General features: G+C 40.6%; 2 protein-coding genes and 1 long non-coding RNA gene across 10 annotated transcripts; 2 read left to right on the top strand and 1 right to left on the bottom strand.

The window, feature by feature from the left end:
* The first annotated feature begins 1,572 nt into the window (after positions 1-1,572).
* Positions 1,573-7,623, top strand: LOC117055008. The gene is made up of 2 exons (XR_004427562.1): positions 1,573-1,858; positions 7,472-7,623. It is a non-coding gene; the product is annotated as an uncharacterized LOC117055008 (long non-coding RNA).
* On the bottom strand, positions 6,739-39,169 carry DHFR (dihydrofolate reductase). 6 transcript variants are annotated; one of them, XM_033164308.1, is made up of 6 exons: positions 38,987-39,169; positions 38,086-38,135; positions 36,799-36,904; positions 35,552-35,678; positions 24,087-24,202; positions 7,498-9,185 (listed from the first exon to the last, which is right to left on the bottom strand). In XM_033164308.1, exons 1-6 carry the CDS (start codon positions 39,070-39,072, stop codon positions 7,604-7,606), a joined length of 2,067 nt encoding a protein of 688 aa, XP_033020199.1. In that variant the 5' UTR covers positions 39,073-39,169; the 3' UTR covers positions 7,498-7,603. The 6 variants fall into 6 exon arrangements, with proteins under 6 accessions (XP_033020201.1, XP_033020200.1, XP_033020202.1 ...); XM_033164314.1 differs by lacking the exon at positions 7,498-9,185 and adding an exon at positions 22,968-23,663 and having other exon boundaries at positions 38,987-39,163; XM_033164312.1 differs by lacking the exon at positions 7,498-9,185 and adding an exon at positions 23,673-23,859 and having other exon boundaries at positions 38,987-39,162.
* A 239-nt stretch (positions 39,170-39,408) lies between these two features.
* On the top strand, positions 39,409-91,966 carry MSH3 (mutS homolog 3). Of its 3 annotated transcripts, XM_033164305.1 has the most exons (24): positions 39,409-39,606; positions 42,999-43,122; positions 44,651-44,859; positions 46,424-46,636; positions 47,261-47,377; positions 48,454-48,571; positions 49,059-49,204; positions 49,333-49,499; positions 60,227-60,339; positions 61,984-62,098; positions 63,282-63,366; positions 65,201-65,310; positions 70,757-70,889; positions 71,299-71,486; positions 71,767-71,935; positions 73,695-73,759; positions 81,294-81,410; positions 83,897-84,004; positions 84,241-84,355; positions 85,372-85,529; positions 87,992-88,178; positions 88,687-88,816; positions 89,129-89,303; positions 90,748-91,966. In XM_033164305.1, exons 1-24 carry the CDS (start codon positions 39,430-39,432, stop codon positions 90,851-90,853), a joined length of 3,345 nt encoding a protein of 1,114 aa, XP_033020196.1. In that variant the 5' UTR covers positions 39,409-39,429; the 3' UTR covers positions 90,854-91,966. The 3 variants fall into 3 exon arrangements, with proteins under 3 accessions (XP_033020196.1, XP_033020197.1, XP_033020198.1); XM_033164306.1 differs by lacking the exons at positions 89,129-89,303; positions 90,748-91,966 and having other exon boundaries at positions 88,727-88,816; XM_033164307.1 differs by lacking the exons at positions 39,409-39,606; positions 44,651-44,859 and having other exon boundaries at positions 43,101-43,122.
* Positions 91,967-105,882: the final 13,916 nt, after the last annotated feature.

Below are 105,882 nucleotides of genomic sequence, written 5' to 3' on the forward strand. Positions count from 1 at the left end.
CCACTCAACACCTGCAACAGTGGTCAGCAGCCTAGTTCCTGACTGGCCCTTCTAATTCCCACCCCAGAAAGCTCTCCACCTCCTTTCCTGGAGCATGGCAGGGAGGGTGCAGGTGCACAAAAAGAAAGAAATGAGCCAGTGAGGAGAGAAAGGGGAGAAGCTGTCACCAATAAAGCAGCAGCTTGATGGGGAAAAGCCAGGGTGGTGGTGGTAGGAGGAGGAGGGCCACCATGTCTATTGTCACATAGAGAAAGTGGGCGGAGACAGTGGGGAGATGAAGGCAATGGGATGGGACACACACTGATTTGGCCCAGGTCCCATTGGACAGCCATGGTGGTCGGAGGAGGTAGCAGATATTATGATAATGCTCTGCTAGATGCAATGCAGGTTTTAGGTTGGCCCAAAGGCATCTGGGAAGAATGAACATACAATGGTCCCACCAAACTTGGGAAGAGTTTTTTTAAAATATCAAGTAGGCAAAGCACACCAGCTCTTTGGTAGGTGGAAAACAGGAATTTGTTTTTGTCACAGTCCGCTGTAAATAGAAAGCTAAAATGTATCTAATGTCTGTAGAATATATCATCTCATAAAAAATTACAAGTTACAACCTAGTGCATAGAGGAAGAGTGTAACAAAGCTTAGAGAAATTGCCAGACTGCACAAAGAAATGGTTGTACAGTGGTACCTTGGTTTATGAACTTAATCCATTTCGGAAGTCAGTTCTTAAACCGAAACTGTTCTTAAATTGAGGCGCGCTTTCCCTAATGAGGCCTCCTGCCGCCAGTGCCCTTCCACCGTTTGGCTTCCATTCGTAAACTGAGGTAAAGTTTGCAAACCGGGACACTAGTTCCAGTTTTGCGGAGTTCGTAAACTGAAAAGTTCGTAAACAGGGCTGTTCTTAAACTGAGATATCATTGTAGTGGGAAATAGCTTTGCAGTGGAAGCAACACCACTGTTGCTTTGTTTTCAACCTATCAATTAACTCAGTGCATTTTGGATTCCATATTGGCAGAATTGCCAATACATCAACTTCTGTGAGAAGTCATTACAGTGGTACCTCGGGTTACAGATGCTTCAGGTTACAGTAGCTTCAGGTTACAGACTCCGCTAACCCAGAAATAGTACCTCGAGTTAAGAACTTTGCTTCAGGATGAGAACAAAAATTGTGCAGCAGCGGCGTGACGGTTAAGAACAGTTTCAGGTTAAGAACAGACCTCCAGAACGAATTAAGTTCTTAACCCGAGGTACCACTGTACATTTTGTTTAAACTGGTATGATGTCAACTCTATGATTCTATGAGGATAAAATCAGATAGATCGATAGATCATGCTAGCTGTAACATGTATAGAACTAAATATTGCCAGATTAGCATCATGCTCAGGTCATCAAGGAAAACCATTCCAAAAGATCTAGTTCTGAATCTTTGTATGTCTCAATAGTCGCATTGTTTCCATATATTGCTCAGCTTGCCTTCATACAATGTAAGGAAATCCACAGTGTGAGCATTAAGGAATATGCTAACCTAATTCCCCTTTACATCTAAAATTCTGGATGGGTTTTTAAGCCTAGAATCACAACTGAAAAAGGAACTCATACTGTTTCATTTTGAAATGCATTAGATAAATTCTGTGGCAATTTCCAACCTACATTTGCTTCGCTGCAAGGTGAATTTCTCTTTGTTTCAAAGAGAACAATTCTCCCATCTCTTTTTATGACAGTGGTTTTGATATTGGAAAACTCATTATTCCCTTAATCCTTTTTCTTATAACCTGAAATGTCAAACCCTTGGATGACATTGAACTGCCCACATTTGCATCTGTTTACACAGTGTTCAGGGAGCAGATTGGAATGAGTCAAGGTAAGCTCTTTTCTCTTAAATATATGCCTATCCATTTGAAAATGTACATACTTCTACATAAATGTTGGGAGGGGGCGGTTAGGCAGTAGAGAACCCATGTATGAATTCATACCAGATACATGATTTACATGTGGAATTACAGGTTTATCCCAAAACATCAATTTATAAAAATAAATTACATACTCATAAATAAAAGCATGAGAAAGTTTCCTGAAGGCTACTGGTACTACATTTCAGTCTTTGTAAGGAAGTTATTTTACAAAATTTATCATATACAGGTATATAAATATTGTACAATATGGGGGCGGGATCAAATAGATGTTTACTTCAAGCACTTTATGATATGTGCATGAAGGGGAACGGTAAAGTTGCCCCCTGTTTTCCACACACTCAGCAGACCATTTTAAAAGGAGCCCATGTGCTACAGTTGTACACGTCAGGTCCTTGCTCTATCTAATAAGACCCTAATCAGGTAGTCTCCTTTGCAATGATCCACTCAACATGTGGACGCCAGGGGTAAGATTGACATATCTACACATACTGTGCATCTGGAGAACTTGCAGGTTAACAGCCCTCAAATGAGGCAACTAGTATGACTAGTACTTATCATAATTACCGGTAGATAAACATGATCTATTCTATTAGAGAAAAAAACACAAACTACAAATGGAGTGATTATTTAAGACTGCTTCAGATATAAAATAACTTCCCAAACAAAAATAAATTTCTGTGCATATGTTCCTACCTTGATTATGAAAAATAAAGATTATAACAAAGATTTTCATTTCGAGGAGGATACTGTTTTGTGTGTTTGCAATGCAACTTAGGGGGCCTGGTCAATATTTTCTCAAAATCCTTTTTCTTTGAAAGCTTGGGCTGCATATTCCAAAACCAAGTAGGTGCAACATCTTTCTGAGATGTAATATAGAACTTACCAGGTGAATGTAAAAAATATTTAAGTTGCTAATTTTAAAGAGGGGGTTATGAGGCACTACTGAGTTTTCCTCCCAGACCAAATGCTTTTATTTGGGTTGGGCACTGGGTTTGGTGGTACACCCCCTAGGGAAAATTCTTGCTCAATGTAAGAAGTTTCACTAGCTTCCTGGTACCATTCTTATTCTATCTGCTCATTGTAACTACCACTTTTATCTATTACTTACTGATTTTCAACTGTGGGTGTTTTTATAAATGTTGATGGCAAATGCAGGTATCTATGAGGTCTGGCATTATTTGTATGTTTTTGTACTGTGAGTAACTTCTCAAGCCTAGCATGCAAACAGCTATACAAGCGTGTCATCAGCAGTCATAGGACTGCCTCAGCCCATGACACCCACAGCTGGAAGTCAAGACGGATTGAATCACATCTGTGGCTGCATAATGGGACATACGTCAGTGAACAAATATGAACACACCATGGAAGAACAGTCAGCCTAACTGAAATTAATGGCTGTGGGTGTCATTTTCCAATATCAGTAGTTTCCAAAAAATACCTGTTGAAGCTTATGATTTGCCTTTGTCGTTTCATAATACGTCAGGAGTCAACAATTATTTTAATATACCCGATTCATCTTTTAAAGGGGGGGGGGCATTCTTGAGCCGTGATATCTGTTATAGCCTTGTTTTCAAAGTAGGAACACATAATGCAGTGTTTCAAAAAGTGCACGAAGTAACTAGACATATTAGCTACACTCAAGTCTTGCTATGTTTTGGGTTATATGGATGCAGTGGAAGGGTAGTCAGAGGCAATCCAGTGCTTCCACCGTTACACTCACATCATCCCAGCTCAGCCCTAGTCCCATTTAGCAGCACTAATGATGGTGTCAGGAGGACAGCTCCCCCCCCCCCCAAATTACACACGCTACTATGGCTTTTATCTAGGTTGATCCCATATTGTTTAATTGGTTGTTATTATTTAATTTAAATTTCTGATACACCCTTCCTTCCAAACAAACCCAGGGCAGCAAAGTAGCAAAGCAATACATTTACAAATAATAAAAAAATTGTAAAACAATTAAAACTATCTTAATTAGTGCAATAAACGCTCAAATTAGAATTTGCAGTCCTATCTTTGACAGCTGCTTTGCTTTAAAAATTGACTCAAATACTTAAGAGGTTAATACAATTTTTACCATCTCCTATTTGGGTGGTACCAGTTGATATTTGACGGTTCAACTCCCATTTATTGTTTAGCCAAAGGCAATTGCCAATCATTCAGGAGTATAATGGGGGGTGGGGGACAGAACCCTGCTCAAAATATTACAAACATCACAATGCATTGCAATATCAGATCTTTTCCAATAATAAAAAACTATCAAACTCATTAGCGAAATGAGTCATAATTATAAATGCTCATTTATAATTCATTCAGCACTACTATCTGGAATGTTTTACTCTACTGTACTTTATTAGGAAGGAAAGGAAGCAGATTTGCCTGGGATAAGAAGCCCCACTAACCTTACAACCTCCCCCATTTTGTTCAATAGTGCTGTTGTTTTCTGCTATAGGTTCTATGGAGACCAGGGGTGGCGGTTCATTCATGGCTTCCCTCCTCAGATCACCCTGTTCTTTTTGAAATGGCAGACATGGGGGGGGGATATATTCCCATTCTCACTTAGCCTCTTCACCTGTTATTTCCACCAACTCCAAGGCTGTCTCCAAAACAGTGCTTTACCCAGCATCCCATGCTGTCTCATGTTCTTGTCTCAAGAAGACAAGAATATGAGACAAGAACATGAGACAGCATGGGATGCTGGTTAAAGCACTGTTTTGGAGACAGCCTTGGAGTTGGTGGAAATAACAGGTGAAGAGGCTAAGTGAGAACCTGGATACTGATGAGAATCTGTTTGTAACAGAAACATTGTATAGCTGCATATTAGTATAGAATACTGTAGCTGTCTTCTTTACTATGGATCTACTGTCTTTGTATAAGCAAGTAAGCCAAAGCACTACTAGCCTCCCTGAACAGAATATTGTTAATTATTCAGGGCCTTCAGTCAGTAACATTTGCTTTCTGATTAGATCAGAAATTAATGAAAGATTAAAGCCACAAAACATTTTAAGTAACAACATAGTGCCAGTTATCAGCGAACACAGAAATCTGATAAATGTTTCACAGGAACTGTTCCAGTACAAAACGCTAATGCTGACATTTACAATATCAGCACTCTTTTCCACTCCAATAAAACACAAGTAAACAACAGAGCTGCTTTTCATAGCAAATGTCTGTAGGATGCGAAAGATGTGCAGCAAAGATATAAAAAAAAACACCTGCCCCAATTTAGCAAGGTCTATGCTGCATGAATATTAATATTAATATTAATACTTTATTACTTATACCCCACCCTTCTGGCTGGGCAGCTCCCAACATAACGTAAAAAACACAGTGAGACATCAAACATTAAAAACTTCCCAATACAGGGCTGTCTTCAGAAAGCCATGTAATTATTTGACATCTGATGGGAGGGTGTTCACAGGGCAGGTGCCACTACCGAGAAGACCCTCTGTCTGGTTGTCTGGTTCCCTGTAACTTTACTGCAGTGAGGGAACAAGCAGAAGGCCCTCAGAACTGGACCTCAGTGTCCAGGCTGAATGATGGGGGTGCAGACACTCTTTCAGGTATGTTGAATTGAATTTGTGTTTTAATGCGCATCCCCATTTAGTGGCACCAGAAGCTACATAAACCAGAACTGGGGGCAGACGGGCTGTGTAACTGCTTTCAAAGGGGAAAGAAGTGAGATCATTATGCCTTTATCACACTTGAATTGTAACAATAACTACTGGAGGTCTATAGCCAGTGTTTTGGCTAGTTTTTTCTAACACACTCCCATTCCCAAAGCCAGTCCACCCATGAGGCAAGGTGAGGCAACCAACTCAGATGGTAGGATCCAGAAGTGATGTTGATCTTTATTCCCCATTTGTTCCTGATGTTGATCTTCACTTCCCTCTTCTTCCCTGGCAGGGAGGGGAAGTGCCATTTTACGGTTTGCCTCAGGTGCCAAAATGTCTTGGACCAGCCCTCCCTGCCCCACAATGGATCATCTCTCCCACAGCCTCAAACAAATACTGTCTCTCTCACCATTTTTTCCATTACCTTCTGATTCGTCTCCACCCTAGCTGACATTTTGGTGGCAGCTTCTTTTTCATAATCCCAGAGTACATAGTTCCTGCCAAAGTGCACATCAAAGAAACTTGTCTGCCAAGCACTCCATGATAATGCCCAATTTTGCCAAGATCCTGTTTTAATGATCCATGCATGCTCACACAAATACACACAATTGGAGAGAAGTCACATGAGAATTGATTGCATACAATCAGTTGTCATTGCAAAGAGCAGCTTGCTAATTCGGAGGAGGTAGATGACAGCAGCAAAAGTAATGGGGAGGGGACTCACCTTCCCTTCTTTGTCTCATGCCGTTGCTGCTTCTCTCTGTCTTCCCCAGTTCCTTTGAGACTTTAAGGGAGAAAAGAAAGGAAGGAACAAATGCAAGACCTGGTGAAGGAGATACCTCTAAGTGCACAAAACATTTAACAGGCTCAATATGTTTTGATTAAAATGTGTGTCAGGGATACAGTAAAACAATAATGCTTTATGTTCTCAAAGAACACTTTGAGAACACTTTCTGATTACAACACCCTGAAAAAGATTGTAATTGAAACATATTAAGTATAATAAATTACTGTTTGGTGCACATAGAGCTCCCTTTCTTCCCACTTTTCTCCTCATAGTGAATCCTCACCCTAACGACTATATTATTTAAGCATCTATCACAAAAGATTCCCACAATCCATCGAATCCTATAAATTCAAGAATGTGGCCAGAGGTAAAGAAAGTGTTTGGGGATTAAAAAACCAAAAAAAAGCAGGATAAGCTAGAGTTTAATGCAGTAAAATGACACCAATATATCTTCATTACTTCCGTGGTTGCTCCTCTGCCCAAAATGTATTAAATAAATACTCAAGATGGACAAACAACAAAAGCTTCCAAAATTTAAACAGAAAAACATTCACTCTGCAAAACTGGAGACGTTTGTTGGATTTTACGGCAGCTCTTCCATCTGTTATAAATTGGATGCAATACTTTTGTAAAATGTTGTGTTTTCTATTGTTCGTACGTGTCCTGGCTCCCCACCCCCTAGTTGTTGCTAAAGCTTTATAGTTTTCCTTCATTCAATTCATTCACTTCTCTTTAGATGTTTTCAACCTTTCAAGAGAGGATACATTAATGTAAGAATAATAGACACTAGACATAATCCAGCACAGAATTAGGCATGACTAAACCTATTGAAATCAATGGGCTTGAACACATTCTCACTATGTATTGGGTTGTTCCCATTGTATAGCTGAACTGTCTGTTGCACAATATATGATTTAGTTCTGTAACAGCTGTTTAAAAACAGTCACATACTGTAGATAAGGCATTAGTAAACTTGCTGTAAGAGACTGGGCCTAGTATTTGCAAACCCTAGAATGCCTCATCAGAAAATTCTGGTTTGTATTATCTATGCAGACAACGTAGAACCATATTCATTGTTTTCTCCTTTTATTATGGAGTTACAATGAAGGTAGCAATATTTTGCAATTATTCCTCTGCAACTAACCAGAACATTTTTGCAGCTCAACCTCAAGGCTGATGTTCAATGAAGAGTTGGGGGTGGTGTTGCTACAGTCCAGTCCAGCCACTTTCACATTCCAAAATAATACTTGTTAGTGTGTACAAGTTGTATGCCACTGTTGCCCAGTAATCAACTAAAAATTTACCAGCTGTTTGATCTGTTCAGTTTGTAATGATTGCCTCCTTGTCAAGAGTGTTTTACTTTTGAAGTCTTTGGGGTAAATGGGTGCTGTTGGAATTAGGGGTTTTTGTCCACAAGAAACCACTGTATTAATCTTACAGATATCAGGGATTGGGGGATGAGGGTTCACATTTAAAGGGGGAAGAAAACAAGGTCTGGTCAGGGCAGTGTGATCTGAACCCCGCCTCTCTAAAATGGCATGATTTCTCCTGCTCAAGAAACTGGGAGGCATGTTTTCTATCAGTTCTCTGGAACTCAATGACAACGATGGAGACGGGGAGAGAAGCTTTTTCTTCCCTAGAAGCGATTTGCTGTCTTCAGTAAGAGGGCTTAAGCTGGTTGTTAGCTGTGAATCGGAACTGTAGTGATTTGCCCCCAGATTTCTTCTTTGAACAATGTTTTTCAAAGTGGAAACAAAGGTCATTTGGGCGGAATCTGGATTCTGGTCTACAGGAGCTTCGCTCTGATCTGCTGCAGCTTCGCTCCTATTGTGGTAAGTCTCACCAAAGAGTGCCTCTGAATTTATCTCATCATACGACATTTTTCTTGAGGCAGTTTGCTCAAAGTTTTTCAAGAAATTAAGAGTATCCTTTATATCAATGCTGTGGTGTCTGGTGATAAATCTCTTGGACAGAGCCAGGCTGTTGATTTTAAAACACAATTCTTCCTCTGGAGTTATGTCCTGAAGCTCTTCTTGTAAAGGGGATATTTGATTCTGATCGAAAAGTGAGGAGGAAGGCTTCATCCAAGGTTCAGAATATACGTGCTGCATCTGAGGCCCTGTGTGTGCCAAGTTGGGTTTTCTTGAAGGAGAATGTGGTTCAGGGGCATCTTCCTTTCTTCCGGAATGATCAGGTTCTTTAAAGTTAAAGAGACCCTTTTCTGTCTCCTTTGAGTTTGACTGTGGTGAGGGAGATGTTTTGATTTCTACATCTGATGGGGAAGTGCAAGAACTTGAAGAATGAGCTTCATCTGTGTCAGGAGGAGGAACATTTAAGTACTGCTTAATTCTCTGCCTCCCAGATGGAGACCTGTCTTTCGTAATGATTATGACTTCTTTCCCCCTTGCTTTGCAAGCATCTAGGAGAACTTTGAGGGTTTCCTTGTCCTCTGAATTCACTGAGTAAACAAGAACTGAATTGCCAGAATGGTCTTGCAGACTTATGTCTGCTCCACTTTTAAGCAGTAGAGAAACCACTTCAGGGCCAGCCTTCTGCAAGCAAGCATGCATTAAGGCTGTCTTCCCAGTTTTGTCCTGTATGTTTGGATCTGCCTTATTCTCCAGGAGGTACTTCACCATTTTGACTTTGCTAACACTCTGATGGTCCACATGCTTTGTCTTACAAGCAATCATCAAAGGGGTTTCACCACGGTCATTACTTTCGTTAATGTAGGCCCCACCTTCTAGCAACAGCCTTGTGAGACGAAGTCTGCTTTGATAGACCGCTTTTATCAGAGAGTTTCCATCAGGTGAAAGCTCTATGACTTCTTCCATCTTCTCTGTTTTTGAAGACTGCAGCTGTTGGAAATGTTGCCTAATGTGGAGACAAACAGGAAAGATAATTAAGAATCTAATATATATTTTCATTTAGTAACAGGAAGATGAAAAAATGGGAGCCTCCATTAAACAGAACATTCTAATTTTGCAACACACACACACACACCTCTGTCTGCATGCAGCAGTGCATTTACCTTGTATTCCTCAAGTTGACCTGGCACTAAAGGCTGAAATAATGCATTATATGTACTTAACAGAACTCTGACAGGAAAAGCAGCTTTGAAATATAGTTATTTAGATTGGAGAAGTATCAGGAAGGAGGTTGCTTAAATCTTTCTCTACCTGATACTTTCCCATTGCAACTCCAGCTCTCACACTAAAAAAAAAAGAATATATAAATTAGTACTCCACTTTGGCCTGAGTCATACCCAGAGTTTGCTTTCTTATCCAATAATTGTTTCCATAAGTCTCGTGAATTATGTTAAAATTTACAGTTAGGAAGGCATGGAAGAATAAGGAAAATCAGAGAGGATGTATTGAGTGTTTCTAGTATGCTTATGGTCAGCAAGTTGCTTACTAGAGGACCACTTAAGTAGGGAGTGGGGGTACAAGAGAATAATACAATACAAACAGAAAAACAAATGTAATAGCTGACAACACAACAAGAAATAACAGTATGAAGAGAAGATCGCACATGGGTGAAGGGAAGTAATGGGTAAAGGGGGAAGGAGGTATAAGGCAGCAATTGGAAAATTGTAGAGGACAAATATGCAATTTAGGAGGTTAAAAACAAGAAGTAAAAGAAGAAGATTTAAGTTAAAGAATAGTAAAATAAGGAAATCTGAGAAGAATTTAGTACAAATGAAAACATGAGGGTCATGTTATTGCTTCTATCTTGGTTTATTTTGGTTGTAAAATCTTCTGTTGTAAAAGTTTATTTTGGTTGTAAAGTCCTCTGTTGTTAAGATTATACATAAAATGTTATATAAAAAATTAAGTAGGGAGTGGGGGGTGATGGGCCATGCTATCACAACCCAAAGGTGCTTGAACAACAGGTTCTCATTGTAATTACCACCACATACCTCTTGGTTGGCAACTAGAAACCAGCTTAGGATGCATCCTTACTCTTTTGTGAGGCTTCAGTCCTAAGAGTAAGCCCAACTGAAACCAGAAGAATATACTTCTGTAAAGCATAGGTTGAGAGAAGCTGAGTAGTGGTTAGTGTTGGACTAGGACTCAGGAGACTACTCAGCCATGGGTGTTTATAGGAATATAAGAAACCACCTTATACCAAGTCAGTTCATTGGTCTATTGAGCTTGGCATCATACATTTCCAACCCTTCCTGGAGATTGGACCTGGGACCTTTGTTATGCAAAGCAGGTGCTCTGCCACTGAACTACAGCCCTTCCTAAGCTCATTGGGTTACCTTGGGTCAGTCATTGCCTCTCTGCTTGGCCTATGCCACATGCGGGATTGTTATGAGGATAAAGGTGGGACAGAAATGTAATAAATATATATATATACCCAGTATGCTCTAAGGCATACATACCAGGGAGTAAAGTAAAGGTAAAGGGACCCCGACCGCTAGGTCTAGTCGTGGATGACTCTGGGGTTGCGGTGCTCATCTCGCTTTATTGGCCAAGGGAGCTGGCGTACAGCTTCCGGGTCATGTGGCCAGCATGACTAAGCCGCTTCTGGTGAACCAGAGCAGCGCATGGAAATGCCATTTGCCTTCCTGCCAGAGCGGTACCTATTTATCTACTTGCAATTTGTGCTTTTGAACTGCTAGGTTGGCAGGAGCAGCAGGGACGAGCAAGGGGAGCTCACCCCGTTGCGGGGATTCAAACCGCCGACCTTCTGATCGGTAAGCCCTAGGTTCTGTTGTTTAACCCACAGCGCCACCCGCGTCCCATACCAGGGAGTAAGTCCCATAAAATATGCAGCCCAAATCTATGCATACTTACTGACAGTGGGGCCAACATGAATAAAATATTGAGGCGAGGGGAGGGGGCAGGTAAGCCCTGTCCTGCATAATCAACACAGTGCATGGTGAGTGACCCCCTCTTTTATTGGGCTGCTGAACGGACTTGCTATCTAAGTGGGGCTTACTCGCAGGTGAGTGTGCATAATATTGCAGCCTTCCTGGAGCTTCCTTATCAATAAATACATATCACTACTATGCTGTGTGCACCATACAAGGTTAGTTGTTTTTATAAAAATAAATAAATAAATAGCACTGATCTTTCTATTTTCTTAGGAAATAAAAATTCAGAGGCACTCTTTTACAGAAAATTAATTCTCCACTCCACCCAATTTGTAACCTGGCAAAAGTCAGCCTTGCTCAGTACCACACAACAGTCTGCTCCATTTCACCACGGCATCCCATAAACAATAAAAAGTAATTTCGTTTTATTTAAATGTAACTGCTAATTGGAACACTGCAATTTGTATGCTTTTCTCCGTGTCAGCGTGACCGCAGTCGTGCGGTACAAAAAAACAACAACCCAGCAACACTGAAGTAACTCCATTCATTTTAGTCCAGAGTATTTGAGATTTTTAAAATATTTCGGAAGTGTGTGGTTGCAAAAACGGAACTGGGAATCCGAACACTGCTAGTAAAGAAACGGTGTCGGACTGCACACTTTTGCAAGCCAGCAGCGAGCCTATTCCAGACTATATGCCTATTTAGGAGCCAGCGCTACTGAAGTCAATGGGTCGTGCTTCCAAATAAGTTCGCCTAGGTGAACAGCCCGCAGGCAATATATGACACGGATTGCACCCCCTACTCCCTGTTGCCTGCCCCCTTTGCACGCCCTCGGGAGACCCCTCACACTCGCGCACAGCCGTCCCGACGCTCGAAGGGCGCGTCGCTGGCGGGAAAAAATCGCCCAGGGCGGCATAGCTGTGCAGAGTCGCCAGGCGCGCTCGCCAAAATGCAGCAGCGGCGCCACCACGTCAAGGCACCGCTGGGTGAGGCAAGTTGTTCTGCCTTCAGGTAGGAAGGCAAGAGGCCCGGGGTCCACCCACCAATCTCCAAGTCTTCCCTCCGCCCGCTTTACCTGCTTGAGGAGCCGGCAGCTGAGGTACGCCGAGCGGGAGAGCTGACTTCTGTAGCACGGGGCTCTTCTCTGCGCAGGAATTCGGTCTTCTTAGTTCTCCAGTAGCGGCAGCTCTTTGAGGCAACAGCGGGGAGTGAGGGGGAAGAAACGCCTCCGCTCGGCTGGAAGGCAGGCAGCGCCCCTGCTCTGGAGAAGCGGCTGTCAGCAGCGCTGGGGCGGCTTCACCCACCTCTTGGGCGCGCCACCCACGCGCTGCTGAGCTCGGGCTCTAAGGACCCGCTGCCTCGACGCTAGTCCCCCCCCCCCCCCGGTTGTCCAAGGGCGTCTGTTGCCTGCTTGCTTGCCTGCTCGCCCGCGCGGAACTAGCCAACTGCCGGCAAGGTGGGCTTGCTCTTGCAGAAGGTGGGAATCCAGCGGAGGCGGCGGTAGCGCGCGCGCGCTCTGTCCCTCCTCAGGGAAGCTCGCGAGGCAGAGTCTACTCCATGCATCTAGTCGGATTTGCGGCGTGCAGCCAACGCCTACGTTAGCTGGAAAGCAGGTCTTCCTGGAGTCAGTGGAGAGCGCATTCCCGAGGAAACATGTATACAGTAATAAGACTGCGGCCTCTTAGGTTTGACATCTCCCCTCCCCACCCCAGAGGTCCTTTAAGAGCTGCGCGCCAGGCAGAAGTTCAACAGGTGCAGACTTTCCCTCCTACGCAGTTGGCGAGAAGATAGTTGCATCTGTTGAGTTGCTGCCGGGCAGAAAACTGTCAAAGGCAGCTTCTCCCACTTTGGGTGTCTTTGCCTTTTTAGTTTGTAAGGTTGGTGGCAGGTCCTGTCTCCTTCCTTTTCCCCATTGTTGTGAGACAGTTTGAGAGACAACATTTGTTTGGAAAGCGGGATAAAACACATAGATAATAAAGTACTGCTAATAAAGCTTTTGTCAAGAAAAAGCCGGCCATTGTGCTCTGCTTTGGACCACTTGCCCAAACATTAAAATTCATGGGTTAGATCAGAACATGGAGACAGACCTCTGCTGAAATCATCACTTTACCAACACACACACGCACACACCAACCAGGAGCCCTGCATTTGTAAATGGATGTGGTTGTGTGTATGAGACAGGGGGTGGGTGGGTGGGTACTTCTCTTACCATTTGTATGCTGCAGCCAACACTTTACCCCAGAGAATAAGGTTTTCATCCCATGCTAGAAGGTGCAGCTGCCTAGTGATATTTTGTCCAGTCTTCCATTAAGTTGTCTGTTTCTTTTTCAGTGGTTGTAAGATTGACAGGTGCATAATGCAGTCCTCTCATAGGAGGGATAACTACTTTGGAATGCATGGTTGGGTGGAAAAGCTTATTGGAATTGTCCTCATGGCAAAATCCCTGTGTATGTAAATGTAAAGCTATCATATTTGGTAAAGGTGACACATCTTGCCAGTATGTGATATCCCTGCATTGCTCGTTACAGTTTAATCTTCTCCTTTCCTTGCTTATTGAAATGTCTGAATCAATCTTGAAATATACACGAGAGATGAAAGGTTACTGCAGCAGATGCTCACAAGCTGCCTGGTGTGCATGTTAAACTGCAGGCAATAGGATAGTTACAGATATCTCTGTCTGTACAAAAAAGGGTTCCGACCTGACGTGAAAACCACCTTTTTAACTGAAGGATCATTAATGTGGTTGCCTGTCTCCCCTGTCCTGTCTATGGTGTTTGTGGAGATGATCTAATCTTTTCAGCATCCAGCTGGAGACTCTTTGTTTAGTAGTTTCTGCTTTTACTGCTGGGGACAGACTATCACCAGCATATAACTCCCATGCTTAAAAGCCTGCACTCACTGTCCACACACGACTGGTCTAGGTTCAAGTTTATTGTATTAATTTACAAGGCTCTTAAAAACTTGGGGTCCAGGATAGTTTAGCGACTGCCTGATGCCTTATATCTCTACCCAATCACTGAGGTCTTTGGGGAAGTTTCTGTAGTGCCTCTCATGGCTTGGATGCATGATTTGCATCCACCAAGGGCTGTGTGTTCAGTATTGTGGGCCCAATTTCATGGAACTCCCATCCAGCTAAGATCAGACCCCACTCTGTTGGATGCCTGGTGCCTATTGAAGACTGTTTTATTGCAGCAGAATTTTAAAGTAATTTCTGATTGCATAGTTAAGTTTTTAACTGATTTTATCTATATTGTATTTGCTGAGCTATCACTTAAGAGACAGTTTAAATTAAGTGGCATATAAATTGTCTAAATATGCCCTCTTGTCTCCTATTCTGTTCTCCGACCTGCAGAATAAGGTGGCCGGATTTGCAAAACCATTTCTTGTGTATAAAGAAGCACAAAGTACTCATGTTGAATTGCCAACCCAAGCTCTTCCTAAAGCCCAGTGTCAGATAGGCATACCATTTCAGTAGGCTTATTTATTAGTAATCACCTGAGCAAACAAGAGTGGTGCCTGCAATCTCCAGGAAAACTGAATCAGGGAAACATCAGGCATGACTCAAGGAGGCCTAGAGATAATAGAGATTCGCCAATTACAGCAGAGCTTAATATTCCAAGTCACTATGTACAAGAGGAAGTTATCCCAGCTGCTGGATGAAGCAGGCAATTTTCTCAACTGTTCAGAGTAATCCCCGATGTTCTGTGTGCTTTGCCTGGGTCTTTAGAATCTCTACAACTAACAGTATTACCGGTATCTGATTTACTATTCTTGCACTGTGGTGATTGATTCCAAGAAAATCTGTTGGAGAGTGTGGCAATCTGAGGTGCTACTGTGTTGGACTAACAGTGGGTGAGTGCCACTGAAATAAAATACAACTCCCCTTTGCCCACACTGCAGAGCACCATGCATGCAAAAGAGAGCTTGCCCTCTAATAAACATCTCTTGTTATTTCCACCTATCTTCTGCAATTCCTCAGTATTCTTTTTTCCTCTAGTGCTGCCACTGGGCCTTGATACAGAAGCTGATTATTTCTGTTTGGAATGGTGTGTCATTATTAGTCATCTGTTTCCTGCAATGAAAGAAGTTAGCATGCCCCTCAGCATGATGTTGCATGATCAATGTAACAAAATAAGTATTCACTTCCAACTTGCCAATCTACCCAGGGAATCCTTAACCCTATCCAACTATAGTTTCTTTCACCTACCAATGACAATTCACCATTTACTATGGTCTGTGCAACCACATTTCTCTTGCAACATACTGAACTACTGTGGAACAATGATATGCACCAGTACATGCTCTTTTTATGGCTCACTAGGTTACTCTGTGTGTGGCTCTCACTGGCTGTCAGGGACTGGACAGAGGAGGAGTGGAGACCGCCTCCCCAGCCTGAACCTTCCAGAAAAGAGGAAGACAGTATAGATTTACAACAGTGGTTTGCAGGAGGTTGTAGCTCAGAGGCAGATGAAGAACAAAGCTGGGAAATAATGGGAGAGGAAGAGGCAGAAGAGTTGGGAGAATGGGAGAGCCAGAGCAGCTGGCTGACATGTTATCACTAGAAAGCATTCCAGACCCCCCCTTCTCCCAGAACCTGACGGCCATTGAAAGTAGGAGAGCAAAGGGCTCAGAGACAAATGACCCTAAGCGGCCACCGTACAGTGAGTGGTGCTGTTGATGATTGAGGAAGTGGAGAGAAGTGGGGGGGGGGGTGGAGATTTACTTGGAGCAACACCATTACTCCAAGAGGCTGCATTTCTAAGCCTCTCTCTGTGAATATTGAATAAAATACATTGGTAAGAACTTTCCTTGTCTTATCTCTTCCTGGCGCCTACCATGGGGGGGGGGGTTGGATTCCCTGATGCCTGACAGTGGCCATAGGAACGGTGGAATCTCCTTTCTTGTAACTTTAAGACATTGGTTAGTGCCCTACCCTCCAGAGCAGGAGAAAACAAGCTTTCTCCATCTTGCATGTGACAACCCTTAAGATATTTGAAGATGGCTATCATATCTCCTCTATCTCCTCTTTACCAGGCTAAATATACACAGCTCCTTCACTCATTCCTCATAAGGCTTGGCTTCCAGACTCGTGACCATATTGGTTGCCCTCCTCTGCACACATCCCAGCTTGTCAATACCCTTCTTAAATTGTGGGCTTCCCACAGGCATCTGGTCAGCCACTGTGAGAACAGGATGCTGGATTAGTTGGGCCACTGGCCTGATCCAGGAGGGCTTTTCCTATCTTATCAGTCATTTTAAAAGTGTCTGACATTTCCTGCATACTTTTATCCCAAAACCCAGTTTCTCAGGACCCTTATTCTGTAGCTTGTGAATATAATACTTAACTCAGCCCTAACAGTTGAATAATTGTTACAAACAAAAATAGTTTGAAGGCAAATCATACCATGTTACCATGACTCTGAGCTCTCTACCTGAATAAGGCACAGATATAAACAAAGATAACAAAGAAGTCCACAGTATGAAAACATCCAAGGACACTTATGCCATCTCATCCTCTGTCTCGCTTCCTCCTTTCTTCACATACCACCCACATTACTAATACTGTTTCTTTATTGAACAGCCTGGGAAATGAATACGCAACACACCCACTCTTTTGGAAAGGTTACCACTCTTCTTTGGCCTGTTGTTGCTGGGATTATGTAAGGCAAGTAGGTGGCATATACACTTCTGGATATTTTATCAAGGTTGCTGGTGGGGACAGCATTGCTACCATGGAATAAAGTAGCTCTCCTACACATTTGCTTAATCTGCCTGCCACATTTATGCCACGCTAATTAAATAATGGGAGAAGCTTCAGAGAAGCTGACATGAAGGCTTTTGTATGATGGAGACAATCTGTGAAGCAATGCGTTAATATGCTGCAGATTCCCAATTTTAAAAGTGATGGGAACAACTGATTGCTCAGATTGAAAATGCCAGTCATTCATTCTCTTTGACCATTTTGGCAGTACCAGTACTGTAGTTCTGCATTGCTTAGTTCTTGGTAGAGTTGTCCTTAAAAACCAGAAAGTGTTCAACATGACAGAACAGCTAGGACATCATGCTACACAAACAGTTGCCCATGTTGCCATCACATATTTGTGTGCTTACATGGAACAGGACTATAGTGACATTGGTCCTTTAGTGATACCCATTTAGAAAATATACTGTACATGCACAGAATAAGTTATAAAGCTTCTTTTTAATTGCAGAAGTGAATGTGATGCCAACATTAAGATGTTTTAACTGCCTATAGTAAACCCTTCCTATAGGCAGAAATAATATTCTATCGATTCAGATTCCCTACCTTCAACAATGGGTTCAAATCATGGCTGACAAATAGTGTGCATAGTTAATGTAACGAAAAAGTTAAGAAGTTGGAAGGCGTTTTCATTATCATTTCATCTTGGATGGACAGACATTTTAAGTGTTTTATTTATGATATTAGCCTCATTTTATCCTTTTGGACTGTGTGCACTGTAGTACATTGTAGTGTACTACTACTGAATAATGTTGAAGAATAAAATATTACTGTAGATACCACAGCACTGGGTAGCTCATTTTAATCAATGATAGGAGAAAATGCTGCGCCACGTTACAAAACACCCCACTCTGTGTGATTGCTTGTCCTTTTAGTTTTTTAAGTTAAAGATAAAACTACACGTGTCAATACTTTTAAGATTACCATCTGTTTTGAAAGGCTTGTATTTTAAACCCACCTAAGAGCATGTGCTCAAGTTTTAATGCCAAAAATGTTTTTACAGCAGTATTCAATCAGAGAAGCCATGCTCTGGAACAGTAAACATGGAACAATTATTTCTTTTATCTGCAGGAATATGAAATACTGAATTTAGGAACGAGATAGCAAATGCGTTGTTGTCTCTACTTATGGTATGTAGCCAGAGAGTTTAAAGGAAATTTGATCTACAATACTGCTTTATGTTCTCAGTTATTCAAGCAGTGAGAAGTTCAGAGAAACTTTTTATACCACAATTTTTAACTCACATTATGCTTGGACCAAAGACATTTCCACCACTACAGTGCATACTCAGTCAAGGAGAGGAGAGGAGAGGAGAGGAGAGGAGAGGAGCAAAGCAAAGCAAAGCAAAGCAAAGCAAAGCAAAGCAAAGCAAAGCAAAGCAAAGCAAAGCAAAGCAAAGCAAAGCAAAGCAAAGCAAAGCAAAGCAAAGCACAGCAAAGCACAGCACAGCACAACACAGCATAGCACAGCACAGCACAGCAAAGCACAGAGCCAGAATCTACCGTGTAAAACAGTGTACAAATGCACACGAAAGCTCATACCAGGAACAAACTCAGTTGGTCTCTAAGGTGCTACTAGAAAGAATTTTCGATTTTGTTTTGACTATGGCAGACCAACACGGCTACCCACCTGTAAGTGTACAAATGGTAGACATGCCCCCAGTGCACACCAGTCACAAGACTGCTGGACCACAGATAGGTTGTTCATACATGTATGTGGTCAAACGAACTTGTAGCAATGGAGACATCCCCTAGCACCTACCGGTACCCCTGCATCACCATGGACACAACATGCAAGGCAATGCCACAGAACCCCATTCCATCCCAGCCAGCCAGGCAGCTAGCCAGCATAACCCAATTATGTTAAGTCCCCAAATGCACTAACAGGCAGGAGTTCAAATTCCCTTCTGTTCCTTGCAGCCCGTTTTGGAGCACAGCACACAAAGGGGAGGAATGAGAGCCTACACCACACAGCAAAGTTTGAAAAGGAAAGACATACATGCAGGGGCTGCCAGCTCACTGGGGCTCCTATGCCTTGGACTTTGTAAATAGCAGGGTAGCATGTGTAGTGAACATTGTGGCACCAAATCCATGTTAGGAACACCTTTACCTGCTACATAGCTGTCTCTCTCTTGGAGCTTGCTAAGGTACAGGGAACTGCTTGGAAAAAGAAGGTTAACAACTCCACAGGGGGGAAACCAAGAGCATGGACTAGGATGAGTGATGAATCCTGTATTTGTGGGAGAGCAGCTTGAGGAAAGCGAGGGGACACATCCAGCAAGAATAAATAGTTAGCTAGAGCACATAGTTGTTACCATGTGTTATCATCTACACATATATAATAGAGGTGCACCCAAATGACTCATTTGGATATTTAACCAAGGGTCAGTGGCATGGCAAATGTAAGGTTTTCCAACAGAAGGAATTGGGAACAAGATAAACTTTAGAGGGTTCAAATATGTGTTGCATTACACAAATAGGTTGATTAACTACAGAGGGAACGTTCAGTTTGAACCACCAATAATAAAGCCAAATAATAAAGACTCAATACCTGGGCTGAAGAAATGCTACAAATGGCTTTCTACAGGAAGGAATTGTGCCCTCCTTAGGTATGCTTTTCTGATTTTGATATGCCTATAAATCACCAGTGGCAACCAGCTTAGAGTGAATAACATCCCATGTGATTACACCCCCCCTAAATTTTCACTATATATGCACTTACTGGTAGCTGCTTAGTGACCTCTTCCTAGATCTGAGATGGGATCTATCTCTCAAAAGCGCTTGCCACAAATATTTTGTCTGTTTACAATGTTATAAAAAGTTTTCTCAAACCATAAATCTATCACTCCTTCATCTAAGCTACCCTTATCCATTATGTGGGGTCGGTATGTCATGCTACTTAGTGGTAGTGGTGCAATGTGTGATTAATATAATATAATAATTTATTATTTATACCCCACCCATCTGGCTGGGTTTCCCCAGCCACTCTGGGCGGCTTCCAGCAAAATATTAAAATACAATGAATTTCTTGCATGTTGTTTTCAGAAGCTGTAGGATTTCAGATAAATATACATTTATTCTTGATGTCTTGCACTTGTGGCCTGGAAGTCCCCCCTCCCCAATGGAGCTGTAGCCATTCTTGTCGGATGTGGATGTAGCAGTTTTAACTATACCAGCAAACTCTTGTTTTGTGTTTTGCTGATTATGTTGGGAAATTATTCATCTCCAGAATGTTGCCCTTTCTTTTCTCACAAGTAGCCCCACTGGCATCAGTTAGATACTTTAAAAGTAGCTTTGAGTCAGCTTCTTGTTGTAGAACAGGAAAAATAAAACCATTTTCCCCAGTTCTCTGTGCAGCTAAGTGCAGTGAATAGCATGGCACAATGAGTGACAATATAATTACCAGTCACTAAGAAAAGTATAATACAGATATAATTTAATCCCCCTCATTCATGCTTCCCTGGGAACAAAGTGTTCTAAACAGCTTAAAAATTAAATATTGTTTAATAGTAGAACTAGCAAGAAAGCTGAAACCAGCTGGTCTGCGTTACAGTTCCAAAAGTAGACTGGTGATTCAATTGAAATATGCCAGTCTTCAGCAAAATTTTGGAGAGTCTGATTAGCACACTGCTTTTCCCTATGTACAGTGGTGGCCATTTAATGGGTAACTGTAGCCCCCTTTTTTCCAGATGTTGCCATTGTCATACCTCCATGCACACATATAACAGGCTCTCTCTTTTATCCACCTTCGCTTGTGTCTATATACTGGTATAAAATCAAATAACTGATCACCCCTACCTCGAATAACCCTAACAAGAATAAAAGTTAAATGGCTGGGAAAAGCTGGAACAGCAGCAGTAGTGAGTGTAGTAAAGAGCTAATTTAGGTCCCTATAAAATATATTCCTGTTTCTAAATCAGCCCACCTAAAGTGCATTGCATTCTTGAACAATGTACAGGAGCTGAAACAATTCATTGTGCCTTAACGCCAACTAGTGTGAAATTGGCCAGTTCATTCTTTTTTATGTCATGTACTTGGAGCCTTAGCGGAAATGGTAATAGGGATTGTGCATACATTCCTTACATTGCTATGGCATGTACTTTAGAAAGCTACTAGTTTTGAAAGAGCTTCAGGCCTATGGGCATTATTATTCAATGTGATGTATACAGAACAATGAGAGGCCAGACTCATCCATGAGATGATCAAACCTGCTGTCCAGTGAAAACCCAGAGGGCGGAGTCAACTGTGTATGAGATTGAAGCACAGGGGTTTTTAGAGTCAGTCCAGTCTGTGAGTTCAGTAAAGTAAAGTGAGTCAGTTGTTTGAGAGAGTGTTTCAGTTGAGAGGTGGTTGGTTCGATTGGGATCCTGTGTGGGTGGAAGGTATAGGCCAGTATAGGAGCTAGCAAAGAGATATTGACAGGATATTCTGAGCAGTGGCGTTGCTAGCCTCTGCGCTGCTGGGGGCGGCGGCAGCGCAGAGGAACCCCCCTGGGGGAGGGGCACGACGCGTGCGTCGTGACGTCATCATGACGTCACGACACACGTGGGTGCAGAAAGGGGGAATTTCCCCCTTTCCGAGGCTTTTTTTTCGGCGGTGGGTGGTATCCAGCGAGGAGGGGGTGACAAGCGTGACACCCTCCCTCGCTAGTCGACCCCCCCCGCCGAAAAAAAGTGGTGGAAAGGGGAAAAAAGAAGCAGAGCCGGCGCTTGAATGCGCCGGCTCTGCTTCCTTTCCCCGCCCCCCCCGCGGTTTTTTTTCGGCAGGGGGGGTGGCCAGCGAGGAGGGGGTGACAAGTTTGACGCCCCCCCCGCCGAAAAAAGCAGCGGAAAGCACCCCTTCCATGTGCTGCTGGGTGACGGAGGGAGCGGCGGCACGTGGGAGTGGTGGGAGGGGCCGCCGCTTGTCACCCCCACCCGCTGCTTGTCACCCTGATACTGGGGGCGTACCGCCCCTCCCCAGCGACGCCCCTGATTCTGAGAACTTAAGCGAAGTACTGTATTTGAAACCATAAGCTTGTAACTGTGTAAGAAATAAACGTTCTTTTTGGTTCAATTTCAAAAACCTGACTGGACTCAGTGATTTACCAGGGAGGACCTGGTTGGTGTCAGCGGTACTGTGGTGGCACAGGGACCAATAGTCCGTTAAACGACCGGGGACCCCGTGTGAACGCCACAAATTTACTTTATTTATTCAATGCATTTCTATATCACCCTTTGTCACAAATAATCTCAATGCAGTTACACATCTGACATTCTTACTACTACACAGTGACATATTAATATCAGTACTGAAATCCAATTTAGGCATTTATCCCCCAGGACTTAAATTACATTGATGAACATCAGTTCATAAGTCATTTTTGAACTCCAGAAAAATAAAAAGGGTTGAACTCTATTTAGTATAATAATTTATTTTTAAAGCCATAGATGATTTTTTATTTTAAAATATCAGGTGCATCTGTGACAGGTGGCCCAGGTAAATCAGAGTTTGATGGAACAATACAGGCAAAATTCTCAGTATGCTAAGCAAGAGCTTCACCTTGATTGGCTGTGGGTACAGCTAGCCAGAAGTGGGTGGAGACAGCACTTTGAAAGGAAAAAGGAAAAGAGGGAGTTTTTTTGGGGGGGGGGGGAGTGGTTCCTGGCATTTGGGAGATCATCCAAGCCACCATTGCTTCAGGTTTTTTGGATCCCCGGTATTAGCAGTAAAATCTGCCTCAATTAGGGTGGAAAGGTGTAGGGTCTGCCTCACCACCTTTGGACTCTTAAGTAAACTGGGATGTTATGGTTGAGTGTAACAAAACACATTTTGTACAACTTGGGATTTTGTATATATACTTTTACGTGTTGATATAAGTTCAGCACCAAACTGAACAAAGGCTTGCTCTAAAATTACAAAAAGAGCACTAAATGGAAGATGGTACCAGGGTGGTGGAGTAAAAACGTGTTATGGAAAATAATTTGACAACAGTGTTCTGTTAGAGCAGCTGAGGGGGGGGGGGGAGAGACTATGTATCAGATAGAGAATCCAGAGAATGTTTAAGACAATTTCACTAATTGTCATTTCCCCCCCCCTATTCTGTAGGATTCTGTGGAAAGATTGACCAACACAAGTTGATGGTAAATTACTCACTTTTAAAATTTCTTAATGGAGATTATAGTAACTTCTTAGCACTGGTAATTACTCCAGGCAGTGATTCATAAGCAAAGTGACTGCTGCCTAGCAACTTACTTTTTTCTTGGTTTTCATAAAAAAAACTATCAACAGCAGAAAAAAACTCCACTTCAATTTTAAGCATGAAATTGATGAGACCTAAGGTTTGAGCCATTGCCAGAAAATTGAAATTTAATGTGAGTTAATGGCTGGAAACTAAAACTTATGCATTGACCAGTGGCTGGTTGGAGCTGAAGGGAGTTGTAGTCCAAGAGAGTATTCATACAAGAAGATGAAATTCAAAACACAACAAAAACAAACCCATGATTTATTCTGTCAGCCATAAACATGGAATGCATTTTTTGGTGGACTTATGGAAGTCTCACATACATTAGGAGACAACTTTTTCATTGTAGTTTCTACACTGTATTGTGCTTGTCGTGAGGAAGCCTTTCCACCAACAGAACTTGCATTAGCCTGAAGAGTGAGCCAGAGATGAATACTACATGAAAGAGACTTGGTTCATTTATTTCAGTGGAGCTTACTCCCATGTAATTTTGATCACTGGGAGGGCAAATGAGAGCCTGGTGCTCCCTCTGTCTGATTCTCAGCATCTGCAGTTGTCGGGGAGAAGCAACGTGGAAAGCACATGAGGGAGTGGAGCGTTTATTCTGCAAAATGGATTAAATTAAGAAGCTTGTTTTGAGCAGAGTTGTCACATCAGGTGAAGTTTAGATGCTCTTTTCATACACTTCAAATTTGTACTGAATTCCATTCTCTTCTTGAATATCAGCAGGGACACCTGGGAAACTATGTAGAGAGAAAGCATTGCTTGTAGTTTGATAAAAATAATAATTACATATTTGACTAAGCTGAAAGGAACGTGAAGAGATTATTTTGTCCTTCACATATTGTTGGTTCTAATATTTCTTTTCAGGTTTTACATCAGCATAAATTAACTTGGGAAGTATTTTGTTATGCCACTAATAGTAAAGCTTCAGATGAATAAGAGAGATTACTGTTCACAGAATACTTACCTAGGTAGAAGCCTGTATTTTTCTAAATCAATTTCTGGAAAAAAGGTATCACTTTCAAAGTAATGCAGGATTCTTGTCACAAACAATCGTTGATGAACTGGCTTGTCCATTGCTGCCTTAAAAAGCCAGATAAAATGAATGAATATGTATTTTCTTAATTAGCCAGTACTGGGCAGGAACATAAATTTTTACAGGCAATTTTAATAATATAACTTCAATCAATTTACAGACAGTAATAGGGCTGCCACATTCTGAAGAGCAAAATCCTGGACCCCCCCCCCCCCACACCCTGCATCTCCGTGCAAGGCCTGCTGGGAGCGATTCAGGGCCTAGTGTGGCCCTGGGAAGGCCGTGGAAGGCCACATGATGGAGTGCTTCCTGTTCCAGGGCACAGAGCCTTCTGAGTATGCATGTGCCCAATAAAAAATAAAATAAATTTTAAACCCCCAAACCCAGACAATCCATGAAAAATGCAAAAATCTGCCCGGATGGGTGCACTGGCCCCCCGCAAAAGGACATGTCCGGGAAATCCCAGACATATGGCAACCCTAGACAGTAAGACATTTACTAAAAACTGTAAACATCTTTAGAAATACTGGAGTTTTGGGAAACCAAAAGGAGCAGGCAGATTCTCAAAGGACACCACATGATCACAACAAGTTACTACTGTTTAATTTGTATCCCAATTCTCCACAAAAAACTGCACCCAGAGTGGTTTGCAGCACAGCAAAACAGAAACTACAAAAATAATAAACGGCGCCACACAGCAGTGACACTGACATATTAAACAATTTCAACAAATATTTCAAGAATATTTCATTTCAATAGTGTGTCAAAGAATAAACAATAAAGCCAAAAGCTAAAAACAGTTGCAGAGTGCAAAGACGTAAATAGTAAATTACATTAGCAACATCCTAAAAATGGCAGCATTATTATATAGTACATAAACATCAAAGTGTAGCTATACAAAAATTCAATTCTGTTAAACATGGGAGCAGCAGAATATTTCCTCAGATCCTCTTCCCTTTTTTTTCAATGGTCTCCTCCTCACATTGATGACTGTGGTAATTATGGTCGTGTTTCTGTGTCCTCTTCTGGATTTATTTATTTTTTAAAAGAACTGAAGCAACTTGCGGTTTTCCTTTACATCAGGTTAACATAGGAATTAGGTCTGAAAACAAAACTCGGGGCATTACCCACTTGAAAGGACACTACAAGAATCCCTGTGAATACAATAACTGCCATACTGGAGTGTGAGCTGCATCTAGTCCAGCACTGACAAACTAGAGACCTCTGGAACATCACAGCAGGGAAGGAAGATTATCACCACCCCTGTTGTTTATTTCCAGACCACAGATATGAAGTAGCAGACAATTTTCACAATTTGCAAACAAATCCAAAACCATTCCTCATAAACACATCTATAGAAACATGTCACACAAAGATAATTTCACCCAAGAAAATAAAAAGATTTATGTGGGGATTAATTTTTTTTGGAGACCAAGCTTTTTCAATAAAATAAAATACAAATACAATATATTGGCTGCATTTGGACATCATTAGTTTAGCAAGACATGAATGAACATAGCCTTTTCCTGGGCTCCTGTACTCCACCTACTTTCCCCCTGAACACTCAGGAAGAGGAGTTTGATATATTTCACTTCTGCTTTGATTATCCATAGCTTGTTGTGCCTTCTATACCTGACAGACTGTAATCTTAATTATGGTTAGTTTCAAACAAGCCATGTTTAAAACATGGTTTCTGAAGTTGGCTTGTTAAACTTAACCATAATTAAGATTAACCACAATTCCAGATAAGACAATAAACAGTGGTTAACCTAAAGTTGATGCAAAAGCTTCTAAATTCCTCCTCTCAGACATCTGAGATGAGAAGGGAAGACAGAGTGTGGGAGGAGATTAGGTTATGCCAAACCATAGTTTAGAGTGACATCTGAACACAGCCATCCACAACTGTATTAATTTAGCCTGGAATGTGGCAGCCATTTGATTTTTTTTTTTAAGGAAACATAAGGAGAAGCAATCAGTTTTGAAATATTGTGCATTCTGCTAAGTGTAGCTTCTTTCTTTAATTTAGAGATGCAGGAAACCGCCCCCAGGCCTGCTTATGAAAAGTGCACTACCAGCTACAGCTATATGGTTACCAACACAAAGATTTCAAATTCTCTTTCCACTTTTCTCCCACAGAACACTTAATCTTCTAAAGATGATTCACTTAACATTGAGTTGGTAACTGCTGCTTTGACAAACGTCTGTTCATGCAGATTTAATCCAACAATTTAAGTCAGCAGTTGCTGAGGCCACAAATTTATAAAGAAACTGGTTCAGTTTGAATACTTTCAGGTAAAAAGGAGAACACATCAGTGAGATAGAATTATTTTGGCATTTAGTGACCAAGAAAAGCCAATTTTTTATTTCATTTCTTTATAAGGGGTGCATAGGAATAATATTATACTATTTGTTGGTTGTAATCCTCTCTGTCCCCATTGCATGCTACCAACTTTTGCAATGTATCTACCATTAAGACCAAATCAATACAAAGGCATGATCAAAACCAGAAACAGATTTTAAAGTATTTGGGGCTACATCATGGATGGGGAATCTGTGGGCCAGGGGCCACCAGGCTTCTCCAGCTGGCCTTCAAAACTCTCACCAGGACACAGCCTTCACTGGCCCTGTTTCACAGCCCATGTATTTTTGCTAGGCTACAATGTGCCCTTGAATTCTGACAATGCTTTTTGGTTGTCTGGATGGAAGGTACAAAGGTTATGAGTGAGTTTTTCAAATTTACAAATTTCACATTAGTTTACTTTGCTCACTTTTATGTCTTCCCCCACCCATCTCGGGCATATGTACTTCTATTTCCATGTAAATTCTGCAACAAAAAGTCCACCATTTTGGGTAATGATAAATTTCTTGCGAATTAAGCAGTGAAGTTGCTGGCACATGTGGAAAGTAACTTCCAAACTGCATTGTATCCTGCTGGGGGGGAAAGTTTCATATGGAATCTAATACCTAGTGTTTGCTTTAGAATCCTCTGTGTACATACTGCAGAGTTTTCAGAAAGGATTCATTCTGCTGATTATATAAAACAAATTTCAAGGAAAAGGAAATACTAAGAAACCACTAAGGATTAGCTCTTGAATTAATCCTTCCATTCTTGCAGTGCCAAATCTTCCCTTGCTAAGCACTTGCAGCTTAACAAAATGAGGGGAGAAAGAGAAAACCCCACAGTGAATCCCACATACTTACATCTACTGACACAGGACAGTGGGCAACGTTCAGCTACTAATCTCACATAGTTCTTCTACACAAAAGGAAGGAAAAAGATTCCACTGCATCTGGGCTTATAAATGTTGTCGGTTTTTTAAAGTCACATTGTCAGTTGGCATCAACTCTAATATAGTTAAGATGTTGCTGCATTTCTTTCAACCAAGTCCCCACCCCCACACCTCTTATTCAGAGCAGAAGTTCAAATCCTCCCACTTCAATCTTAGCAAGCACTTCTAAAAAGGCGCTTAAAATACAGAAGACTGGGATTTAAGTGACTTATGACTCCATCAATGAGTCATGCTCTAACCTTTCTTCCACCCGGCCCCCATTTTATAATTTTCCAAGGAGATATCAAATCAGCATGTTTCTTTTATATGAATAAGAATTGGTTGCTAATTTTGGATAAATAATTTCGCATTTGTTTTCTATATTAGAACTGTGTATTATTTTAAAGGCCTGAACATCTCCTGCGGTGCACTGCTTCTAGAAAGTGTCAGATCATGTACTACAGTCCTGATGTGGCTGGACTGCCGCCATTTGTGATGTTTCCTTGATACTAGCTGCCCTCAGTATTGATGCAGCAGCCTCCATCATCAGCACTACTGAACTGGCAATTGCCTGCAAGCATAGTGTAGATTAGCACACTCAATTAAGCAGAGCAGTACTGTATAAAGGACCCCTGGACGGTTAAGTCCAGTCAAAGGCAACTATGGGGTTATGGCGCTCATCTTGCTTTTCAGGCCGAGGGACAGCTTTCCGGGTCATGTGGCCAGCATGACTAAACCACTTCTGGTGCAATGCAACATTGTGACGGAAACCAAAGCGCACGGAAATGCCATTTACCTTCCTGCTGCAGCAGTACCTATTTATCTACAGTGGATGCTCGGGTTGCAAACGTGAACCGTGCGGGAGGCATGTTCGCAACCCGCAGCGCCGCGTCTGTGCATGCGCGGGTCACACTTCTGCACATGCACAAAGCGCAATTTAGCGCTTCTGTGCATGCGCCGAAACCAGGAAGTAACCCATTACGGTACTTCTGAGTTCGGCGCAGTGTGTAACCCGAAATTGTGCAACCTGAAGCAGCCATAACCTGAAGTATGACTGTAGTTGCACTGGCATGCTTTTGAACTGCTAGGTTGGCAGAAGCTGAGGCAGAGCAATGGGAGCTCACCTCGTAATGCAGATTCGGACTGCCAACCTTCTGATTGGCAAGCCCAAGAGGCTCAGTGGTTTATACCACACTGTCACCCATTCCCATAAGTACTGTATAAGTATTAGTACATATTATATTATATTATATTATATTATATTATATTATATTATATTATATATTATTGCATTAGTACTGTATAAGGACACTGACACCAGGGGGAGTGAGATTACTATTGTCCCAATTATTTGGTAAAGTTGGGGTCTGTCAGAAACCCAGAAGCCCAGCACAACCCAGCAATGGCAAACTGGTAGTGTTTGTAGACATCTGGATTTCCCTGATGAAGTTTCAACAGCTTTGTTGTTTCTTTAAAACAATGCTTTTAAAAACTAGTTTTTAAAAATGTTTCCAAAAATATTATGAAATGCTCCAGTCTACACCTAGCAAATTGTTCTAGACTCCTGTAATCAAAATATTGCACAAAACCTAATGAGCCCAGTCAGCAGAAATCCTGTGCAAGGTTCAGGGGGCATTGTTCCATTGGGCAAGCTGAAATGCTTGCGCAGATAGAATGTTTGTCATAGTGCAACGTTGAATTCCACCCATTGTCTGCCATATGGCTTTATATAAAGTGTCAGATGCACGTATAGTACTCAGATTTAGTTTCTTTTAAAAAAAAAACATTCTCACTGATATGTGAGACACAGCACAGAAATGATCTTGGTTGACCTGATGGATGAAAAATATTGGGAGAAAAATAAGGTGAGCTATTCTCCTAGAGTTCTCAATGGTATTTGATGCAGTCAAACATGTTATTCCGACTAGGCTCCCCAAATTTGGAGGGTTGAATGTGCAGCATTCTGTTGCTTAGTTTTGTGACTCACAGGGCTAGAGGAAATGAGTTGACCAATGCTCTCCAATCCCATTGCTTTGGGGAAGGGATGCTGAAGTAATATATCATAGTGTTTCTGTTTGTTCTATGTTTCTTGCCAGCTCTGGTAGGGGTGTTTGCTAGAAAAATGCTGGATTTTAAGCTGCTCTGCCACCACCCTCCACAGCCACAAAAACTCCATAGTTCTTACTCCATTCCTTCTCAAATTTTGTATATTACATTCCTAGGGCATCTATATGATGTACGCCATCATATAGTGTGTTTTTTTTACAACCTGCTAATTCCTTTTAGTTCTCCCCCTCCTCTCAAATCAACTTTAAAAGGCACAAAGGTGCAAGATTTTTGTGTGTGCTATATTTCTGAAATTGGGCATATTTATTTAGGGACACTTCTATGATGCATGCAACTTTCATACAAATTTATCACAATCTAGAGGGGAGGTTAATCCCTTTTTCACCATCCCCAGAGCTGTAAAGACAGACCATGGAGGAAAACCACTGCAGATGTTCTTCTGAAGTCAGTATTCACTTCTTTAGAAGGGGCTACCATGCCTGAAAATTTCATTCACCTCTACTGTACTAAGCAGTTATAGATGGCTTCTTTAAAATAAAAAAAATTAAACTGCCCAGTACATCCCTTCCATTTGTTTAATTTTGTCAGGTGTTGTCCACCCAAAAGAGGTTGCTATGTCTGCTAATTTCATTCAGTTTTGTCAAAAAGAAAAGCTATAGCCGTTTGTTGTTTTCTCCATGATAAGCCCTGGGGAGGCACATAACTTTGTTTTTCCCAAACTAGGATTTGGATTCAGATCAGAGGTGAACTGGACAGGCTCTGAAGCAGCCTGAACCAAATCTGTATGTTTCCAAGCACCAAACTGTGTTCTAAGCCAAATCTTGTGGTTACTAAACACCTCTACCAATGGCCCTCAAAGCAGCTAGTTTCTAAAATAAAAGTTAAACAAAAAATGCAAACTAACAATTCCATAAATGATTATCATAACTTCAATTCAAAACATGCTTAATATAGTAAAATAAACCCCAATGAACACAGTCAGACTTACTTTTGAGTAAGCATGCATAAGTTTGTACTGTATCGAAATTTTTGTATAGCTGAAGAGACTCTAGAACAGCCTTTTTTCACCAATTGGCTTTAAAAAACAGGTAATGATGGAGCATGGTGGACCTCTCTAGAAAAGGCATCCCAAAGTTGAGGTGCTATGACCTTCTCATATACCCACCAGCTGAGCTTTTGTTGGTAGGGGTGACATAGAGCATAGCCTTTTATGTAAACGTGAACGCAGAAGTGGAGTGCATGCAATAAAACAATCTTTTAAAGGCAGACTCAGGGTGGTACTCAACTACATTTTACTCAAGAGTAGATTTATTAAAATAAGTGGACCTAACTTAGTCATGTTAATTAATTTCCAAAGTCTTCATCACACAAACCCTCTCAAGTAAACCTAAGTAAATAGGAATGTTCCAGTCTCAGAATGACTGGCAAACAAGAAGTGAAAGGTGCACTTCCTTCTGCTTTCTTCCCACTTGCTTGCCCAGGTCCAAGGGTTTGTCTACTTCCCCAATGTAGATTCACTTACTGTCCTAGCACAATGTGTGTGCGCGCACGCACCAGCATCACATCTTAAACAACATTTTTAATGAATCCTTTTAGAAAAAAGGGCTTATTAAACTATTAAACTATCAAGAGGTATGAGCTGTTAGGGTCAAGGACATACCAGACTTCTTCCCTGTATTTTTTCCACACACACAGAAAAAGTATTGTAATTTTTTAGCCTACAGCAAAAAGGAAAAAAACATCCAAGTATTGGTCTACCAAATTACCTAGTAATAATATATAAAGCTATTTCCCCCAGAGTTCCTGTACGTGGTATTACTGATAAGTACTTGGCATTTATTTTATTAAAATTAAACTTTTATTATTAAAATGATTTCATAAATGAAAACATATTGGACTACCTATATTTATATCTTTGCTGTTTTGTACAACATACTATGTCGTACTCTCACTCCCCCAACATTCTGGCTCTGGGCATCTATTCAATGTGAAGCTTACAGAGTAGCATTTTTAGCAAATCAGTGAGTATGCTGACTGCTTTTGTTGGGAAGTACTCTATTAAAGAGACAGTTTATCTTTTAAACAGATATTTGCTACAGTAATAAAGCGCAAATAAATGGTTCTTAATTAATGCAAGGACAGTAATTGGAAAAAGCTGAAAGCCATGCTAAATAAAACAGAATAAAATATGTTCTTTTAAACACTCTGACATTAAATATGGAGCAAAGTATTTTACGAGAGTGTACAGCAAAGGGCTTTCATTTTCCATTGTTCAGTGACTGATAAGCTTAACATCCCCTCTTGTCCTTTTGCCAAATGAGTAATTCTTTACACAATGCTTTAATCAAAAAGTATCCAGGTGACACTGTCCATTCGTTTATAAAACAGCCTCGACTAGCACATTGTTTGCCACCGAAAACTGTTTATGAATCATGGCTCAGAAAATATATTTAAATCTACCAAACAACGGGCACATTTAACTCAGTGCCATTTGCACATCTGTATAAAATCTGTAGTGGCTATATAAAATTTATCAGTGAGGTGGATTACTGTTGTTGCCAGAACAAACAGAAAACGAGCCCTGCTTGATCAAAGGCTCATTTAGTGGAGCACCCTGTTTTCACAGTAGCCAACCAGATGCCTGTGGGAAGCCTGCAAGCACATGAGGGAGAGAACACACTCCCAACTCAGCTACAACAGGTAGCACACAGGCATCATATTTCAATCATGGTCTGTAACTCTGATATTGCAAGTTTGCACTACTACTAGTATTGACTCTACCATGTTCTTAGTTCATACACCAGATAGACTGTGGTATATGAAACTTCATGCTACACTATACAGTGGTACCTCTGGTTACATACTTAATTCGTTCCAGAGGTCCGTTCTTAACCTGAAACTGTTCTTAACCTGAAGCACCACTTTAGCTAATGGGACCTCCCGCTGCCACTGCGCCACCAGAGCACGATTTCTGTTCTTATCCTGAAGCAAAGTTCTTAACCTGAAGCGTTATTTCTGGGTTAGAAGAGTATGTAACCTGAAGCGTATGTAACCCAAGGTAGTACCACTGTACCCGTTTCTCTCTAAGGGGCAAACTCTGTGTGATCCTTAATGTACCACTAAGAATTACATCAATATGTTTCAACAAACAAACAGCACAGTTCCCAGTTTTACTAGGACCATGGTACCCAAGGGGGGGAGGTTTATTTCCCTGCACAGTCCTGACAAAAATAGCAACTCCCAAGCATTGCTATTCGCTTCAGAAAAAGGCTCCCATCAACAGTAATGAGAACAACCTTCCCCATGCTCAGATTAATATTGAGTGTGTATTTCAGAAGGACTGCAGCAAAATAGAAAGGATTAAACTTCTTCTGCATGTTGCAGTGCAATGAAAATCAAACTCCCATGCCTGCTGTTGTTGTTTTTAAATGCACTTTGAGGGGCCTTCTAATGACATACTTAGCATCACATGAATAGTTTGGCCCTATGTGGTCTCTTTGAAGGAACAGTACAAGCAGCAGGAAAGAGGAAAGACTAGGACAAATCATATTCAGCATTGAGGATCCAGCATTTGCCCCCCCCCGTAGTTATGTAATAGATGCATTTATTAAAATCTTTAGCTAGTGCTCTTCTTTGATACTGCCATCTTGTTGAGTAAAATAAGACATGCAAAATGACTAGCACTTTGTGTTATCCTCATTATCACTCCTCCTGTGATGTAGCTGTAATGCCAAGTTTTGTTCCAAACAGTTCATTATGCCCCGGGCAACACTCTTGGAACCCATACAGAAAGCTTTATGACAATATTCAGCACATGAGAATGGAATGTGTTTGGAAGAGGATCCAAACATTGTCAGAAAGATATGTACAATGGGCAAGAGCCAATGGTAGTCATCCTCAGAGAAGACCCATTGAAATCAGCAGACTTCGTTTGATATCACCCTATGTACCTTCTTCATTAAAGGTATTTCTGTAAAATCACCATGTAGCAATGCTAAGTGTATGTAATTCATTGTGTGTGTGTGTGTGTGCTCTGCTGGGGCACCCTGCTCCCATCCCCCTCCCATTAGCCCTTTATAACTTGTACACAACCAAACTAACCTTTCATTGGTAAAGTTCTATACCCCAATGTCCCCAACACTGGCTTTGCCTAATGATGTGGTGCAAAAGCTGTTACATTAAAACATGTAACACAGTAATGTCAAAAACAAAGCTTTCAAAAGGAAATTCATGCAACTAATGGATTACATAAAATAAAATGATTCATTTCAATTACCAGCAGATATTCAGTACCCATAGATAATTTTCTACCCACATACCTGTTCATAAACTAATAGTAGTCATTTAGAAACTCTTATCATTCAGCATACTACATCCCTGATAAATGCACTAAAACACTTTGAATTTTTATTGGTGTTCATGTTAATTTAGTCCATCTAATTAAAACCATAATGTCAGCTCAAAAATAAAGCTTTCTCTAGAACCACTTTACTTTCTCCTTGCAGGCTATCAGGAAGTGGCTTTATTACTAGAACTTGAAGTTATAGACAGAATTTACATAAAAATGTTACATTGACTAGTAGAGTAGCATACTCTTGAGCAAGACAGCCTGTGGCTATGAAGTTAATCCACCACATGAACAACAGGATGCAGGGAACAATAACAAAAAACAAACAATTAATGCCTGAGTGTTAGATATGAAGAATATAAATTATAAACTGAAGCATACATTTTTGGAACACTACAAAAGCAGCTTTATGAAGCATGCATTTTGACTGTTCAGTTCTCAAATGGCTTTTTCTTCTAAATGTAAGATAAACATTATACTCCAGTAGGAGGCAGGTTATTTTAAAATGTATTTCAGGTTCCCATAATTCTTCAAGTCAGTTCACAACATCCATTGAAAATGAATGTTATACAATAAACAAACTAAAATGCATAATAATAAATCACTAAATGTCCATATTAGGTTACAGAGGCCAAAAGCACAAATAAGCTTCACTATAGTAACCAGGATAACATATGTACCGGTATATATATTATATAAAAAATATCTGTAGAAACTGGGAAGGTAAAAAAATGTGTTGAAAATATGCGCCCTTCACAAAGGATTGTACTTCTTTAAAAAGGTAAAGGGACCCCTGACCATTAGGTCCAGTCGCAGACGGCTCTGGAGTTGCAGCGCTCATCTCGCTTTATTGGCAGAGGGAGCCGGCGTACAGCTTCCGGGTCATGTGGCCAGCATGACAAAGCCGCTTCTGGCGAACCAGAGCAGCGCATGGAAACAGCATTTACCTTCCCACCGGAGCGGTACCTATTTATCTACTTGCACTTTGATGTGCTTTTGAACTGCTAGGTTGGCAGGAGCTGGGACTGAGCAACAGGAGCTCACCCCATCGCGGGGATTCGAACCGCCAACCTTCTGATCAGCAAGCCCTAGGCTCTGTGGTTTGGTAACTTGTTTAGCCTGCATTTATTTTAATATTTATTGCTGGAAAATCCCATCTAAGGACCATTACAATAAATAAGCAAAAACTGCATTGTTTCTTGGTGGATTGCACCTAGCTGCTCCCTTCCCACTGGTGTGAGATGGGGAGGGAGTGACTGTGCACCCCAGGCAGGATGTGTAGTAGGAGATTATATTTATCTGAATTCTGAGGCTGTGTGAGTTTTTATCTTGCAGTGCTGTACAATGTGACTGGCTGGCATTTTGTACCTGCCACTATGGATGGGGAGTACTATTGGTTGAACAGTATATATATATTTTTAGATTTATACTTGATTATTAATATATTGTAGTAAATTTCGGTTTTGTATATCACTTTGCAATTCTTTTGAGTAGAATTACTAATTTACTACAATTAATGTTACTTTGTTAAAGGAAAAGTACAGCTACATTTGGAGAAAAACCCACTATGGAAACTGTTTTAAATGAGCTGTCTACTTCAATGATTTGAAAATTGTCAGAATGTGGAAAGGCCATGCTAAAAGTAGCTATTGTCCATCTTTGATTATTATATTATATTATTTTAGAATATTAATCTTGTGTTTGACCCATACCTTATAAACTGAAGTGCCTCCAACTATCCAAATCATGTCTATTTTACTTGCCAACTCTGATGATTCCAGAAGATCTAATGCCTGATCTAGACTTTTGGCCAGGTAATGGGCTCCTTCAGGAATTTTCCTAGAACAAACACATGTCACTGCTTAATATCCAAGCACATTTTTCCCCATTTATAAAACCACCCCTTGATCATTAGATCTTGTGGCAGATATACAATTACCGTAGAATTACAGTGTAAAACCACTTCTGAGAGAAAGTAAAACTACATCCTCATAAACTGTTATGCCTACAGTTTGAACAAGACATTATTCTGTGAACTGCCCTGAGACCCCCAGGTATAGAACGGTATATAAATTCAATAAATAAAGGAAATGAAAATAAATTATTAGCTGTACCACAGATAGTTCACTTTTGTTGTCCTTGAGATATTTCTACAATTTTAGAAATCAGGCGACATGCTACAGTTCACATACATACCGGGTACATGCATATATCCATCCTTGACTATTCCTATCACATTTTCGTAAGCATGCACATGCTGTTTCTCAGCATAATATGTCTCACGTTACAATTGAACATTACAGACAACTACAAAAATAGTCATGTCTGTAGATATATGCATGTTTCATATGTGTGTGCATATATGCACCCAAGTATAAAAATGACAATATTGCAATAATCTCAGCTGTGAACTGCAAGCATTTCTCTCTACCATGTTTCTGCTTCATTGACCATGGTGTAGCGGTTAGTGTTGGAATAGGACTAGGGAGATCCAGGTTCAAGTTCCCACTTAGCTATCAAGCTCACTGGGTGACCCTGGAACAGTCATTATCCTCAAGTCTAATTGACTTCACAGGGTTGCTGTCAGGGCAAAAATGGGGGAGAACCATTTCTAACCAATTTGACCTCTGTGGAGGAAATGTGGAATCTAAAACAGAAGCTATATTTGAGAGAAATTGGCAATTTGGAGCCAAAATACTAGTAACCATGCAGGAATTAAAGATACAGAACAGAAAATGTGTCCTGATACGGCCCCGGGGTTTTAAAGAGCACATAGAAAAGTCAACACTTTCAACAAGATATGCATTTTTAGCACCAAACAGGGGATTAGTTTTAAAAGGTACTATTGCTAACACAGAAACTTTTAAAATGTCACTTTAAAACTAATCCCACCGAGCCAGTTAAGTTCAGTAAATGATTTTATATCCTCTTCCAATTTTACAAAAAAATGGGTACTTACACCAGTTCCTTGCTGAGTACTATATTAATTCTGCCTTTTAAGGGGCGATTCTTCTCAGGAATGGAGAACCAAGTCCTTTTACCCATTATCACTACATTTTGTTTTCCTGTAAAATAGAAAGAACACACTTGATGTTATTATCTAGTGACATCTAGTGGTGGTGGTATGTCCATGCAACATCTACGGTATTTAAGCAGTAGTGCCACAATATTTGACTTACCGGTAATACCACTTGAATTCATAGAAACACAGAATTGTAGAGTTGGAAGGGTCATCTAGTCCAACCCCCTGCAATGCAGGAATATGCACCTGGCCTGTATGGGGATCAAACCTGCAACCTTGGTATTATCAGCACCATGCTCAAACCAACTGAGTTAACAGAGACAATTTATACCTTTTATTTTTATAATTAAGATGCTTTGAATTAATACCATTTAAGTCAATGGACCTAGGTTATAAGAAGAGTTATGGAAGAAAAAAAGACAACATATTTAATTCCAGATTTTAACAGGCAAATAATTCAAGAGTTAGTCTCAGTTTAGTCCTTGTTTAGCAAGAGGATTGGGACAAAAGTAAGAATTAGCTGGCTCTGCCTGTCATTGGCTCTGGATCCATGTACTGCTGGTCTTCCTACCTTTCACCCTACCAGTCCTAATGCACACCAGTCATCACAGATTTGCAATATAACAACAACCAACAACAACAAAAACGCTAAAATATCTTGCAGGGTTGTTTTATTGGCTCCACCAAGATGTGTGTGGAGAATGAACACTCTAACTTGCTAAATAAATGTGCTATTATTAAATCACCTGTTTAGAATGCAGACTTAGTCTACAATCTTCCATGGAAGGTTTGTGCCACCAACCTCAAATGAACCAGGACTGCAGTCATATAGCACTGCTAGTGATGTTAAATTCTTGAGAATAATCTTTTGGAGAATATTCTCGATTAATGAGGTATGTACATTTAAAGCATTTAAAGCAGCTGTGTAGACAACACAGAATTTACAGTTTGTGGAGAATATTCTCACATCACTAAGCACTGCCATAGACTAAGACACATAACACCTCTCTTCCTCAGCAACTTGTAGACTTACGGCACAATAACTAGCATCAGGATCACGAACCTCGTTTGTTTAAAATTTTGAAATATGGTTAGATTTGAAGGTCCTTTCACCAGAATAAAGAATTAATCTAGACCAAAGTCACTCATTTCCCAAAGTATATAGATGAGAGCTTGTGGTTGAAAAAAACAAAACAAGACACATGGAAAGTTAACTTACATTACCTTCTTGTGTAGGTGTCACTGTCATTTTCTGAAAATACTTAAACTCATTCCTGTTCAAAAACAAATGAACAATGTTGTAATCATGTCATCCTTGCAATAGCTATCTTTATTCCTGATCTCAAGACTTCAGCAGCTCTTTTGTTAAACCCTAATTTTGTAGCTCACACAACTGCGGGTTGGCTTGTTTTCACACACCCCATTTCGATTATTTGTTTATTTGTGCATGCCGTTGAGCCACCATTACTGTTTCTATAAGGCATTGGGATGAAGAATGGTGAGAATGAATGTGATGGGAGTGGGTAAGGAAAGAGATTTCCATAGTCAGCCTAAAATTGCTCACTAAAGCAAAATTTGTACCATTCCAGACTTACAGGTATTATTCCTTTATGTGATGCCAATACAGTACAGTACTTGTTTTTATTCCCATCTATTTTCAGTGAAGTTGGGTTGTATACTCAGACGGTCGCCACTTATGTTTTATGCTATATTTTTGATGTGTTGCTGGCCTGGTTCGGAGCTGGTTCTGTGCTGCTGCTTTAGTTTTAAATATTACATATTGTTAGGAGATTGGTATGTTTTACATTTTTTACACTGATTTTTATAGCATTCCCACCGGCAGCCTTGGAAAGGGTTTTCTGTCCTGAAGGGTGCCATAAAAATATCCGGGGGGTGGGTGGGAGGGAGAGGCTGAATAAGTCTGTAAAAGGTAAAGCATGTATAATTAAACAATTACAATTGCTGCCCCTTTGACTAGAATATCGTTTCAGAAATGACACCAACTCCCAGCCTGCTTTGCTCGCCCTCAGCACAATCATCCGTCGTGTAAAGGCAGCAGTGCATGCTGGGATTTGTATTCCGTTTAAAAGCGCGGGATAAAAGATAAGCGAAAAAGCATTTTTACCTGAGCGGGGGCCAAGGAAGACTCCCATTCTTCCCGATGCCCATGTTCAGGGATACAGCAGCAATGGAATTTAATGACAGAACCATAATGCCTCCCGTGTCCGTGCTGAATCTGCCTTCGGTACTGAAGCGGCCCCTGTTAGACTTTGGAATTAAACACCCCACGTGTCCAACGAAGGGGCGGGGTGGTGGTGGTGGTGGTGGTGCAGCCCTGCGCCCTTTACGCATGCGTAGGGCGGACATACCACGAGGCTCCGCGACTGAAATAAAACAACGCCCTTCCCCCCCTCCTGTGACGAAATCCAACGGTTTCCGCCCCCTCCTATAATCTCCACAATAGGCATTTTTGGCGTGGGAGAGGGGCGGGGCCGAGGAACGGCGCGAGACCGGTCGCGTGGCTCTTCGAACGGCTGCTCTGGGCAACTACCCAGTCTCGAGCCCGGGATGCCGCGGGGGCGAAGCAGGCTCGGCCCACGCGGAGGGGCCCGCGGGCAGCCGGTGCTAAGCAAGTTCTTCCAGGTGGCGGGATCCCTCCGGGCAACCGCTTCCTCCTCGGCTGCTGCTGCTGCTGCTGCCGCCGCCGCCTCTGACGAGGAGAGAAGCGAGGATGCTCCGCACACGGTGCGCGCCTTGACTGTGGTGGGAAACGGGTTTGGGAGTGGGTGGCGGCGTTTGGGTGCCTGAGCCTAACTTGACGTGAAACCTCCTCGAAGCACGTGTCTTTTCTCTGGCTGCTCCGTCCCCTCCTTCTAATCTTTCAATCCTATTTCGCGGTGCAGGAGAAAGCGACCCCTTCTTCGCACCCTGTGACGTCCCTACAGGCAGCCGCAGTTCGAGCTTCCAGAACTAGGGTTCCCTCTCCGCCTTGTTCTTTGAGCAGGTCTTGGTTCTCTAGGATGCTGTGCACTCATGCCCTTGGGTGCTCTGACGAGCGAAACGCGAGGATAGACTTGTAGGCCGATGCAACAGATAGAATAAATTCATTGAATGTATTGAAAAGAGTTGCTCGTTTTCCTCGACAATCTGTTAAAGGTTGAGTTTGATGCATTTGTATGCCCCCTATATAAAAATAGCTGGTGTTCTTATCATAGCTGTCAACCCTCCCTGCTGTTTCCCAGTGCTATAATAAGGGAATTTCCCGCAAAAAAGGGAAAGGTTGACAGCTATGGTTCTTATTACTTTGTATCCCCTCAGCTCTGCTCTGTATGGGGGAACCGGCGCTGGTTGGGAGCATGCAATGAAATTTATTGGTTGAAAGATTCAGGGCAGACACAGCAAACGGATTAAACAAACTAAACAGTTGCATAATGAAGACTTTTAGCCACCATTGTTAAAAGAAACCAGGTTCAGAGGCAGTATGCTACTGAATACTAGGGAGCAAAAGATGGAGTGTGTCTTCAAGCCCTGTTTGTGGTCATGCCAGAAACAGCTAGTTGACCACTGCTAAATGTAATTTTGATCTGATCAATGAGGGCTGCTATGTTCCATTAAGGAACTCGTACAGGAAGAAATACCTTTTTTCTGGTAGCTAATAAGTTATGTGTATTAGGCTGCGTATATATGTGATTGGAAAATGAACTTGATAGTGCCGCAGGGATTTGAACCCAGCTGTTTTGTTCTGGTGTAGGTTTACATCACACTGGAATACCCAATGTCTCCTGTTGATAGACTCATCGAATTGTAGAGTTGGAAGGGACCCAGAGGGTCATCTAGTCCAACCCCCTGAAATACAGGAATCTCAGTTAAAGCATCCATGGCAGATGGCCATCTAACCTGTACATAAAAAACTCCAAGGAAGAAGAGTGTGTAGTGGTTACCCTCCAGTGCAGGAGAAAATGCATTGCAGGCTACCCTCTAGTGCAGCTTGCTCCATCTTCCATGTGACAGCCCTTTAGATAGGTTATATGATAGCCATCTTCAAATTTCAGCCTCCTCTTTTCCAGGCTAAACATACCCAACTCCCTCAACCATCCCTCATAAGGCTTGGTTATCTTGATCACCTGCCTCTGCACATGTTCCAGCTTATCAGTATAGGTATTCTTAAATTGTGGTGCCCAGAACTGGACACCACAGTATTCCAGGTGTGGTCTGACCAAGGCAGAATAGAGCAGTACTATTATTTCTCTTGATCTGGAATCAGTAGTGTGTTGCTGCACCACAATTCCGATCATCCCTGATCATTAACCCTGTGAGGTTGATGTGAGTTGTATTTTAAGATAATCTAGAGGTCACCACATTGGCTATCTTGGGTTTATGTGATTTTGGCATATCAGGTCTCTTATTTGTAACCAGTCTCAGAGGGTTCTTGAGAATGAATACAAATGAGAAAAATTGCAAACATAAGCATGCTTTCTTGTTAAATTAAGTGAGGCTTAAATTAAAGTAAATGTGTTTTTAAGATAAAGTGACCATCAGGTCCAGTCGTGTCTGACTCTGGGGTTGCAGCGCTCATCTCGCTGTATAGGCCGAGGGAGCCGGCGTTTGTCTGCAGACAGCTTCCGGATCATGTGGCCAGCATGACAAAGCCGCTTCTGGAGAACCAGAGCAGCGCACGGAGACGCTGTTTACCTTCCCGCTGGAGCGGTCCCTATTTATCTACTTGCACTCTGACGTGCTTTCAAACCGCTAGGTGGGCAGGAGCTGGGACCGAGCAACGGGAGCTCACCCCGTGGCAGGGATTCGAACCGCCGACCTTCAGATCAGCAAGCCCTAGACTCTGCACTTTAACCCACAGCGCCACCTGGGTCCCCGATTTTAAGATAGGAGTGACAAATTGCAACATATTTTACACATATAAAATGCTGTAGGAATTATTGTTATATGATCCTTGTGGAATTTGAAGACATTTTTATTTCTCCAGGCCTGTGAAAGGGGATTGATATATTTAGGCACTGTAGTCTTTATAGTTGTCATTTTAATTATTTTGTGCATGGTTTTATTTAATTTCATTTTGTTACGGCATCCTGGGCACCCTTTGAGGAGGAAGGCTGCAGATGTTACTGTTCATTTAGTGCATTCCTCTGGTGAGTTTAAGGCTCACTCCTAATCACACTCTGGATAGACTGTCCCATTCTAAAATTTTCTTGCTTTTTAGTGGTATGGTAAAATTAGTTTGGATTTTCATACTATATCATTGATTTCTGTCATTTTATATGACAACTAAAGATAAAAATCTAATGATTAACATACTTTGGTTGGTAAATAACTACTGGGGCGCACATTGCACTCCAAAGTGTTAAATGTGTAGGGTGTAATGGATTGTGTGGTTACTGCATAGAAACTTAGCTAATTTTTCATTTTGCCTTGTGGTCTTATCAGAGAGATTTTATTACTACATTTTATTTATTTATTTTATTATATTGCACCACCCTGTCTCTCACAACTGTGCCCAGGCTTTTGTCTAAGTTACTGACATTTGGGGGTGAGGGCAAAAGGACTGCCAGCTACGTGCTGGCAGCTGACTCAGATACAGCTTGCTAAACCTTGCAGGTCGATAAACCTTGCATGTTAAACTTTTAAAAGTTTTTGACTGCATTCTATCTTTTGGAAAAAAGAAGCAATGGTAAACACTTTGTTTTAAATGAAAACTGAAATCCATGACTTGTGGGAAAGACTTGTGGGTCTTTTCACCAGTCATGCTGTAGAGATATATTGGGTTGTATCCAACATTAGTCATACTCAGACCTATTGAAATCAGTGTATCTGAAGAAGTGTGCATGCACACGAAAGCTCATACCAAAAACAAACTTAGTTGGTCTCTAAGGTGTTACTGGAAGGAATTTTTTTATTTTTTATTTTGTTTTGACTATTGAAATCAAGTTTCAGTGGACTTTCATGAGTTTGACTAATGTTGGATATCACCCATTAATTTCAGTGGGTCTAATCATTTCAAATAATTACAGTAAAGAGCTCTTCATGATAGTTTGTTCTGAATCTTTGATTGTTCTTTATTTATCTTCAAACTGATTCCAGAGTCCAAGCAGACTGAAACTGTTTGAAATAACATTTTGCAGACTCATGAACCTGATGGGAAAAAGAGAAGAGTTGTAAAAAACCAAGAACATGTGGACAAACGTTCAGAACTTCTGCAGAGTAGAAGAAAAGAAGAGGTCAATAGAGTGAGTACTCTGAACACTGGTAAGTTTTCAGTAAAGTGGCTGGTTGTAATTAAAAGCAATAATTAAATAGTGACACATTAAAAGCTATTTTTGAAGTGAGTGGGAACAGGGACTGAGTTTTTGTGTCTGATTCAAGACTACTGAAGCTCTTCTATTTTGTTTGAGCCCTTCTTCCTCATCAAGTAACTGGTGCAGAAGCTAAGGCAGGATGGGTGGCTGGGAACATCTGGAGCTTTAACCACTTCTGTCACCTGGCAATTTAGGAGCAGTACAGGATTAAGGTGCTCTCTTAGACTATGTTTTCTTTAAGGGAGAGGAGATCCCCCTAAATGGCAAATTTATTTACTGTATTTGTTTAGGAGTATTAATACCCTTCCTACCCACCAAAGTTCTCAAGTTGTGGCGCTGTGGGTTAAACCACAAAGCCTAAGACTTGCCGATCAGAAGGTCGGCGGTTCGAATCCCTGTGACGGGGTGAGCTCCCGTTGCTTGGTGCCTGCTTCTGCCAGCCTAGCAGTTCGAAAGCAGTTCATGACTGGACCTTTGATGAGGTATTTGAACAAAAGACTACATAGATGTTCTCAGGCAGTTCCAAGCAGTGGGGGATAGAGCAGAGGACCTTGGATGATGGAGGGTGGTGGAACCAGAGAACCAAAGATCACAGGCAGGAGTGAGAGAAAGGGTAACAAAGAGGACGTTGAAAGTTAGGGCAAGAAGCTTTTGCTAGATCTGGGAGCAGACAGGAAGCCAGCATAAATATATAAGGAGTGATGTCATGTGTGTAGAGTGACCGGAGAGCTGATTGCCTTTGCTGAGTGGGGCAGAGGAATAATAGAATTGTAGAGTTGGAAGGGACACAGAGGGTCATCTAGTCAACCTTCTCCAATGCAGAAAGGGCCATAGTCTTGTAGTGTTATAAAAGACCATGTATTTGCAATGCTGTAAAGGGAGAAGTGGACGTGGGTGGCGCTGTGGTCTAAACCACAGAGTCTAGGGCTTGCCGATCAGATGGTCGGCGGTTCGAATCCCCGTGATGGGGTGAGCTCCCGTTGCTTCATCCCTGCTCCTGCCAACCTAGCAGTTCGAAAGCACGTCAAAGTGCAAGTAGATAAATAGGTACCGCTCTGGCGGAAAGGTAAATGGCGTTTCTGTGCACTGCTCTGGTTTCTCCAGAAGCAGCTTAGTCATGCTGGCCACATGACTCGGAAAAACTGTCTGCGGAAAAACGCCGGCTCCCTCGGCCAGTAAAGCGAGATGAGCACCGCAACCCCAGAGTCGTCCACGACTGGATTTAACGGTCAAGGGTCCCTTTACCTTTAAAGGGAGAAGTGATGCAGCTTGATGGGAGACTGAATATGGAGAACAAATGAGAGAGAGGAGCCATAGATAATGCCATCCTCTGTGCCTTTTAAACATGATTGTAACACTGTACTTGGATAAGGAAAGAAGGGTTGGGAGGGAAAATAAGAAATTAAACCTTGGGCATGTTGAGTCTGAGGTGAAAATCTTTTGTTTGTTTATTTGTTTGTTTATATTTGCTGACAAAGGAGAGCCAAACAAATCTACCAGTTCCCAAATATGTTCAGAAACCTTAGACAAACTGCGAAAGTTCTCTTTCAATTTGGAGCGTCCAAGAAAAAGAATTTATTCAGAGACTCTTCACGGAAGTCACTCTGTGGATTTAAGCAAGTACCAGCATTCTGTGGTTGGAAGCAATGGTATAAGTGGCTCTCAACATTCTCAAGACATTAACAAGGCAAGTAGTTATTAAAAATATGTTATTTGTGTGTTTCTTCATGGATTAGGCCACCAGCCCTTCCAAATGCAAGCAGTGGTGAATACTGGCAGCATAGTATTTCTAAATCTGGAGACAGACTGTTCTGTGTTTCAAGTTAGAGCTCAGCAGAAAATATTGAATGGGATGACTGTGGTTACAATACAGAGGAGTCAGTAAGAGAGAGAGAGAGAGAGAGAGAGTTTTGTTTCAACATTCACTCACTTGATCTCAAATTGCTTTTAAATTCTCCATTTAAAAATATGGGTATTACGGATTAATAAGGAAAATTGTTGATAAAAAACCTGTGTGTGTGATTTTACATTGACTTTACAGTTAATTGATTCTGCGGCTGATGGCTCGCTAGAGAAGACAATGAGTTGAAAGCCAGTTATTGATGAAGACATTTTAAAGTACATGGCTAGTGGAAAGATAACGCTCTTGTATATTTATCATAATTTAGTAATGTGCCAAAAGCATTATTATGAATCAAATAATTGTTAATCCTAAAGGTATGTGGTGATTTCCAAATTCAGTTTATGTGGTTGTTAATCCTTCTTGATAGTGGCAGAGTTTCCTTGAAAACTAAGCAAAGGGTAGGCAACCTTTTTCAACTCGTGTCACATTTCCTATTGGACTACCTTCTGAGGTCCACATGCCAGTTATGCAAGGGCATAATAGAGCCAGATAAAAGCATTTAAAGAAATTGCAGAATATGACTGATGAGGCAAATAGCCTAGGGAGAAGGGATGTAGCCTAGGGAGAATCATGAGGACCAGACACGGGGACTTACAAAGCCACATTCAGGCTCTGGGCCTAAAGTTTTCCACCCCTAGATTACCGGTAAGCCATTAGTTTTCCAGATTTTATAGTTTCAGACTGGTAATGTATCAGTTGCATGACTGATTTTTCTTCTGCTCCTTTATAGAACATCTAACAGACTTTGGGTTGCGTTCAAATATTTTTTACTTGCAACAGACCCATTAAAATTAATAAACATGACTAACATAAGTCTGAAATTCAGTGGGTCTGCTCTGAATAAAAGTTAGCTTAATACAACCCTTTAGGTTGCAATATTTTCACTACACGTCTGAAAAATTGCATATTTTAGTCTTCATGTGATCTATGTAAAAAACCATTTAGGGGACCAGCTTTCATAAACTGGAAAAATAGTTTTTTGATATGCAGGTACAAGCATTGAATAACAAAGATACAATATGCAAACAAGGAAGCTGGTAAAAATGTGTTGTGGGCTAGAACATTTTGTTGAAGTATTTTGGGAATACATCTTACTGCCTTGTCAAACTTTCTATTTCTGATTTCATGTTGGAGCCAGACTTGCCACCTTATCACTGATTTATGGGCTGGGAAGGAAGGAAGTTTTGAAGTTAAAATGTTGGGTTGGAATTCAAACTTGGGTGGAATTCTAGATTCACTTCTTATTTCTTGCTGGAAAATGTGACATCTAATGAAGTGAATCATACTGTTTTTACTAACTGTGTAATTGTGTTTTTCTTCATTCTTGCTTGATCTCTTCTGCTCACAGGAAGAAATGTGTCTAGATAAAAGCCAATTTTCTGCCTCTGATATGAGTTTGGAAAACACTCAATATGCAACTGATACTACTCTTAAAAAAAGAAGCAAAAGTGTGTACACACCCCTTGAGCTCCAGTTCCTAGAAATTAAAAATCAGTATAAGGATGCTATTTTGTGTGTTGAGTGTGGTTACAAGTACAGATTTTTCGGAGACGATGCAGAGGTAAAGGACTTCTATCAACCACATTGTTTTACAGTTTCACACTGTTGCTATTAACATATTGTGCATGATCTCTGTAAAGTATATGCAGAAGGTGCAATATGAAGTCAAAAAGCATCCAAACATACTTAAGCCTAAGTAGGAACAGCCATGCAAATCTGTTGGTAGAGGGTGAGGTGTGACCACAGCAATTGCATGTGGATTTCAGGGGCCTGGAGGAACTCTGCTGTGCCAAAGCCATGTAAAAGGCTATTTATTGAACAGTATGTCTGTAGTCCAGATCTTTGCAAGTTAGAATGCTGGTACTTCTGCATAATCTTGTAGGTAAATAATAATAATCACAAAATTTGCCTAGAACAGAATTTGCAAATCATTAAAATTGATTTTAAATTTAGCATGTGTTTGCCTCCTTTGAGCTCATGTCTCTCTAGATAAAATTTAATATTATTAATAGCTAGTAATATGTTAACCAGGTCACATTTTTCTTTCTGTTTTTGGGAGACTTAATTTTTTTTTTTACTTCTATTAATTTTATGGGTAGCTGCTCATTAAATGCTAAATAGACACAAGTTCAGTGGTAACTCTAGGCTGTCATAATAAATTGCTAATAATTGTCATGTTTTATAGATTGCTGCTAAGGAGCTGAACATCTTTTGCCATAAAAATCACAACCTTATGACTGCCAGCATACCAACTCACAGATTATTTGTTCATGTTCGGCGTCTCGTAGCAAAGGGTTATAAGGTTTGGTTCTTTAATAAGTTATCCAATGCTTTATTTTTATCTGAGCTTATGTTTCACAACTATATAATTTCACTTTATTAGTAGAAAAGAAAAGTTTCCAAAATAATTTTCTTCACTCCAGTATTTTCTATTTATGTTTTCTGCTTGTTTATTTGTACCTGGGAGTCAGAATTAAGCTGAACCAAAGCTGCATGCCTAGTTTTATATGTGTTCTTGAAAACATCAGTAGGCACCTCTCATTTTCATTGATTTTTTTATTTTTGAATCTATGGTTGTTTGGGATCCTTTTGTTCTCTTGCTACTTTTGCTTTTAACATTTATCACGGTTATGCCCTTGGTCTTGTTTGCCCTTACTTCTGTTTAATTTGATTGGCTGTAACAATCAGTGCCACATGCTTATGGATGTCTGTGGCACCTTCACATAAGCGGGGTTTTCTGGCTGCTATGACTTGCACTACTGTCAAAGCTCTAGCTATCCAAATAGCTAGGGCTGTTGACACAATTGCGTCTTGAGTGGCCTCTCCCACTTTGTGGAGCATGCTTGGCTTTATTAAGGCAAAGAAGACAGCTTGAATGGCTTTATTTTGGTTAAATAAATCATGACACGGTGTAATATGTCATGTGCTGTTATTCACCTGTGATTTATTTACCTAATTGCAAGATTTGCTAAGGAACAGATGATTGTTATTATGTCCTGATACGAAAAACCACAGAATTCAAAGAAGATGTACACTCTTTTTCGCACGACTGTATGTGAGTTTCAGTAACTAGTTAACTACATGATACGTCCTGATTTTGGATGGCACATTAAAATTAAAGAATAATTCGTCCAGCTGTATAATTGTGGTGCCTTAGTAGTCTTTTCATACCGGTATATTCTTACTTTATTCCTTCTGCATTGAATGGTGAACTGTGTTACGTTGAAATGAGAATGAATCATTGTTCCTTCAATTAAATATGTCATATGTCTTTTTATATTGCATTTCTATACCCATCCATAATGTAACAAATTTAAAATTTTGTGCTTATTTTACTTTCATATTATTTGTTGGTTTAGATATTTGTTTTTCGTGCAGGTAGGAGTTATAAAACAAATGGAAACAGCTGCTTTGAAGGCTGTTGGAGAAAACAGAAGCTCTCTCTTTAGCAGACAACTAACTGCACTGTATACAAAATCTACAGTTCTTGGAGAAGATATCCTTGTAATCCATAAATTAGGTTGCAATCCAGTACTTACTTACCTGGGAAGTAAGGCCCATTGAACTTAATGAAACTTGCTTTCTAGTAGACATGTATAGAATTGTGCAGTAATTCTAATACTCCCTTGGCAGTAGACAATTGGTTCTATATTAATGTGCACACTCTTTCTCCATGGGCTACAATTTTAAACTTGCTTACCTGGGAGTAACTCACATTTAATTCATTAGGTCTTACATGGTTAGGCTTGCACTGCTAGGCATGCTTAGAGTAGACCCACTGAAATCAGTGGACTAACTTAAGTCCCATTAATGTTAGTGGGTATGCTGTAAGCTTGACTATGCCTCGCTTCAATCCAAAAGCATGCTTCACACAGTGGACTAACTGAGCTGTAACAATCTTTATCCAATGTAGTGTGATTTATTATTTTAACTGCTTTATATAAAAACGAGGTAGAGAACCTGTTTTCCTTAAGATTTTTTAAATGTGAATCCTCTGCTGATGTTCGACAATGCTATGGAAGCTGAAGAAATATCATCTGATGTCTGTGATAATTATCTCTTGTGTGTGTGTGAAAGCAAAGACGGTTTAAGAAATAAGAACCAGGAAAGTGTTGTCATAGGCATAGTGGTAAGTAACCTTGAATATTTTCTCTAGCCTTTTATACTCTTTGAGATGCATGGGCTTCTGCTTTAATAGCAGTTCACCTCCATATGTGTAAATACGTATTTAGTTTTTATTATCTTTACTTTTTTTAGGCTGCTCAGCCTACTACAGGAGAAGTTATTTATGACAGTTTTCAAGATTCTGTAGGCCGCATAGAGTTGGAAAGTCTAATTTTACGCCTGCAGCCTGTTGAGATTATTCTTCCTGCAGATGTGTCAGATCAAACTGAAAAACTTATCAATACTGTGACTTCTGCAAGGTACGCTTCTATGTAACAGATACATTTGATATTTTTATTTGGACACTGGTACCAGGCCTTGAGCTACACCAAGGCAACAATGGCAAGACAATACAAAAACTGAACTGGAAGCCATGGACAAGTGAAAATATACTAAGTTAAAAATAAATGGAAATTATTTTTCTTGTCTTTAATGGCAAACTGTAGCAGTTGGGCTCACTGTAGTCAAACGACAGCAATGGGTTTGGGGTTCCATAGGATCTTGGGCTGGCTCCCTTCCTTCCTCTCCCAGAATGCCCTGTATTGGAGTGTGGCGATTTGCTCAACCTGCACAGGTCCCCCAGACGTTTAACGGTCCGTTGATACCTATGCTCACCATGTGTTAATTAACTGCTGCCACCAACCAGTTTGTCTGGTATTTTACTTCACTCAGTTCAGTCAAGGAGAATATTGGAACAACTGTTTTTATTGAAGTTTAGTACAAGCATGTGGTTTCTAAATAAACAATTCCTTTCTTGGTTGTGTTCTTGTTAACAACAGTGCCCAACGATTTCTCCCACCCCTGTTCCTACTCCTTCCCTTGCCACCCTCCTTCCAGCCTCTCAATACCCACAACAAGCCCCAATACAAAGACAAAGACTCTTTACCTTCCCCGGGAGGGGTTTATATAGCCCGCATAACCCCGCCCCCTAAAGGTTCTTACTGGTTATTCCCTTTTAACTCCTTCTATGCTAATCCTAAATTTGGGTGATCGTCACATGGAGTTTCTGCAAGCTTCTGCTTGTGCCTTTGTGTGCTACTTCAATCACCCCACAGTTTTGACAGGTGGAAAGGGAGCTCAAGGTTGAAAAAGCGATCATTCTGTGAGTATAGGTCAGCAGAGCTGTTTTGGACTCAGCAGAAGACCTCCATCGCATCCAACACCCACCAAGTGTGATGGATTGGGTGCTTCAATGGTTGCCTTAATCTTGTTCGTGGTTGCATCCTTGAGTTTAGAAGCAGTCGTTTGTGTCTAATTCTCAGCACTTTGAAAGTGGGTTTGTGAAGCATGAGACTAATAATCCGCCTATTCTTTAGTGATAATGCTGGATTATTTTCATGTTATATGTATATTATTTGCATACTGGTACCTCTAGCAATTGAATTACAAATTATTTTCTTCATAGGCTAAATGTGCTATAATTCATTTCAGAGTTGTTTTGTTGTTTGGTATTTATTTTACATATTTCTTGATAGTAATAATGTGTGTTCCTTATTAATACTGATGCTTGATACTTTACAATGATTTCTTTCTGTCATCCATCTGGATCACTAAATGATCTGTAAAGTGGACTTAGGACTGCAGCACGGTGATGGAAGTAGAATGACTTTTTATGCTTATGAAGTGTATTATTGGAAGATGCATTAAAGCATGTGTGCACCTAAATAATATATGGAGACCACTATGGGAATGCGTACACTATGAATTTGAGTCAGTTTTCAAGTCTGCAACAGGCATAGGTACTAAATCTATTAAAGAATTTTAAAAGTCATTGTTTATTTTGTTCTAATAGCTGTGAATAATTTGATACTAACAGATGGTGGCCTGCTGTTTAAAAATTAGTTTGTTGCATTCAGGCGTGCCAGTTAATGTAACTGTGAGATGAAATCCACTTTTCCCTGGTTTTCACTTTTCCCTGGTTTTAGCAGTTAGGAGCACCCAAGCATTCACTGTTTTGTGTTTGGTAATCACTGTTTGCATCATGTTCTAACCTTCCATACCTTTTCTTTAAAAAAATTAATGTTTTAAAATAATTGTTTTAAATTAAAATGTAAGAATAAATTTTTACATCTCCTTTCTGCCTTTGAGATGACTTCCATATAGATTTAGATGGGTTCCTAGTGAAGGAAGTGCAGCAGCAGAGGCAGAGCATGATGTGTGACTGTATGGGTTCACTGGATGTATCTGCATCTTTCCTTCCCCTTCAAGCATATAGTTAATGTTCAGTGAATACTCAAACTAATCAATGAATGAAACTGATTTTTATAATCAGTTGTCTGATGTTTATAAACGGATGGCTTCTGTTAAATTATGTTAAAGTTTTATTCAGGGGAATAACATTACAAACCTGTGTTATTTGATAAGCTCTTTACTGATAGTAGCTAGATTTTTTCATCTCTAGTAGCCCGTAGGAAGGAGTATTAATAGACCAACTTTCAAGGCTAAATGGATGTAATTAATCAGGAATTCAAAATCACCACCCAAATGCTTTAGTGTTTTGAACAGAAAAGTTACATAACAGACTGGTTTAACATGATAAATTCTTTGCCACTAGAGGGTCCTATAGGGTTTCATATTCATCAATGCACTCCATAACTCACGTTATTTTCCTTCTAAATATTTTCTATTGGAACAATCCCTTCAAAATTAAGACATTATTAAGTCACTGGTTTCAACTGAGGAAATGTAAACATTTATTTATATACAGTAAGGATTACTAGCTTACCCTTTGAAAACTTTCCAAAATGTCTTACACAACATAATAAAAAACACAGTATTATAAAAATATGCAAATTAAAGTAGTTTTCAAAATAGCATACAGCTAAAGAGATAAAACTCCCATTTAAAATGCTAGGGAAAAGTATATTAATTAATTAATTAATTAATTGCTTTTACACCCCACCTTTCCTCTGAGGATTCCAAGGTTATGAACATGATTACATATACCTACCCTCACAACAAGTCTAGGAGGTAGGTTTGACTGAGAGGTGGTGACTGGCTCAAGGTCACCCAATGAATTTCATGGCTGAAGAGATTTTAATATTGGTCTTCCATGTCCTAGTCCAGGCATAGGCAACCTTCGGCTCTCCAGATGTTTCGGACTACAATTCCCATCATCCCTGACCACTGGTCCTGTTAGCTAGGGATCATGGGAGTTGTAGGCCAAAACATCTGGAGAGCCGAAAGTTGCCTATGCCTGTCCTAGTCTGACACTCTATCATACCACACTGGCTCTTTGTATGCAAACTTCCATATCTTGAGGAAAAAATTGTACAGCTGGAAGGAACCACGAGAGTCATCTAGTTTTGGTCAAATATTGATGTAGAACTGCTTGGAGCAATGGAAGTGGGATTACAATCAGTAGCTTATTCTTAGGTCATTTTATTTAATGATATAAGCATACCTTTTTATGTGTCTGGGGCATTAACTTTCTTAGGGGGTTGCTTCCCCAGATTATTATCCTTTCCTGATCTTCATTTCTAACTCTGGTAACACAACTAAATGTATGATGAATCCAACTTACTCTTCGACAAGTCAAAGACTAGGTTATTGTAATTAAAATGGTTAAAGTAACTTAATGATTTTTACTCTCAACGGATCTTCTTGGTCAGATGATAAGCCATAATTTTAGCTGCCAGAGAAATTAACCTCCTAAACTTGCTCCTTCTGGAGAGCTACTTTCAAAAGTATTTCTTTTTTTTATATAATGTGCTTCACCATACCTAGTTGGGAATAACTTCAGTTTGTTCTGAGTGCAAGAAGCCTATGTGATTGAAAGTTAGTAGAAGGTTATTTTGCTCAATCTAAGGTTCATCCCCTTTTTAATCCATTTCAAACTCTAAACTCCTCTTAAGTGCTGGCAGTGACTACCGTACTCTCACTGCCTTGTTTGTTACTTTTGTGTCCAAGGCCTGTCTTGTTGCAGCATATCTACGATGATTGGATGTCAGTGAATCTCAGCATCAATTATTTGTCTGGGAGTCTCTTAATTTGGTTTGCATTTGCACATTCTGCTGTAACCCTGTTTGAGCCTTCAGGGCAACCCTGTGTTAACGACAGCATTCTTTATTGCAGTGACCTGAAATCATCTAGCTTCCTCAAGATCTGTTTTTTATAACGTAGGTACAATACTACAGTTGATATGAGCATCAGGCCATTCAGCATTGCTACAAGCACTGCATATTATATGTTAGGTATATGTCTTGCCTTTTGCTCTAAAATGTAGGAAATGTTCTAATGCAACTCACTTGCAGTAATTATCTGTGGTCCATGCTTTGCCTGTGTAATGTTCTGCCAGTATTTAGGTACCACCCATACTCAAGCAAGGATTGACTTGCTAACAGTAGGGTGTATGTGTATGTGAGAGAGAGAGAGAATGTATCCTGTAAAGGTAAAGGTATCCCTGACCATTAGGTCCAGTCGCGGATGACTCTGGGGTTGTGGCGCTCATCTCACTCTATAGGCCGAGGGAGCCGTTGTTTGTCCACAGACAGCTTCTGGGTCATGTGGCCAGCATAACTAAGCCACTTCTGGCGAACCAGAGCAGTGCACGGAAATGCTGTTTACCTTCCCGCCGGAGCGGTACCTATTTATCTACTTGCATTGGCGTGTTTTCGAACTGCTAGGTTGGTAGGAGCTGGGACCAAACAATGGGAGCTCACCCCGTCGCGGGGATTCGAACCACCAACCTTCTGATCGGCAAGCCCTAGGCTCTGGTTTAGACCACAGCGCCAGCATTTTCTACTGCTGTGTTTTTCCATGGAAACAATAATTGTTTTGTAAAATTAGTAAAAGTATAATGAATGCCAGTTAAATTGGGAAGTTTCAAAATTGTAATTACCTTTCTTTAGGTGTCTGTCTCTTGGAAGCATGCATGTATTTCTAGCAAAAAATAAATACATAGTTTGGGGGGGTCGTTAAAATCAGTATATTAGCAGTTTTCAGTCCCTTCCTTTTTCCTCAGGATTTTAACAGTATTAGTATTATTTCTTCAATTTATTACACACCCTTCACCATCAGGTCCCAGGGTAGGTTACAACAATTAAAATTCAATAGTAAAAACAGTTGAAACATCTTGTAGTTAAAGGAGTAGGTTTGGATCTGAAAACACACATTTCAGGTGTAAAAGGCTATGGAAAAGAGTTGTGTCTTCACCATATGGTAAAAACTGTATAATGAAGGTATCATACACACATCTGTGGAGGTGAAATTCCATAACTTAGGAGAATGTTCTCTTCCTGGGCCACACTCTGAACCTCTGAGGATGGTGGAACTGCTAAGAAGTCCCCCTCTGTTGCTTTTAACGTGAGAGATTCTGTGGACAAGGAGGTAGTCTTAAGGAGTTTTAAGTCATTTGGGGCCCCAGAAGCAAATACAGTTGCTCAAAAACAGGTTATATAATGAAGTGGATACTATTGAGTAGTCATTTATTATTCCAGATAGTGTAAGAGCTCAGGCTTCAGTCCTATATGTAGGAGTAAATCCCAGTGAAGTTGGTGGAACTTACTTCTGAGTAGACATTGCAGTGTAAGTATATAAATGATTGAGAAGCCAGGCTAGATGCTGTATAGGACCAGATGATCCCACACTGAGCCAGTAACAGCAGTACTACTTTCTGGCTATCTCAGGCTTTCAATCTAAAAGTTACGACACAAAAGGAAAAGAAATTGGGAAGGATGAAGGGAGAAAAGCAGACTCTGGCACTGTTTCCTAGCTGTAGAGTTTGTGTAATGATCTGTGGGAATGGAAAGATTTCAAGGAGAGGAGAAGCCAAAAGTGGCTGGTCTTTCAACACAGCAGATGCGGAGTCCCTGCAGTCCTATCTCTCCTTTTATGTGTCTAATGGAATGGCTACTATTGATGGCTTCTGGTGAGGAAGTCTGATGATGCCAGTGTTTTGCAGAGCAGATGAAGATGCCCTGCAGTCTCATCACTATTTTTTCTCTTGCAGCCTGATGTAGTGAACAAAGTGTCCAGGTCATACTGCTAGAGTCCCTAGTTGGTGTCTCCTGCGTAGTAATGAGAAGGGAGTGAGTACAAGGCACCAAGTAACTCTTCTTGTAGTTGTCTTTTTTCCCTTTGGGAATCTTTATTTGCAATTTCCCAATTTTTAAAAAATCATAGTAGACTTGCAGTGACAAAATCTGCAGTAGTCCACCACTTCTGTTTACCAGTGCCTTGAAAAGTCACTAATACAGACATGCAAAGGAGGAATTATCTCTTAATGGCCTCACAATGCAATATCCTAATTGCTGAGTGTATTACTGGCAGTTGGATAACTCTGTTCTACCTGTGTCAGGAGATAACATCGCTCAAACTAGCAAACTTTCAGTTTGTGTGTGGCTGCCCTGTATGATGAGCAACTGAACTTCATGTTAAGGCATCTGCCTAAGGTGATCTTGCCCTCCGAGGCTGGTTATTAGATGCTCTTGAACAGGAATGACTATAAGAATACTTTCTGTTTGAATTAAATTTTGCCCAAGCAATCACCTAATCATGGTTGGACAGGGTTATGCATTTACCAAGCCCAATTGTTAAGAATATAAGAGCCCAGCTGGATGTGACTGATGGCCCATTTATCCCAGCATCCTTTTCTCACAGTGATCAAACAGATGCCTATGAAAAAGCTCAAGGAGGACATCAGTGCAAAAGCACTCTTTCCACTCATGATGAAGCTGTATCCCAGTTTCCCAGCACGGGTACACAGAGACATACTGAAGGTGGACCATTACTATCATGCCTGTGTTTTGTCTGTGACTGTCAAGCACCCCTTGATCAATTTTTCAGAATTCACTAAAATAACTTATTAGCAGTGTGTACACAGTAATTCTTCTAACCCTTAATATAGGAAATGATGTGACGTAAATAAAAGCTCTTTAATAAAAGAAGAGTGTGATCAGTTATTTAAATACCTAAAATCCAGATTTGTAGCCTTAATTGATGTGAATTTAACTTTTAATTTTCTAGAAGACTGGAAAGGTTTGGCCTCCTACCAGAGGGAGTTATTTAACAAGCTATAGCAATTTGGATACGTGGTAAAGTACGGTGGAGAACTGCATCTGGCTGGGAGGCCAGATTGTTATTTGCCCCACCCCTTGTGGGTCAAGTTTGACAGTGATCTTTTTTGCCTGCATGGGTCTCCAGAAGCCCCTTGCAAAGTGCTATGCAATGTAGCACTTTTCAGGAGTCTTAGCAAGACACAACGACTAGCTGATCATCAGATGTTGAGAAGCCCCTTACAAAATGCTATGTTGCCATATGGTTTTGCAGGCACCACTGATCAGCACTGCCAGAGAAAAACCCTTTCGGCTGAGCCAAGTTTTTACCTGCTCCATACCTGATACTATATATGATATAAGGTGTAAGATAGGTGGGCTTGGCTTAAATGGCCTAACATGCCCAAAGGGAAGGCCTGGTGGGCCTAATTTCCTGCATCTTTTGTAAAGTGTAATATATATGCAGAGTGTGCACAAGGGGAGAAATTGTTATGACCAACTAATTTCATGGTTCACTCTTGGTGTATTTTGCAGATATTTTAATGTGTGCTTTGTTGGTCTGGAGTATGCCCTATCCAAATTTATTAGGGCTATTTGCATTCATCTGGTGTATCATACAATGTGTTTAGACAATATATATGTCCTGGACTGAATATTTCCCCACCCTTTAAGAACACTAGCAGTGGAAATATTATTGCTGTAATTGCTGGACGCTTTTCTTTCTTTCTTTCTTTCTTTCTTTCTTTCTTTCTTTCTTTCTTATTCCCTGTTAAATTCCACTGACAATGCAAACATGTGCTTCCTATATCCCTGCCCTGGCCTCATCTGAACATATGCAACTGCTGGCACTTCACTAGTCGTGACTATATTAGGCTTCAGAGTTGCCGAAAGAGCTGCTTAGAGGAGCCCATGATGCTGAACTTGCTCCCAGATTCAGAATTGATGGTTATGCATGTATGACTATAAAACAAGAATGGAAAGTATGATCTGTTATTTGGCTTCGCAGAAAACTGAAGAAATGAATAGATATGAGCTTTTAAAAAAATTAGTTGACTTTGACTTCATTGAAACATCATTTACCTCTACTTCTGTTTGAAACAATTATTACCGGGGGGAGGGGTGGATCTAGAAAACAAAAAGCAATACTGACAGCTAGCAACTTTTGTTTATGGTCTGCAGTAACAAAAATATTTTAATGAAACTTCCTTTCATATATGAATGTTGTAGCTAGGACTGAAATTGTTTCAAAACTACTTCTGAAGCAGGTAGGCACACAGTAAATATGTTAAGTATATGATGCAGAATAGCATTCATAAGACACTTTTATATAATCTTCATTTAAAAAAATTCTTGTGCTGTCAGTGTTGGCCAGCATACAGCCATGCATGGTCCCAGTTAGATTGGGATCGTGTTTAGATGAAGAACTGGGGCAGATTCAAAGGAGAGTTGTTGCGGAGTCAGAGCTATTGCAGGCCAAGATCTGAGCCAGCAGACATTCTTAGCAGGCTAAGGTGGGCAGAGAAACAGGAGGAATAGACATTATGACAAGTCAAAGAGGCAAAGTTAGGGAGTGACAGAACCAAGACGAGAGTTGCCTTGTTGCACATGCAAGTACTTACTGCAAGCTAGGAGCATTTATGGTCTGTCCAGGAAGAACCAATTGACTGTTTAGGGGTGGAATCATTATGCAGCCTAGGAAGGCAATATTTGTACTTTCTTCCTACACTCTTAATCCCCATTGTTTGCCATCAAGGGCAATAGGAGACCAAGTAGGAGCTCTCTAGTTCAAGTTTTAGTTGAACCTTACACTAAGTTTTTATGTGGTTTAAGGTTTTAAAGGAGTTGATAGTAAAGGGATAATACTGGTTCATTGCATTGGCCATAGTTTCTTTGAGATGTACACGTTTTTATAATCTGGGTAAGATTTAGTCTGATCAGTTAGGACTGTTTTATTTTTCCACTTGTAGAGAACATCTGTAGATACTAGTTTTGTTAAGATTTGGAAGTATATTAATAGTCTGACTCAGGAGGTTGCTGACTCTCCTTCTTTGGAATATTTAAAGCTGAGGTTGGATGGCCATCTGTCATGTATGATCTAGTTGAGATTCTTGCATTGCAGGGGGTTTACAAGATGATCCTTGGAGTCCCTGACTACTCTACAATTCTATGTTTCTATATGAATGACAAACTAGGTTTAAAATTTCATTTTTAAAAGCATTGTTTGGAGTGACATGAAACATGTAAACCTTGCAGTACATAAAGATCATTTTATTGCACACATAAAATCTGATTTTCACTCTCACAAAATGTGTTTTTAGATAAACAGAATAATTGAAGAATATGATTTCTATGACTTTTGATAAAGATAATGTAAGACACATATAGCATTTTCATAAAGCTGCCAGGAAAGCTTAACATAATTAATTGCAAAAACAGGGCAGGGCATTTCCCTTACCCTAATGGCTTCTTAAATCCACACCAGCTTATAAAAGAAAGCATTAATTAGAAGAGTAATTGCAGAGCCAGCTGTCCATTGCTTGCTGTCCAATACCTTCTGTTGAGGAAACCACAAAACTCACTGTAAGGTTTTTTTGTTTTTTTTAGGGAACTAATTAAAACTCTTGTGTGTTGCAAACTCACAATGTAACATTTTGGGTTACATTGCACACCCTACTTTGGCTACATATTTGAAAGTTCACACATACTGGTTTTTCCTGTGCAGAATGGGGAGCGGCTACATTTCCCTTCCTCATGGTGTTCCTTCTTTCCAACAGTCATTCAGCATCCTGTGCCCCCTGAGCACCCCTGCACACTTTGGGGTTACCTTGAGTTTGTTGATACCCCCTTCTCATGATTGTATGGCATACTTTTGACTACTAGCAGTGGGCTCACTGTCCCCTGAAGATCATAAATAGGATAAAAGAGAGAATGCACTGGGATCTCTCATAGTGAGAAAGGGTAATCTCTTGCTTTCTTCCCTCCTTTTTTTGGTATGGATAGCACCGGTATTTGGTTGGCTATATGGGAGAGGGACATAAACATTTACAGCATCCTCAGTCTAAACACTGGACACATCATGATTCCTAAGTCATCCTTCTGGTCTCAGCAAGTAGGAGGCCATAGCTAAGGTGAGGTCCTTCAAGGATCACATGACTTCAGTGTTATAAACTGCATACAGTACTTGTTTTAAGAAAGGGGCAATTCTTTTATGGCAGGGCAGGAGAGCTTAATTTCAGAGCCACAAAAGCTCCAAGATAGCCCTGGTTGCTAATGAGTCCTTCAGCTAGGTTTATGCATAGCTCCTGTGTTCTAGCTGGAACAGTATTTAGAACTCCATGAACACACGTTTCAGATGTTGTTGTATGTCCCTGAATTCCCTTACCATGTTTTAATTGGATTTTTGGCACTTACTGGCAAAACTCTGTGTGTGTGTGTGTGTGTGTGCTGCTTAGTATGGGAAAACTCACCCTTCAGCACACCCAACTCCCTAAAATGTAGGATTAGAATCAGTGCTGGCTAGAAGGCAAGCATGTGTCCTGGCACCATATATTTTATAAATTAAATATGGGACTTTGATCATAATGCTGTGAGAATGGATTAGGTAGCAAAATGCTAAACCTATCCCGAAACTAGAAAAATCCTGGTTATCAATCCAACTAACTAAATAAAGGGCACAATTAATGCCATTCTTCTGGATTTATTAATGCTTCAGGACTTAGCTAGTAGCAACTAAAATGGGAAGACAGAGCCTTGAAACTACTCTAGAATCTAATTTGTTGAGTTACAAAGTGATTTGATCAACCTGTGCAATGAGAAAAGGGCACACTTCAAAAATTAAATTTATTTTCAAAGTTTCACTTAATGAAATAGTCCTGCGTCTTGATGTGTTCGCAAACAGTGAAGTAAGACAAATAGATTTTCTGATATTGTGAGTTTTCTATCAGTTATTTTTGTAAGAGTACAACAAGATTAAACATACGTCTTATTTCCAGCTTACAGGATGACAGAATTCGGGTAGAGAGGATGGAAAACAAGCATTTTGAGTACAGCAATGCTTTCCAATTGATTACAGACTTCTATGGAGATCGAGTACTTGATAGTAAAGGTAACTGATTCAGAAACTCATTGAAATTTGTCTGAATAGTTTGCATTTGTATTAAATACGATTTTATTATTTTGTAAAAGTTACTTCACAGTGTCATATCTTCCTTAATTTACAAGTAGATTTTAATATTCTGAAATTGTGCTTGTTAATATATATATATATATAGAGAGAGAGAGAGTGTGTGTGTGTGTATACACTATATATACAGTGGTGCCCCGCTAGACGAATGCCTCGCTAGACGAAAAACTCGCTAGACGAACGGCATTCGTCTAGCGGAAGCTGCCCCGCAAGACGAAAAAGTCTATGGGGCTGCTTCGCAAGTCGAAAAATTTTCGTCTTTTTTTTGTCTTTGTTTAGCGGAGCGCGGCTGTTATTGCCGCTTCGCTAGACGAAAAAACCGCTAGACGAAAAAATTCGTAGAACGAATTATTTTCGTCTAGCGGGGCACCACTGTATATATATATAGTATATATATAGTATAGCAGTATTTAAGAATAAGAAAGGTCATTCCATCCATATGTATTTCTTGATAACCAGTAAACATTCATTTTAAATTACAGTTTATTCAAATAAAAACACCAAGGATAATTCAAGAACGAAACTCTTTACTAGTCAGTTGAGCAGCAAGTTGCTTTTGGGAAGGGAGCCACACAAGGAATCTTGACAGTTCCTTAGAATATTTGTCTCACAGGAGTAACAGTCCTAATTAATTTCTTGCTATGCAATCCTATACTGTACATGTCTATTCTTAAGTAAGCTATTCAGAGTTCATTGGTGCTAGCTTCTAAGTAATTTTGTATAGGTTTTCAGTCTTAGGCTGTTTCTATGCAACCAGTTTTTCAAGTAACAAATGCTTAGTTAACTTGTTTCTGTTAAGAAAGGTTTTGATATTATATATGATGATGATGTTAATAATATAAACAATATAATATACTTGCAGTGTGTCCTAACTAAGTCATACTCAGTACATTGGATATCACCCAACATTTTTTTTGGATTCTCATTTTCCCAGTAATAAATTGTTGCTGTGAAAACATGGTTCTCTTTTTAGCCTGTTTGTGCCATTGCAATGGTAACATAAGCCCCTATTACATAGTATACAGAACTTTGTAGGTAAGTGGCATAAAATCCTGCCCATGTGTTTGTACCCGTTTGTGGTAATACAAAAGTATATGCTTAAGAATTTGAAGGAAGCAAATACCAGGAAGGCTTTCCATTTCTCAATAGCAATGCTGCTGCTTTTCCTCTTCCGCCTCTCCAGCTCTGGAATGCACAGCCACTATTTCCCGTGCAGCAAAGCTTCTTCCCTTGCCTGAATCCACTATATCATGCAGAATTTGATAACTCTTCTTGCCCAGTAAGGCGTCACAGTTTTTCTCTGTCCCAAAATGCACAAACAAATACAAGGCATTAAATGTGTAGATTGTAAAAATACCACTTGCTGAAGGAGATATCCTTGCTGTGGTGTCCATAAGTATGAGATAGGCAAAAGTAACATTTGTTGTAGTAGTGATTAGGATGCCAATTTGGAGTCAGAGCTAAAATATAATGCAGAATAGGAGCTCCTACACACTGGATTTTATATGTTGCTGTAATAAAAGCTGGTTGTAATACAACTACACAAATTACAATTGTATTTTTAAGGTTCCCAAGCATTGTCAGTGGTTTTAAACTTGGATAAGTCAGTGCTATGCTCCCTGGCTGCTGTAATCATGTATCTTAAAGAATTTAATTTAGAAAAGATACTCTACAACCCAAGGTAAGTACTTTTAATTTCAGAAAATCACAATCCTGAAGAAAGAATACTGTAGGGATATTATTTTGCATCCTCTGGCCAATTTCCTTTCATAAAATAAGTGTACTTTTTGTGATATCCCACTTGTAAACGTGATGTTCTATAACTAGGCATTTAAAGCTAACAAAAGTGGGAAAACTTTAGAAATGTAAAAGTATATGCTTGTATGATTTTAAAAATTACTCACCTGGTTATTATACTGCATAGTTGAACTACTATAATACTAAATGCAGAACTACTATGAGAAGAATTTTTAAGCAAATCCTTATTCTGTCAAATCACCGCTTCTGTTCTATTTTGTGGGCTAGAGCAATTGTTATAAGTGTGTATGTTTACCATATTTTTCAGAATTAATAGATTCTCAGGTTATTGGTTTGATTTTTCATCTCAAATGTTTGTTTATTTGTGAAGCATGTTCAGTACAGTATGGCTACCCTGAACTGTCACTGCTTACCAAGGCTGGCTTTTCAATCCTCCCGGACCGGAAGGACTATAAAAGGACTTCCTGTTCCACTTAAGCCTCGTTTAAACAAAAAGCTGTTCCTGATATCTGGCATGCTCCTGTAGCTTTGATTTTCATTCAGTCCTGATTTCTGACTTGTTTCTTGATCTCAGTTTCTACCTTGGTGCTGACTTGTTCTTCAGTCTTGACTACTGACTTGGTCCCAGCGATCCTGGTCCCTGATTTCTAGCTTACTGTAGAACGCTTATCTAGCTCTGACACTATTAATTAATTCACTATCAACATCTCTACATGAAGGAAATCAGATGAATACTAGCAATCTACTTAAAATTGCAAGGATAATTTAGTCCAAAAAACTTGACAAAATGAGTTGCTAAGCGTGAAATCTGTACTGAGGTGCAACTTCCTTCCAACAAAATCAAGCATGGTGAAATAGTCACTATTTCTGTATATTTGTTGCAGACTTTAACATAATCTTCTTTTGAGAGAGACAAACATTGGTAGTTGATTTTAAGTTAGTTTTTCCAAGAAGTAAAATGATTCACATGTGGTTACCAGAAGCTATTTCTCCTTCATATGTCTTAACATGCTTTCCCCAACAATATACAAAGCCATGATTTTATTTTAAAGCTTAATAAGCAACTATTTTGTGTCATCACTATGGAATAATGCTTTTTATTTCAGTAATTTTAAGAAGTTATCAAGTGAAGCTGAATATATGATACTTAATGGGTCTACAGTAAATAATCTTGAAATCTTACAGAATCAGGTAAGAAAGTATGCTTAATCCTGCACATTTCTTTGCTTTGGGAAGCATGTCTTGGATTATTGCACGTGTCCTTCATCCACCAGTTCTCCCCTAGCTTCCTGTGTTTAGTCAGATTTCCCCCAGCTAGACTCTGACATTGGAAGTAAGTTGAAACAGGAGACCTATGAGTCTGTTATTCTTTCTAGGAAGGAATATATTCAGGGAAGAATCAGCAGTTAGAACATGGGTCGGCAAACTAAGGCCCGCGGGCCAGATCAGGCCCAATTGCCTTCTAAATACAGCCCGCGGACAGTCCGGGAATCGCTACATGGATTGCCAGCGCATGCGTTCTTTCCCTCTCCCTCACACAACGGTGGCGCCTCCTCCCCACTCCCTACTCCTGGCTTCTCCCCGCCATGCCGAGAGGAGGAAGGGGGCTGGGCTTTGTTGCTGCCAGCCCCTCTCCGGAACCCTTTCACACCGCTCATTTCTCTCCGCCACTGTTCTTTTTTTTTCTTTTTCAAAAATATAGTCCGGCCCTCCAAAAGGTCCGAGGAACAGTGGACCAGCCCCCTGCTGAAAAAGTTTGAGAACCCCTGAGTTAGAATTTAGCAGCTAGTCTCCAATCTCCTGATTTCCCTCTGAGCCTATGTTCACAGTACTTTAGTAAATGCAGTTTTGGGGTAGTGCATTTACCAAGGTGACATTATATTCATTGTTTTGATTTGTATCCGTCTTTTTACCAGATAATGTATAACTCTAGAAGGATGCCAGCACAATTTAATACCAATCAAGAAGAAGAACATGGTGCAGGGCATGCATGTTCTGAGGGCATTTGATGCAGCCAGCTTGTTGAAGTTAAGCAGGTCCTGGTCTAGTCATTTTTAATTCTGTGATGAATGAAAGGCCAGATATAAGTACAGGGATACCTCTAGTTGTGGACACGATCCATTCCAGGGTGTCGTTCGAACCCCGAAAAGTCCACAACTAGAGTGGCGCATCTGCTCAGGTGTGGAGCGTGATGCGCTTTTGCGCATGTGCAAAGTGCGCAGAATTTTTCTGCGCATGTGCGAAGCACGCAGAACGCTTCTGCGCATCCGCGCAGGGCAAAATCCGGAAGTATACACTTTTGGGTTTGTTGCGTTCGCAAGCCGAAAAGACGCAACATGAACCTAACGCAACACGAGGTATGACTGTATACTGAAGTTAAGAAGATAATAGTTCCTTTTTAAAAGTGAAGCTCTTGCCCATAAAAGGCACAAACACCTGGAACACAACTGAACATGGAAAATAAGCTAAGGAAAGAAGGAATTTACTGAAGGTAAAAAAGGCTAAAGATATTAAATAAATAAATAAGCATTTACACCAAAAGCAGGAATCTAGTCACAAAGATCACTGAAGGAGTTATAAAAAGTAAAAGAAAAACTAAACTTTTTTCCAGAAGTTCAAGAGATTCTTATCTAAATCACTGCACTGATGTTATTAGTATGTATAATGTGTGGAAATAAGTTGTAGAACAAACAGTCAAAAGACAAAGTAATAGAACCAAATGTCATTTATCAAAGAGCACAATCTTTTCAGAAGTGCAGATATTATTAACATTGACCACTTTATGGGAGGATTGTGGTAGCCAGTGTAACACCACTTTTCAAAAAAGGGATCCATTCAAGGAAATGTGAGTTTCTGAGGGAAAAGGTAAACTTATTTTGTTGTGCGTTTTTATCATACTACTTTTATTTTATGTTGATGAAAAACAGAATATGTTTAACGAACTAAGATTCTTAAAGTTCACATTTCCCATATTTTCTTTTGAATGTGTTTTAATTGATTGAATAAAACACTGCCATTACTGCAGACTGATAAGAAAAGAAAAGGCAGCCTGTTTTGGGTCTTGGATCATACGAAAACTTCATTTGGGCAACGAAGACTAAAGAAATGGGTGACACAGCCTCTTTTGAAATCCAGGTATTCATTACCAAATAACTTTGCTACCCAATAGCTGAGCTGGATATTGATTATTTTAAAGGTATAATTCTTTTGTTTTTCCTTCGATGAGAGTCTATGCAGCTAATTTTCTTCTTAGGCTAAATTAAACACTGATAGCTTCGAAGAATAATTACCAACTTTCAGATCAGCTCTGCTACTCCAGCTCTTATACTCCATGTAAAATTTAGTGTGTTTTTAGGTTTTGGCTGTTACAAAAGATGCATTTTCCTGTTTCTGCATCCTTTAAACATGCTGGCAGTGTCATAGCATTACTTGCTATATTTAATGGAACTCCTTCTTGAATAATATATAGTTGTCCTCTACTTTGGCCATACTTTGGTATAAAATAAAAACTTTTCATTGGCTAGGCGTTGGGATGTAACCGATTGTTTTGTTGATTTTAGTGTTGCTGCTTTGTTCGGGTTCCATTTTTAGATTTGATGCAGTGTTTTAACAATATTTTATTTGTTTTGATTGTGATGTTCTGTATTGCTAGCCACCCTGTGTTTCCATTGGGAGGAAGGCCAGAACAGAAACATAAGGAAATAAATAAAATGCTTCACTTCTAACGTAGTTGGGTTTTGTTTTGCTTTCTTATAGGGAATTCCATAAGATACTCTTGTGGTGTAAATTTATTGAGAATTACTGGTAACTTCTGCTGTGCCCATTGGGTATCACTCACTAGTGTGTCTTACTTACATGTTCATCCTAGGAACTATTTTCAGCTGTGCGGTGATTGTGACAATTCTAGAAGAGTCAGTGTCTGCCCTTGGCAGTACAGTTTGATACAGTTGGAAACAATGCAAGAGACATTCCTCTGTTATAGAACTAGTGGGGAGTGAACACTGGTAGGAGACAAAATTCTGCTAGCTGGAAGCATCCAGTTGTTTGGCTGTCATTTAACTGAATTTCAGAATTTAGAATTTTATGTAAAATCCTCACCAGTCAGCAGCTTTTTTTTTTCTTTTCAGTAATATATGAATGGAAGCTGAGAAAACTGATACCGGCTGATGTGCCTCTTTATCTTTTTTCCTAATCAGTTTGCATTCAGCAGCTTCCTCTCCTGACTTATCATGATGAATGACTGTTGTTGCAACAAAATGTGCTGTAATTGTAGATCAGAATTATTTGTGATGATTGCAGCTTTTCATTATGGATGCATTCTATTCAATGGTTCATCTCTCCCTAAGGATGGAATGTTTATGACTGAAGCCTAATTTAGACCCAGTAGTAATTCTGCTTAGAAGTGGATCAACATACAGTAAATACTTTGGAACTAAAACTTTATTTTGGAAAATATGAGAGTGGGACATGAGAGTGAGCAGGGACCATTGTATCAGAGACAGAAGTCAGTGTGAAGTGGTCTAGCTTGATGTCACAATATTGGGCTAATTGCTCATAAATAGCTTTTCATAATGCTATAGAGAATGGCTCCTCTCCTACTACAATTGAAGTATGAATACAACTTTGTATGAAAAACGATCCTGTCTCTTATGCTAGACACTTAAAGATTATCCACATCTGCATCTGTTTTATATGGCAGAGAAAAGGTAAACATATTCCCTGTTGTAGAGAAATGATCTGATTTCAGAGTTTGACCCCCCCCCAACACTCTTTGAACTATCGGTTATTCCCCCTTACCCTCATATCATCCTTTGAACTATCATCGGGTGAGGAAAAAGAGGAGGAAGACTAAGAGCTGCATTTATCCCTCACTGGTAATTGCAACAATAAAAAAAGGTTTCCTAGTACTTTACACAATTTTGCTTATACACTTGATAACCAGGAACATAACCCTTGCGTAAGATTACCTATATTTGGCAAACATTTAAATCCTTCATTTGTACAAATTTGGTTGTTTCCCTTTTCAAGGTGATAGTTGCTGAAGTTGCATTTTACTTGTGCAAAACAAAAGCCCTTGATTACCATTTAACAGATGTGGAGATAGTAGTATGCAGATCTAGTCATCCCTCTAGATGCATTCATGAATATTTTCACTATTGTTTAGCAAATGTGAACAGAGCTGTGCCATCATACCACAAAAAACCCAAAAGGAGCCATTCTAAAACTGCTAGAAATAGGCTATGGGATATGTAGTATGTTTCAAGATGTTTCAAATTTTTAATGTTTTACTTAGAAGGTTGAGAGAAGAAAAGAAAACTACAGCCTAGTAATAGTTCTGCAGTTCCTTGAAGAATCGGTCAGGATCAATGTGTGTTTTTGCATGGGTTTTTGTTAAACTTTCTCTCTCACTTTTGTCATGGCCCATATTGTCCCTGTCCCCCCCCCCCCCCGCAGCCACATATTTGTTCACACTCAGGGGCTTCCTGACAGAAAAAAGACTGTTGCGGCTTTTATGCTAAAAGTATATAGAAAGTTTGATCCATCTATCTCAATTGCTGTGAATCTAAATAATCTTGTAGCACAATTTGTGTTTGCATAAAATGTAGACAATATACATGATGCAATTCTTAGTATAGATATAAAAACAAACTAAAATTCAGATAATACAATCTGAATATTTACTTTCTCATAGTGTTTGTTGTACTGTATTTACAACAAATTGTAGTAGAAGCAAAAATGTTTTAAATGGCCCTTTTACAGTGGCATATTTATCCCATACATAATCCTCTATGGAGTCTTATATTTTATTATTCTTGGGAAAGTGTTTAAAAAACGTAGTGAGGTGAAAAAAAATAGGTCACTTGATATTGGATGATGTTCTCTTGACCCGCTTTTTAAATATTGAGGATTACAGCAGGCAGAGTGTATGCATGCTTCTTTTGTGTTAGATTACTGGAGCTATAGTAGCATAGCCATATGCGAAAATGATTTAAAGTGCAGATTAACCTTTCTAGGGTAGTGTTTCATCTTTCCTCAGTCGTAGTATGTTTACACTTACTGGTTCATGTTGGTATATTATGTATTCATAAATAGAGTTCATAAACATGTTTTTCCAGTCCCAATGTGATATATAGTTAGTATTTTTAGATGTATTTATGTTCTCCTTTAAATACCCATACGAAAACTAGGGGAAAAAATGTCTGAAGCCTTTTGACTCAGAGAATGGTCCTCCATTTGAATCATAGCTTTTTGAAAAGGCCAGCTCAGGTGGAATGCTATCCATAAATGTAATGCTAGATCCTTCAATTTAGAGAGGTACCGGTATGTGTGTGTGTTGTATGTTGAATTGGCTCTCCTAATTTCTAGACTGGTACTAAGCTAGCCCCTGATTGCTGGTTTATCCAGACAGATTAGTATAATCAGCTTGACATGGGAGCAAGAAGGGAGAAAAATTGAGAGGGGGAAAGTATTGGCATAAAAGAGTGCCTGAAATTTGAATAAGGGGAGGGGGAGATAAAGAGGAAAACAGAGTAGCAGAGGTTTTAGTAAAGCAGGGATGAAAAGACACAGAGGGACATGGTACATAGTTTTAAACAACAGAGGTTTGAATAGAGCAGGGACGGAGTAAATCTGAAGGGGAAAGTGGCAATTTTAAACATGGCAGAGCTTTCAGTGGAGCAAGCAGGGGTGGCTCTGGGGGTTGGGGAAATGATTGTTTAAAAACAAAGTTTGAGTACCCCAATAAGGGAGTGGGAAGAGGTGTTAGCTGCTGCATTGTACCCATCTCTGCTATTTCTTCTTGTTAAAATTGGTTTTAAAAAAAACAAAACTCTTGAGTGTCTCTACATCCCTGAAGGGGGAAGAACAGGGTAAGGGGAGGGAGGGAGACTGTTTTAAACTTCACCCTCTTCCATTCCCCAGCTGCCTCTTTTGTGAGAAACAAAGGATGTGGAGCCCTCAGATATTCCATAATATTGTGCTACAGTATGTTTCACTTCTGGTATCATGTGTTGTCTGATGTTCCAGATTCAGTGTAGGAATTTAGAAGATGTGCATATATGGGTGTTTGCTTGTTAATAAAAGTATAAAACTCACCAACTGAAAAGTTCTCTAACTTGTTGTTCAGTCGTTCAGTCGTGTCCGACTCTTCGTGACCCCATGGACCAGAGCATGCCAGGCACCCCTATCCTCCACTGCCTCCCGCGGTTTGGCCAAACTCATGCCAGTCGCTTCGAGAACACTGTCCAACCATCTCATCCTCTGTTGTCCCCTTCTCCTTGTGCCCTCCATCTTTCCCACCATCAGGGTCTTTTCTAGGGAGTCTTCTCATGAGGTGGCCAAAGTACTGGAGCCTCAACTTCAGGATCTGCCCTTCCACTGAGCACTCAGGGCTGATTTCTTTAAGGATGGATAAGTTTGATCTTTTTGCAGTCCATGGGACTCTCAAGAGTCTCCTCCAGCACCATAATTCAAAAACATCAATTCTTCGGTGATCAGTCTTCTTTATGGTCCAGCTCTCACTTCCATACATTACTACTGGGAAAACCATAGCTTTAACTATATGGACCTTTGTTGGCAAGGTGATGTCTCTGCTTTTTAAGATGCTGTCTAGGTTTGTCATTGCTTTCCTCCCAAGAAGTAGGCGTCTTTTAATTTCGTGACTGCTGTCACCGTCTGCAGTGATCATGGAGCCCAAGAAAGTAAAATCTCTCACTGCCTAAACAAGATAACTGGCAGGATTGCTCTTCAGAGTCTATTCATCTTAAAGATACAGTAACTTATATCATCATGGTGTGTGCGCACGCAAAGGGAGCTGCAGAATAGGAGAAAGGTCATTGCATGGAAATAGGGGTGCTCTGTGTACAAAGGAGAGTTGAGAAAAGAGAATGAAGGTGCAAATGGGGGTGCAAGGGAGGTTGCAAAAAGGAGAAGGTTGGAGGTATGGGGTTGGGGTTAACGTAATGATGAAAGCAGGGCCATGAAAGAATCTGAAGAACAGGAAGGGATTGCCACTTAAGAATTGGGCAGAAGGTGAAAACAATGCTTCATGGTTGCATTGTGCTGGAGAAGAAAGATGCAGTAGGCTACCGGGGTGGGTGCACAAAAGGAGGGGGAGGCATGGACATGGGGGTGAAGATGGAAATGGGTGCAAAGGGGGATTGCAGACTAGAAGAGAGAAGTGGCTTCAGAAATGGGGTTGGGAAAGTGAAATGCAAGCTTAATAGTTGCATGTTGTGTTAAGGGGAAGCTCTAGGGTTTAATGTGGAGGGAATTGCAGAGGTGTTGGCAGGCAGAGTGAGCAGTGGTACAGCCCCTAGTTAACTAAGAAAGGGTGTCTGTGCTGTGCCGAGTGAGGAATATAAATCCACAGAAAAAGCAAAGGTTATTCTGGGTTAAATCTTTTAATTGTAAACTGTTTTCTGATGGTGGTGTTGAAGATCTTTTAAGAATCTTGCCACTTTATGTAACTTTGCCTTCTATCTACCCAGCCCACTTAAGTGGGGTGATCCAGACAGAGATCCTGAAATTCTTATATTGTAGAGAACATTCAGTCTGTAGTAAAATAATCCTTTTTTAACAGTGAAATTAATTCTCGACTTGATGCGGTGTCTGAGGTTCTCCTATCAGAATCAAGTTTCTTTGGCCAAATAAAGCACCTTCTATATAAGATGCCAGATGTTGAACGAGGACTCTGTAGTATTTATCACAAAAAGGTAAAAAAAAAGTGATCTACAAGTGATTAATACTATATTCTTAAATCAGTTTCAATATTATCAGTGTCTTGAGAAAAGTATTTTGTTCATGTGAATAATACAAAATATGTATTTTCTTCTGTATTTGCTGAGGAAGTTGTCTCGTAATGCTGTAGGGTAGTAGGCCTACAGTTTCAGGCTATGCATTAAACTATAAATTAAAATATTATTGATATTCTATTTTAAACATTATTAAAACGACACCAATTTGACTGCATCCCATGTATATAAGTTCCCTTCCCATTGTGATACCAGCAGCAAGTATAATCAGGGTGCATATATTTCAATGAATGTCCAAAATTGGGAAGAAACTAAGGAACATTAATTTTTAAAATATTAGCCTTGAAGTTACAATTGTTTCTAATTTCAGTGTTCCATTCAAGAGTTCTATCTGGTAGTCAGCACACTCTCTCAGTTGGAAACAGCAATCACAGCACTGGTTCCAGCTATACGTACTCAGGTTCAAACACCTTTATTACAGAAGAGTCTTTTGGAAATTCCAGAATTGCTTTGTTCAACAAAGAAGTATATAAGCATGCTTAATGAAGCAGCAGCAAAGTAAGTAACAGTGCAGTCTTTCCATGTTTACTCAAAAATAAGCTGTACTGAATTCAGTTGGGCTTATTTCCAGGTAAATAGGGTTAGGATTGCAGCCTAAATTGTTATATAAACACGGTACAGTATCCTTATGTAATATTAACGAATGGCTCTTACAAATGGTCCTGTAATATTATTATTGTTACGAATGTAAATACTTTTTTGTTAGTACCCGGTATTAAGGAATGTGTGTACTTTTTTGAGGGGTGTCTATCTTAACTCTTGGATTCTGTATACTTAGAAGTGGAGACAAAACCCAACTGTTCAAGGATCTTGAAGAATTTCCCTTAATAAAAAAGAGGAAGGATGAGATTCAGGAAGTGCACTATCAGATCCAGTTACACCTTCAGGATATACGAAGAATGCTAAATTGTCCCTCTAAGGATTATGTAACAGTGTCAGGACAAGCAGTAAGTTAAATATTTGCTTCATATTTTTTTCTTGTTGTATTTGCCAGCATTTTATGTGTTTCATCGGTCATATTTTCTTGTTCAAGTGTTCATTTGTCAGCAGACAAAGCTTCAAAGACTAGAACCACCTAAGCTGCTGGGGAATTCATATTTGTTCCCATTGACCTGGGTTAATCAAAAGGGCCTCCCAAGCACTACATGAAGAGGCAGATTACCCACAAGTAGAGAGACTAGTTTATATTAAATTGGGATATTACCGCTGCCTCCTTTCAGTCGGAAAGTACATTTCCCTCCAACAATGATATTGTCCAGTGATCTGACAAATCCAGCCAATCTCTGCCATGTAGTTGTTACCAACTTTCACAGATAATGGTTGAGAGGGTTGGGTTCTTCAAGAATCTTGTTGGGTTCTTCAAGAGAAATTCATCAGACTGATGTAAGAGTAGCATATTGATTACCAAATTAAAGCTTGCTTGAGCACAGATGATAATAAACTATTGTGCAACTGAATTGGTTAATTAGTGAACCCATACAATATAATAACATTTAAAGCGTTGTTGAATAAAGGATTCGGAGACAATAAAAAGACAAAACAAGGGTAAGACTGCCAACCCATCTTCAAAAGTGAGAAAATGATCTTCTTACTCATCTTTAGGTAGGCAGGTTATATGCTGTCAGAATAAATAATGCTTCTGCAAGCTAAACAGTTTAGAAATGTTTTTCCCTGGTGTTGTATTGATATGCTATATAAACGAAATGGAGTGCACGTTTGTGAAAAATCATTTGGATTTTATGCTAGTAGAAAGGTTAATCTTTACTACTGTTTATGCTGCTTAAATGTTTTGAATGGAATGCAAATAGAAGGACAGCAGCTAAATAGTTGATACACAATCCTTTTCTGTCAGTTTGACAAAAGATGTGTAGTTTGTATGATGACTACCAAATGCCAAATTATAGATAACAATGAATTGCCATATCACTTTGCTACATTGATTTTCCTAGCCCCTATTTCTGAACCGGACACCTGTTTTCCAACCAATGGGTCGACTTGCAACCAATAGAGCTGCATTAACTCCAAATCATTTTTCCAGCTACTGTCATTCTAATCCGAGATATTAGATACAGTCGTATATAAAGAGATTATCTTCTGTTGATAAAGCTTTTTTTCAAGGGTAAACAAAGAACAAGTGAGATAGATATAAGCTCAGCCTCTGGTTTTTGCATTGAGAATTGTTTTTAAAAGAAGGTAACACTTGATACCCACTTTGCTGCCCTGGGCTCCTTTGGAAGGAAGGGTGGGATATAAATCCAATCAATCAATCAGTCAATCAATACATACATACATACATATATACATACCCATACATACATACATACATACACACGTACACACACACACACACACACACTTTTAGCTATACAATCTGACATTATAACAGGTAAGTTAAACATAAGTAGTAACAAGAGGTAGCATGAGAAGAAACTTGACTAGCATATTTTTGTTGGGCCATCTATTGATGGCTGCAATAATCTCAGTGGCAAGATTTTGGTATTTTGCTGTAAAATATTAGGACTGTGGAAAGTTGTAGTTCAAACAAGAGGGTTTGTACAACTTAATTTTTCTTTATGTGAATGCATTATATGTTTGTATCTCGCTTTTCCTCCCAGGAGCCCATGGATTGTGAATTGATGAAGGGTGGGATAGAATGGAATAAAGAATAACAATGATAACAATAATAGTAATGCAGAGATATTTTAGTTTCAGATTGAAGTCAAGAATTCACTTTTATCTTCTGTACCATATGATTGGATTAAAGTTAGCAGGTATGTAAAGATAATGTAATTTGTGATTACCATTAATTTTATTTACGTTAATGATGCAGATAATTTGCATGAAAGCACCTTAAACTTCTGCATGGTGGGGTTGGATGAATGTTTTTTAATATAACTTTGCAAACTATAAATCAGTATCTAATACTCTTAGCTACAGTAATCAGTCTTGACATCAGCACATGGCAAAGGTTTTTACACATGCCAGAACATGTTGCTTTACCTGGTCCTATGGACACAGAGGTCTCCAGCAGTGGCCTGCCACCACTTCAAGCTAACTTCTTGGTTTGCCTGGCAGTGGTCACTTTACTTGTGGTCACTGTGAATCAGCCTCATTCCTGCTTGCCTGCTAGCTTACTTGGTGGCAGCAGCTCGTTACAGGATCACCACCATCAGGAAAATCTCTTCTCTGCCCAGTAAGCACTGCATCACAGGGAAATGGTGAGACAGTTGCCAGCCTCCTTCCATGCTCACTTTGCAGGCTTGTGGATCAGTCAGCACTATTGTGGAGTATTGCCATGAGGAAGGGTGTTAAGATGCAGGAGCCATGGGGAGTCTGTTAAGGACCGCTCAAAAGCTGTAGTCAGGCCTATCAGGAATATATCTTTAGGTGCAGGAATTCCATACATGTCTGCAGTACATTAATCAGTCACATAATGTAGTCCAATTCCTTACTAAATTCAGGGCTATTTTCCCATCAAAAGAATCTTGACATATATTTGGACAGCTGTGTTCTCATCATTTATATATAATCTTAGTTAATACATTTTTCTACTTTCATGGAGCTTCCATTTATAATGTGGATGTTCATAATGTAACAAAGTTTGAAGCAGATAAACTGATTTCCTTCTTCCTTCTATTTTTTATACTGAGGATGCAGTCCTGTCATCTGCATCCTCACACTAATTCACAGCAAGGAATTAAAATCTTTTATTACTACTTAAATATTTTCCCTTTAAAAATAATATGTACATCTCATTAAAAGTTAAACTTTGTAAGCTGAAATGGATCTGATGTTAAGCAAAAGAAAAATATTATAACATACATGATATCTATTCTTCTGGCTGGTAATTTAATCTAGGACTGAATCAAAGCCTGAGGTATTTCACCCAGTCAAACTATCCTCTGGAATAATATTCTTGAAATGTTATGCTAGATCACAAGGGCTCTGTTTACTAATTATCATTCGACTTCTTTGCTTAATCAGGGTTACCAAAGAAGGGAAGGAATATGTATTTTACACAGTAAGCAGTCAAAGCCTATTTCTGAATAAATTTGATTTCTCCAAGGGTCTCTTAGCATAGGATTGATTGATTATTTTGATTTTGAAAAATAAAATTGAATCTAGGAGCATGTGCTCATATCAAAAGCTCATCAAAATGATAAGAGTACCTATCAAGAAAGTTATCATGAAAAACAAAAGGTTATTGATCCAAGTGCTGCATGCATTGGGCAATCTTCCTGTTTTGTTTCAGTGTCTTGTGTTTGCTGGTTTTGTGTTTCAGAAGCATATATGTAATTGTAAGCAGATATAAAGAACTCTTTCATAAGGAGCCTGGTGAATAGTTTGGGAACACCAAATGCTTTAATATTAGTGAAGATGAACAAGTGTAGTCTGGATGAGAAACTGCTGCACATGTAAGAGCAGGATATAAATGTCACAATTAAAGAATGGGGGCAGGGAGGGAGCTGTCTCAGGTTCATAACATGCCACCAATGTGAATATCTGCATTGAGTATATTCAAGGCCTGGGTGCCTTGTCACAAGAAATAGGAAATCACTAGTAACTTTTTGTGTCTGTCTGTTACATTTCAGGGCTGTAAAAATAATAATTTATTATTTGTACCCCACCCATCTTTCCCCAGTAGAAAGACAGCTCAGTTGGTTAGAGTGTGGTGCTGATAAGACCAAGGTTGCAGGTTCGATCCCTGTATGGGACAGCTACATATTCCTGCATTGCAGGGGGTTGGACTAGATCAGTGATGGCGAACCTTTTTGAGCCCGAGTGCCCAAACTGCAGCGGAAAACCAACTTTTTATTTCAAAGTGCCAACACTGCAATTAAACCTGAATATCAAGGTTTTTAGTTAGAAAAAACTTCTACAGTTTGAAAAAAAAAAACATTGTGCATGCACACGAAAGCTCATACCAAGAACAAACTCAGTTGGTCTCTAAGGTGCTACTGGAAAGAATTTGTTATTTTGTTTCGACTATGGCAGACCAACACGGCTACCCACCTGTAACAGGTGCAAGTATGAGACTCTGCTGATATAACCTTTTTCTTCTGTTATGAGAGAAAATAAAAAAGGAAGCTTTGGGCTCACACATATGTCTTCTACTGTACACTGTTTTCCTTGGATGATATCCCATTTTAGTCAATGGCCTTAAGTTCACTTATTTCACTCAGGGGTTGCTCTGAGGAAATAATATACATACCAGTACAACCCTTCATTTGTTCTTTGAATCTTTCTCAACCTATTATTCATAGCCAGATTGATAGAAGGTTATGGGCAGCAGGTTCAAAGAGTTATTTTATTTTGGGTACACTGAATAAAATTTTGCCCACGACTGTGCGGGTGTGTGTAAATACCGTATTTTTTGCTCCATAAGACGCACTTTTTTCCTCCTGAAAAGTAAGGGGAAATGTCTGTGCGTCTTATGGAGCGAATGCATGGTCCCTAGAGCCAAATTGCCCAGGGAGGAAAGGCAGATCCTGCTTTTTCTGTTTTAGAAAGAGCTAAAAGCTAACAAGAGGGAAAAGAACCCGCTTAACAGCTGATTGCAGGAGATCGGGGAGGGAGATAAGGGAGCTAGCTCCCTTTCTGCCCCGCCCAGGCCCTTTGCATAGTAGTTCCTTTGCAAGGGCTGAGGATCCTGGGAAATTGAGTTTTTCAGCCATTTGGGGCTTTATTTTACTTTTCCTCTTGCTTTCTATTACTTGCTGGTGCTTACTGGTTTGCTTTCTTCTTGCTTCCTATTACCTACTGGTGCTTACTGGTTTGTACTGGTTTGCTTTCCTCTTGCTTTCTATTACTTGCTGGTGCTTACTGGTCTGTACTGGTGCTTACTGGTTTGTACTGGTTTACTTTCCTCTTGCTTCCTATTACCTGCTGGTGCTTACTGGTCTGTACTGGTTTCTACTGGTGCTTACTGGTCTGTACTGGTTTGTACTGGTGCTTACTGGTTTGTACTGGTTCGCTTTCCTCTTGCTTCCTATTACTTGCTGGTGCGTACTGGTTTCTACTGGTGCTTACTGGTCTGTACTGGTTTGTACTGGTGCTTACTGGTTTGTACTAGTTCGCTTTCCTCTTGCTTCCTATTACTTGCTGGTGCGTACTGGCTTCTACTGGTGCTTACTGGTCTGTACTGGTGCTTATTGGTTTGTACTGGTTCGCTTTCCTCTTGCTTCCTATTACTTGCTGGTGCGTACTGGCTTCTACTGGTGCTTACTGGTCTGTACTGGTTTGTACTGGTGCTTACTGGTTTGTAAGCAATGCTTTTCCCCCTTTGCAAAAGCTGCACAAATCAGAACTGATGCTTTGCACACAAAAAAGCTGTAAAACCTTGAGCTGATTCTCAAAAAACAACAACAACAACAACACATGGGTTTTAGAGAAGGAACACCAGAAAAATATTTTTTCCATTGTTTCCTCCTCTAAAAACGAGGTGCGCCCTATGGTGCAGAGCGTCCTATGGAGCGAAAAATACGGTACATAAGCAATCAATCCGTGGAATGTAATACAGGCGAAGCTGCCTTGATGCATGTGCAAAGCGCTAGATGTGACACACAGCTAGTTTCCGCTTCTGAGATGAGGTCTAAAGGTTTCAGGAGGAGAAAGTGACTTCTTCCAGGTAAGCTGGTAGTACCTGTTGTTTTTTATTATTATTTATGTGTGGGGGTTTTGTTTTTGTTTTGCAAAAACTGGGCAAAGGGAGGAACCATAGCGGTTGCATCCCAAACCTTCCCAAATGCAGCTCCTGCCCTTTCTTCGAAAAGTTTGACTTCCTCCTTACCGGAGAGCTCTCGGGCAGTCGGAGGAGGTAGCTAAAGACATGCGAGAGCCGCCACCACAGCAACGGCGCCTCCCGGACTGTGAAGGCGGTTGGGAAGAAAAGCCCACCCGGCAGTGCGAGGCGGGAAGCAAATGCCGCTCAGCTCCGGCGCAGCTCCGCTTACCCCTGCGCGGGGACACGCGCCCCTTGGCGGCTTGCTAGGGTCTTAGCGAGACTTTTCTTCGCGCCATCCCAAACACCGCTCGGATGGAAGCGGAGGTGGCCGCCTACTCCTCCAATGCACCGACCCTGTGTGCACATTTGAGTAAAGAGTTCCACATTTGCCTCCTTCCATCCTTCCTTCCACCCGAACATGCATAGCACTGCCGTTTTACTTAGGGATGGCATAGCATCGCCGGCGGGGCCGCGCGGCTCCCCCCGCTTGCAGCGCTCAAAGACGGCGCTGGGCGGCCGCCTCGCAGCCCGCCCGGGACCAGCATGGGCGGCACAGGCGACGCTTCCTCGACCCGCCGCCCCTGGCCCAGCCTGCCGCTGCCGTTACCTCGTCGTCGCCTCGCGTCGAATCCTCCGCAGCAGCCAGCAGCAGCAGCAGCCAAACACCACTGGGACAGGCGCGAAGGAGGGAAACTGCTGCTGTCTGCTGCTGCGCCTGCGCTGGAAGAAATGAGGCACGACGCATGAGCAGAGCAGCACAGCAGCAGCGCCCTCAGCCTCTGGAGGGCGGCAGCCGCCGCCGGCCAGCTGGAGAAATGGACGGGCGCGGTGCAGCGCGGCGGCGCCCCCCACCATTTCCCCGCCCCTGGCGTGCCGGCAGATAGAGCTCTGCGTGCCAGCTGTGGCACGCGTGCCACGGGTTCGCCATCACTGGACTAGATGATCCTCAGGGTCTCTTCGAACTCTAGAATTCTATTCTAAGATTCTGTGTTGTGTGTTCTGTTACATGTCAACTTTCTAGGACACAGATTGGAGCATCCCCCCCCCCCTTATTCAAAATATAATATATAAGAACAGTTTTTAGTGGTAGCATAATTACCGTATTTTACGCTCCATAAGACGCACTTTTTCCCTCCTAAAAAGGAAGGGAAAATCCCTGTGCGCCTTATGGAGCGAAGGCTTCGCTTCCACTGCCTTCCACGATCCACCAACATCCCCTTCGCTTCCCGCTGCCTCCCCCCATCCCCCGTCGCGTTCGGCGGGAGGTGGGGGGAGGCGGCAGAGATGTTGGTGGATCGTGAACGGAGCTGCTGGCACGATCCACCAACATCCCCTTCGCTTCCCGCCGCCTCCCCGCATCCCCTGCCTCGTTCGGCGGGAGGTGGGGGGAGGCAGCGGCGATGTTGCTGGATCATGCCAGCACCTCCGTTCACCGAAAGAAGCTTCTTTCGGCGAGCGGAGCTGCTAGCACGATCCAGCAACATCTCCGCTGCCTCCCCCGACCCTCCCGCCGAACGCGGCGGGGGATGGGGGGAGGCGGCGGGAAGCGAAGGGGATGTTGGTGGATCGTGCCAGCAGCTCCGTTCACGATCCACCAACATCTCTGCCGCCTCCCCCCACCTCCCGCCGAACGCGACGGGGGATGGGGGGAGGCGGCGGGAAGCGAAGGGGATGTTGGTGGATAGTGCCAGCAGCTCCGTTCACGGAGCTGCAGGCACGATCCACCAACATCTCTGCCGCCTCCCCCCACCTCCCGCCGAACGTGAAGGGGGATGGGGGGAGGCGGCGGGAAGCAAAGGGGATTTGGTGGATCGTGCCAGCAGCTCCGTTCACGGAGCTGCAGGCACGATCCACCAACTTCTCCGCTGCCTCCCCAGCAGAGGGGTGGTGGAGGAAACAGCGGGGATGCTGCTGCTTTCTCCACCACCCTGCGCACCGATGCCAAAAGCAGGCTTATCCCCTGTTGCTTTAAAGGGACATGGGGAGGAGGGGAGAAACCTTCTCCCCTCGTCCCCATGTCCATTTAAGGAAGCGGGGATGAGCCGCTGTGAAGGGAGAAGGGGCTTCCCCTCCAGCGCCCCCCTCCCGGTTTTTTAGAGGAGGAAAACCAGGAAAATATTTTTTCCTGGTTTTTCCCCTTTAAAAAACAAGTGCGTCTTGTGGTCCGGAGCGCCTTATGGACCGAAAAATACGGTATTATTTTTCTCAAATAGAACTGCAACTTGGATTAGAGAGTTTGTGGAAATAAAAGTAAATGCAAGCTATCTAGATTGCAGCGAGAGACACTATCTTTGGCCTAAAAACAGGTAGATAAAGGTTTAAGTTGTTACCGGTAGTTTAGAAATACTTGAGTTGTCTGAAAGGCCTCACTAAACATTACATACAGATCTGTTCAACTGAACTGGGACAGCTCCTTTTTCATTTTGTTTTTGAAAGAGCAGTTTTGAAAAAGCAACAAGAAATAGAGAAATAGTTGAAGAATGATTATCCTTTCTCTTTTGGGAAGTATTGAAACATATACAGCACTTACTTTCTTAGCAAAACTAAGCTTGTTTAACTGCTTTTACAACATAAAATGTATATTTTATAGTTTATTTAGAATATGAGATTGTACTATTTGTACAATTAAGAGGCCATAAAATTACTAAATCACACTTCAAGGAAAGCCTTCTGAAGCAGAAATGTTTACAATAGTTGCCTAAATATCAAGAGACTAAATTCAGGTGATAACTGATTCCAGAGGACTGGAGCTGGAACGGTAAAAGCCCAGTTTCTAATACATGCTAAATGCACCTCTGGGGAGTATATGGTACTCTCAGCAATGCCCAATCTGAGGACCCAAGGCTACATTTACTTGGGCTTACACACAACAGAACTTGGAATTACTTCCATGTACAAACGTGAAGATTGGGGGGGGGGGGAGGGTTTCCACTGTTTTTTCAAGGACTTAAAAAATGACAACCACCCAACTGAAAACTTGAAAATTTTGGTGATCACTGAAAAAGCTCTAATCAAATATTTGGTCATTCTAAATATTGTAGAATGAGTGAAATGCTTTTAAGAAGCTCTTATGAAAGAGATTCTACATATGGCTAAACCAGGTAGGTAAACAAGATGAACCAATGCTACATCTTTGTCTAGCATCTCTCTCCATGTAGCCTTCAATACACATTCTTCTTCATTTCTTTTTATCCTGCTTTCCTGAAAACTGTTAATGTACAGTTACAGTGCTGTGTAGATTTAGTTGCCGGTACATTGTGTTTCACAATAGGGAATTGTGACTGCTTCTCATGTTGCATTTTGACTATAAGAAGGGAACTTCCATGAAATAGGTGTTTTTTGTTATTTGATGCACAATGGTATGTTTACTGCAAGTAAAGTATTTGAGCAGATATGAGCAGCAGCTGCATCGTCAAGAACATTTCCACTTCAGATAGTATGGATCACTCTCTCTTTACCTCTGTGTAGAAAAAATTTAATTTGTGTACTGGTCCTAAAAAAAGAACTGGTCTGATTTTTTCATATTGTTACATGACTGATTGCTTAGTAACCTTGATTTCCTATTTGGTTTTCTCTTATAGCACAAAAGCAGTCAGCCGCTTCCATACTCCTTTTATTGTAGAAAATTACAGACATTTGAATCAGCTACGTGAGCAGCTAGTCCTTGACTGCAGTGCTGAATGGCAACGCTTTTTAGAGTGAGTTTACAAATTCAGTTTTTTCTATTGAAATAAGATTATAAAATAGGTTACAAAATATAACTATAAAACTTACAATTTGTATTATTATTATTATTATTATTATTATTATTATTATTATTATTATTATTATCATTAGGTCTGATGTGTAGTTTGCCTTGCTTATAGGCTTACCTGAACTTCGAAAGGTGGTTATATTTAAAATAGAGGCAGTACTTTAGAACTGCCATGACCCGTTTAAGTACTTCCATCACATTTTACAGTTTTTATAAAGTGAGTAAACAGTAGCCTAATTGGTCAAAGGAACACCAGAAGCTGCCTTATAAGTCAGACCAGGCTTCTTCAACCTCGGCCCTCCAGATGTTTTTGGCCTACAACTCCTATGATCCCTAGCTAGCAGGACCCAGTGGTCAGGGATGATGGGAATTGTAGTCTCGAAACGTCTGGAGGGCTGAGGTTGAGGAAGCCTGAGTCAGACTATTGCTTCATCTAGCCTAGTATTGTCTACACTGACTGACATCACCTCTCTAGAATTTCAGGTAGATTATGGAGTTTGAACCTGGAAACTTCTGTATATGTGAGCTATAGCCCTTCTCGAAATGATCCACCTGAAATAGATGCTCTCTAGTTATAGCAGTGCACTGTAGTATCCTAAGATAATCAACAGAATTACACCAAAATAGGACTGTCCCTAAGGAGTGCAGGATCCAGGGCAATCACACTATGTGTCCCCCTTCACATCCTTCCTGTCTCTGCTGTTGTTCCTCTTCATCGTAGTGGGGGAATCTCTTCCTCTCCCCAGTTTACTTTTTGCTGGTAGTGGAGAGGGTTTGCCACTACTTTAGCAGAGGTGATCTCCCCCTAACCCCTTACGTCTTTTTCCTCTTGTTGCTGCTGTTGCAGTGGCAGTGCTGGCAAAGCCCTCCACCTCCCTGCTTCCTGCTTTGATCTAGAAAGGGCAGAGGTGGAGAGCCTTGCCAGGCAGATGGGGGGGGGGCAGTGGCTCTGTTGGCCATGGGCAGTTGTCCCTCTTTGCCTCCTGACAAACAACACAATAGCAAAGTCAAAAGAACTTTCAGCTTAAGAATGTGATGTTTCTCTAGGAAAAGAATTTTAGAATGTAATTAGGAAATTAATTACAGTGGTACCTTGGGTTAAGAACTTAATTCGTTCTGGAGGTCCGTTCTTAACCTGAAACTGTTCTTAACCTAAGCACCACTTTAGCTAATGGGGCCTCCTGCTGCCGCCGCGCCACCACTGCCGGATTTTTGTTCTCATCCTGAAGCAAAGTTCTTAACCTGAGGTACTATTTCTGGGTTAGTGGAGTCTGTAACCTGAAGCGTCTGTAACCCGAGATACCACTGTATAGTGACAGACTGTCTGCCTCTTTCCACCAATGGCACTGTTGTACCCAGACAACTTCTACAACAGTTTAAGAAAAACAGCAGCTATGCCTCAGGACCATCACTCCTGTATTGCTGGCAACACTTAACATATTCTTCCTCCCTAATGGCAGAGAGGAGCTGCCAGAAGAGCTGGGTAACACAGCTCTACCTTAGCACAGAGTGCTGCAGATCAGTATGAGGTAGGTTCTGCTCTTGCACAAAGTCTGCAATGGTACAAAGTCTGTTAGAGAAGAAAGCATGAGGCACTGGTATGGGGGGGGGTGCCATTCCAACAGCAGTGTTGCTCCTGCTTACCTGGATTGGGCATGGTGTGTGTGTCAAGGCTGCAGCTAAGCCAGGGCTGTGTGGGTGCACTGGCAAGAGTGCAGGATTGGCTCTACTGGTGCACCCACACAGCCCTGACTCAGCCACTGCCTTGCCAGCTATTCCTACTCCTGCTTTCTTGCCTAACAAATGGAAAGTTTAGGCAATCTTTAGGCTGTAAGTCTACAGGCAGGGCCTGTTGTCCTTTTTAGTTTGTGTATAGCGTCTACCATCAATCGCTTGGCTTGACATGCTACAAAAGAAGAATGTGTCACCTGATATCACTAATGCCTTGCAGTAGTAATTCATAAATGGAAGGCAAATACTTATTTTAATGAGATAAATTCTACATCTTTTGACAGTCCTCATTGCACTGTTAATATACCCTTTCCATATGGTCTAATTTAATTTTGTTTGTCCTTTAAAGAATAGTCCCAACCAGGGTGTTCTCTCTGTCTCTCTGTGTGTGTGGGTGTGAGTGAGGCAGAGAGAGAGAGAAGAGAGAGCACTGTTCTTGGTACAGAGTACCAGCACCGTTTTTTTCTGCCCATGGCAGCCATTTTTTGCTGACACCCACTGCACATATGTGAGTACCAGCACTTCTTTTTATTTTCAGTTTTTACCCAAAAAAGTGCTGGTCCAAACCTTTATATAGGAACTTTATATAGCAGTACTTTAAAACGCTATCCAGTGCTGCCACTGAGTTCAACATTTTTTTCATATTAATATTTTATTCACGTTTTTCTCCCTCCCCCCCCCCCATTTACCTCTCCATAGTGATTTTAACGACCATTACAACACAATATCTAAAGCTGTGGGTCACCTAGCAACTGTGGATTGTATCTTTTCCCTGGCTGAGGTTGCCAAACAAGGAGACTACTGCAGGTAATCACAGACTAAACAATGGTAGAATATTAAGGTTAGCTTTGTTGATTTTTTTACCAGACTACAAAAACGAGCACTGTCAAACATAGTGATGCTTCAAATGTAGTTCCTGGGTAGGATTTACATTTCCTGTAGATTGTGTCCTGGTTGATTCAGTTTCAAAAAAGCAAGAGTCTGGTTTCAGATGCCTCACCCCGAACTCCATCTAACATGCTGTAACATAATTTTCTTTTCAGACCTGTCATAAAAGATGGAAGGTCAGAGATAATGATAAAAAATGGGAAGCACCCTGTGATTGATGTGTTATTGGGAGAGCGAGAGCAGTATGTTCCAAATGATACACATTTATCAGTAAGTATGGTATAGGGAATAAAAATATATCATGACACCATGTTTTTGGTGTGGATTAGCCCCCCCCCCAGTAGACTAAAAAGCCCCTGAACATGGTTTCTTAATTTCATACTGTGCTTGGACTTTCAAAAAGCTTTTGACAGGGTACCGGTACCTTACGAAAGACTGCCAGGTAAGCTTAACTATCATGGAATAAGAGGAGGAGTCCTCCTGTGGATCAGTAATTGGTTAAGCAGCAGAAAGCAGAGAGTAGGAATAAGTGGGCTACAGGCAGCCCCCTGTTTACGCAGGGGTTATGTTCTGAGACACCACATGTGTTGGTGAAATCGTGTATAATTGAAACCTATTGAAAAAGCAGATAGAGGATAGCTCAATGAATGCCAGTGTGTGGCAGCTATTTCATGCTAGGGAATCATTGGGAAAGGAATTGAAAATACAGCAAAACTGCCAATATCAAAATGCCATTATACAAATCTATGATGTGGCTGCATTTGGAATACTGTGCACAGTTCTCTAGACCATTTACAGTGTGAGAAACTGGAAGTGGCCTGCAGTGATGTGAGAGACAAGTGGTATCATGTCCCTACAGTGAGAATCCAACTTAACATGGAACAGAACCCTTCCTGGGTGGTGGAGAGGAGGAAGTCATTTTTGTCTCGGGTGACAGCTGTGGTGTGGGTCATGCCTGATATTTTTGTGCCATATGTATGTCTCTCCCAGTTTGCTATCTTTTGACATTGATTGCCAGAAGACCTATTGGTACTACATTATTATGATTGAAAAGCTGATTTTGTGTGGAGTGTCTTTATGTCTTCAATATGTATCTGGGATGTGTGGAATGGGGATGCCAGGGGTAGCTTGACCACAGTTGTCCATGCATTGGAACCTCAGAGTTGGGTTACTGTAGTGTGCTCTGGGTGGATCTACCCTTGATGTTGGTCCAGAGGTTGAAATCCTGGAACTGTTAAATTTCCTGCTTCTGAAAAGTATTTTAATGATAGTTTCCCTTTCTCCAGGAAGACGGTCAAAGGGTAATGATAATTACCGGCCCTAACATGGGTGGAAAGAGCTCTTATATAAAGCAGGTTGCATTAATCACAGTCATGGCACAAATTGGTTCCTATGTACCAGCTGAGGAAGCAAGAATTGGTATTGTGACTGGTATATTTACCAGGTGAGATGTCAAAGCTTCATGTTTTAAAGATAAGTAATCATGTAAATTATAATTTCACTTCATAAGACATTTCTTTTAAAATATCATTTGTGTGTGCTGATTGGCTCAGTGTATAGCTTCATTCTTGAAAAGAAGAGCAAGTTTCTAGCTCTCAAGGTCACTGGAAAAGTTTGGAAATATGAAGATGGGTTATGCTTAAAGGCTCAGATTCCACATATGAGTTGGGCTGTATATCCTCTACCTACATAGGGAACACGTTTATTTACTTACCATGTCGCCTTCTTTTCATGACCACATGTTTCTGTCTTTAATTTACTTCCCATCATTTCATCTGTTTTGTGGGGTGGTCCTATTTCATGTGAGAGTTACCTTGTGGTAGCTGGAAATTGGCACCAAAGGTTCCTAATGACCCAGCTCAACACTCAGTTTTGATCTTTGAGCCATTTTTAACTCACCAGTCAGGAATGGATTTGTAATAATGTGGAAAATCAGCATGCAGCCAATGAATTGTTAGAAAGTAATTTAACAGTGACTGCTAAAGTGATGTACTTGACACAACTGCCCACCTCATCAGATTCCAAGATGTTTTAATTACATGACATTTCTGTCTGTAATGATCTTAAGGAGTATGCGGGTTCTCTCATGACTAGTGTGCTAAGCAATGCAGACCTGCTTACATAATTCCCTGCTGCATGATGCAGCAATTTGTTTTGAAATTAGGATTTCCTTAAATGCTGTTTGTTTTCAGAGTTTCAGTTTACGAAGCTGCTCATGATTATCATTGAAAATTCATATTAATAATTTAGGGTTATAGCAAGTAATCATTTCCCCCCTGTGTGCTTTGATGTGTCTGTTGAGTGTATTTTCTTGTACAGGCTATCTAATCTAAATGTAGAAGTCAATTAAACAATGCTGCCCCTGTTGCACATCATCTAATAGGATCAAAAGCATTCTGGCAGCAGTGATATACCTCTTTTGTAACTTTAATAAAAACAAAACACATTTTTATGTCTGATATGTGCAAATAAAAAATCTGAAAGAATGTTTGGTTTTTTTTAATTGTCTATTGAATTTAAAGTTTGAGAATTGTACAAAATGCTTTATTCTCTGGAATGTGATTTAGTTGGCTCAGGAATTATTGAATTGTTTCCAGATAGAATTTGCTCTGTGCAGATGAGTCTCTTATCAACACTTGAAATTCAAGTAATTAAATTGGATCTCTTTGCACAATGTGCAACTGTATAGCTGCATGTGTAAGAGAGAGAAGAGATGAAAAATTATAATAATTTGGGTGACAAGGGACCTCATCTACTACATGTATCACTAATAATTGACTTGAGACCTGGAAGAAGAACCATAATCTAGGAAAACATACATTATTTTGAAGTAAATTATTACTAGAAAATACCTTTTTTACTTCTTTCCTAACTGAAGACATGTCTGGAATTTGCTGGGGATTGACTTCCTGTGCCTCGTGGTGGTGGCAAATTGGTTTTGTCTTAGCAGCAGTCAACTAACACATGCATCATTCCCGAAGTACCTTTGCCAGCAAAGTTATTTTCAAGTGCTGAATAATTTTTTTAATGCTTTTAAACACAGAGCAAGTAGTAAGAGTACCGGTATATTAGTGGATGGCTTAATAGTTTACTTTCTACATTTTTTGATGATGATTAAATGTATTCTAAATAATATTGTACCTTGGTGCTATATACAATAGATGCCAAAAGCAAGTTCATTTCTTATCTAATGGTTTTTGTGTATCATTTGTACCACTTATCACTGTTGGACCAGACAGAGTAGAATTGTTATTTGTCATGGACAAAAGAGATTTGTTTTTACAGCTGCTCCTGAAAATAGCTAAAAGATAAAGGCCACTTCTGCTAAGGAAGTCCTGGGGAAAAACTTTCCATGAATGTAATTAGTTTAACAAATGGTTAAGGTGCAATGGCAGTATACATCTGCATTGTTGTCTAGATGTTCATGTAGTTTCCAGTGAAGTATTAAGCATAACTAAATATTTTAAACCTTCAGTACGAAAAGTTTGTCAAAACTTATCCTGGCTCAAAAAGGTATTTATTTAACAAAAATTATAAGAAAACTTCCAGGTGGTTTGCAAAAATATAAAATAAAGTATTAAAATTAATTGCAGGAAGAGAGCATCTTTTTTTCTTGCAATAAATATTTGAAGACCATGGGATGATATTCAACTAAGTTTTACTCAGAGTAGACCCATTGAAATTAATAAACACTTTTATATTTTGGAGTTCTTTTTTGTGTACTTCAGTAACCAGATATTATTCTTATGTACAGCAGATGCAGCAAAATTACGTAAAAGAAGTTCAGATGATTTTTACTCATCCTTTATGCATTTTTTATTTAAAAAACCGAATAGTGTTTGTTTTCTGGTTTTCTAATTTGTATTATTTTCTAATAATACTGAACAATTTTGTTTTATTTTGCAGAATGGGTGCCACAGACAACATATTCAAAGGTCAAAGCACATTTATGGAAGAACTGACAGAAACAGCTGATATCATTACTAAAGCAACTTCCAATTCACTAGTAATTTTGGATGAACTGGGGAGAGGAACTAGCACACACGATGGAATTGCAATTGCTTATGCTACCCTGGAATACTTTATTAGAGATGTAAGTGCATTATCTGTCCCTTTGAATGATCAGAGCTTTTCAAACTGTATGTCGTGACATGTTAGTGTGAGGTGTGAACGCTCCCCGTGCTCCCCCGGGGCTGGAAAGAGGTTAGTTTAACCTCTGGTTTGCTAGTAAAACTTAATTACTGTGTTGCGAAATGATGCATGTCTAAAAAGTGTGTCACCAACATTAAAAGTTTGGAAAGCTTTAAGTTGTGAAAATGAGTTGTCCTCAGATGATTATCTCAGTGCACCTTCCCTTGACACAGATTCCATGGAACTGGTCCAGGATACAATTGTCAGCAGTAACAAAAGCCACAAAGCGACTGAGAAGGAGCAGGGTTCACACCCCTTGTCCCGTCTTTGATAAAGACCATCTGTCAAGACAACTAAGGCTGATTCAGTCAAATGACTAGGACTGAACTCGGTTGCCTCTTCCCCTCGCTCACCTTCTCTAAATTGGAAGTATGCATATTTTAAAGCCTTAATATATTTTATTTCTCTAGGTTGGTTCATTGACACTGTTTGTCACCCATTATCCTCCAGTGTGTGAATTAGAAAGGGCCTACATGAGACAAGTTGGGAATTACCATATGGCTTTTCTGGTGAATGAAGATGATCGTGAACAAGAAAGGGGTATGATATCAAATTTACATTCATATTATATGTATGAATGAATATATATACATTTCACATATCACACCTTTCCTCCAAGGAGCTCAAGGTGGCATACTTCTTACCATTTTATCCTCACCACAACCATGTGGGGTTGGTTAGGCTGTGAAATGTCACCCAGCAAATGTGACTAGAATGATTGAAAGCTGGCACAGTGTGGTGGTTAACTGGAAGTAAGATTTCCAGGTTATTGAGAGGAATAAAATATAAACCATATTGAACTCAATTATGACATCTTCATGCAATATATGTTTTTGTTTTTTGTTTTCCTAGGATCTGAAGGTGAAGAAAATCCTGAATTTGTCACTTTCCTTTATCAAATAACAAGGGAAGTTGCCACAAAGAGTTATGGGCTAAACGTTGCTAAACTGGCAGATGTTCCTGATGAAATTCTTAAAAAGGCAGCTCGCAAATCAAAAGAACTAGAGAGATTAGAGAATATGAAAAGGTTAGAGAATGGATTGATTGACATCTTAGTAATAAAACTTTCACATATATCATCTGGGAGAGCCTTTCTGAGCAGCCATAAAAAGTAGATTTAAAAGAATTTCAAGAGGTGCCTAAATGCTTAATTACATTAACGTCATTACAACCTACAGTCTAAGGAGCTAAACATGAATTCTATTAATGAAAAAACTTCTTTAGGGAACTGTGTGTTTTTCTTTAACAATTGTGATGACTGCTCATTATTTATAATGGCCTGATGTAGCAAAAATGACCTGATACAACCAAAACCAGTCATGGCATGGCTCAGGATCCATTCTATCCATGTCAACAGAGTGCTAAAGTCACTTCTTCAGCCCTTTAGCACACGTCTCAAACAGCTGTGGGGGTGTAATATGGAAGTCTCACTTTAAATATTAACATTTATATTTTGGATTGAGGATTCAGAAATGTAAGTGAAATATTCTGGGACTGAGGACTCTTCCAGATGGACTCCTGTTCATTAAACAGTGATGTGGTATCACCTCCCTGTAAATGTTTGCAAACAATCAGGGTGTGTGCTCCTAGAAGACTTCTAAAAAGTAATGAAAAATAAATTACTAGTGCACCTTTAAAAAGGTCCCAACTAGTACTGTTCATTACTGCTTTAAAGGGCTAGGGCAAGACGGAACTATTAAACACATGCTTTATTCGTTCTTTCATACATTTGAAACACTATTTAAATTTGGTCAATGCTTTCTTGACACCCTAAATAACTTGATAGTTTTGGTAATAATTCACTATAAAAAAATTAAACTGTTTGCCATTTGCAAACTTGAAAGGGGAGGAAAATTTAGAATCCCAATTTTTATGGCCCTAATGCAGGGGTTGCCAGTTGGGTGCTTATGGGTACATATGTGCTCCTGCAAATGGCCTTCCTGGTTGGCCACATGGGCCCCTCTTTTTGCTGAAATTAGACTTAAAAGAAGCATTCTTTCTGCCCTAATGTTTTCAAAATTTGCTTTTGTCTTCTGAATAACTGAGTGTAGTATATTGCACTTTTTATTGTAGGAATTAGATATTCTAGTATCTGTGTGAAAATTCACACAATAGTAGGAAGTGAGGTTAAAATAAATATTTGTCCAGTGTGTGGGATTCCACATTGGCACACATGTATGGGAGAGGCTGGATTATGCTTTCACTTTTAGTAATAATACTTTCTGCAGTAAAAAATATAGATATGTGTTTTTAACATAGCTTTCATTTTAGTTAAAGTATTCTAATGGATTTTCCCCATGATCTTTTCTTTCCATACCACCATTGTGACATCAAATGTAAATGCATTCATAATGCTTTGTCTAGTTAGAAAAATCGGCCTTGCCATTCTTCTTTACTGAGATATTGAAATACTAATGAACTGAGCATATAATGAAGTTCTAACACTGAACTTGGTGTTTGTTTGCTTTTAGAAAAAGACTGATGACCTTTGTTAAAATATGGAATACTAATGATTCTGGAGAACTGCAAAGATGGAAAAGTATGTGCGAAACAGATAATGATTTCAGCCAACTTTAAAGATTCCTTAAAACCTGCCAACAGAAAATGGAAATAGCATAGAAGATTTAAATTATTATACAAAGTTATATATTCATGCAGTGAAATTTCAAATCATAGGTGTGTATACTAGTGAATGGGTGGTTCCCATGGTCATTTTTGTCATTTCATTCATGCAGACTGTCTCCAGTGATGTAGTTATGTGAAGTAGCATACTATGTGCCAGATAAGTAGAAGACATCAGGAGATGCATGATTACAACTGTGGTGGTGGTGGTAGCAACTACAGGGCTCAAGAAAGTTGAGTCTTCACCACATTCCCAAATTACTCCCCTAAAGATAGCATTTGCCCATTGCAGAGAAACAGGTAACCACATAGTTCCTGTATGTTTCTTTCCCATAGGATAAAAAAGTCTGGCAGGTATCTGCTTTTGGAAAACACACCTGAGTGGGTGGGTATTAAGCATCATTCTCCCAATGCTGTGGCCAGATTCAGTTTGGAAGGTGCCTGTAGTTGCTTTTCACTTTAAAATGAAATAACAAAAAAGCATGGGACATCACTTCATGGGTCTCCTACCACATTGCCTAGAGATGTAAACTAGCAAAGCTACTGCAACCGTGAAAATTGCCACAGAATGAACCATTTACATGGTGCCTTCTTGACATGATCATGGGCACATAACACGGGCAAAATCATGTAAAGAAAAATCTAGCAGAAACAGGCCCATGTGAAATGGTTCATTGATTTAAATGCAGTTGACATTTTGTAAGCTCCAATTGTTTTTTCAAACTGCTGTCTGGTGGGTTTTTTCACTGAAGATCAAGTCTTTTGTTACATTTGCCCATATTATGTTTCCCAAACTTTATCAACATCATCTCCAAACTGTATTTTATTTAAAATAATGAAAAATGCTTTTTATAGTTTGAGAATGTTAACTAATTTCAGATGGAAAACGTGAAAATCATGTTTATAAATTACAGGAAAACACATTGTATTAAATAAAATGATGGTTTTAAAAGGATACACTGATTTCTATTAATGTTACAATGACTGAACAGTATGATTTAACAGATGTAGAATAATTTTGTTTACTATCAATTCAGTAATACAGAATATTATTTCATGATGCTTAAATTTTTATTGATGAGAGTAGTTTCTTGCTGACATTCGTCCTGACTCATTCCCATAGAATATACTGAAAATATTCAATGTATGTGCTTCTCTCTTTATGCTCTTGAAATGCCCATGAAATCTTGATAAAAATAGTATTGCTACTACTGCAGATGTGTTTGCAAGCCCAAACAAAACAAGTACATGTCAGTTTGCCAAGCACTCAGTAAGAATAAATTAACTAACTAACTACGGTATTTGTTAACTTCCATTAAGTATACAAAATGAAAACGGACACACAGTCGAAAATGCTATGATGCTGGTATTGATAAAGCTTAACACTTACTGATGGCATATGATGTTTTGTATGGAGAATATTAGTTTAACATCTTTGGTTATATAGTTTCAAAATTAATGAATTGGCTCCAAAGAATCATTAGTGAAATTTCTGTACATGGAAATCTCTGGCAGTGGCTCTGATTTTGACTTCTGATACTTTCTCCCTGCTGCAACTAAAAAAAAAAAGGCAATCCAGAAATTTGGAGAGACTCATCAGAATGTTTCCCATTGCAGCATTAAGTGCTGCAGCTAGGCAGAGAAACTTTGAGGAGCATGCCTAAAGTGTTTAGATGCACCAAAGGCTCTCTTTAGGTCATAGGAGCCAACGCCGAGGGTCTGTAGCCCTCCCAATAAAATATTGAGGGGCTGCCCCCCCCCAAGTTGATTGACATTGTCATTCAAATGGTGTGCGTGCACTGTGTTATGTGATCAATTATGTGGGGCGGGGCCTACCTCCCCCACCCCATATTTTATTCAAGTTGGCACCCCTGCTTCAGATACTAGGCTTTATGTATTATATTTGTATATACTTGTCAGCATCAGGGGAGCATCCCAATTTAAACTTTGTAGGATTTTTGAAGCCTTGTCAAAATTAAACATCTTATTTTGGCAAATGTGGTGTCTCATAACTATTGACAATTAATGGAAAGAAGCATACACTTGTTGGCATTTTATTTATGCAAATGACTGGTATTATTTGCATGTTTATTCAAAATAATGGTGGTTCTTCGTAGTCTCCATGAAGTCTCACATACTGCATCCCTGCACAAAGCATCAGTTGCAGTTTTCTAAAGGTAGGTGAAAGTTTTGGAGGGGAGCCCACATCTCAGCACACACACTCAAAGTGACATGAGTCCTGCTTTCCCACTCAGTTCTTCCTTAACCTCTATAGCTGTAGGAGGAACTTTTGCCATTTTTCATTGAGAGAGCATTTCCTTTTCCTTTATTCCTACAGTGTTCTTCTTTTGTATATTTGTGTTTTGTTGCAGTCCAGTCTGTGCTGGTGGGCATCTTCCCCACTTCTAAATGTGGCACAACAGGCTCCTTTTGAAAGTGTTCTGCTTTGGTATTCAGTTACAACCTTCCTGTTACCTGTTGTTCTCCAGACCACTGGGAATCATAGGACCAGCTTTATTCCATGCACTAAATTACTAGATTCTTCAACTCGGTGCCCACTTCTCCTGGTGCCCACTCATCAGTATCTAGCTACCAGTCCTCTGTATCCAGCCATTCCCTGCTCCATATCTGTGTAGTCATTACTTGGCTTAGTAATTACCATTAATTACTTATCAGGTTTTGCTGTGTTACTTTAAAATTAGAATAGGGAGGAAAATCCTCCCAAGAAGGCATTAAAAACTAAACACGCAATAGAAGTTCTTGCTTGGTATTCAAACAAAATTAAATTTAAAAGAATATGTCTATCTGAAAATTTTCCATCAGCAGGATCTTCATCTATACATCTTTAGCGACAAGTCCCAATCTTTGCAGCAGGTATTGTAGTTCATTATGAGTCTCTACTGGAAGTGACGAAGGCAACATCTGTTGCTGCTGTCTTGTTCATTTTAAGGTAAGTCTGGGCACTTTTAGTTCTGCTTCTAAATAGATAATTGCTGGCAGCCATTTACACTTGGATTACATGGAAAACTGTAGTTTGGAATGTGGGGAGATGCATAAACACCATGAGCCATTTTCCAAATGGCCACTGGCCATCCTGCAGCACCTATTTCATGAAGTCTGTTTGCCCCTTCTCAGACGGGTGGCTTTGCGGGTGGGCCCTCAGGATTCCTCGGTGAACCAGCCTATTGCAGGCTGGATCGTCCTGCTGCCACCAAATTGGTCAATGGCATCAGGAATTGGAGGGCATTTCCCTGGGTACGGAACCAGCTGACCAATGGTGGCACTTGGCCCCGCATCCAGGGCAGAGATAAATGCCATGCCTGCTGGGCCCTTTGGCCTCTAAGCTCTGGTTCTGAAACATGCTACCTAAATTCACAAAAGTTGTCTTAAGTTTAGGGGTGTTTCAATAATTTCAATTATATTACAATATTTTTGTATTACACAGGTGACTCCCCACTTACGAGGGGGTTATGATCTGGGGGCCCCACACACCATAAGCAAAATGCATGTACAGTAAGTAGGGAGCCTGCAGCAATACAGCTTCCCACCCAATACAGCATGCCATTTTTTTGGAAAAGCCCCTTCCGCCCTTAGAGAGGAGGGGGGCGGTTGCAGTAGCACGAGCCCTCCACGTGCACAGGGGATGCTTGCATCCCCTGGCGCTATTGGGTGAGCTCTGGGTGCGGTGCCCAGGTGGCTGACCAACCGGTGCAGCCGGCTAGGGCGTGCCCACTGCACTTAAGTGGGCTCGCAGCCAGAGCTCGCCCTCTTTTCCTGGGCTCCCGTCCATTCCTGCTTTCCCTTCCCACCCTCCCTTTAGGCTAGGTTTTCCTTGACCTTGCTATGGACCACGGTTGGTCGCCGTTGAGGGGCCTGGTAGGAATTATTCCACCTGGCAAATTGGCTCCGCCTTGTGGTTTTCGCCTACCTCGTAGCAACTCGTCACAACTTTGGTTTGGCGGTTAGGCATTGGATAAGGTCAGGAAGCTTAGGAGGTGGGGGGGGGAGGACGGGCCAACACCTCCCCCCAAGTGCTGAAGGGTACTTCGTAAAGGAGTCCGGGGGGCGTGTCCGTGTCCGGAGCCGTGGGTGGTGAGGGCCTAAGGCACGCCCCAGATTGGTGATCACAGGGTGAGTCCTTAGCTGATGTGCAGCAGCAAGGACTCACCCAACAGTGGTTATCCCTTCCTGGACTGCCAGCACATCGTACTGGAGTCGGATATAGTCAGTTAGATCCAATGCCTAATGCCAATACCGCTCAACATCCGGAACCAATAAAGTTGTGGCCTTTTATTGTCCATTTAACCTTGTTTACGGTGTCTTGTGTCTTATTTATTCACGGGAGGGGTCGGGATATCGACATGCAAAGCCTTTTAAACCTTTCTTCCTGGATTTTTGGCTGACCAACATCCTTGTGAGCCAGGAGAACTTTCCAGCTCTCTGCCATGTCAGGTTTGAATTGAATTATTTTCCCCCCCAGCACTGCATGTATACATGTGTTGCACGCGAGTCAATTGCGCGTAAGTGGGGGGATGCCTGTATTATACTTTCTTTCTTTTTTACAGAAACGCCTGTATTATACTAATGTCAGTTATAGTCAAAATATCTGTAAATGCATAAGAAACTGGTGGCATGTGTCTCTACAGTAATCCTTGGGCCAGGTATTCTGTTTATTTGTCTGATCATCTGGTTTTCATAAAATTATACAAAAAGTAATGTGATAAATAAAATGCTTGGGGGGGGGGGGAACCTGCAAAGATTTCTAGATATTTTTATCTCCTGTGCTTATGTAACACAAACTAAAGTTTCAGAGTACAGAGCCTTTTCTCCTGCCTGCATATTAAAATAGATTTTTCTTTCCTAAATATAGAAAATTAAAATTCAGCTATTGTCCAGATACTGCAAACTTTCTGAATGTTGAAAAGTGCTTATTTCTAGTACGTAGCATACTGGTAAAATTACATTGCCATGATCTTCTAATAATTGAAGAAAAGACAAGTAATTTGATCGATGTTAAATCAGAATAGTAACTCCTTCAGATGATTTACATCTCTTTTTCCAAGTAAACCTTTGAAGCAAATTCCATTGCTTTCAATGTAATTACTTCCAAGGAAACCCAAGTTATTCTGCATGTAAATCAGTGTTCAGATACTGGTCAAATGATTGCCTATTATTTGGTTGGATCAGATGGTCCAATGCATCAAGAATAGCCTTGTATAAGTGACCCCCCTCCCTTGTGTAAATAAAAGCAATGACAAAAGTGAAGGTCACTTACTCCCCTGAGCCCAAGCTAGGGGACCAGAGATCAAGGAAGACCAGGCTTCAACCCAGAGGCTACACTGTAGATCATGCTTAGGATATTTATGAAAATCCATATCCCTGTATTTATGTACCAGATCTTGTGAGATTTGTTAGGTGGATTTGTAGCTGGTTGAATTGGTGGTTCTGACTGGCTTTAAATGATGGGTGGATTGGATTCCATGTGATCTCATAGTATGGCTTCTGAAAACAACAGGAGTTCTTGGAAGAAGGAACTACTTTTTTTCAATTGAGTAATTATCACCATTCTTTGTTACTGCTCTAATAAAATCAGTGCTTTAAATGCTTCACTATATTTGACAGTCTTTCACCTGTCAGATGACAAGGTTATGTTTTGGTTTTTACATGTCAAATGGCAGCTCTAAAGCTGGCATATGGATGCGGGTGGGTCATGGACACGCCACACAGCTGCAAGAAGCAGATTGCTGGAGCAGAACTGGAAAGTCTCTAGAGACTGGTCCACAAAACACAAACAGCATTTTGTTAGAGCCAAATGAATAATTATCAGTACGTGGATTGTATGCTAGATTTTTTACCCTCAAAATTCAAAGATAACTAATGCTAGGAGGGATCTGCTGTATTGTCTAGTATACTTCTAACATTAAGGAAATAAAATAAAATCTTGGCTATGTCATTTCAATTTCACTTTTTACTTGGGATAGCACAGTGAACCTGTTGCTCCATATGGGAGAAGAAGAAGAAGAGTTTGGATTTGATATCCCACTTTTCACTACCCGAAGGAGTCTCAAAGCGGCTAACATTCTCCTTTCCCTTCCTCCCCCACAACAAACACTCTATGAGGTGAGTGGGGCTAAGAGACTTCAGAGAAGTGTGACTAGCCCAAGGTCACCCAGCAGCTGCATGTGGAGGAGTGGAGACGCGAACCCTGTTCCCCAGATAATGAGTCTACCGCTCTTAACCACTACACCACACTGGGAGGGAGGTAATCTATCATATTTTTGATGTTATGTAGCTTACGAAATCTCCATCAAATTTTTAAATAGGAAAAAAGGATACAAAATTCAATGAGTAGTCTGGGTCACTAAACACAGCACTTTGAGTATGGCAAACATCTAAACTAACACACTTTCCTATGTACTGTATTGGCCCAAATATAAGCCGCACTTTTAAATTGAAGGGGGGGGGAGAGAGAAAAAATACCGGAATATAAGCCACTCCATTCCTGGCTGCATACTTGGGGGGGGGGGCATGCTTCATTGCTGGCGACCTTCCCCCTTCCTCACTCTTTCCCTTCCCGGTCTGGGGGAGAGGACAGAGAACTACGTGCAGGGTGGGTGTTGCTTTGCCGTGCTCCTGGCTGCTTACCATAAGGTTGCGAACATAACCTGCACTTTAACTTTTCACAATCAGAATTTGGGGGGAAATTGAGTCTTATATTCAGGCCAATACGGTATTTTATAAAATTCACCAATATAGGGAGGAATTCGTTTTCTGAATGTAAAAGGCAATTTTATTCTAGAAAACTCCAGAAAAGCATTGTTTTAGTGTTGTCAATGCATCAGTCAGAATTGGGGAAGTTTTAGAGGCCTGCCTTCACTCAAGCATATTGGAATCATGTCATAAGCACAAGTGTCTTTTATACTTTGCATCCGCCAGCTAACCAAATTGTCACATTAACTTTGTCCCTGTCCATTTAAAAGACAAAAGTGAATGCATATACAATACAGAGTTACACAGCGATTTTTCCCCCATATCAAGGCTGTTAGTTTGAAGTGCTGTTATAGACAATATCTTTTCCGGAGCCCAAGGTCTCTGCAGCATCTTGAATGGAACTAGCGATAATACCCATGAAGAGGTGGTTAGTTTGATTGTTGCCAAGGCTGCAGTATTATTATTATTTTACTCATTCATCAAAAGTCTTATTTGTGCTATAAATTAAATGCATTTCATGAATCTTCTGCTCTGAACTGCCGGTGACCTCCTGCTAGGCTCACAAATAAAGCTTTTATAGGAGCACTGTGCAACGTATCCTTTGCCAAAGTAGAACATTTGTGGCACTTACTTGCAATGGGGAAGATGTTATTGCTTCTGTACTGTATGCTCTAGCTTTATAAAAGAAATGCAAGCAGAATCCTTCACCTTGCTTACACGTGACAGATACATCTCTGTTAATTAGTTATGTTTTAGAAACAGCAGCAATTTCAACTGCAGTGGCGAAAAACTAGATATGCATATTTATTACAGCATTATATGCATCTTGCCTTTGCATAATGCAGATTTTGATTACCAGATTAATATCCACACCATGTTGTTCTAGAACAGGAAAGCAGACACGAATGGGTTTGACACCAGCTTGGCTACAGGAAGGAGGTGTACAAAATGTCATCCAACAGCCTTAGGGACTCCACTCCGGATCTATGTAGGGTCTATTGCATGGACAGGCGGAGTCCCCCAACCCCCAGGCGACCCCCGAGTGGAATAATGACACAAGACAACGTGCTATGGGATTAAAATTGGCCACAACTTTATTAAGATTCAGGTGTAGGGAGACCTTGGCTCAGGCATTGGGAATTTATCCTTCCCAGCCCCCAGCCGGGGATCTGGGAAACTTCAGGGTTATCCAGAATGTGTTGGGATTGGGCTAGCTCTGGAGAACATATGTTCAAGCAGATAGTCCCCCCCCCCATTTGCCGCCACTGGTGGGGGAGAGCAATGACAACCTCTCAGCATATGGTCAATGACTCCCCCAATACCCCTTTAACGGGGAACCCTGGTATCGCCGCCGCACTGGGGGCATGGAGTCACCACCCCACGCCCCCCCATTAAGGAAGATGACTAAAGGATTCTTCCCAAGGCCTGAAACTGCCAAAGTTGTAACAAATTGCTACGGGAAAGGCAAAACCTGCCAATGCAGGGAAATTCCTTTCTGGCCCTTCAACAGCGGCCTTGATATAGCAGCGCCTGCATCCCTGTGGAGAAGAGGTTAACCTGCAAAAATAAGCATTGAGGGAGTGGAGGGTGGGAGAAGCTCTGGAACCCAACTGCTGCTTCCTGGTAAGCTACACCTATTGTGTGGGCTAGGTAGTCCCTCCCCTTACCTGGCCAATCCCCTGGCAACGCCTCCCCCAGGCGGGATTGGATGCTTAGCTGGGGTAGGCGGAGACCCCAGGTATCCCTGGGGGAAGGCGCAGCCAGTCCGAACTACCAGGAGTCGCCTAGGAGCTGAAGGGGCTGCGAGCGACCACGCAAACGTCGCCCCCCATTTGATGTGGGGAGCGATCATTCCTTAGCCCTTTCAACTGAATATATCCGGCAAGGCAGAAAAAATGCATATTCAACAGAACCCCATTCAGTTTTTTTGGCTTATAGAATTACTGTATGTTTTTAATTGCTCTAGGAAACACTGATGTGGCTGAATCTACCCAAGTATTTTAAGGGTAATGTATATAGTCTGGTTTATTTAGATGTCTGGTTATAAATGATCTATTACAACAGTGATTATAAAACCAGCAATTCCACAGTTCAATTCATTTTTTTTGTTTAAAAGCCAACATCTCTTTGAATTTTTCCAACAACTTCCCCAACTTGCTCAATCTGAGGTAGAATCCAGAAAATAGTGTTGGCAAATGAGCTGCATAAAGTTTTGTTCACTGAAATACTCCCCCCAAACTTCTCCATGTGTTCCACAAACACAACCATTGCCCTCACTTCACCAAAGAGAGGACAAGCTCTATCGGCTCCCCTTAATAAAATTACAGCTGAATTAGTGTGGTTATGAAGGAAAAGATTAGAATTTAACAAAATCGGTTAAAATGTGTCAGGCTGATACATTACAGAAGCCGCTGTCAAAATGCTGAGTTCTGATGTTGCTGCCAAGTTCTAGGCAAAAATAAATCAAAGCAACACTTTCCTCCCTTGCAATTAACCAAATGAAAACTGCAGCATGTGGCATGGAGACAGAATGTCCCTTTTGCTTAGCAAGCAGAGGGAATTCTGTTCTGGCTAATATTGTAACAAGTTACACCACCACCCCATCCGCTGACCCATACCATCATACCGTAATTACCGGTATTGACTGCTTTAATGCACTGATCTGCACCAATATCTTATAATTTCCATAGGTGATGCAGACATGTAACTCTCTTTTACTTGGTGTTTAAATGGGTCTTTGCAGCATTAGAGCCATTAATAATTGCCGAGAGACAAAAGTTCAATTTGTGAAAACCCCCCTAATTCAGGATAAATCAAATCAAATCGCACAAACATCACACCAGGAGGAAGAGCATTGCAGGTGACAAAGTAAGTCCTGGGATCATGTGTAAGCACTTTCATGTGCTTAGTTCATAACAGAAAAAAACAACTCCAAAAGAAGTCCAATATGTTTATTGTGACCAGCCTAACAGGAAGTAACCCAAAAAGTAAAATAGGGAAACCCTCCAAATTAAAAATTAGCTTGGATGTTGAAGACTTCAAATCTGTATTAAGATTCAGTCTAGAGGTATAAATTGCAAATTGAATTTCTGGTAGGTACTGCAGCTATGGTTTCAAAAATGCTTGCTTCTAAACATTTGGAGGGGAAACACAGTACATTTAGTGGGAAAGAAACGTACCCCAATTCCCTCTCTGATTATTGCTTACAGTCTTTTTGATTTTGCAGCTTCAGCAGCCCATGCTCATTTGGGTTGATTTCTTCCTGAGAACAGTGAAATTCTCATACAGTCTCTCAGCTTGATTATGTGGATGACATCAGAGAACAAATGAAGCCAATTCAGAGGGAGGGTAACGTTTATGGAATCAAATTACCAGCACTCTTACAAATCAGGGATCATGTGTTAAGCATGATAATATCATAGCACTATGAAGCCAATCTGACTGGAGAGCAAATAACTGAATTCAGGGTGAAAGGAAGACACTGCAAGAAACAGATGTGTGCATGTTGTACGTAAGTTTCTGTCCTGTTTCAAACCCCCTCCTGTCCAGTCACTAAAAGAGGAGTGTTTTTTCCAGTGGCAAAACTGTACAACAACGTAAGTTTAACATTTAATAGTGCAACTGGGTTTTTTTTAAACTGTGGACATAACAGTTTAATTGATAGTCGTGTACTACTTCAGCTGCGAAGCACACAATTCTCCTCTCTCTCCCCCTCCCACTGCTGTTTACAACCATTTTTACATTCCTTATAAATTAGAGCCAAAAAAAAACCTCACTTAAGAAATAAATACCCTGGGAGCATGCACTTTTGTGTTTTAAACTCACTTAAATCATAGCACCATCAAGACTACAGAAACAAAGTGCTGTTTCCTTCGGCTGCTCTTTCCATTTACTTTGAAAGCAGCACCATTTTGTTGTAGAAAAGGATAATGCAGTTTTAAAGAAAAATAATGGAATGAGCATCAGTAACCACACACATTTTTGGCCATCCCCAGACTATTAAATGTGGTTGTTTTAAAGGATGCTGTGGTAACCAGTCCCAGCAGGCTCATTCATGTCTGCTATGATGCTGACACTGAGCCTGTTTGTTGCTACTCTCTAAGTGGTCAGTTAGGCTCCCTAGGGATCATACAGGATCCCAAATCTGTGACACCAATCATGTTTAATGCCTTGCAATTTGTGAGTGCTAGTTCAAGATATATCTGCTGACACCAATTTATGGTAAGCATAAATTGGAGATAGAAACTTCTTTTCCTAACTCAGATTGCAATCCTAAACACACTAACTTGGAAGCAAGCCTTTTCCCTTTGCTGTGGAGCACTGATAAACAGGAGTGAACTATTACTCCAGCAATTCCGAAGATGACCTTAATGTAACTGTTGCTTTTTATCATAATGGCATTTAGATGCATTTAACCACAGTGTTCTTACTAAGTTTCAATAGATAAGGTTAAAACTGAGCCTATTCTGAAATCTGGGGTTCTTATATCTTATCTTAACAATGTTTTTCTTTTTCTTTTCAGAAAAAAAAGCCTTTTGCTTTGGCACCAGTACAGTAGTGACATTTTAGAGTTCATTTTCCTTCCTGTGCTAAAACTTTTTGCAAAAGTCCAGGCTAAGTGTAAAATACACCCAAATTAAAAATTGTGCAGATTGCTAATAGAATTGGTGAGGAATTCTTTACACTATTTTTTTTTATAACATAGCACCATTCAACCTCTAGTAAAATCTGGCAATTCAATAATCAACAGGAAACCTCTGTTGTAAAAGCTATTACTGTTGGACTCCCTTTGCAGACTTGAGTTGGTGGTGGTGGTGGTACATATTTCTATTCTTTCCTTCAGCATTTCCACTCCCAGGCCAGCTAACAAACAAGTTGGCTGGACAGGGACCCTGAAAAGGGATATAGACTTTATATAGACCAGGGCAGAGAACCTGATAGGAATAGGAATAATTTATTATTGGAATAATTTATTATTGGCCAAGTACATTTTCCAACATACTTGGAATTTGTTTCAGCTACATTGCAATGTAAACATACAGACACTGTTCCTCTCACAATACAAAGAAGCAAGGAAACCCCACCCATGATTTACCCCCCCCCTTCAGCTATACAACTATGAATTTAACAATTTAATGGCACAAGGGAAAAAACTATTCTTGTGCCTGGCCGATTTTGTATATGAACTCCTGTAGCGACGTCCAGATGGAAGTAAATCAAGCAGATGATGACCGGGATGTAAAGGATCTGCTACAATTCTCTCTGCTCTCTTCCTAACTCGGGTAGCATAAATTGTCTCTATTGAAGGCAAGCTAACACCAATTACCCTTTCTGCAATTCTTACAGCTCGTTGGAGCCTTTTCTTGTCTCTCTTGGAGGCTGTACCGTACCAAGCTGTTATAGAATTACAGAGAACAGTTTCAATGATGCCTCTGTAGAATTGGAACAACACTTCCTGGGACAATTTAAATTTCCTTAGTTGACGCAGGAAATACAGCCTCTGGTGGACCTTTTTAATAATACTATTGATGTTGCTTGACCAATTTAAGTTATAAGAAATTATAGAGCCCAGGAACTTAAAGGACTCTACTACTACAACCATGTTACCAAGAATGGAAAGTGGTGGCAGAACGGAAGAGTGCCTTCTGAAATCAATTACCATTTCTACTGTCTTTTGGGTATTTAGTACCAAATTATTTTCGGTGCACCACGAAACAAGATGGTCTACTTCCCTCCTATACACAGATTCATCGTCCTCCTGGATAAGCCCAATAACTGTTGTGTCATCAGCAAATTTCAAGATCTTAACCAATGGATCAGTTGAGGTACATTCATTTGTGTAGAGAGAGAAAAGCAGTGGGGAAAGCACACACCCCTGGGGAGCACCGGTATTGATGGTATTGTTGCTCGATATAATTTTCCCCAACCTCACCTGCTGCCTCCTGTCCATTGAAAAGCTGTATATCCATATTCACTCCAAGAACACGTTTCCCTTTGGACAATCTTTCAGGGGCCACATGGCAATAGTGGCACGGTTAGAGGGAAAAGTAGGTGGACCAACAAGCGTAATCTTAACTTTGTAGAGTAGACTAGTTTCCTCACACTCACATATACCTCTCTATCCAGGCATGCAAGACTCTATCAGAGTTCCAGGACACATTCTGGCCAGGCAAAAACACATGAGAGTGGGCATGGAGGGAGTCCCAAGGAATTCCGTAGAATTCTAGAGTTGGAAGGCACCCTGAAGATCATCTGATCCAACCCCCTGCGATGCAGGAATACACAGCTGTCCCATGTGGGGACTGACCTTGCAACCCTGGCATTATCAGCACCACACTCTAACCAGTTGAGCTATGCAGGCTGATGTGGGGAGGGCTGCATTTGGACCCTGGGACTGAGGCTCTCCAACCCTGCTACTGAATATAATAGTTCCCTCCTGACCATCAGATATGCATTGATGCTGCTCTGAAAACATAGGCAAACACAACTGGGAGAGATAAAATCTTCCCACATTGAGCACAGAGAGCTCTCAGTAGTACAAACCACTGGAACCCTAATCCAATATTAGATCATGTATTAACAAGATGGTGAAATGGATATTTGGGTTGTCAATGTAATATCAATATAATGTCCAGAAGAGATGAAAAGATGCAAATTTCTTGCTAAGGATTATTTTGAAAGCGGATTTGGGGGGGGGGACCTGCCAGTAACAGAATGCATTTATATCTATATAAATCAAGGTTGCAGGTGAATTTGACCCTTTCAATTCCTGGATCCAGCAAGAGGAAAGATTCAAATTGTTGGAATAACCAGACAAGCTTCTTTATAATGACCTCTAAATATGGGTCATTAAGGTAACAAAGGAAATTAGGCTCTGTGCCAGCCACAAAATGTGTGGGTCCCACCCCTTCAACTCACTGGTAGTCTCCTAATGTTCCTCAACAGGGTTTCTTTTCTATATGTTTAATCATCCTAGCTTTAAGAATGTTTTCCATCAATTTCAATAAGAAATAAGCTACTCAGGCTATGACTTTGTTGCCCTGCTTTGATGTGGGGGAGGATAAGCATTTATTTTTATTTTTATTTATAAACTAATATACTTCTGAGTTCCTAGGGAGGGAGTCATGTATATAGAAACCACAATCTTATTTTTGGGGTGGCTCTGTTTCACATCCAAACTGATTGGAATTAAACCACCTAAGTTTAGCATTACAGCAAACTCAATTCCAACTGTCCACACTGTGTTGCTTTCAGTGGAAATGAACATCCACATTTTGGCATTAGTCATATAATAACTTCTAAGAGCATGACAAGAGTTGAATCCAGGGTGACGGGGTGTTTCTTCCAGGAACACACACACACGTTTATAATTCAGAAATAAATTAATCTTGAGTAATGTTTCCATTCTTAAAAGATCAAAAATAGCCCTGATAAAAGGATTCCTGGGTCTTCTATTGAGATTTTTCCAGTGCAACCTCTTTCTACATAATAGCAACCTTTAATCCAGACCCCTCATTTTCCTTCCTCTCAGTTATAGTGCTTGTCAACTTGCATTACAGATGAATAACAGAGAAACAGAAAGACATACCCTTGGGTAGAACACTTGCTCAGCTTTGCAGGATGGGAAAGCTTCATCATACAAAATAATTACAGTAGTAAGTGATAATAACTGTAACCTTTTACAATCCTGACTGAGAACCATGGGGTATCTTTTAAGAAACAAAACAATGAACACCATAGAACTCTAATAATGCCCATTTAAAACAAAGAAACTAGAACTATGTGAATTGGTCAAAAATTCTCTGAAGACATCATCCCTTCTGGATAAACACTGCCCAATTCCAGAAACACCGTGCAGCTCACAGACACAGAAGTGCAATTACTGCTAACTATAGTTTATGTCAAGTGAAGAGAACCCTTTCCAGTCTAAGAGCCTTATTGGGGTCATGTGCTGTTGCTAGACCAGGCCAGAGGCAAAGGTGAGTGGAAAAGTTGATGTGAACTTTATCATTGTACAATAGGTTATCTACCCCTCTATCAAGTAGCATTGTCAGGGTTCAAGGATGCATTCTAGCCAGGCAAAAGCACTGAAGGAGGGCCCCAAGCAGGTCTGCTAAGGAGTGTGGCAAGGAATATGTTATGGGCTGGGGAGAGTCCCAGGGGTCAGATACAGAAGCCTGGGGTCACCACTGCCGCAGTCACATTGCTGAGCAAAAACATGCAAAGCTTAGTGAAGTGGGAGGCCAGCCAACCAGAAGAGTCTCTGACATGTA

This window comes from Lacerta agilis, chromosome 11, assembly GCF_009819535.1.
Source record: "Lacerta agilis isolate rLacAgi1 chromosome 11, rLacAgi1.pri, whole genome shotgun sequence".
NCBI classification, from domain to species: Eukaryota; Metazoa; Chordata; class Lepidosauria; order Squamata; family Lacertidae; genus Lacerta; species Lacerta agilis.

Excerpts from the sequence above, each read along its gene's own strand:
- MSH3 (XM_033164305.1), top strand. The coding sequence starts at position 39,430 with ATGCCGCGGGGGCGAAGCAGGCTCGGCCCACGCGGAGGGGCCCGCGGG. Across the intron at positions 65,311-70,756 it reads CAGCCTCTTTTGAAATCCAG|TGAAATTAATTCTCGACTTG; the intron begins GTATTCATTACC and ends CTTTTTTAACAG. Across the intron at positions 89,304-90,747 it reads AGATTAGAGAATATGAAAAG|AAAAAGACTGATGACCTTTG; the intron begins GTTAGAGAATGG and ends GTTTGCTTTTAG.
- DHFR (XM_033164308.1), bottom strand. The coding sequence starts at position 39,072 with ATGGTTCTGTCATTAAATTCCATTGCTGCTGTATCCCTGAACATGGGC. Across the intron at positions 38,136-38,986 it reads CTTCCTTGGCCCCCGCTCAG|GAATGAGTTTAAGTATTTTC; the intron begins GTAAAAATGCTT and ends GTTTTTGAACAG. Across the intron at positions 35,679-36,798 it reads GTACTCAGCAAGGAACTGGT|GAAAATTCCTGAAGGAGCCC; the intron begins GTAAGTACCCAT and ends TGTTTGTTCTAG.